At 48.5% G+C, this 144,179-nt stretch overlaps 1 protein-coding gene and 1 long non-coding RNA gene across 2 annotated transcripts; one reads left to right on the forward strand and one right to left on the reverse strand.

Moving 5' to 3' along the window:
* Positions 1–5,729: 5,729 nt before the first annotated feature.
* On the reverse strand, positions 5,730–10,569 carry LOC140385630 (uncharacterized). Its single transcript, XR_011933412.1, has 2 exons — positions 7,122–10,569; positions 5,730–7,015 (listed from the first exon to the last, which is right to left on the reverse strand). It is a non-coding gene; the product is annotated as an uncharacterized lncRNA (long non-coding RNA).
* Positions 10,570–15,072: 4,503 nt separating this feature from the next.
* Positions 15,073–116,725, forward strand: ripk2 (receptor-interacting serine-threonine kinase 2). The gene is made up of 11 exons (XM_072467965.1): positions 15,073–15,587; positions 46,696–46,849; positions 50,500–50,655; positions 58,146–58,303; positions 74,546–74,595; positions 82,071–82,232; positions 89,004–89,089; positions 90,822–90,902; positions 105,284–105,431; positions 113,221–113,424; positions 115,839–116,725. The coding sequence occupies exons 1-11, from the start codon at positions 15,397–15,399 to the stop codon at positions 116,195–116,197; spliced, it is 1,749 nt and encodes a 582-aa protein (XP_072324066.1). The 5' UTR covers positions 15,073–15,396; the 3' UTR covers positions 116,198–116,725.
* The last annotated feature ends 27,454 nt before the right edge of the window (positions 116,726–144,179 follow it).

Raw genomic sequence — 144,179 nt, forward strand, 5'->3', positions numbered from 1 at the left:
AGTGATCCACATCCACTTTACCTATCGCTACCATTCTGAAGCTGACCACTGATAAACCTAGATTAGATCGGGGAAAGGGACTTATGAAAATAGTGTGTGAGATATCAAACTGAACTGCTGTTGAATCAAAACGAAATGATGCTTTTATTGCTAATTATCTCCCAATAACCTCATGAACGTTGGCTGGGCCAGTGTCAATGTTGCTAGGCTTGTGTGAGATTGGCATAACTGTTGAATTTGGTGTCCCATCGCATTTTCAGGGCTAGCATCTTTGATACCTGTCTAGTCTTAAATTCCCAGGGCAACTTTTGAACTAGCAACAATACTGTGGGCTGGATATCCACCGATTATTTTCTGAAAAAGGTAGGCAGGAATGTGAGGTTAAAGTTACAATCAGATCAGCCATGATCTTATTGAATGATGGAGCAGGCTCGAGAGGCCTACTCATGTTCCTAGTTCTTACGTTCACAAGTAAAGGCTTAAAACTTGACAGAAACGAAAGGATCATCTCAGCTTAATATTCAGTAGTATGCAGGCTGTGTAACTTCAGCTGAAACTTTAGTTACACTGAGGATGCTTGAAAGAATATGGGAACGAAGAGGTTCATCCAGAAATCCATCCGCAGCATGGTGGGTCGCACTGTTGCTTCACAGCTCCAGGGTCCCAGGTTCGATTTCAGGCTTGGGTTACTGCCTGTGTGGAGTCTGCACGTTCTCCCTGTTTCCTCTGGGTGCTCCGGTTTCCTCCCACAAGTCCCGAAAGATGTGCTGTTAGGTAGTTTGGACATTCTGAATTCTCCCTCTGTGTACCCGGATAGGCACCGGAATGTGGCGACTCGGGGCTTTTCACAGTAACTTCATTGCAGTGTTAATGTAAGCCTACTTGTGACAATAAAGATTATTATTATTGTCCTGAATAGCTGGCACACGAGTTGGAAGGGTGGGCGGAATGGAAAATCAGTTTGGGAGTGTTGGAGTCCTGATGCATCAGGAGGATATAAAACCTGCTGCTATTAAAAGATCGATGGCAGCACTGGAACAAGGAACCAATTGGGAGCAGCAGCTACAGCATTAAAACTTTCAACTTTAGGGCCTCTAAAGTTAAACTACTGCTGGGAGAGACTGAATAGCAGATTAGCAATTTGGCATCGGGATAAAAGAACTCTTATGACGAATCCAAAATTGAATGGATGAAAATTTCAACATCACTCACTGACTCATTGGTTTTCTCAGTTTTGAGCCCCTAATTGTTACGGCAACAGACTGGCCATAAAGTTCAGTTGTGGGACAACTTTAATGAGATAATGTCACAGTGGTTTATTAAGTTTTCAGATAAACCAAATCAATAAACTCAGGCAGTGATTTGCAGTGAATGCAGGCTACATACTTCCCATATTATGACTGGGCGGAGAGAATGTAATGACTTCTCTTCTTCCAGCTTTTGGTTTTCAAGTTTCTCTCTCTCTCTCCCTCTGCCTTGTCTCTTGTCTAGTTTTCTTGTTTCCAGATTTCTGTGTTGCCCAGAAGGCAGTTGAAAGGTCACTCCCTCCTATCCTGGCTGGTATCCATGTAACCCTTCCCTTTCCCCACTCATCTTTAGTCCTTTGGTAATTATATCCTGGACAGGCTTTTCTTGACCAGCCAGGTATCTTTCTGGTGTGCTTCATGCCATTACACAATGTTCTTAATATCCATCTATGTTTGAATGACTGCTTTGTCAAGATGTTAGGGTTGTTTCCCTTAGAGGAGCCTAGACATTTTAATCCTGTGTTTTCACATGTACAAACAGTTCTCACAGACAGCCTTCAACGTCTCAGTTTAACAAGCTGTTTAAAACTTGAGTTAAACTCCCAGAATCCCTTGACCACAGCATGTTTTCTAAGTGTCCCACCCACTCTACTACCAAGCCCCCTTCTGAATGAAGTCAGAAGCTAGTTTCTAATAATAGTTAATTTTAACAATTTGTATTCTTGTTAGTCACCTAATAATCTTGCATTGGTCACATCCAGGATTCCTATCCAGTACCATATGAAATTTAATGACCTGATCAGAACAGCAAAGGTAAAGTAGAAATAAGCTTAACCCTTCCCTGCCCTCAGTATATTTGTTGGTGTCAACTGTATTGGACTTCGGGGTTCTGTATGCATAATGTGTCGTATATCCATTACAATCAGCAGTTGTCAGAAAGGTCAACACCACAAGTTTAACCATCCCTCCTGAAGTGACGTGTATTTTCATGCTTCGCCAAATGCCAACGTTTCAGATGTGCATATGTCAGCTCCTGTCTGAAGATGATGAAAAGTGGTTCTTTCAGAAAATACTACACTCCTCTACTGCTGAGAAACTATTAACATTTTGGAACATGGGCATAAAATGCTGGAAGCACTCAGTAGGTCTGGTAACATCCGTGGAGAAAACAGTCAAGTTAATATTTTAGGTCCGATCTCTAAACGGAACTGAAAAAATTTACAAGGTGAACAAGATTTCAGTAATCACTCAAGCCACTCACACAACAAATGAAGTAGACTGGTAAGTGATGAAGAAAAGTAAAAGAGGGTTGTTTAGATGCTTCAGATAACGTATCAAGAGACAATAGGAAAAAGCATAACAAAGGTAATGAAAGACATTGGGAAGATGTAAACAGTTGGGGTGTTGGGCACAATCCAACAGCTTGAGAAGAAACATTCAGGTTGATACTTAGAATGCAGGCAGCCTTGCCAGCCCAATGTTTGGCAAGAGGCTTCCTTCCCACACAGAAATGTGAACACACCTATCCCATATTGCAAGTAGCCACGGCACAAAGAAAATGAAAGAGAAATGAACGCCTAAGGATTCAAACTGGCAGGTGACATACATATGTGCATTCCTTGCTAAAAGGGTGTTTACCTAAATTATTAGGTTGGGTTCCTCCAGAGGCATCCAGGGCACATGCTGGGAGTATTAAGAAGCCACATTACAATATTTAAATAAAGATCATACACTTGTTAAATAAAAGCAAAATGCTGCGGATGCTGGAAATCTGAAATTAAAACAGAAAATGCTGAATAAACTCAGCCGATCCGGCATTTAATGTTTTGCATTCAAATGACCCTTCTACAGTACTCCTACACTTGTTGCTCGCCCTAGCCTAACATTCTTCCTTATTCATTCAATGGGCTTAACTGGAAAGGCCAAGATTTACTGTCCATGCCAAATTTAGCTGGTTTAGCTCAGTGGGCTAGACAGCTGGTTTGTGATGCAGATCAAAGCCAGCAGTGTGGGTTCAATCCCGTACCAGCTTACCCGAACAGGCGCAAAATTGTGGTGACTAGGGGCTTTTCACAGTAACTTCATACTTGTGACAATAAAAAGTTATTATTATTTGGGGCTGGTTTAGCACAGTGGGCTAAACAGCTGGCTTGTAATGCAGAACAAGGCCAGCAGCGCAGGTTCAATTCCTGTACCGGCCTCCCTGAACAGGTGCCGGAATGTGACCACTAGGGGCTTTTCACAGTAACTTCATTGAAGCCTACTTGAGCCTACTAGAGGCTGTTTAGCACAGGGCTAAATCGCTGGCTTTGAAAGCAGCCCAAGGCAGGCCAGCAGCATGGTTCAATTCCCATAACAGCCTCCCCAAACAGGCGCCGGATTGTGGCGACTAGGGGCTTTTCACAGTAACTTCATTTGAAGCCTACTTGTGACAATAAGCGATTTTCATTTCATTTCAATAAGCTATATTTCCCTTGGGAAGATGGCAGTGAGTTGTTTTCTTCACCATATTGTGAAGGTATTCCCACAGTGCTGTTTGGGAGTGACTTCCATGATTTTGACCAAGTGACAATGAAGGAATGGTTAGGATAGTGTGTGGCTTGAAGGAGAAATTGGAGGTGGTGGTGTTTTAATGCTTCTGCTGCATCTAAGTAGGAGATGGTGGGCGCGATTTAACAGAAATTAACCAGAGTCCTGAGAACGACCCCACTATTAAACGGGACTCTGCTTCATTTCTGGGCCTCGGTGATGAACGCCCCGCCGAGGCCACATTGTGTCCCATTTCCTGCACTGGCGAGCAGAGATCGCCGCCACAATCTCCAGACCCCCCCCACCCCCCCACCCCAACTACGGCCTTTGAACCTCCCCCTTCCCCAACACCCAACCTGCCAATAAGGGAGTCATTGAGCCAGCCACATCATAAGATCATAAGGACAGGGCACCCCTTGGCCTAATCCCTGGCATGGGCATGATGCCACCTGGGCACCATGGCACTTCCAGCCTCACACCCTGGCAGTGCCCTTTCCAGTCTGGCAGTGCCACCTGGGAAAACAGGCACTGCCAGGGTGGCACCTAGGTCACACTGTCAGAGTGCCAAGCTGAGAGTGCCACTGTGCCCAGGTGGCATTGAGGGGGCCAGGGTACCATCCTGCCCAGAGCTTAACCACCCAGTGGCCCCCGATCGCATAGGAGATCTCCCCAAAAGTCAGTATGCCTGGTCCACATTTGTGGAAACCAGTGCTAAGCGGCACCCATTCGGTGTCTCCAAGGCAAGGCCATTAGGTAACAGGCGTTGGGTAGATCTGGCATAGACTGGGTCCCGACCTCAATGGGTGGAATCCGGATCATGCCGGATCTTGTAAGATCTCACGAGGCGTGTAGAGGTCGGTAAATCTGAGAGGTCTCTTGCGAGATTGACCAGTATCGTTGCGTCCCGAGTCGGGTGTGGTGAGGCCGTTAGATCGTGCCCGTTCAATGTTTGGGAGGTGCTGTCAAAGGAGCCTTGGAAAGTTGCTGCCGTTCATCTTGTACATGTTACAAACTGCAACTATGGTTATTAAGGCATTGAGTGTAAAAAGTACTTGGTGGAATGGCAATCTAGTGGCTGCTATGTCCTGCATTCTGTTGAGATTCTTGGCTGTTGTAGGAGCCATGCTCAGCAACACATAGAACATAGAAAAATACAGTACAGAACAGGGCCCACGATGTGGAGAGCATTTTATTACACTCCTGACTTATGTCTTTTAATTGTTGGATAGGCTTTGGAATATGCAGGAAGTGAGTTATTTGTCACAGAATTCCCAGTCTCTGACTTGTTCTTGTAGGCACATTATTTGTGTGGCTCATTCAGAGCCACAGGTAATCCTTAGGATGTTGATGGTGTGGGAATTCAGCAATGGTTAGCCTTTGAATGTCAAAGGACAGGCGGTTTTCGGAGATGTTCATTCCCTGATACCTGTGTAGTGTGAATGGGACTGAACCCTGTGTAAATATCAATGTCAACTTTGAGGATTCCCTGACGGTTCCCTCCTGACTGTGAGTCTGTGCTGCTGGTGCAACAGGACACACAGGTAAGGTGATGGAGAAGTCTGCAATAAACATTTACTGAAAGGTATGATTTGGTAAGTATGATTATGTCAAGCTGTTGCTTGACTTATCTGTGGTACAGCTCTCCTAACTTTGGCACAGAATGTGCTTGTTTTTGTCTGAATCTGATGTTCAAGTCCAATGTTGGATGGTCTGTACAGTTCTTTCCTCACATTCTCTGTTGTGGCAGTTTGATACAAAAGATCGCCTTGCTAGGCAAGGGGAGTTAACAGTCAATTTCTGTAGGCCCAGAATCATATTAAAGCCACACAGGATAAGGACAGCAAATTTTCTCCCTTAGGGGACATTAGTGGCCAGTGGATTTTTACAGCAATCCAGTAGTTAGTGTTATGTTCTGTGTTAATGCCATAGTACAGATGCACACAGAACATCTAGTTCTTTGACGAATAAGATAATTTATTAACAACATATACACGTGGAAGGATAACTAACGAACTATGTTACAAACAGTGACGAATAAACAAATTCAGTGAATCCTCCTGGAGCTACTTCTAATGCAAACATCCTCTTGTACGACTTACTACCAATTGCCAGATATCTCAACTCACATGGTAGATCTCTATCAACACAAGCTGGTTGAAGGTCGCATCAATAACTATATACATTGATAGACAAGTATATGCAAAACTGTGCATAGGCATATCCCACATCCCCCTTCCTTTGGAAGTGTTATCGTTTTCTACTAAAGTAACTGTGCTTTACACAACACGATCTGCACAATAATTTTAAACAGGTCACATGTACAAGTATAACTGTGCTTTACAAAATATGCTTGATAATTTTAAATGTGCACCTTGTGCACAGCTTATTACATTTTCTAAACGGCATCATCCCGTTGGGATTCTGAACCTTGCCCGGATGCTCGATCTCCCTTCAAGTTTTGGAAGACCGGTTTTCTGGCTGGTCTTTTTTGCGTCACCAACTTTTTAAACCGTTTGAAGCGATGCTTCCTATTCCGTCTCCGTGTGTTTTCTTGCATTCCGGCTGTATTACTGATGCGTGTGTCTTCACTGCCACGGGTGCTGCTCAGTCGACCAATTGTGTCTTCAACTCTTCCACTTCCTTCTCATTTGAATGATCCGCTGATTGTGTCTCCTTTTCGTTTTGACTCTAGTGGCATCCTTCTTGCTGCTGGACTCTGCCATGGGATTAGCCAGTTCCGGATCCCTTCTTGCAAAGGCTGCGAACGCTGACTCTGGCTCTTCTGTCACAATAGCTGATTCTGGGGCCTTTGCTGGATTGAGGAGTCTTGGTTGATCTATGGTTCCCGCGCTCGAATACTGTGCTGTGTGTCTCCCCACTGGTGAGGCATCCACTGTCTGCATACCTTTGGATGCTTTTGCAGTGGCAGGCAAGTCTGCAACTTCAGGAATGATTTGCACACCCTTGCATTACGGTGTCTTAGCTGGGTCAATGTCCACAACATTAGGCGTTGCTTCTTCATTTTGTGTTTTGGCCTAAATTTGCGGCTCATCCTCATCTGATATGACGATATTTTGTCTTTTGTTGGAGAACTGATTGGTGTCTCATCCTCATCTGATATAACGATACATGTTTCAACTTTTGTTGGGGAACTGGATGAAGATATATCTATGTGTTCTTCCTGAAAGTCTTGTGTTGAACTGGCCTCAAGTATTGGGGAATCCACTACAGGAACCATTCTGTGGGCATAGGATGATTCATCATAGCGGTCTGGAGCTAATTTCTCCAAAATGGGGATTAAATCCTCAGTTACCAGTTAGTTTTTCACAGTTGATTTACTCTCACCTGATGTATCTGTTGCTGTAATCTCACTTTCAGCCTCTGCACATGCCATCTTCACACTTACTACTGTCCTGCACAGATTGGATATCCCTTGTGATCAGCTCATCGCTACCTGAAAAAAACAACTGAATTGCATTTCTTAGTTGTCTCCTTCTGGCTCACCATCTGAGTCTTCACTTTCCTCACCATAATCATGTTCATTGTAATTACCATCGTAGTAAACAACATCGCAATTATCATCATCCGCAATGGCTTCTCCTGTAAAGTATGACACTGCACATGCAATTATGTGTTCACATAAAAAATTACCAATTTCAAAGTCAGCAGCCAGGCCTGCTGCAGAACCTTCATCCAACTCTCACTGCTCTGGAAATTCATGAGGAATGAAGAAATTGAAGTAAGAGTCATTTGGTACAGTTTTCATAACTGTTCTACCAATGCCTGACTCTTATGCTTCTTTTTGTTTTAATAGTTTTCAATGTGACATATTTTCCTTTCTTTCAGTCGATCTGGCACCCTGTGCATCCTGTGATTTCTGGTTCATCAAAGAAGAGAAAGTCTAATTCGTCAGACTGCGGATCCTTCTGGTATGTTAGTGCGAGTACTTCGCTTGTGAAATACTCATTTGGTTCAAACATAAACTCCAGAGTAAAACTCATTGGCTGTCCTGGCTCTGAACATTTTATGTTCACATCAGCTTTAAGATAGGCTCACCATGTTCCTATATCATGTCACTGAACAAATTCACATTTTTGAAGACTGTTAACCAGAATTCTGGAATTCCCTTTGGATCCTCCATCTCTTTATCTGATTTACCTTCCTCCGTTCTAATTTTCACTTGTATTGCATTGGTCACAGCACCGTCTGGAATGTATTGCCGCTCAACTAGGTTCAGGGCCTCACGCAAATCCGCTCCTATAATGGACTCACATTTTGTGTCCACAATTGAAAATGGTATGATATGACTTCTGTTGTGTACCCATGCTTCAAGCTCACATGCACCCAGCGTCACAATCCCATGCCCACTGTAGTCTTTCAGTAGTCTTGTTTGATTCATGACTTTCGATTTAACTCACAGCCCATTCAAAGTGGACAAACTGAGAAGGTTGGCCCTCGCTCCCGTGCAGAGCTTGCATTTGATCATTGTGGCATTCAGCATCACTGGAATCATCCATCTGTCTTCGATGGTCTCAGTATCACCATAACTATTGCCGCATCTAGTCGGTAAGACTTCTTCACGCTTTTTATTCGTTCTCATCGTGTCCTTAGACAAAATCAGATCAATGAAAAACAGGTCTTCAATGGACATCTCATCAATTGCATTGACCGATCCTGTTTGGTCCACTGCTGGATGTGAAAAACATTGCTTCGCAAAATGATTTGTTCGGCCACACTTGGAACACACCTTCCAAATGCTGGACATTGCCGTGACCCATGTCGATTGCCACATCGCTGGCATAAAATAAATGGCGGATCCGGTCTGCCACTTAAAATGGCTGCCCGCACTGAGACCACATTTCTTATTCAAATGCGTTGACGCCTGCGTTTTCTTCCAGATTGGCGCCAAAATCTTTTAGGTTGAGATAGCTGTGCAGATAGCTCACTTGCATGACAAATCTTGATGCCATTTTCTAATTGAAGCTCTTCTTCCGTTAATAACCTCTTGCATAACTTGTCATTTGATATACCGAACACTATCTGATCGTGGATCATCGATGATTTTAAAGTACTAAAATTGGGCGACTGCGCCTTCAACTGCAAGTCGGTTTAAAAAACGATCAAAAGATTTGTCTGTTTATGGGTACGCACACAAAATATATAATGCTCGAACGTTTCATTTTTCTTCAGAGAGCAATGCCGATCAAAGTACTTTATTACTTCATCGAAGGTTTTGCTTTCTGCTTCGCTGTTGAACACAAAAGTATTGTAAATTTCTATTGCTTGAGGACCTACTACCGTGAGCAGCATCACAATACTCCTTTCGTCAGGCTGTGCTTGCAGACCAAGGGCTGCAACATAGAGTCTGAATTGCTGCTTAAAAACATGTCAATTTTCATCTACATTACAGGTGACTTGAAGCTGGTGGGGTGCCTTCAAACCTTCCATCTCTAACTTCACAGTCTTTCCTTGCAACAGTTTCAATTTCCCATAGTTTACCAGGGAGGCAGAACAATTTTATTTTTTCTTCCTTAAGCCTGTTTCATCCCGTCGTCTCCGTTGTTATATTTAATTGTTCGCCACTCTTGGTACCATGTTATGTTCTGTGTTAAGGCCGTATTACAGATGCACACAGAACAGCTAGTTTGTTGACTAGTAAGATGATTTATTAACAAGATGAACATGCGGAAAGAAAATTAGTGAACTATGCTACAAACAGTGACGAATAAACAAATTCAGTGAATCCTCCTGGAGCTACTTCTAGTGAGACTACCCTCCTGTATGACTTACTACCAACTGCCAGATATCTCGAGTCACATGGTAGATCTCTATCACTACCAGCTGGTTGGAGGTTGTATCAATAACTATATAGACAACTATATGCAAAACTTTGCACAGGCATATCACAAGTTAGTTATATGGTCAACAGCACTGATACAGTAATTTTTCCCCCCCATTTACTTAATTAACTGAAATTAAGTTAATCAGCTGCTGTGATTTGAACTCTTGTCTCCAGATTAGTCCAGATGTTTGGATTGCACCTCCAATAAAATAATCACTATGCTACTGTTCCATTTGCTATTTGGTGCAATCAAGTTTCTAGGTCTGGTTTTTAAACAAAATTATGTTTTAATATAGCTCACACTTCCTCTTCTATTTGAAATTCATTCAGTTCATCTGTTAACATTTTGGTAGACGTTAGTGATGGGTTACAAGCAGATCAGAACGGATCTTTGGAATCATTGTGCATTTTCTTCTACAGGGGCCATTTTCATTGCTTTCATTTGTACCAGCCTTATTCCCAACTAACACATTTATTCACAGGTTCTCTGCATTTTGTAGGTGGCTGAGTCTGGAATGTTGGCTGAAAGGTATGACTCAGTAATTTCACACATCATGCCTCCTCTTGTCTTATGAATATTACTGCAGTCATTTAACTACCTACTCTCTTCCATTTAAACATTTTACAGGTAATTTTATTCTTTCTCTCTGATCTACATTTTTACCCCATTCCCTCCTTTTCAAATGTTACTTTATATGTTCTAAAGTAGAATCCATGTTGACAAATATTTTTCAGATGAATTGTTTGCATGGATTCTTCTCCAAATTGCCACCCATTTTGACATGGGTTTCAACAGTAAACAGAGAAAAATTAGTTCTTAAAGCTGTTGCCTCGAATCCGCCACAGTAAAAAACATGCAGCTGCATTCTCCACCCATAAAACTAACAGTTTTGTTTAAGTCCAACAGGTTTGTTTCGATGTCACTAGCTTTCAGGGCGCTGCTCCCTCCTCAGGTGAATGAAGAGGTATGTTCCAGAAACACATATATAGACAAATTCAAAGATGCCAAACAATGCTAGGAATGCGACCATTAGCAGGTGATTAAATCTTTACAGATCCAGAGATGGGGTAACCTCAGGTTAAAGAGGTGTGAATTGTATCAAGCCAGGACTGAATGCCCTTGACTGCTGAAGTGTTCCCCGAACAATCACCAGGCAGGAATGTTCCCTTCCAGTCGGGGAACACTTCAGCAGTCAAGGGCATTCAGCCTCTGATCTCCGGGTAAGCGTTCTCCAAGGCGGCCTTCAGGACGCGCGACAACGCAGAATCGCCGAGCAGAAACTTATAGCCAAGTTCCGCACACATGAGTGCGGCCTCAACCGGGACCTGGGATTCATGTCGCATTACATTCATCCCCCACCATCTGACCTGCAAAATCCTACCAACTGTCCTGGCTTGATACAATTCACACCTCTTTAACGTGGGGTTACCCCATCTCTGGATCTGTAAAGATTTAATCACCTGTTAATGGTCGCATTCCTAGCATTGTTTGGCATCTTTGAATTTGTCTATATATGTGTTTCTGGAACATACCTCTTCATTCACCTGAGGAAGGAGCAGCGCTCTGAAAGCTAGTGACATCGAAACAAACCTGTTGGACTTTAACCTGGTGTTGTAAGACTTCGTACTGTGCTCACCCCAGTCCAACGCCGGCATCTCCACATCACAGTTTTGTTTAAGGTCAATCAGAAATGCACTCTGCCACATTTAAATAGGTTTAGGGTCCAAGTCGCTCCCCTCCTTTCATAGAATTACAGGCTGAAGGCAATATACCACTGATGCTAGAAATTACAAATAAAATCAGAAAATGAGTCAATAAAGTTATTAATGCCATTGACCTCCCCCATAGCAGAATGCGAGAACACTGAGGTACATCAGGTAGCAAATGTGGAGAGAGGACGGTAGGACATTGCCTTTCCCCAGCAGCCTGTGTTGGTGTTTAGTCTCTGAAAGAGCAGTAATCTTAAAGACACATCCCTGCCTTGTTCCGATATCCCTTCATGCTCATTTCCTTCAACCACTTATCCAGCCAACTCTGACGTGTTGACATGGCCTCTGCTTGAATCATTAATTCAAGTCATGCATTCCACAGCTTCTGAAACAATCTATGCTATATCCTTCCAAATATCTGGAACCCAAAACAGCACAGTACTCCAATGAGGTCCTTACCAAGATTTTATATAGATTCACCACTCCATCTTCACTTTTAAAAAAATCAAAATCTATCGCACATTTACTGACACAATTTTACAATCTTATCAATATGATTCTGAAACCTTTTTTGATCCTCAAAATTATTTACTACAAGCTGGGCAACCCATCCCAATGTCCGGGGATTAAAGGGATGAAGGTTGAAAATAAGATTTTTAAAATAAGATAAAGGAAATGTTTTAAGGAGTAATCAGCTGAGATATTTTCTGTACAGGCAATAGGGCGTGAATGAGATAGCTTTTAAATCTGAAAATCAGATTAGAAGTAAGTTTTTTTGAAGTAATTTATTTGAAGCATTTTTTATACTCAACTTAATTTCATTCTTGCGCACAATTATTTTCATTAAGTTTTGATCCACAAAAATGAAACACAAACACCTAAATTCACAGGAAATTATTATCCTCAAAACATGATTTCACAAATAATATTTCTTTTCAGAATAAATTTACTTTTACTTGCTTTATCTTACTTTGCTTGTTTTGATTCTAGTTCAATTAGATTTACAAATTTTACCATGAATTACACTAATTATTCTCTGCATCCTCACTGTCACTCTCAAAATCTTCAGAATCATGATCTATATTTGTACATATTTCTTGAATGCTGTTAATACTCTGAATATTTAATCAACTTTGTCAAAGGCAACATCTGTAATGTCGCTCTACATTTTTACTTTCGCTTTCTGTATCTTCAGTTTTTGTTGAAACATTAAGGGCGGGATTCTCTGTTTCAGTGTTGATGCCCGAACTGAATCGGTGGGCTTCCATGACAACAAGATTGGCGCCGGTCCCAGACCAATTCTCGAACTGTTAATGGGCTAGCACCGGCGCCACGTGGAACACGAGCGATTCCAATGAAAAACGGTGTCCAATTCGCCGGGGTTGGAATTGACACTTGAGAGGCTGACAAGCTGTAGCCACATATTAGCGCTCCACTCCCCACACACACTCATCCCAGCCAACAAGATGGCAGCATGGAGAGCGGCACACCGGTTTTCAGATGCAGAACTCAAGACCTTGTTGGATGCCATGGAGGAGAGGTGGGCCACCCTATACCCTGGGGTGGGAAGGAGATTGCCACCCACCGCCATACACCTAGGCCGGGTGCAGGTGGCAAAGGTCGCGAGCGCTGTGGGCCCCACCGCCAGGACTGGACAGCATTGCAGGAAGTAGCTGCATCACCTCCACAGTACGGCCAGGGTGAATGGGCAGTACTGTGCCCCTGGCACTACCCCGGTCCCACACACCGTAACCACCCTCCCCCCCCACTCCCTGGGAGGGTGACTGAACCCCACCCGCTGTCAGTGTATGTGTTCCCCACCATACACCACATGCCAGCACCCATATCGGCCGCCATAGCTCGGTGCCCTGGCCACAGAGGCCATCAGCTGCCCACTCCCTGTGCTGCATGAATACGACTGTCTAATTCTTGGCCCTTTCTGTCTCCCCCTCCCTCAGGAAAAGGCCGCAGATAACCGCCTGGAGAGAGAAGAATGGAGGGGGGGCTGCCGGATCAGCGGAGGGCCGAGCATTGTACCTGGTTGGTGGGCCCGGAGACAGGGCAGTCACCAAGACGGAGGTCGGCATCGGCAAGCAAGTGAGCCCCCGCTGAGTTATGGCTCCCCATGGCACATGTATCACCACCCTCACACCACCCCAATGCGCAATCCAATCATGCATCATATCTTGTGTCTTGCAGGTTCCCCTGGCAATGAGACGGGCCCTGCTGATGTCCCCCGCCCTGACCCTAACCCAAGCAGATTCAGTGATGAGGAGGAATGGGACACAAAAGGGAGCCCTCAAACCACAACCTGGGACACCCTGGAGCACTAGTCTGGGGACGGCACTGAATTCCTATCACAGCTGTCTCCAACACCCTCTGCATTCCCAGAGACACTCACCTCGGTTGGGCACTTTAGTGAAGAGGCTCCTGGGGCACTATCTGGTGCGCACCACACAAGTGCTGTGGTACATCAAGTGGAGGTAGGAACTCCCAAGGGGCAGATGGTCAAAGGGCGGCCTGACCCCAGGGACTAGCTGCCGTCTGGATGGGTCTTTTGGAAAGGGCGGTTCCACCGATAATGGAGATGGAGACACAGAGCCAGGGACTATATGAGGGGTTGGACACAACCATCCAAAGCCTGCAGATACAGTTGGAGCAATCCAACTCTGCAGGGGCAGGGGGCAGTGCCAACAATGCATGCCACCCAGGCAAATACCACATGGGTGGTGTCCGTGGTGGAGGCTTTGTGGGGGGGGGGGGGGCGGTGCGAAGGTATCGGCCATGGGTCAAGATGGCCAAGGCTTGGAGCACTCTGTGAAGGCAGTGGCCAAGGCACAGAACAGAGCTGCAGCCGTATACCAGAGCCACCTGGACTTTGTAGCGGCGCTGCAGAGCTTGGCCCAGTCACAACGGGTCATGGCTGAGAGCGTCGGCGGCATTTCCCGGGCGCTGGCCAACCTGAGCCAGTCACAGAGAGAGGTGGCACAGTCAATGGGTGACGTGGCACAGTCCCAGAGTGAGGTGGTCCAGTCCCAGCGGGAGCTGGCCCAGTCCAAGAGGGATGTGGCCCAGTCCCAGAGGGACGTGGCACAGTCACTGGATGTTGGGCCCACTCCTTGTGCACCATGGCTGTGAACATTGAGACCCCGGTCGAGATAGGAGTTGACTTCCAGGACTGGCAGCACCAGGTGGCAGGGAGCACCAGGGGTTAGCCCCGGCCGCACCCGTCTTCTGAGATCTACAAGGCTCAGCACGCCTCGCGGTGTCTAATGCGGTCAAAGTATCATCCAGACTTGAAACGTTCGCTCTGTTCTATCCACAGATGCTGTCAATACTGCTGAGATTGACCAGCATTGCTTTTATATAAATATGTTTTTTTTTAAATCTCTGCTGGTTTATTTGTAGACCCATCATTGCAATTTGACATCAGGTGATTTAAGATTATTCGTACGGGAAACGACGATTTAGTAACAATTGCAAAGAGTGGGAATCTGGTCTGACAATGGCTCCCAAGTGGAACAGCACCAACTGCACAAAACACATATAATTTATTCTTTTGCATAAACTTTAGTAACTTCTCAATGGAGATTAAGTTTGCAATGACTGTGGGAACCTGAAGTATTTTTGATAGAATAGCGAGCACGAAAGCTACATCAGAAAGTGGCTCTTCGAGAAATGCGAGTGAAAGCTCCACAACACCACAGATCTTCCGTTTCCCGTAAAAGGCGTGGTTTCTGGTCTGGTCGGTTTCAGGCTCGGCACTGACTGCTCCTGAAGAGCGGAAGAGCCCTGAGCTTACGGGGGGATTCCTGGGAGGACGTGACCAAGGAAGCGGGCTCCTTCGCTGCCGAATCATTTGCACCATCGATGACACTGGGCAAAAGTGTTGTGAGTGTCGCAGCCCGGGGCAGACGGATCCGCTGAGTTATGCGGGTGGGAGTGTTGGCTTGATGAAAATGTGTTGTCACCCTCGGAGGCGAGCTGCGCTGAAGCAGTAAGCAGCGGCTGGAGGAACGGGCTGTGCAGTCTGGGAGGAAGAGGGATCTGGCGTGTCTTTCTGAAGTCATGGAGAGTTCACGGGGCAGCAGTTTCTCCAGTATCGCGTCCATCTTGGATGTGGTCCCTTACCAGAAGTTGGTGGATCTGCATTATATCAGCAAAGGAGGCTATGGCGTGGTGTTCAGAGCGCAGCACAGCGACTGGAGGATGACAGTGGCAGTCAAATGTCTACAGTTCGACTCTCCAATGGGTGAAGGGTATGATATTGATGGTGCTACTTAAATCATTGCGAGATTCCTGAAGGAATTTGTCTAGTTTGTGAATCTGCAACCTGCTAATAATTATATTTCAAAGATGATTTGACTTTGTGCACGCTCTTAATCCTTTGGTGTTCGTGTTCACGTTGTGTACACCACCGCAGAGTGAATGGGTAGGAAAAATAAATATCTCTTAATAATTTCAGTGTCGGCATTGGTGTAAGACTTACCACTGATTGTTAAGTAGCGGGTAAGGTTGGTAAGTCTACCACCTTTATGGTTTGAAAATCCGTTTTGTGGTTCATAATCTGCAAGGGATTCAATTCGTATTTACGAGGACAGGAAAGCTATAACCTGATATTAAGCATCTTCTAACAGTTTAAAGGGTTACATCATAGCAGGCGATCTCAAAGCCTTAGTTTGCTCCTCTTGCTCCATGTGGGAGACCAGGAACATTTCCAGTGCCCGGGACCAGCATGTGTGCAGGACGTGTCTCTAGCTGCAGCTCCTGGAACCTTGTGTTTCAGAGCTGGAGAGGCGGCTGGGGACACTGTGGAACATCTGCGAGAATCTGAGAGTGAAATGGATTGCAGGTATACAGAGATGGTCACACTGCAGGCTCAGATTCCACAGGCAGGAAGAAAATGGGTAACCACCAGGCAGAATAAGGGAGCTAAGAAGGCAGTTCAGGAATCACCTGTGGCCATTCCCTTGCAAAACAGAGGGTTTCAGATACCTTGGGCATTGGGACCTGTTCTGGGGGACCAGTACAAACTGGACGGGTTACACCTGGGCAGGACTGGGACTGATGTCCTGGGGTAGTATTTGCTTAGAGTGGTTGGGGAGGGTTTAAACTAATATGGCAGGGAGATGGGAACCTATGCAACAAGTCAGAGGAGGAGGAAATAAGGACAAAAACAAAAGACTTAAAGGGGAATAAGAAAAGTGATAGGAGGATAAACCAAGAGCCAGATGTAAAGAGGGTCACAGTGAAAAATATTGGGAGCAGGGCTAGCAATGTTTAAAAGACAAGTTTAAAGGCCCTGTACCTTACCATGTGGAGCATTCACAATAAAGTGGATGAACTAATCACACAAATAGACGTGAACAGGCATGATATAGTCGGGATTACGGAGACATGGCTGCAGGGTGACCAAGGATGGGAACTGAATGTCCAGGGGTATTCCGTATTTAGGAAAGACAGACAAGAAGAAAAGGTGGTGGGTTGCATTGCTGCTCAAGGAGGAAATTAACACAATAGTGAGGGAGGATATTAGCTCCGACGAAATCTGCATGAGCTGAGAAACAGCAAGGAGCAAAAAACGTTAATGGACATCAAACATAGCCCCTAAACTGCAGTGATATTGTTGGGAATGGCATTAAACAGGAAATTCGAGACGCATGTGATAAAGAAACAAGTAATTATTTTTTAACATTTTTTTTATTCGTTCATGGGACGTGAGCACCGCTGGCTGTGCCAGCATTTATTACCCATCCCTAATTGCCCTTGAGGAGGCAGTTAACAGTCAATCACAGTGCTGTAGGTCTGGAATCACATGTAGGCCAAACCAGGTAAGTATGGCCGATTTCCTTCCCCAAAGAACATTAATGAACCAGATGGGTTTTTCCGACAATGGTTTTAATGGTTATCATTAGGCTTTTCAATTCAAGATATTTTATTGAGTTTAAATTCCATCACCTGCAGTGGTGGGATTTGAACTTGGGTCCCCAGATCATTATCCTGGGTCTCTGGGTTACTATGCCACCGCAATATAGATTGGGAAAATCAAATTAGCTACAATACCATAGAGGAGGAATTCCTGGAGTCTATGCAGGATGGTTTTCTGGATCAATATGTTGAGGAGCCAATTAGAGAACAGGCCGTCCTAGACTGGGTACTGTGTAATGAGAACGGAATCATTGGCAGTCTACTTGCGGGAGACCCCTGGGTCATAATATGATAGAATGTTTCATCAAGGTGGCGGATAAAGTAATGGATTCTGAGACTAGGGTCCTGAATCTTAACAAAGGAAACTATAATAAAATGAGGTGTGAGTTGGCTTTGATCAATTGGGGAATGTTACTTAAAGGGATGACTGGATAGGCAATGGCAAACATTCAAAGAGCGCATGGAGGAACTGCAACATTGTTTATTCCTGTCTGGCACAAAAGTAAAATGGGAAAGGTAGCCAATCCATGGCTTATAATAGAATTACCAAAGAAAGGTCAAGCAGCATGCCTTGGTTTAGCACACTGGGCTAAATAGCTGGCTTTTAAAGCAGATCAAGGCAGGCCAGCAGCACGGTTCAATTCCCGTACCAGCCTCCCCGAACAGGCGCTGGAATGTGGTGACTAGGGGCTTTTCACAGTAACTTAATTGAAGCCTACTCGTGACAATAAGCGATTTTCATTTCATTTCATTAATGACTGTCGTCCAGTGGCTCTGACAGCCATCATTATGAAGTGTTTCAAAAGGTTAGTCATGGCACGAATCAACTCCAGCCTCCCAGATTGCCTTGATCCACTACAGTTCGCCTACCGCTGCAACAGGTCCACGGCAGGCACCATCTCCCTGGCCCTGCACTCAATACTGGAACACCTAGAAGACAAAGACACCTATGTCAGACTCCTATTTATTGACTACAGCTCAGCCTTCAACACCATCATTCCTACGAAATGCATCTCCAAACTCCATGGCCTGGGCCTTGGCTCCTCCCTCTGCGACTGGATCCTGAACTTCCTAACCGACAGACCACAATCAGTAAGGATAGGCAACAACACCTCCTCCACGATCATCCTCAACACCGGTGCCCCACAAGGCTGTGATCTCAGCCCCCTACTATACTCGATTTTCAAATTTGCTGATGACACCATCGTAGTGGGCCAGATTTCAAACAATGATGAGACAGAGTACAGGAATGAAATAGAGAATCTGGTGAACTGCTACGACAACAGTACATAGAACATAGAACAATACAGCGCAGTACAGGCCCTTCGGCCCACGATGTTGCACCGAAACAAAAGCCATCTAACCTACACTATGCCATTATCATCCATATGTTTATCCAATAAACTTTTAAATGCCCTCAATGTTGGCGAGTTCACTACTGTAGCAGGTAGGGCATTCCACGGCCTCACTACTCTTTGCGTAAAGAACCTACCTCTGACCTCTGTCCTATATCTATTACCCCTCAGTTTAAAGTTATGTCCTCTCGAGCCAGCCATTTCCATCCGCGGGAGAAGGCTCTCACTGTCCACCCTATCCAACCCCCTGATCATTTTGTATGCCTCTATTAAGTCTCCTCTTAACCTTCTTCTCTCCAACGAAAACAACCTCAAGTCCATCAGCCTTTCCTCATCAGATTTTCCCTCCATACCAGGCAACATCCTGGTAAATCACCTCTGCACCCGCTCCAAAGCCTCCACATCCTTCCTGTAATGCGGTGACCAGAACTGTACGCAATATTCCAAATGCGGCCGTACCAGAGTTCTGTACAGCTGCAACATGACCTCCCGACTCCGGAACTCAATCCCTCTACCAATAAAGGCCAACACTCCATAGGCCTTCTTCACAACCCTATCAACCTGGTTGGCAACTTTCAGGGATCTATGTACGTGGACACCTAGATCCCTCTGCTCATCCACACTTTCAAGAACTTTACCATTAGCCAAATATTCCGCATTCCTGTTATTCCTTCCAAAGTGAATCACCTCACACTTCTCTACGTTAAACTCCATTTGCCACCTCTCAGCCCAGCTCTGCAGCTTATCTATATCCCTCTGTAACCTGCTACATCCTTCCACACTATCGACAACACCACCGACTTTAGTATCGTCTGCAAATTTACTCACCCACCCTTATGCGCCTTCCTCTAGGTCATTGATAAAAATGACAAACAGCAACGGCCCCAGAACAGATCCTTGTGGTACTCCACTTGTGACTGTACTCCATTCTGAACATTTCCCATCAACCACCACCCTCTGTCTTCTTTCAGCTAGCCAATTTCTGATCCACATCTCTAAATCACCCTCAATCCCCAGCCTCCGTATTTTCTGCACTAGCCTACCGTGGGGAACCTTATCAAACGCTTTGCTGAAATCCATATACACCACATCAACTGCTCTACCCTCATCTACCTGTTCAGTCACCTTCTCAAAGAACTCAATAAGGTTTGTGAGGCATGACCTACCCTTCACAAAGCCATGCTGACTATCCCTGATCATATTATTCCTATCTAGATGATTATAAATCTTGTCTCTTATAATCCCCTCCAAGACTTTACCCACTACAGACGTGAGGCTCACCGGTCTATAGTTGCCGGGGTTGTCTCTGCTCCCCTTTTTGAACAAAGGGACCACATTTGCTGTCCTCCAGTCCTCTGGCACTATTCCTGTAGCCAATGATGACATAAAAATCAAAGCCAAAGGTCCAGCAATCTCTTCCCTGGCCTCCCAGAGAATCCTAGGATAAATCCCATCAGGTCCCGGGGACTTATCTATTTTCAGCCTGTCCAGAATTGCCAACACCTCTTCCCTGCGTACCTCAATGCCATCTATTCTATTAGCCTGTGGCTCAGCATTCTCCTCCACAACATTATCTTTTTCCTGAGTGAATACTGACGAAAAATATTCATTTAGTATCTCGCCTATCTCTTCAGACTCCACACACAATTTCCCATCCCTGTCCTTGACTGGTCCTACTCTTTCCCTACTCCCTCAATCTCTCCCTCAATGTCAACAAATAGAAGGAGATTGTCATCGACTTCAGGAAGCGTAGAGGAGAACATGCCCCTGTTTATATCAATGGGAACAAAGTAGAAAAGGTTGAGAGCTTCATGTTTTTAGGTGTCCAGATTCCAATGAAGTTACTGTGAAACGCTCCTAGTCACCACAATCCAGTGCCTGTCCTGTTCCCCATGCCGACACTATAGTTAAGAAAGCCCACCAACGACTCCAGTTTCTCAGAAGACGAAGGAAATTTGGCATGTCAGCTACGACTCTCACCAATAGAGGCACCATAGAAATCTTCTTTCTGGCTGTATCACAGCTTGGTATGGTTCCTGCTCTGCCCAAGACCGCAGGAAACTACAAAAGGTTGTGAATGTAGCCCAATCCATCATGCAAACCAGCCTCCCATCCATTGACTCTGTCTACAATTCCCGCTGCCTCAGAAAGGCAGCCAGCATAATTAAGGATCCCACGCACCCCGGACATACTCTCTTCCACCTTCTTCCATAAGGAAAAAGATACAAAAGATTGAGGTCATCTACCAACCGACTCAAGAATAGATTCTTCCCTGCTGCCATCAGACTTTTGAATGGACCTATTTGATCCAAGGAAGTAGCATACAAATTGGCCAAGACAAACAACAGGTCTGAGGATTGAGAGCTGTTTAGAATTCAGCAAAGAAGGACCAACGATTGATTAAGAAGAGGTAAATAGAGGACGAAAGTAAGCTTGCAGGGAATATAAAAACAGATTGTAAAGGTTTCTACAGGTACGTGAAGAGAAAAAGATTGGTGAAGTCAAATGTAGGTCCCTTACAGTCAGAAACAGGGGAAAGTATTTGAGGGGACAAAGAAACTGAATAAATACTTTGGTTCTGTCTTCACAAATGAGGACACAAATAAGATACCAGAAATGTTGGAGAATGCCGGGTTGAGTGAGAAGGAGGACCTGAAGGAGATCAATATCAGTAGAGAAATAGTGTTGGGGAAATTGATGGGATTGAAGACTGATAAATCCCCACGGCCCGATAATCTACATCCCAGGGTACTGAAGAGGTGGCTGCAGAAATAGTGGATGCATTGGTGGTCATCTTCCAGGATGCTATAGACTGCGGAACAGTTCCTGCAGATTGGAGGGCAGCTAATGTAACTCCACTAATTAAAAAATGGAGGTAAAGAGAAAACAGGGAATTATAGACCAGTAAACCTGACGTCAGTAGTGGGGAAAATTCTAGAATCCATTATCAAAGATTTTATTGCAGAGAACTGAGAAAACAGTGGCAGGATCGGACAGAGTCAGCATGGATTTATGGATTTATCATGCTTGTTAAATCTACTGGAATTCTTCGAGGAGGTAACTAGTTGAGTTGATGAAGGGGAGCCAGTGGATGTGGTGCATTTGGACTTTCAGAAGGCTTTTGACAAAGTCCCGCATGAAAGATTAGCATGTCAAATTAAAGCGCATGGGATTGGGGATAGTATATGGAGATGGAAAGAAAACTGTTTGGCAGACAGAAAACAAAGAGTAGGAATTAATGGATCTTTTTCAAATTAGCAGCCTGTGACTTGTGGGGTACCACAGGGATCGGTGCTCGGACCCCACGTTCATTATTGATGTCCTGCTTCTCTCTCCACGCCCGTTACTGTAGCCGCACTTCTCTCTCCACGCTTGTTATTGAAGTCGCGCTTCTCTCTCCACGCTCGTTATTGAAGTCGCGCTTCTCTCTCCACGCTCGTTATTGAAGTCGCGCTTCTCTCTCCACGCTCGTTATTGAAGTCGCGTTTCTCCGCACTCGTTATTGAAGTCGCGCGTCTCCCTCCACGCTCATTATTGAAGCCGCGCTTCTCTCTCCGTGCTCCTTATTGAAGTCACGCTTCCCTCTCTACACTTGTTATTGAAGTCGCCTTTCTCCACGCTCGTTATTGAAGTCGCGCTTCCCTCTCCGTGCACGTTATTGAAGTTTCGCTTCTCTCTGCACGCTCGTTATTGACGTCGCGCTTCTCTCTCCATGCTCGTTATTGAAGTCGCTCTTCTCTCTCCATGCTCGTTATTGAAGTCGCTCTTCTCTCTCCATGCTCGTTATTGACGTCGCGCTTCTCTCTCCATGCTCGTTATTGAAGTCGCTCTTCACTCTCCATGCTCGTTATTGAAATTGCGGTTCCCTCTCAACGCTCGTTATTGAAGTTGCGCTTCTCCACGCTCGTTATTGAAGTCGCGTTTCTCCGCACTTGTTATTGAAGTCGGGCGTCTCCCTCCACGCTCATTATTGAAGTTGCGCTTCTCTCTCCGTGTTCCTTATTGAAGTCGCGCTTCCCTCTCCACGCTTGTTATTGAAGTCGCCTTTCTCCACGCTCGTTTTTGAAGTCGCGCTTCCCTCTCCGTGCACGTTATTGAAGTTACGCTTCTCTCTCCACGCTCATTATTGAAGTCGCTCTTCTCTCTCCATGCTCGTTTTTGAAAATGCGGTTCCCTCTAAACGCTCGTTATTGAAGTCATGCTTCTCTCTCCGTGCTCGTTATTGAAGTCACGCTTCTCTCTCCACGCTCATTATTGAAGTCGCTCTTCTCTCTCCATGCTCGTTATTGAAAATGCGGTTCCCTCTAAACGCTCGTTATTGAAGTCACGCTTCTCTCTCCACGCTCGTTATTGAAGTCATGCTTCTCTCTCCACGCTCGTTATTGAAGTTGCCTTTCTCTCCACGCTCATTATTGAAGTCGCGCTTCCCTCTCCGTGCACGTTATTGAAGTTGTCTTTCTCTCCACGCTCATTATTGAAGTCGCCTTTCTCCACGCTCGTTATTGAAGTTGCGCTTCCCTCTCCGTGCATGTTATTGAAGTTGCACTTCTATCTGCACGCTCGTTATTGACGTCGCGCTCATTATTGAAGTCACCCTTCTCTCCCTGCGCTTCAACTTCTCTCTCCGTGCTGCTTATTGAAGTTGCGCTTCTCTATTCGCACTCGTTATTGAAGCTGCGCTTCTCTCGCTCCACGCTTGTTATTGAACTCACGCTTCTCTGTCCACGCTCGTTACTGAAGACGCACTTCTCCACGCTCTTTATTGAAGTCACGCTTCCCTCTCCGTGCTAATTTTTGAAGTCGCACTTCTCCCTCCACGCTTCTCTCTCCATGCTCGTGATTGAATTTGCGCTTCTCTCTCCATGCTCGTGATTGAATTTGCGCTTCTCTCTCCACGCTCGTTATTGAAGTCGCGTTTCTCTCTCCACGCTCGTTATTGAAGTCGCGTTTCTCTCTCCGTGCTCGTTATTGAAGTCGCGTTTCTCTCTCCGTGCTCGTTATTGAAGTCGCTCTTCTCTCTCCACGCTCATTATTGAAGTCGCACCTCTCCCTCCATGCTCGTTATTGAAGTCACGCTTCCCTCTCCGTGCTCGTTATTGAAGTCGCGTTTCTCTCTCCGTGCTCGTTATTGAAGTCGCGTTTCTCTCTCCGTGCTCGTTATTGAAGTCGCTCTTCTCTCTCCACGCTCATTATTGAAGTCGCACCTCTCCCTCCATGCTCGTTATTGAAGTCACGCTTCCCTCTCCGTGCTCGTTATTGAAGTCGCGTTTCTCTCTCCGTGCTCGTTATTGAAGTCGCGTTTCTCTCTCCGTGCTCGTTATTGAAGTCGCGTTTCTCTCTCCGTGCTCGTTATTGAAGTCGCTCTTCTCTCTCCACACTCATTATTGAAGTCGCACCTCTCCCTCCATGCTTCTCTCTCCATGCTCGTGATTGAATTTGCGCTTCCCTCTCCGTGCACGTTATTGAAGTTGCGCTTCTCTCTCCACGCCCGTTATTGTAGCCGCGCTTCTCTCTCCTCGCTTGTTATTGAAGTCGCTCTTCTCTCTCCACGCTCGTTATTGAAGTCGCGCTTCTCTCTCCACGCTCGTTATTGAAGTCGCGCTTCCCTCTCTGTGCTCGTTATTGAAGTCACGCTTCCCTCTCCGTGCTCGTTATTGAAGTCACGCTTCCCTCTCCGTGCTCGTTATTAAAGTTGCGCTTTTCTCTCCACGCTCATTATTGATGTCGTGCTTCTCTCTCCGTGCTCGTTATTGAAGTCGCACTTCTAGCCCCACGCTCGTTATTGAAGCCGCGCTTCTCACTCCATGCTCGTTATTGGAGTCGCGTTTCTCTCGCCAAGCTCGTTATTGAAGTCGCGTTTCTCTCTCCACGCTCATCATTGAAGTCGCGCTTCTCTCTCCATGCTCGTTATTAAAGTCTCGCTTCTCTCTCCATGCTCGTTATTGAAGTCGCTTTTCTCTCTCCACGCTCGTTATTGAAGTCGCTTTTCTCCATGCTCGTTATTAAAGTCTCACTTCTCTCTCCACACTCGTTATTGAAGTCGCTTTTCTCTCTCCGTGCTCGTTATTGAAGTCGCACTTCTAGCCCCACGCTCGTTATTGAAGCCGCGCTTCTCTCTCCACGCTCGTTATTAAAGTTGCGCTTCTCTCTCCACGCTCGTTATTGAAGTCACGCTTCCCTCTCCGTGCTCGTTATTAAAGTTGCGCTTTTCTCTCCACGCTCATTATTGATGTCGTGCTTCTCTCTCCGTGCTCCTCTCTCCGTGCTCGTTATTGAAGTCGCACTTCTCGCCCCACGCTCGTTATTGAAGCCGCGCTTCTCACTACATGCTCGTTATTGGAGTCGCGTTTCTCTCGCCAAGCTCGTTATTGAAGTCGCGTTTCTCTCTCCACGCTCGTTATTGAAGTCGCGCTTCTCACTTCACGCTCGTTATTGGACTCGCGCTTCTCTCTCCATGCTCGTTATTGAAGTCACGCTTCCCTCTCCGTGCTCGTTATTGAAGTCGCGTTTCTCTCTCCGTGCTCGTTATTGAAGTCGCTCTTCTCTCTCCACGCTCATTATTGAAGTCGCACCTCTCCCTCCATGCTTCTCTCTCCATGCTCGTGATTGAATTTGCGCTTCCCTCTCCGTGCACGTTATTGAAGTTGCGCTTCTCTCTCCACGCCCGTTATTGTAGCCGCGCTTCTCTCTCCTCGCTTGTTATTGAAGTCGCTCTTCTCTCTCCACGCTCGTTATTGAAGTCGCGCTTCTCTCTCCACGCTCGTTATTGAAGTCGCGCTTCCCTCTCTGTGCTCGTTATTGAAGTCACGCTTCCCTCTCCGTGCTCGTTATTAAAGTTGCGCTTCTCTCTCCACGCTCGTTATTGAAGTCACGCTTCCCTCTCCGTGCTCGTTATTAAAGTTGCGCTTTTCTCTCCACGCTCATTATTGATGTCGTGCTTCTCTCTCCGTGCTCGTTATTGAAGTCGCACTTCTAGCCCCACGCTCGTTATTGAAGCCGCGCTTCTCACTCCATGCTCGTTATTGGAGTCGCGTTTCTCTCGCCAAGCTCGTTATTGAAGTCGCGTTTCTCTCTCCACGCTCATCATTGAAGTCGCGCTTCTCTCTCCATGCTCGTTATTAAAGTCTCGCTTCTCTCTCCATGCTCGTTATTGAAGTCGCTTTTCTCTCTCCACGCTCGTTATTGAAGTCGCTTTTCTCCATGCTCGTTATTAAAGTCTCACTTCTCTCTCCACACTCGTTATTGAAGTCGCTTTTCTCTCTCCGTGCTCGTTATTGAAGTCGCACTTCTAGCCCCACGCTCGTTATTGAAGCCGCGCTTCTCTCTCCACGCTCGTTATTAAAGTTGCGCTTCTCTCTCCACGCTCGTTATTGAAGTCACGCTTCCCTCTCCGTGCTCGTTATTAAAGTTGCGCTTTTCTCTCCACGCTCATTATTGATGTCGTGCTTCTCTCTCCGTGCTCCTCTCTCCGTGCTCGTTATTGAAGTCGCACTTCTCGCCCCACGCTCGTTATTGAAGCCGCGCTTCTCACTACATGCTCGTTATTGGAGTCGCGTTTCTCTCGCCAAGCTCGTTATTGAAGTCGCATTTCTCTCTCCACGCTCGTTATTGAAGTCGCGCTTCTCACTTCACGCTCGTTATTGGACTCGAGCTTCTCTCTCCATGCTCGTTATTGAAGTCACGCTTCCCTCTCCGTGCTCGTTATTAAAGTTGCGCTTCTCTCTCCACGCTCGTTATTGAAGTCACGCTTCCCTCTCCGTGCTCGTTATTAAAGTTGCGCTTTTCTCTCCACGCTCATTATTGATGTCGTGCTTCTCTCTCCGTGCTCGTTATTGAAGTCGCACTTCTCTATCCGCGATCATTATTGTAGTCGCGCTTCTCCACGCTTGTTATTGAAGTCGCGCTTCTCTCTCCACGCTCGTTATTGAAGTCACGCTTCCCTCGCCGTGCTCGTTATTAAAGTTGCGCTTTTCTCTTCACGCTCATTATTGATGTCGTGCTTCTCTCTCCGTGCTCGTTATTGAAGCCGCGCTGCTCACTACATGCTCGTTATTGGAGTCGCGTTTCTCTCGCCAAGCTCGTTATTGAAGTCGCATTTCTCTCTCCACGCTCGTTATTGAAGTCGCGCTTCTCACTCCACGCTCGTTATTGGACTCGCGCTTCTCTCTCCATGCTCGTTATTGATGTTGCGCTTCTCACTCCGCGCTCGTTATTGAAATTTTGCCTTTTCTCTATCCATGCTAGTTATTGAGGTCGCGCTTCTCTATCCATGCTCGTTATTGAGGTCGCGCTTCTCTATCCATGCTCGCTATTGAAGTTGCGCTTCTCTCTCCACGCTCGTTATTGAAGTCACGCTTCCCTCTCCGTGCTCGTTATTAAAGTTGCGCTTCTCTCTCCACGCTCGTTATTGAAGTCACGCTTCCCTCTCCGTGCTCGTTATTGAAGTCGCGCTTTTCTCTCCACGCTCATTATTGATGTCGTGCTTCTCTCTCCGTGCTCGTTATTGACATTTTGCCTTTTCTCTATCCATGCTCGTTATTGAGGTCGCGCTTCTCTATCCATGCTCGTTATTGAGGTCGCGCTTCTCTATCCATGCCCGCTATTGAAGTCGCGCTTCTCTCTATCCATGAATCGCCGTTCAAAGTCCAGCTTGAGAGTGTAGTCGTCTGAACCTGCAGGGTTAAAATCTTTTAAAATGCCAGGCTCCAGCAACCGCTGGAATCCTTTAAGAAATTCTGTATCAGAAGTGCTGTTTGAAAGAAACTTGTCACTAAAACCTGATCCCTAAGTCGGAGCGAAGGCACATGGCCGGATTCTTCCACCCCTCTCGCTGCAACATCGCCATGGGCGGGATACAGACCATTGACCTCGGATGGGAATTTCCAGTCACCAGACAGGCGCAGCCAAAGAATCCCGCCTATGGGATCCAAAGGTGTTTGGGAAAAATAAAAAGGAAAAACGAATTAAATATTTTGGCAATGTCCACCTCGAAAAGCAAAATACATTACCTCATATTTGTCCGGGTTAAATTCCATCTGCCATTCCTCTGCCCAATTTTGCAGCCAATCTATATCCTGTTGTATTCCCCGTCAATCTTCATCACTAGGGGGGGACTATTTTGCGGGCCGGGTCAGCAAATGGCCGCTGCCATGTAGCACGGCCGGGCCGCCGCAGCCGGCCGCCATGCGCATGTGCAGCCACGGACCCGGCAATTCTACGGGTCGTATCGGCAGCTTGAACCGGGTGCTCTATGCTTCCGGCATGCTACCCCCCAGCCAAACAGAGGATCGGTGGCCATTTTACGCCACTTTGTGTATCGTAAAACTCCACCGTTCCCACCCCGGCGTGGGGTCATAGCCTCAGAATCGGAGAATCCAGCCCCCTATCTCTGAGAATCTTTTCCAACAATTTAACTATAACTGACGTCAAGCTCACTGACCTATAATTACCCGGGTTATCCTTGCAACCCTTCTTAAATAACGGTACAATATTGTCTAGCCTCCAATCCTCTGGGATCTTACCTGTGGCCAACGAGGACACAAAGATTTCTGTTAGAGGCCCAGCAATTTGATTTCTTGTCTCCCTCAGTAAACTGGGATAGATGCCATCTGCCCTGGGGACTTGTTTGCCTTAATGCTTTTTAACACAACTAACGCTTCCTCTATCGTAATAACAACGTGTTTTAAAATGTTTACGCATCCCTCTGTTTCCACCCTTCATCTGAAGTGACCGATAATCTCTCTTTCAAAAGTTAAGACAGGTAGAAAGGCAAAATCATGACTGTAGTGAGGTCTTGAATCTTCCTTATTAAAAAGAAGGACTTCCTTATTAAAAAGAAAGACAATGAAAATATCTCTTATTTTGTTTGACTGATCACACATGAGTGCCAAGAAAATTATTGTATCAAACAACCTGTCAAGCATGAAGTTACTTTTCTTCATATTTCTCCCTTCCATCTATACCCTGCCAAAAGAAAAATGTAAAGATGCACACTTTCAGGGAAAAAGTGTGTTCGTGCAAATGATAAAATGGAACAACACTAACAAGTTGTTTGCATCACATTTTTTGGTGAAGGTGCTTAGAGTAGTGTGTAGCTTCCCTGCTTCTGAGCCACAAGCTCCGATTTCAAGCCCCACCCTGGTGTCTACCAGGTTTCCAGAGGCCATTCCAGTATGTAATAGTCTTGATGGCCAAGGAAGGTGCGTTCATAACGCAGCCACTGTGTCAACTGCAAATCCTTCCAAATGTGCCAATGGCTGGCTGAAAGAGCAGGAGAGACTCCTGGTCAACCGCACTTGATGTGGAATGGCGCCGCTCAAGCTATAAGCTCTTAGCAACAGAGTAATGACCTGTTCCAGGAATAACTAGCTACAGAAACAGACTAAAGTCTGCATTAGTACACCACTGGATACAGAAAGAGAAAGAAGACAATGGGGCAGATTCTCCAATTCTGAGGCCAAGTGCGGAGGATCCGTGGCGTTTTACGTGGAAAAAATGGCGGCGCCCCCTCACTAATGCTGCAACCGGTGAGGGCGGCATGGTGGCACAGTGGTTAGCACGGCTGCTTCACAGCTCCAGGTTCCCAGGTTCGATTCCCAGCTTGGGTCACTGTGCGGAGTCTGCACGTTCTCCCTGTGTCTGCGTGAGTTTCCTCCGGGTGCTCCGGTTTCCCCCCACAAGTCCTGAAAGATGTGCAGGTTGGGGGGATTGGCCATGCTAAGTTGCCCTTAGTGTCCAAAGAGGGTGGGTGGGGTTGTAGGATTATGGGTATGGGGCGGAGGTGTGGGCTTAAGTGGGGTGCTCTTTCCAAGGACCATGCTGAATGGCCTCCTACTGCACATAAAACTCCCGGCCTCCACAAAATAAACAGCCAGAGAATTGCTGGGTCTGTGGCCGCGCATGCGCACGGCGACGACCTGCAGCAGTCGTGGTGCCGGCCATACACAGATCTGACCTGCCAAATAGCGCCCCGTGCACACCCCTTCACGGAAGCCCCCCAGCCGCAGCATGGCTCCCATCTGATTGTGGCGGCGCTGGACACAGTCCGCAGCCACCACGCTGGGCTCTCGCACTGTGAACTTGGCCCATTGGAGGCAGTGCATCAGGGGAGGGCCTTTAGGTGATGTGATGAGTCCGTCCCAACGGCATGCGGCGTACGCTGCATTGATGCTGTTTTGGAGGGGGCGGAGCATGTGAAACATGTGTCAAACAGGCGCCACCCCCGATTTTGTCATAAAAAGGGATTCTCTGCCCAATCAACGATTACAAAATTGGAGTTGGAAAACGGAGAATCTCGCCCGATATTTTTTGGTGGGTTTTTCTTTTAAATAGTTATGTAGAAATTCATTGAGAAAATATTTTCCATTTGTTTTTCCCAGCTCAACCAAAACCAACTTCTGGTCACAAAGGACCTTATCTCACTCTCAGCTTGTCCCAAAACTATTTACAATATGTTAAAGTGAGCCACTGTTGTTATAATGACAAATATGGCTGCTAATTTCCATAAACCAAATTGCGTCACTGATTGAGAGAGGAACGTTGGCTAGGGCACGAGTACTAGATTCTGTTCAGGATATTACTATTTGATTTATTTTTTAAATCACCTGACTTTGGTTACATATCTCCTCAAAGTGATGGCACCTGCAACAGTGTACCATTCAAACTATGATGCATTTGCTGAAATTGCTCCAGTCTATGGTGAGGTTGAATTTACAACCTTCTAACTTGAACGCAAGTCCTTCCAAGTGAGTCAAGTTGAAACTACTTGTCTGCTGAATATTTTCAGAAGTGGTTGTCATTTATCCTGGTACGTTGCTGACATGCCATGGTATTAAATAAAAAATTCCTTTCCCTAAAGTACAAATGTGCGGTTATGTTACTTCATACCTGGCATTGTAACATCAGGGGCAAAATTCTCCCCCAATGGTGCGATGTCCGCCGACTGGCGCCAAAATCGGCGCCAATCAGACGGGCATCGCGCCGGCCCAAAGGTGCGGAATGCTCCGCATCTTTGGGGGCCGAGCCCCAACATTGAGGGGCTAGGCCGGCGCCGGAGGGATTTCCGCCCCGTCAGCTGGCGGAAATGGCGTTTGTTGCCCCGCCAGCTGGCGCGGAAATGCGGCGCATGCGCGGGAGCGTCAGCGGCCGCCGACAGTTTCACGCGCATGCGCAGTGGGGAGAGTGGTGGAGGCCGTGGCGGAGGCGGAAGGGAAAGAATGCCCCCACGGCACAGGCCCGCCCGCGGATCGGTGGGCCCCGATCGCGGGCCAGGCCACCAAATTGAGCGGGGGTCCCGCCAACCGGCGCGGCCCGATTCCCGCCCCCGCCCAATCTCTGGTACCGGAGACTTCGGCGGGGGCGGGGGCGGGATTCACGGTGGCCAACGGCCATTCTCCGACCCGGCGGGGGGTCGGAGAATGACGTGCGGGGGCGGGAATCGGGCCGCGCCGGTTGGCGGGACCCCCCGCTCAATTCTCCGGCCCGGATGGGCCGAAGTCCCGCCCAGAAATTGCCTGTCCCGCCGTCGTAAATCAAAGCTGGTATTTACCGGCGGGACCAGGCGGCGTGGGCGGGCTCCGGGGCCCTGGGGGGGGCGCGGGGCGATCTGACCCCGGGGGGTGCCCCCACGGTGGCCTGGCCCGCGATCGGGGCCCACCGATCCGGGGGCGGGTCTGTGCCGTGGGGGCACTCTTTCCCTTCCGCCTCCACCACGGCCTCCACCATGGCGGAGGCGGAAGAGACTCTCCCACTGCGCATGCGCGGGAAACTGTCGGCGGCCGCTGACGCTCCCGCGCATGCGCCGCATTTCCGCGCCAGCTGGCGGGGCAACAAACGCCATTTCCGCCAGCTGGCGGGGCGGAAATCCCTCCGGCGCCGGCCTAGCCCCTCAATGTTGGGGCTCGGCCCCCAAAGATGCGGAGCATTCCGCACCTTTGGGCCGGCGCGATGCCCGTCTGATTAGCACCATTTCTGGCGCCAGTCGGCGGACATCGCGCCGTTGGGGGAGAATTTCGCCCCTGTTGGTATTAGGGAGAATATAATTGATATGTTCCAAAATAGATGCGTATATTTTTTTGGCAGAGGGGAGAATTGCATGCTGTGTGAATTAGCTTTGAGTGCCTCTGGGCATATGCATTTTTCTCAGAATAGGAACAGTCTAAGATATGCTATCAGATCAGCTGTCCCTTTTGCTGAATTATTTCTATTCTTTTAGTTTAAAGATGCTACTGCCTAGACCTGTAAGCAGTCATTAAAATCCTGATTAAATTTGTGTTAGCCAGGGTTTTACTTTCAGGTATTCTTCACCTCCTGTTCTCCTTTCCATCATTACTTTCCTTCAGGTATTGACTTCATTCTGTGTAGCGCAGCTGCATGCCTGGTAAATTTCTCATTTGGGAAAGATTTAAAGTTTAAGGTTGTTGCTCATCATTTTGCAATGAAAAGTGTCAACTTGGTTTAGCAGCCGTAGCACATCAACTAAACCAGACATTTTCAAAGTGGGGGTCGCGATCCAGGGCGGGTGTCGGAATGGTCGCGCAGCCGTCCGTCGTGGCATTCCCGATCGCGTAACAACCGCAGCAGCCGGCTTTTAACAATGCCGGCTGCGAGCTGTTTTGAAAATGACGGCCGCGACCAAATAAAAAATGCGGGCGCACTGCGCATGCGTGCCCGTTCATCAGTGCGTATCCAGAGAACCAAGCGAGAAGCACCACTTCCTCCTGAGTCAGCGCGACGCAGGAGAAGGTTTTTTCAAAAATTCATTGTAATCTTCCTGCCTGAAGAAGGCAGAGAGCAGGTCATGTGCTTTGGGCATGATGGCGTTTCCTCCATTTTGTCAGCAGCAAAAAAGTAAAATTTAAAATGGATCATTTTGTTATAAGGAAGAGACGGCCAGAGACACACATAGGCCAGGATCTCACAACTAAACCTGCTGTAGAGAGTGGCTCAGGAGAATCCACAGCAGGACAAAACAGTGCTGGTGTGAGCTGTTGAGGAGAATCCACAGCAGGACAAAGAGGTGCTGGTGTGAGCTGTTCAGGAGGGTCCACAACAGGACAAAGAGGTGCTGGTGTGAGCTGTTCAGGAGGGTCCACAACAGGACAAAGTAGTGCTGGTGTGAGCTGTTCAGGAGGGTCCACAACAGGACAAAGCAGTACTGATGTAGCTCCAGGGCCTCTGGTGAATAGCCCATTAAGAAGAATCTGAAATCAGACACAAAGCAATATAAAGACGATTTTCTAAGGTATGAATTTATTAATTGTGCCAATGCAAATCAGGACGCAAGGCCCATGTGTGTTATATGCAGGGAAGTGCTGGCACATGAATCTTTAAAACCCTCAAAACTTCAAAGGCATTTTGAAGTGGCTAATTTGAGGACAAACCTGGTGATTTTTTTCAAAGGATGCAACGAGAACTTAAATCGTTAGCTGAAGTCCTCAGCAGAAATGTTACATCGAACGACAAAGTACAATTAGCCTCTTACATGGTAGCTTACCGTGTAGCTAAAGAGACAATGCCCCAAACTATAGCAGAGAGATTAATTCTCCCTGCATCATTAGATATAGTTTGAACAGTCATAGATGAGAGGTTCGTTGAAAAAGTGAAATGCATCCCACTTAGTGATAGTACAGTTGCTCGCCAAATTTGTGATATTGCTGAGAATTTAGAAGCTCAGCTTATTTCTCACAGGAGTTCTCAATACAACTGGATGAAAGTAGACATTTCAGATTGTGCAACCTTGCTAGTTTACGTCAGGTATGTTTGGCACAATGAATTTGTTGAAGATTTGCTGTGCTACCTGACTTCACCAACTCACACGACTGGCACAGAAACAGTTTTGTGGTTGGAAAGCGCGGGCTCGACTGGGTTCATTGCAGAGGAATCACAAGTGATGGGCAGCCAACATGACTGGGAAAAACAGTGGAGTTATAGTAAGGATTAAGGAGGCAGCTGGTCAGGACATTGTTTGGAATCATTGTTCTATTCACCGTGAGGCACTGGCATCGAAACAAATTCCATCTGATCTTGAAGTGGTGTTGAAAGGAATTGTGAAAGTTGTGAATTTCATTAAGCGCAGCCCACTCGGTACCAGACTTTTTGACACTGTGTTCCGATATGGGAGCTGAGTACACACATTCATTATTCCACACGGAACTATGTTGGCTGTCAAGGGGTTGGGTGCTACTCAGAGTTTACGAACTGAGGTATGAAATCCATGCTTTTCTCCTCGAGAAATTGTTCTCTCTGGCTGATTCATTTGCTGATGAAACTTGGATGCTAACTCTACCTTACCTTGCAGACATCTTTTCAATTCTAAATGAACTGAACCTCAAATTGGAAGGTGTGGTGGTATGTATTAGGGGTAGTATGGTACCTGTGAAGACGAGAGGCTATTGGTTGACGGGTCCTGGTTGGATCTGCCGCCTTCTGGCTCCGCACTGAAGGCGGAGTATAAGAGCTCAAGTTCTCCCAGCAGCCGCATTCTGTAACTGAGCTGCTGGGGAACAAGTCTTGCTTAATAAAGCCTCGATTGATTTAATCTCTTCTCGACTTGAGTGAGTAATTACATAGATTACATAGATTACATAGAACATACAGTGCAGAAGGAGGCCATTCGGCCCATCGAGTCTGCACCGACCCACATTAATCCCTCACTTCCACCCTATCCCCGCAACCCAATAACCCCTCCCAACCCTTATGGACACTACGGGCAATTTTTATCACGGCCAATCCACCTAACCTGCACGTCTTTGGACTGTGGGAGGAAACCGGAGCACCCGGAGGAAACCCACGCAGACACGGGGAGAACGTGCAGACTCCGCACAGACAGTGACCCAGCGGGGAATCGAACCTGGGACCCTGGCGCTGTGAAGCCACAGTGCTATCCACTTGTGCTACCGTGCTGCCCACGTGTATTGTTGCGCTACAATTTATTAAGCAAGTTTAAAAGACTATGGAGCTCCGGATGGCCCCGGAGTGTCTGCGAATCAGCCCCCATGCAGCAAACTCGGCAGCCGTGTTTAAACACTGGCTAGCATGCTTCGAAGGGTACCTTTGAACGGCCCCCGGCCGGACCACGGAAGATCAGAAAATGCAGGTCCTGCGTTCCAGGGTGAGGCCGGAGATCTATTCGCTCATCGAAGACGCGGAGGATTTCCCGACGGCGCTCGCCATGCTGAAAGCTGTCTACATTCGGCCCATAAACCAGGTCAATGCACGCCACCAACTCGTACGAGACGGCAAATCCCCGGAGAATCGCTCAACGAGTTCTACAGCACGCTCTTGATTCGGGAAGGAACTGCAACTGCCCGTCGGTGAGCGCAAACGAGCACACGGAGCTCCTAATCAGGGATGCTTTTGTGGCAGGTATGACTTCTTCTCAAATGAAATGAAATGAAATAATCGCTTATTGTCACAAGTAGGCTTCAAACGAAGTTACTGTGAAAAGCCCCTAGTCGCCACATTCCGGCATCTGTTCGGGGAGGCTGGTACGGGAATTGAACTGTGCTACTGGCCTGCATTGGTCTGCTTTAAAAGCCAGTGATTTAGCCCAGTGTGCTAAACCAGCCCCTGCTGGTTTTGCCAAAGACTGTTAGAAAGAGACTCATTAGGACTCCCAGAGGCACGGGCCCTTGCGGCCTCCCTCGGCGTGGCCTCACAAAATGCCCGCGCCTACGGCCCCGACCGCGCGGCAGCCCCTTGGGCTCCGTGGACCCCCGTTGCGACCGACTCCCCGGCACCCCCCCACCCCCCTGCAAGCTTGCGGGGCTAGAGCACCAGACCATCCCGGTGGGCCCCGCTGCTATTTTTGCGGGCAGGCGAAACATCCCCGGCAGCGCTGCCCGGCCCGCGCAGCTATTTGTAAAAGCTGCGGCAAAAAGGGGCATTACGCAGCGGTGTGCCAGTCCCGGGAGGTCGCCGCAATCTCCGGGAGAGAACGGGGACAGCAGACTCAACCCCCCCAGCGCTCCATGTGCGGCCCACGGGCGCCGCGGACACCACGAGAGAAGGACGGGCGCCGCCATTTTGTGACCCCCCCCCGGCCACGTACGATCCATGGAGGCGGCCATTTTGTCCACCACCGACCGCGTGCGATCCATGGACGCCGCCATCTTGGCTGATAGCCAAGGACTCCAGCATAGACGGCTCCACGGGGCCGGAAGAAAACGCCACGGTGCAGCAACCTAGACTGGCTTCGATGACCCTGGACCAATCGCGGCCCCGGACGCTCCAAACGGCAACGATAACGGTGCTGGTCAATGGGTATGAGACGCCATGCCTAATCGACTCTGGGAGAACGGAAAGTTTTATCCACCCGGACACGGTAAGACGCTGTTTTCTCTCTATTCGTCCGAGTACCCAAAAGCTTTTCCTGGCTGCGGGGTCCCATTCAGTAGAGATCAAAGGGTTCTGCATCGTGAACCTAACGGTGCAAGGGAGGGAGTTTAAGAATTATAGATTGTATGTCCTTACCCAACTCTGCGCTCCCACTCTCTTGGGGTTAGATTTCCAGTGTAACCTCCACAGCCTTACGTTCCAATTCGGAGGCCCAATACCCCCACTCACTATCTGCAGCCTCGCGACCCTCAAGGTTGAACCACCTTCCTTGTTTGCGAACCTCACCCCGGATTGCAACCCATCGCCACTAGGAGCAGACGGTACAGCGCCCAGGACCGAACATTTATCCGGTCTGAAGTCCAGCGGCTGCTGAAGGAAGGCATAATCCAGGCCAGCAATAGTCCCTGGAGAGCCCAGGTGGTAGTTGTGAAGACCGGAGAGAAGCAGAGGATGGTCGTAGACTATAGTCAGACCATCAATAGGTACACGCAGCTAGATGCGTACCCTCTCCCCCGCATATCCGACATGGTCAATCGGATTGTAGAGTACAAGGTCTTTTCCACCGTGGACCTCAAGTCTGCATACCACCAGCTCCCATCCGCCCGAGTGACCGCAAGTACACGACCTTCGAGGCAAACGGGCGGCTCTACCACTTCTTAAGGGTCCCATTCGGCGTCACGAACGGGGTCTCGGTCTTCCAACGGGAGATGGACCGAATGGTTGATCAGCACGGGTTGCGGGCCACGTTCCCATACCTCGACAATGTAACCATCTGCGGCCATGACCAGCAGGACCACGACGCCCACCTCCGCAAATTCCTCCAGACCGCTAACGCCCTGAACCTCACCTATAATGAGGAAAAATGCGTTTTTAGCACCAACCGTCTGGCCATCCTGGGATACGTAGTGCGCAATGGAGTTATAGGCCCCGACCCCGAGCGCATGCGCCCCCTCATGGAATTTCCCCTCCTCCACTGCTCCAAAGCCCTGAAACGCTGCCTGGGCTTCTTTTCGTATTATGCCCAGTGGGTCCCCCAGTACGCAGACAAGGCCCGCCCGTTAATCCAGTCCACTACCTTCCCCCTGTCGACAGAGGCCCGCCAGGCCTTCAGCCGCATCAAAGCGGATATCGCAAAGGCCACGCTGCGTGCCATCGACGAGTCCCTCCCCTTCCAGGTCGAGTGCGACTCATCCGATGCAGCTCTGGCGGCCACTCTCAACCAAGCGAGCAGACCCGTGGCCTTTTTCTCCCGGACCCTCCACGCCTCAGAAATCCGCCACTCCTCAGTGGAAAAGGAAGCCCAAGCCATACTGGAAGCTGTGCGACATTGGAGGCATTACCTGGCCGGCAGGAGATTCACTCTCCTCACTGACCAACGGTCGGTAGCCTTTATGTTCGATAATGCACAGTGAGGCAAAATCAAGAATGACAAGATCTTGAGGTGGAGGATTGAGCTCTCCACCTATAACTATGAGATCGTGTACCGTCCCGGAAAGCTGAACGAGCTGTCCGATGCCCTATCCCGCGGCACATGTGCCAACGCACAAGTAGTCCGCCTCCAAGCCGTCCACTAGGACCTCTGCCACCCGGGGGGCACTCGATTCTACCATTTCGTGAAGTCCCGCAACCTCCCCTACTCTGTTGAGGAGGTCCATACAGCCACCAGGAACTGCCAAATCTGCGCAGAGTGCAAACCGCACTTTTTCAGGCCAGATAGAGCGCACCTGATAAAGGCTTCCTGTCCCTTTGAACGCCTCAGTTTGGATTTCAAAGGCCCCCTCCCCTCCACCGATCGCAACGTATACTCCTGAACGTGGTGGACGAGTACTCCCGTTTCCCCTTCGCCATCCCCTGCCCCGACATGACAGCGGCCACAGTCATTAAAGCCCCCAGCACCATCTTTACACTGTGCGGTTTCCCCACGTACATCCATAGTGATAGGGGGTCCTCCTTCATGAGTGACGAGCTGCGTCAGTTCCTGCTCAGCAAGGGCATTGCCTCGAGCAGAATGACCAGCTACAACCCCTGGGGGAACGGTCAGGTAGAGAGGGAGAACGGTACGGTCCAGAAATCTCCCGGTTTCCCAGTGGCAGGAAGTCCTCCCGGATGCCCTCCACTCCATCCGGTCGCTGCTGTGTACCACCACTAACCAAACGTCTCACGAGCGCCTCCTCGTCTTCCCTAGGAAGTTCTCCTCCGGAACGTCGTTGCCGACCTGGCTGGCAGCCCCAGGACCCATCTTGCTCCGAAAACATGTGCGGGCGCATAAATCGGACCCATTGGTCGAGAGGGTTCACCTTTTCCACGCAAACCCCCAGTACGCCTACGTGGCGTACCCCGACGGCCGACAGGACACGGTATCCCTGCGGGACCTGGCGCCTGCCAGAAACACACACACACCCCCAATACCGAGCACCCCCTCCCTGCCACCAGCGCACCCCGCGACCGCTCCCTTCCTGGGTGGATCGGTCCTCCTCCTGTGACCGCCCAGGAATAAAGAAACAGGGACGAATAGCGCACCGCTCCCAGAGACGACAGTGCCTGAGCCAGCACCTGCACCACCACCGGGGCTGAGGCGATCAACAAGAACGACCAGGGCACCCGCTCGACTCGTGGAATCCGTGTGACACAACAAGAAAAGGAAAACAAACTTGTAAATAATTCTGACAACCTGTACATAATTAACTGTTGGGCTGAATGTATAGCCACTGTGCGAAATCAGTTCCAGGACCAGCCTTGTAAATCCCTACCACCATGTGAACCACCACCCCGCCTGGTTTTATTTAACAAGGGGTGAATGTGGTGGTATGTATTAGGGGTAGTATGGTACCTGTGAGGCTGAGAGGCTATTGGCTGACAGGTCCCGGGTCCTGGTTGGATCTGCTGGCTCCGCCCTGAAGGCAGAGTATAAGAGCTTGAGTTCTCCCAGCAGCCGCATTCTGTAACTGAGCTGCTGGGGAACAAGTCTTGCTTAATAAAGCCTCAATTGATTTAATCTCTTCTCGACTTGAGTGAGTAATTGTTGCGCTACAGAAGGGAAGGATTATGATTGCTTTCGGCATTGTGAAGAAATCAAAGCTTTCCAAAAGACATTGAAAGTTTGGCAATTGCGAGTGCAAAGCCAAAATTACTACATGTTTTCCACACTGCTTCGACACATCGAAAAAAACAGCATTAGTAAGGAAACTATAAATAGACTGATAAGCCTAATTCAATTGCATCTGGCTTTGCTGATCAACAATTTTGGTCGCTGCTTTCCAGCAGAGAGAAGAGGTGGGTGAAAAATACCGTTGAGTTTGAGACCCCAGAACTTGCAGCTGACACCAACTGACGAAACTGAGCATCTGCGCTTCAGCTGTGACAGCATATTAGAAACACGGCACAAGTCAATGAAGCTGCAGCATTTAGAGTCGTGTCTTTGAGGAGTATCCGGAGCAGAGTAAAACAAGCATTTTGTTGCTTTTACCCTTCACAACGACCGACATGTGCAAGGTTGGATTTTCCGTCCTCACAAAGATGAAGACGGCACAAGGAACCGGCTGAATCCTGCACCCGATATGCGCATAGCCCTCTCTTCCTGTGACCTGATTGGAGTGAGATTGTGAGGACCAAACAGGCTCACCTCTCGCATTAAAGATAAGAGAGAAAAAAATTTACAAATATTTTTATTGAGGTATTTGAAAATTCTTATAATAATAACAATAACAATGACATAAACATGGTATAATAAACATTACCACCCCCACCCAAACTTCACACACCCCAACCATAAAACAACAATCCGTCCCTCTCCGCGTCCCCCTCCCCCTTGAAATACGGCTTCCGTTAACATTTTAATTTTCAACGAGAAAGTCGACGAACGGTTGCCACCTCCGGGTGAACCCAACCATTGACTCTCTTAAGGCGAACGTTATCTTCTCGAGACTGAGAAACCCAGCCATGTCACTAACCCAGGTCTCTACACTCGGGGGCTTCATGTCCCTCCACATTAGCAAGATCCATCTCCGGCCTACCAGGGAGTCAAAGGCCAAGACGCCAGCCTCTTTCGCCCCCTGAACTCCCGGTTCTTCCAACACTCCAAAGATCGCTACTTCCGGACTTGGCACCACCTGTGTTTTTAGTACCGTGGACATTGCCTTAACAAAACCCTGCCAAAACCCTCCAATCCTTTGACCTCAACCAACAACAGCGAATGGTATTTATACAGGACCAGTAACAAAATAAAATATCCCAAGACACTTCATAGGAGCATCATAAGTAAATGTTTGCCACCGAACCACATTTTAAAAAATTATTTCACGGGATGTGAGCATCGTAGGCAAGGCCTACATTTATTTCCCACCCTTATTGTGTTTGAGCAGGTAGTGGTGAGCCACTTGCTTGGCTGCTGTAGTCTATCTGGTGTAGATACACCCAGTGACTTTGAGCAGGTAGTGGTGAGCCACTTGCTTGGCTGCTGTAGTCTATCTGGTGTAGGTACACCCAGTGACTTTGGGCAGGTAGTAGCGAGCCACTTTCTTGGCTGCTGTAGTCTATCTGGTGTAGATACACCCAGTGACTTTGAGCAGGTAGTGGTGAGCCACTTGCTTGGCTGCTGTAGTCTATCTGGTGTAGGTACACCCAGTGACTTTGAGCAGGTAGTAGCGAGCCACTTTCTTGGCTGCTGCAGTCTATCTGGTGTAGATACACCCAATAATGATAGGGAGGGAGTTCCAGTATTTTAAGCCAGTGACAGTGAAGGAATGGTGATATAGTTCCAAATCAGCATGGTGGATGGCTGAGAGGAGACCTTGCAGGTTTGGTGTTCCAATGCGTCAGCTGCCCTTATTCTTCTCACTGGTAGAGGTGGTGGCTTTGAAATGTGCTGCCAAACAGGCTTGCCTGCTTGCAACAAGTCATCTTGATGTGTAACATACTGCTGCCACCGTACATCGGTGATGAAGAAAATGTTTAAGTTGGTGGATAGGGTGCCAATCAATTTGGCTACTTTTCCCTGGATGATGTCAAATTTCTTGAGACTTTTCGGAACTTTACACATCCAGGCAAGTGGAAAATATTTCAACATACCCTTGACTTATGGACAGGCTTTGGGGAGTCAGGAGGTGAGGTATTTACCACAAGATTCCCAAGCTCTGATCTGCTCTCATAGCCACAGTATTTACATGACTTGTCCAATAAAGCTTTTGTTCAGCGGTAACGTCCAGGATGTTGACAGTGGGGGATTCACTGACGGTAATGCCATTGAATGTCAAGGGGTGATTGTTAGATTCTCTCTTGTTGGAGTTGGCTATTGCCTGGCATTTGCGTGGCATAAAAAGTACTTGCCACGTGTCAGCCCAAACCTGAATGTTGTCCTTGTCGTGTTGCATTTGTACATGGACTGTTTCAGTATCTGAGAAGATGCAAATGGCACTGAACATTATAATTGTTCAATGATCAACAGATATCCCCACCTCTGATCTTCTGATGGGGAATGTCAGGATGAAGCAGATGAAGATGCTGGGTTTAGGATGAGGATGGTTGGGACACTGTTCTGAGGAATTCCTGCAGGTTTATACAGGGGTTGAGATACTTGGCCTCCAACAACCACAGCCATCTTCCTTTGTGCTCGTATGATTTAAGCAGTAGAGATTTCTCCCCGATTCTCATTGACTTCAACTTTGTAAAGGCTTCTGTATGCCACCCTCAGCCAAATGCTGCCTTGATTTCCAGCATAGTCATACTCAGGTCTTGAATTCAGCTGTTTTGGCCCAAGACTGTAATTGTGGTCAAGGGTTTAGTGGCCTTGGCAGAACTCAAACTAAGCATCGTTGAGAATTTCATTGCTGGGTAAGTACCACTTGAACCTCTGCTGATGATACCTTCCATTACTTTGCTAGAATCTCTACAGTACAGAAAAAGGCCAGTTGGCCCATCGAGTCTGCACCATTCCTTTGAAAGACCACTCGACCTAGGCCCTATAACCTCCCCCTAAGGAGCAATTTGGCATGTTCAATCCACCTAACTTGCATATCTTTGGACTGTGGGAGGAAACCAGAGCACCTGGAGAAAACCCACGCAGACACTGGGAGAAAGTGCAAACTCCACACAGACAGTCACCCAAGGTGGGAATCGAACCCTGGTCCCTGGTGCTGTGAGGCAGCAGTGCTAATTATTTTGCCACCGTGCCGCCCTGGTTGAGAAGAGATTGAATAAAAGCATTGAAAACCATTAGGGAATTGGACCGAGTGAATAGGGATAAACTGTTCCCTTTGGTAGTGGAAGAATCAAGAACAAGATGGCACAGATTTAAGGTAATTGGCAAACAAAGCAATGGTGACTTACGGGAAAACATTTTCAGGAAGCAAGTGGTTAGGATCTGGAGTGCGCTGCTTGAGAGTGTGGTGGAGGCTGCTTCAATCGAGACATTCAGGGGAGGATTGGGTGATTATCTGAAAAGGGAGAATGTGCAGGAATACGGGGTGAAGGCCCGGAAGTGGCAGTAGGTAAATTGCTCCTTCAGAGAACCAGCACAGTCAGGAGGGGCTGAATGGCCTCCTTCTGTCTTGTAACTGTTGTGTAATTCTGTGGAACTGTAAATTTTTGCGCTTTTCCTCATGAACAGAGAAGTCGCTTCACGATGTTATGCTGTCAGAAAACAAATCTCAATTTTCATTGTTTAAAATGATCAATCCTAATTTGTATCTTTTCTCTTTATTTAATTTTCACAATGCGACTAAAACTCTCTGGTTCTGGACAAATTTTACTGGAGTCACAAACACACTGGGAAAATCCCCTTTATTTTCCCTTTCCAGATTTCATGGTGATATTTCCAGCTGAGAGGAGTTTTACGGAAACTCCTGTGTTCGTTGGAAAATATCCAATTGGTTAGATGTAAGAATGTTCACTTGATAGCTCAACAGGTAAATATTTTGTGTGGGTGGTTCTGAGCAATGCTTGGAAAGATCACAGAATCAATCCCTGAGCTGGTTCAGTTCCTCAGTAACAGCATTGTTGGAGATTATAACTGGTTACGGTTCCCCAAGCTAATGTGTGACCCTTGCGGAAAAGTACAGTAGTTTACTTGGCCTTGATCTGTCCTACTGCTGAATAAAAACCCATTTCTGTTATATTATACTTTTCACACCTTCACAAATGTCCCAAAGCACTTTAATAGCAATTAATTACTTCTGAAGTGTTGTCGCTTTTTTTATGGAGGTAAATGCGGCTGCCAGTTTGCATAGAGTAACAACCTACATATTATCAAATTTATTACAGTTAATTTTACACCCTGTCAAAAGTTGGTCCAGATAGTTTGCACTACTGTCAATTTACAATGATTCCTATCATTTACCAAAACATCTCTAATTTTAAATCCTTCCCTTCATCTTTAAATTCCCCCACAGTTATATTACACCCAATTTCTGCAAAAAAAACCTTTTGTTCAATGTCAGCCTTGAACTTTCCATTCATCTAATCCCAGTCTCATTAACTTTCAGCTTCTCCATATTCACCCCAATCATAGGTGGCAGATATTTTAGCCATGAGTCCTATGGCTGGATTTAGTGATGGTGGCAAGGGTCCTGCTGACAGCCCCAAAAGCAGGAGTGGTGAGGTGACTCCACTTTGGTGGCAAATGGGACCCAGTGCTGTAGCTTGTCAGCGGAAGCCAATTGGCCCACTTGAGCAGTTGTCCCTATTAAGGACAGCTTCCTGCCCCCAAAAGGTGCTGGCTAATCAAAGGCTTCATCAGCCTTAGCATAATTATGGGAAACATCAATGAACATAAGCCTCACAACCAAGTAAGTGGGATCTGGGGGCACTGAAGCCAATCAGGCAGCCTCTGATAAATGAGGGGCAGGGTGTAGGGGGTTGTTGTTGGTGACGGTTGTGTGGGCAACCATTGCCACTAGAGGCCAGTCTGTGGGCCAAAGAGTGCCCTAAAAGAAGGAATTCCGCTCGCACAAACCCCTCCTTCTCATGTCCCAGAGCCCCACCTGGTCTGTCATATTCCCCACCATAGGCATAATGGCAGGAAGACAACAGGCGCTCCACCAGCTGCTCCCCTGGCCATTTTACGGGCCCTGAAGACCATCTGTCTGTCCCCAGAAGGCTGGTAAAATCCAGCTCCTAAACGTCTAACTCTGCCCCTTATAGACATACTCAGAATTCCCTTTCTAATTGTACGATTTGTTTTCCATACATCATCTTTGAAGTACCTTACAATGTTTTGATGTTAGGGATGCTGCCTAGATGGAAGGTTGTGGTGTTGATCTGACATGTTTTTAGGCTGCTGTTTGAGGAGAGGATTTTGGCTGTGTTACAATACCTTGGGCTAGTGCACGGTCAATTCCAGCCCTACTTGACTAAGTGAGTTAACCAATAATCCTGAGAAAAATACCCGAACATAGGAAACAAAGTAATTGGTCCCTGACTGCCCAATAATCACAGTCACCTGAGGCGACATTCTCCGACCCCCCGCCGGGTCGGAGAATCGCTGGGGGCTGGCGTGAATCCCGCCCCCGCCGGTTGCCGAAGTCTCCGGCACCGGAGATTCGGCGGGGGCGGGAATCGCGCCGCGCCGGTTGGCGGGCCCCCCCCCGCTCGATTCTCCGGCCCGGATGGGGCGAAGTCCCGCTGATAAATTGCCTGTCCCGCCGGCGTAAATTAAATCACCTACCTTACCGGCGGGACAAGGCGGCTTGGGCGGGCTCCGGGGTCCTTGGCGGGGCGCGAGGCGATCTGACCCCGGGGGGTGCCCCCACGGTGGCCTGGCCCGTGATCGGGGCCCACCGATCCGCGGGCGGGCCCGTGCCGTGGGGGCACTCTTTCCCTTCCGCCTCCGCCACGGTCTCCACCATGGCGGAGGTGGAAGAGACTCCCTCCACTGCGCATGCGTGGGAAACTGTCAGCGGCCACTGACGCTCCCGCGCATGCGCCGCCCGGAGATGTCATTTCCGTGCCAGCTGGCGGGGCAACAAAGGCCGTTTCCGCCAGCTGGCGAGGCGGAAATTCCTCCGGCGTCGGCCTAGCCCCTCAATGTTGGGGCTCGGTCCCCAAAGATGCGGAGCATTCCGCACCTTTGGGGCAGCGCGATGCCCGTCTGATTGGTGCCGTTTTGGGCGCCAGTCGGCGGACATTGCGCCGTTTCCGGAGAATTCCACCCCAGATTTGTAAGATTAAACTCAATTATTGTTTATTTATAACCAAACCTATAACAAAATGTGCAGCAAATACAACTGATGAACTATTATTTCATTCCTAATTCCCCATTTAACTTGTCCCCACCCTATATATATATATATATATATATTTACTTTTTACACACACACGACAGACAAACACAGAGGGGGAAGAAAGGGGTAAAAATCATTAGTAAAAGGGGAGGTGTTTCAGCTGGTGGTTTTTGGCACCTTTCTGCTCTCCAAACTTTGCTTTCAGTTCAAGGTTTTTTACTGCAGATTCATTCAGGTCCCTGTAGCTTAAGAAATACCGCACTCACAGTCTTTCTGGAGGGGACACAGAGGAGAGAGAGAGAGAGAGTCCTTGTCCCTGTGCTTCCAGGAGTCAAACTGAGCTCGTTGGGCCTCTGAAAATCAGTCCACTGAGACAGGATTCAATCGCTACCTGCTTCTGGGCAGAGTATGGCCTTTTGGGCCAATTCATTGTTCCCCCCCCCCCCCAACCAATCAATCAAACCAAGTCCCCCCCCCTCTTTCTCTCTCTCTCTCTGTCACTGAAAAGTCTGAAGTTCCTGTTCAAACTAGCAGAATGTTCTCTCCTGTAACTTTTGAATTTCTAATTCTCTTTGCTGCTTGACTTAACGATATACGTCCATTAATCACCCATGGATCAAAAATGGTGACGACAAAATAAAAGAAAAGGGAAATAAGACATTAAACAGGAAGGACCCTTACAGCTTGATGACCAAAGGAGATTTGCTTTTCTTTGAAGTCTTTAGCATACATCCAAATCAACCAGCAGTGTTGGGAAGATAAGGATGCTGGTCTCAGTCCTATCTGAAAGATGGCTGCTAAAACCAATGCAGCACTTCCTATATACAGCTTTGAGGGTCATTTGATGTTTGATTACCTGTTCAGCTCCTAGCATGTGGCTTGAACCAGTACCTTTCTGACTTAGAGGAGGGTGGTTACACGCACTGAATAAAATTGATCAATTGGCTAATAACATCAACCAAATGCCAGCTTGATCCAAGTTTTTATGAGGTATATCAAATGAATTCTAATTGTTGACTGTAGCGACTGTAGAATTATTTTGTGTTCCAGATTGAAATATTGGGATACTTGCACGCTTTTTGCAAGTCAGGCCACTGAGTTAAATTATTCATATTCTGAATAATGTAGATCTTTGTGTAATGGTGCCTTTGGGGCTTCTAGTTGCACTTTGTCTATGGGTTTACAAAATGTATTCTAATCAGATGGTGGTAATGAAAGTGTGCAAGTTATATTTTCCGTAATCATGACTATTTCAATTTGTTTTAAAAAAGTGTCATTTCACCTTGTCAGGGTTCTGTTGCTCGAATCCTGTATGCTTAATAAACATCCTAATCAGTAAGTCTTTGAATGTGTTATTTTTCAATGTGGCCCCATAATTGTCAATGAAAAATATCTTTGTGCTTGGGTGCGGTCTCCATGCAAGAACGTTTGATCGCTTCCTGGCTCTTCCCCATTCCTTGCTATCTCTCTCTTGAGTGTCAAAGAAAATGCTTTTGTGAATGGTTTCAATATTTTGTTTTTGTTTCCCAAAGGGAAAGGAATAGTCTGTTGAAGGAAGCAGAGGTCTTGCACAGAGCCAGATTTTCCCATATAATCCAAATTTATGGTATTTGCAATGAACCTGAATTTCTGGGCATTGTGACGGAATACATGAGCAATGGCTCTTTGGACCAACTCCTTTATCAGGTATTGTGATTAAGTGAAGATGCTCCTGTTATTGTTATTCTATGCACATTGTTGACATGTAATTCCTTATAACAAACATTGGAAAGAAATAATAATTAAAAAGGAAAGAAAGCCTTGGACTTGTACGATGCCTTTCATAACCTCGGGAAGTCCCACAGCACTTTTTTTAGAAAAGATTTAAAACTTTCACAATAAAGAACAAAGAACAAAGAAATGTACAGCACAGGAACAGGCCCTTCGGCCCTCCAAGCCCGTGCCGACCATACTGCCCGACTAAACTACAATCTTCTACACTTCCTGGGTCCGTATCCTTCTATTCCCATCCTATTCATATATTTGTCAAGATGCCCCTTAAATGTCCCTATCGTCCCTGCCTCCACTACCTCCTCCGGTAGTGAGTTCCAGGCACCCACTACCCTCTGCGTAAAAAACTTGCCTCGTACATCTACTCTAAACTTTGCCCCTCTCACCTTAAACCTATGCCCCCTAGTAATTGACCCCTCTACCCTGGGGAAAAGCCTCTGACTATCCACTCTGTCTATGCCCCTCATAATTTTGTATACCTCTATCAGGTCGCCCCTCAACCTCCTTCGTTCCAGTGAGAACAAACCGAGTTTATTCAATCGCTCCTCATAGCTTATGCCCTCCATACCAGGCAACATTCTGGTAAATCTCTTCTGCACCCTCTCTAAAGCCTCCACATCCTTCTGGTAGTGTGGCGACCAGAATTGAACACTATACTCCAAGTGTGGCCTAACTAAGGTTCTATACAGCTGCAACATGACTTGCCAATTCTTATACTCAATGCCCCGGCCAATGAAGGCAAGCATGCCGTATGCCTTCTTGACTACCTTCTCCACCTGTGTAGCCCCTTTCAGTGATCTGTGGACCTGTACTCCTAGATCTCTTTGACTTTCAATACTCTTGAGGGTTCTACCATTCACTGTATATTCCCTACCTGCATTAGCCCTTCCAAAATGCATTACCTCACATTTGTCCAGGTTAAACTCCATCTGCCATCTCTCCGCCCAAGTCTCCAGACAATCTAAATCCTGCTGTATCCTCAGACAGTCCTCATCGCTATCCGCAATTCCACCAACCTTTGTGTCGTCTGCAAACTTACTAATCAGACCAGTTACATTTTCCTCCAAATCATTTATATATACTACAAAGAGCAAAGGTCCCAGCACTGATCCCTGTGGAACACCACTGGTCACAGCCCTCCAATTAGAAAAGCATCCCTCCATTGCTACCCTCTGCCTTCTATGGCCTAGCCAGTTCTGTATCCACCTTGCCAGTTCACCCCTGATCCCGTGTGACTTCACCTTTTGTACTAGTCTACCATGAGGGACCTTGTCAAAGGCCTTACTGAAGTCCATATAGACAACATCTACTGCCCTACCTGCATCAATCATCTTAGTGACCTCCTCGAAAAACTCTATCAAGTTAGTGAGACACGACCTCCCCTTCACAAAACCGTGCTGCCTCTCACTAATACGTCCATTTGCTTCCAAATGGGAGTAGATCCTGTCTCGAAGAATTCTCTCCAGTAATTTCCCTACCACTGAAGTAAGGCTCACCGGCCTGTAGTTCCCGGGATTATCCCTGCCACCCTTCTTAAACAGAGGAACAACATTGGCTATTCTCCAGTCCTCCGGGACATCCCCTGAAGACAGCGAGGATCCAAAGATTTCTGTCAAGGCCTCAGCAATTTCCTCTCCAGCCTCCTTCAGTATTCTGGGGTAGATCCCATCCGGCCCTGGGGACTTATCTACCTTAATATTTTTTAAGACACCCAACACCTCGTCTTTTTGGATCACAATGTGACCCAGGCTATCTACACCCCCTTCTCCAGACTCAACATCTACCAATTCCTTCTCTTTGGTGAATACTGATGCAAAGTATTCATTTAGTACCTCGCCCATTTCCTCTGGCTCCACACATAGATTCCCTTGCCTATCCTTCAGTGGGCCAACCCTTTCCCTGGCTACCCTCTTACTTTTTATGTAAGTGTAAAAAGCCTTGGGATTTTCCTTAACCCTATTTGCCAATGCCTTTTCATGACCCCTTCTAGCCCTCCTGACTCCTTGCTTAAGTTCCTTCCTACTTTCCTTATATGCCACACAGGCTTCGTCTGTTCCCAGCCTTTTAGCCCTGACAAATGCCTCCTTTTTCTTTTTGACGAGGCCTACAATATCACTCGTCATCCAAGGTTCCCGAAAATTGCCGTATTTATCTTTCTTCCTCACAGGAACATGCCTGTCCTGTATTCCTTTCAACTGACACTTGAAAGCCTCCCACATGTCAGATGTTGATTTGCCCTCAAACATCCGCCCCCAATCTATGTTCTTCAGTTCCCGCCTAATATTGTTATAATTAGCCTTCCCCCAATTTAGCACATTCATCCTCGGACCACTCTTATCCTTGTCCACCAGTACTTTAAAACTTACTGAATTGTGGTCACTGTTACCGAAATGCTCCCCTACTGAAACATCTACCACCTGGCCGGGCTCATTCCCCAATACCAGGTCCAGTACCGCCCCTTCCCTAGTTGGACTGTTTACATATTGTTTTAAGAAGCCCTCCTGGATGCTCCTTACAAACTCTGCCCCGTCTAAGCCCCTGGCACTAAGTGAGTCCCAGTCAATATTGGGGAAGTTGAAGTCTCCCATCACCACAACCCTGTTGTTTTTACTCTTTTCCAAAATGTAATATCAATGTAATGTGGTCACTTACAATGTAAGAAGTGTGAAAACCTAGTAAGTGTGCAACATAACATGCTAATCTAATGAAACTTGGACTTTAAACTGCACTGCATGATCAGAGATAGATTTTTATCTTGACGAATGAATATTTAGATTTAATCCATTTAACTTGGTTACTGGATCATTATATGCCTAGTTACCAAAAATTAATGGTCACATTAATTTTTATGTTTTATTTGAGAACAATTTTCCTCTCCATTGATATGGATTTTAAGTTATTGGTGTAATCTTCCCATTGGGGTTTATCCTTTGGCTCTAAAACTGTCATCAACTAGTCTAGCTGTACCATACCGTTCAATCTTTTCATACGGTACAGAATCGTGTTTTACCGATGTAGCATTTTGTTTCCATAGCTCATGTGCTTTAAGATTCAGGTATTACAGATTATGCAACGGAGTTACTGGGTATGAGATTGTACAATGCCCATATCCAACGTCCAGCCACCAGTGTAGTACTATTATGACAAGTGTTCACGTGTTTGCTAGACACTTCCTCATAGAGGAAATGCACTTCCATACTCCTGTCTCTCTAGTGCCATTCGCAATGGCTGCTTTGAGTCAGGCATTGATTGGAATGTGGAAGAAAATTGTACACTGGCCCTCATTGACAAATGTAGGGTGAAAAATACTCTAAAGTGGTTCTGTGTACCTGCAAGAGAGGTTGATGGAGGTTTAATGCATTGATGTGTTTGTCGATATATGAAAACTGGATTTTTCAACGTTACATTTACAATTAAACTGGCTAGGCTAACAATTAACATGCTAAACCATTTCTACATTTAAACTACTCAGAAATGTTACATTCTGTCGAGGAGTCTGGTGCATAAAGATTTATTTTTTCAGATGAGTTATTTTCTAAAAGCAGACCTGTATTTTTCTGATGCAGAAAGAAACTTATCCAACACTGCCTTGGTCATTGCGCCTTCGCATATTATATGAAATTGCACTGGGGGTGAATTTCCTTCACAACATGAACCCACCATTACTGCATCACGATCTGAAGGCACAGAATATTCTGCTGGATGGTGAATTTCACGTAAAGGTAAGAAATGGTCTTCAATCAGAATTCAGTATTGTGCAATAACAATAATTGAATACTTTAACTTGAATAATTGGGACATTTTAATAACCGTTTAAAATTTAGGATCTTTGACGGTTTTCAGTTGTTCACTTTTGCCAATACTGGCAGATATTTACCTTCCCCTGTGCAGTTCTTTTCAATCATTTGTTTGTTTCTGGACATCAACATCACCCACATCACCAAGGCCATGTTTGACAGGGCACTTAAGTGCACTTTTGCTACTGATGAAGCCAGTCAGAATGCGAGTGCCCTCCGATTTGCTGGTCTAGCTGAATTACCACAGATGCAGGACAGGGGCTCATGGATTTCTCTGTGCAGTCTTATAAAGTCCAGCATTCGTGACAATTGAAAAACAAGGATTTGAAATGTGACAATTTCACTGAACACCCTTGTGCAATGACAATCCCTTTGCTTTCTTTTCCCATGACTGCACTCTTCCATAATGCAATTTCAGTTTGGGGATGGTGGTTGTTTACCAGAGCGAGAGGCAGGCTGCTGTTCTCCCCCTCTGATTGGTCAGATGCTCATGGCCAGCAAGCTCTGGATTTTGCTGTCCATAGGGGCCCATCAAAGACTGCCTCAGCTGCACCCATTCAGGAGCAGATTTGGCCATTGAGATATGAGTCAGCATGTGGGACTTTGACTGGGGACAGCAAGTGGTGAGGAAGGGGAGCACTTTGAGCAGTCTCCTAACTTCCATCTGACCATTCTTTGTCTCCATCTCATGATCCACTCTCACTTCCCTGCCAACTAAGAGCATCAAATGGCCAATATGAGCCTACTTTAAGTTGTCATTCTGACTGTAGAAGTCATTAGCGAAGGCAAGCATGCACTTGGTGATCTGGTTCTACATGGAGATGATCACTCCTATAATAGAAGCAGACCTCAACTCAAAGGCTTGAGACATCATGGCATTAATTCCAGAGGCAGACGAGAGGTATCTCTCGGGACTTGTGCACAGTGTCACTGAAAGGGCTGACAGAAGGTTACACATTTTCCGTTGCTGCACCAAAATAGTTCTCTTTAAAGATGACTCCCAAGGCTTAGCACCTGCATCTGCTAGGAATGCTCACCCTCCAACACCGACTCTCCAGTGCTGTCCATCGCCTGATCCTGCTCACTTGTGATGTACTCCTTCACAATGTGACATCCCAGCTCCCGCTCTTGGCGAGGGATTTCTATTTGCACAGGAAGTGTTGTTTCATCAGTGAGTGACTTCCTTCATGAAGAACTCATCCTGCTCCAGCACCAGCTCCTGTGGCACGCTGGAAGAACCTGTGGGAGGTCAAAGACATGAATCTGAGGTGGCAAAGTGAGAGGGTTCTAAGTCATCATTGTGCAGACCATATTTCAGAGCCCACTGACATCTTGGGGACAATTCAGCAGACTCAAGTTAAAGTCTGCTGAATGGCACATTTGGCGGGTTGTTTCTTGGTGGGTACAGTGCCAAGAAACATCCTGCTATTCAATGGCACTTTGCCTTTTATTTTGGTGAATATTTTCCCACCATGCCCACAGTTAAAGGAATTTCAGGTCACCAGTTCACCAGCGGTAAAGCCTCCTCAGAGATTGGGGTGTCATCTTGTCTGGCCGCCCCCATCTTTTCTCCCCACACCCTTCCTAGTTTTTGTGACCCGATCCAGGGCCCAACCCTCGGCAGTGGCAACCTGGCACCTGAGCAGCCTGGCATTGCTGGTGTGGAACTGTCAGGGTGACCGGGCGTCACTGCTCACATGCCAGATTGGTAGTGCCAAGGTGCCCAAGTACCAGGAGGAGTGCCAGGGTGATACCCTGACCTGTACCTGACCACCCGGGGGTCTCCAGTGGCCTGGGAGGACTCCCAGGCACAGCCACACCGGATGCCGGGTGAATTTGGCATCCATGTATTTAAATGAGACCTAAGGCCTGCACGGAGCCGGATTTGGGCCTCGCATGTGATTCTCCCATTGTGCCCAGATTCGTGCCAGGCGCAATGGGGTCACTGAATTGCGGCCAAGGTCTATATTGGAGCGTGTCATCTGCCATTTGGCTATGTTATGTTTAATTCTGTCACCAAGGGTAGCTGGGCGGCCCCCATCTCTTCATAGCCATGGCCAGACATTTGGCTACCTGGCTTATCTACAGCGCCTTCTCTGCAACTGTCCAGAGTCAGGATGTCTGGTGGATTACCCTGTCCTCAATCCCTGGCTAACCCTGCTGTTCTGTTCTCTCTAGTGCAAGGAGAGAGAAAAGGACCTTCAGAGTGTTGTGTTATGCAGCTTCGGATAACACAGGCTGCTACTTGATGCAGTCTTAACTAAAGGATTCTCCAGACTCTGAAATGAGTTCAACGTGTTTATTGAACTATTAACACAGTTCTCAAATGAGTTTAACTCTCTGATAGTCTAACTGTAGTAACTCAGTCTAACTGTACCAGCTTGCTCTAAGCCACATGCTGGGGTGTGATGCTGCTGATCAACCCTGTCTAACTCTCCAGATGTCTGTCTGTGGAAAGAGGCAGGGTGTGAGTGCCTCATCGCTTTTATATTGTTTATGTCATGCCCCTTGTAGTGATGCCACCTCTGAGTGTCCTGACTGCCCATTGGTTGTGTCCTATTCTGAGTGTTCATTGATTGCATGTTTGCATATCATGATACAGAGGATGAAAGAATGCAGGGGGTTACTGTGAGGAATAGATGTGACATTGCAATAAGATATTGGGTGAGTGACAGTAGTGCTGGTCAATCAGGTTTATGACGAGGTGCCTGAGCAGTGAGATGCGTGAGGAGCCCGGGAAGGTAATGTAAGGAAGTTTGCACTAGAATGTGGAATTCCAATCACCTTTCCTTTACTGATTGGGTCATTAGATCTTTTGCAGCCCTGTATCCACGCGGGGGCTGGTTTAGCTCACTTGGCTAGATAGCTGGTTTGCAATGCAGAGCAAATCCGATAGCATGGGTTCAATTCTTGTACCGGCTGAGGTTATTCATGAAGGCCCCGCCTTCTCAACCTTATCGCTCGCCTGAGGTGTGATGATCCTCGGGTTACATCAACACCACTCAGCTCTCCTCCTCAAGAGGGAAAGCAGCTTATGGCCATCTGGGACTATGGCGACTTTGCTGTACCTTATCCAAGAGTGAGACACTGAGGTGTGATTCAGTGGGACAAAACAGAGTCCAGTTTCGGGCATGTTTAGTACCGAGAAAGATCCCACGATTCAATGGCACTTTGCCAGTTTTTTGGGGGCTTTAGCAGAGAGCACCCGTTGAGGCCATATTCCATCATTTTCTACACTGACAAACTATGCTTACCAGTACAGAAATCGTACTCCTGGATCAGAGTGCCATTTTTAAAGGCTGCCCTGATCTTTCAACCCCCATCGGTGACGTCACCATGAGCTCCAGGCCCCCCACTGCACCCAACATACCTCTTCCGGGGTTCTCAAGCAACCCCTCACGCCTTGTCTTATGGGCAAGGCATACCGGGCCCAACACCTGGCATGGGCAACCTGGCACCTTGGTACTGCCACCCTGGCAGTGCCTGGATGGCACTGTCAGGCTTCCCTGATGGAAGTACCAAGGTTCCATGCTGGTAATGCCAAGGCATCTGGGTGCCAATGAGTGCCAGGGTACCACCCTGCCCAGAGCCCGACCACCCGGGGGTCTTTATTGGCTTGGAAAAAAAAAACATCATGTGCCGTTACGCCTGGTTCACGTTTCTGCAGTTCAGGGCTAAACGGCACCCTGGTAAGGTCTCGCAGGCCCTTAGGTCCTGGGCGTCAGGTGAATTGCGCGCAGACATATTTAAATGAGCATAATGGCTCACTTAAATATCCTAATCTGGATCTTGCCCTCGTTCAGATCATGGGGCGTCATTCTCCGACCCCCCGCCTGGTCAGAGAATCGCCGGGGGCTGGCGTGAATCCCGCCCCCACCGGTTGACGAAGTCTCCGGCACCGGAGATTCGGTGGGGGCGGGAATCGCGCGCGCCGGTTGGTGGGCCCCCCCCCGCTCGATTCTCCGGCCCGGATGGGCTGAAGTCCCGCCGATAAATTGCCTGTCCCGCCGGCGTGGATTAAACCACCTTTTGAACAGCGGGACAAGGCGGCGTGGGCGGGCTCCGGGGTCCTGGTGTGGCCAGGCCCGCGATCGGGGCCCACCGATCCGCAGGCAGGCCTGTGCCGTGGGGGAACTCTTTCCCTTCAGCCTCCGCCACGGTCTCCACCATGGCGGAGGCGGAAGAGACTCCCTCCACTGCGCATGCGCGGGAAACTGTCAGCGGCCACTGACGCTCCCGCGCATGCGTCGCCCCGACATGTCATTTCCGCGCCAGCTGGCGGGGCAACAAAGGCTGTTTCCGCCAGCTGGCGGGGCGGAAATTCCTCCGGCGTCGGCCTAGCCCCTCAATGTTGGGGCTCGGCCCCCAAAGATGTGGAGCATTCCGCACCTTTGGGGCGGCGCGATGCCCGTCTGATTGGCGCCATTTTGGGCGCCAGTCGGCGGACATCGCGCCGTTTCGGGAGAATTTCGCCCATGGTGTCTCGCGAGATTATTCATCTCAAGCATCGCGAATCTTGTGAACGGTATCTCGCGATATTCAAGGGCCTCGTCACTTCACCAAGTCGGGCGCAACGAGGCAGATAAATCATGTTCTGTCTGTCTATTTCCCAGCTGCTGGCTCAGTTCTGGCACTTCTGGGATGCTTCCATTTTGATCCTTGCAGCATCCCTTTAAATCGTGGAATGGAGAGGGATTGGGAAACCTGGAAGTTAGATGCAAACGATTTGACAGAATTATAAAGCCACGGACTAACTTGCTGTTGAACTTCTGGTTTCCTGACACACTTGAGAGCAAGTTGGAACTTAACATTCATCCTGGAATGTGTAGTTCACATAATGTTGTAACCAAAATCCAAAAGCTGTGCTTGGTGTCAAAGCTTTTTAATGGAAATTACTAGGTGGAGTAACTTGATTTTAAAATAGATTAATTTGGAGGATATTGAACAGCATATTATTTACCAAAAACACTCAAAGTGCTTTGCAAGAGCTTGATTAAATTTTGAGCATTTCAACGTCCATCGGGTGACTCACTGATTCTCTTCAGAGTAAAAAGGCTTTTTGATCCGAGTGAATTGTATCTCAAAATTCATCAAGTGCACTGCACAGAAAACAAACCGTTTGGCTCAGGTCTAAGCTAGCTTTACATGATCCTCCTGCCAACCTTCCATTGTTGCCCTTTGTAGTCGGTTGTTCAGAGGAGTCTTTACATCTCAAAGGTTAGTATTGGTGGAAGGATTGCCTTTCCTCTTTGCTGACAGAAAGTTATTCCAGCTCAACCTCAGTGTGCTGCCAGTGCCATGTGCTAAATAGCAAGACGATGATTGGATGATCCATCTTGGCCTCCTCCTGCAGGATACATTGTCATCGATGCCAGATCTCAGCCAATTTTATTTACATAATGTTGTGTTAGAAAACGGTGGTGCAGTGGTTAGCACTGCTGCCTCACAGTGCCAGAGACCGAAGTTCGATTCTGGTCTTGAATGACTGTGTGGAGTTTGCACCTTCTCCCCGTATCTGTGTGGGCTTCCTCCGGGTGCTCCAGTTTCCTCCCACAGTCCAAAGATGTGCAGGTTAGGTGGGATTACAGGGAAGGGTTTGGGCCGTGGACCTGGGTGGGGTGCTCTTTCAGAGGGTCAATGCAGACTCTTTGGGCCGAATGGCCTCCTTCTGCACTATAGGGAGTCTATGGATACAGCTGAACACTGGATACAGCATATCTGTGGGCCCCAATAACATCTACAGTAGCGATAAAGATTTGTACTTAGCACTAGCCTTGTCTCTAGCGAGGACGATTCGTTACAGCTATTCACTGGCACTACTCAAGAAAATTGTAAAGTTGTCCAATTGTGTCCTTATCTATAAAAAGCAGAACAAATCCAATCTGACCATTTACCACCCCATCAATCTGCTTTTAATCATCAGTAAAGTGATGGAACGAATGATCAGCAATGCTAAAAAGAAGCACTTACACACCAATAACCTGTTCACTGATGCTCAGCTTGGGTTCCACAAGAGCTAGATGACTCCAGAACTTATTAGAAGTGAAATGGATTCTGGAAGTGAAGTGAGATGACTGTCCTTGACATCGTTCAACACATGACCAAGGTGCAGTATTAAGGAGTAAATTGTAGTAATAGAAATCAGGGAAAGAATTCTCCACTGACTGGTGTCATATCATGCACAATATTTAATGACATTGCTATCATCCAAATCCCAATGAACAACTTCCTGGTGGATTCACCATTGACCAGACACATTCACAGATAATCACAGAATCCCTGTGGTCCAGAAGGAGGCCACTGAGCCCATTGAGTCCGCACCAACCCCCTGAAAGAGCACATCACCCAGACCCGATCCCCACTCTATCCCTGAAACCCCACCTAACCTTTGAAGAGACAATTTAGCATGGCCAATCCACCTAACCTGCACACCTTTGGACTGTGGGAGGAAACCCGAGCACCCGAAGGAAACCCACGCAGACACAGGGAGAAAGTACAAACTCCGCACAGACAGTGACCCAAGGCCGGAATTGAACCTGGATCCTTGGCGCTGTGAGGTAGCAGTGCTAACCATTGTACCGCCCTGCGCCAACCTCATAAATATTGTGGCTACAAGAGCAGGTCAGAGACTGAGACTTCTGTAGAGAATAACTCACTCCTGACTCCCCAAAGCCTGTCCACCATCTGTAAGGCATAGGTCAGGAATATGATAGAATGGATGGATAAGTGCCTGGATAAATGCAGCTCCAAAAATACTCCAAAAGCTCAACACCATCTCGAACAATGCAGCCTGCTTGATTAGCATTCCATCTACCAACTCAAAACATTCACTCAACCCACTCATGATGCAATTTGGGTTCAGGGTGTAGCATCTACAAGAGAGACTGCAGAGGTTTGCTGAAGTATCTTCAAAAGCACCTTCCAAACACTGGGACTTCCAAACCTAGAAGGACCAATTCAGCTGCATGGGGACACTACAAATTCACCTCCATGTCACACACCACCCTTTACTTGGAAATCTATCTCTATTCTTTATTGTTGGATAGAAATTCGAGAACTACCTGTTACAACACTGAGAGGACCTTTACCACACGGATTGTAAACGTTCTAGGAAACAACTTACCACAAACTTCTAACAGGTAATTAAGAATGGGTATTGAATGCTGGCCTTGCCATCGACATTGACATCCCATTAATGAATGGATATTTTTTAGAAATTCAATCAAATGGGTTTTATTTCCGTCTTATCCCTTTAAGGACATTCAGGCATTCCAAAGTCCTTGCTTTCTCTAAATCCTGTCATGTTAATAATGTGACTTTCCTCTGTTTAAACAAAAGACTGATTTATTTTGTATTTAAAGCATAGGCATATTTGGCTAGCTGAGTTCAATGTTGGATTTTTACTGTTTGTTTAGATTGCTGACTTTGGACTGTCAAAATGGCGCCGTTTGACAATGAGTAAATCATCAGGCTTTAAATCTCCCACAGCAGGAGGGACAGTGATCTACATGGCTCCAGAGCAGTATGAGCCGAACAAAGCAAAGCGTGCAGATGTAAAACATGACATGTACAGGTAAAGTTAGATGGTTTCTTAACGCTTCAAGAATTGAATAAAATAATTAATTTGAATGGTTTCTCATTATTATCTCTTGCTTATGATTGACACATCATGATATTTGATGCATTTTTGTTCTCCGAACAAAAAAAGAATTTTGCCATGCGGCTAATATTAGTCGAGAAATGTGGTGATTAATCATAGTTTAATACCCCCATCTTCTGAGTTCTGAAACATCTGGGGGGGATTCTCCGTGAACGGGGGGGGGGGGCGCACCAGCGCTGAGGAGTGGCGTGAACCACTCCGGCGTTGAGCCGCCCCGAAGATGTGGAATCCTACGCACCTTCAGGGGCTCGGCTGGCGCCATGCCAAACGGCGCCGAAGGGCCTCCGCCGGCCGGCGCATGCGCGGGAGTGCCAGCGTGTGCTGGCGTGATCCCAGCGCATGCGCAGGGGGTTCTTCTCCGCACCGGCATGGCGGACCGTTACAGCGGCCGGTGCGGGGGGGAAAGAGTGCCCCCACGGCACAGGCCCGCCCGCAGATCGGTGGGCCCTGATCCCGGGCCAGGCCACTGTGGGGGCACCCCCCGGGGCCAGATCCCCCCGTCCCCCCCCCGAGGACTCCGTAGGCCGCCCGCAGAGCCAGGCCCCGCTGGTAAAGACTTGGGGCGTCATTCTCCGACCCCCCAGAGGGTCGGAAAATGGCCGTTGGCCGCCGTGAATCCCGCCCCCGCCGGTTGCCGAAGTCTCCGAAGGGAGAAAAGTCGGCGGGGCGTTAATGTCGCCGCTGCCGCGGAGAATGTCACGGGTCTGCGCAAGGCAGCCGATTTTCGGCCTGCCGATATTCTCCCTTCCGGATGGGCCGAAGTCCCGTCGACGTGATGACCGTTCACGTCGACGTAAATTAAACCTCCTTTTCATCGGCGTGACCCTGTGCTCCAGGTTCACGCCGACCAGCGTGGAGGTGAGTGACGGCCTGGGGAGTTGGCTCTGGGCAGGCAATGGCGTGGCTGCAGTCTGAATGCGTGAGGAGAGGTGTGTCTCGGGTTGTGTGTGTGTGCGGCGGGGGGGTGGGGTGGTGGTTAGAGTAGGCTGGGCTCCGGGGGAGTGCCGGGAGGGGGTCCGTGCCGGGGAGGGGGATGGGGGGTCCGTGCCGGGGTGGAGGTTGGGGGGGGGGGGACCGTGCCGGGGAGGTGGATGGGGGGGGGGCCGTGCCGGGGAGGGGGATGGGGGGGATCCGTGCCGGGGTGGAGGTTGGGGGGGGGGTCCGTGCCGGGGAGGTGGATGGGGGGGGGGCCGTGCCGGGGAGGGGGATGGGGGGGATCCGTGCCGGGGTGGAGGTTGGGGGGGGTCCGTGCCGGGGTGGAGGTTGAGGGGGTGGGTCCGTGCCGGGGGGGGGGGTCTGGGCCGGGGTGGAGGTTGGGGGGGGGGGTCCGTGTCGGGGAGGGGGATGGGAGGGGTCCGTGCTGGGGAGGGGGATGGGGGGGTCCGTGCCGGGGTGGAGGTTGGGGGGGGGGTCCGTTCCGGGGTGGAGGTTGGGGGGGGTCCGTGCCGGGGTGGAGGTTGGGAGGGGGGGGTCCGTGCCGGGGAGGGGGATGGGGGGGGTCCGTGCCGGGGTGGAGGTTGGGAGGGGGGGGTCCGTGCCGGGGAGGGGGATGGGGGGGCGTCCGTGCTGGGGAGGGGGATGGGGGGGCGTCCGTGCTGGGGAGGGGGATGGGGGGGCGTCCGTGCTGGGGAGGGGGATGGGGGGGCGTCCGTGCTGGGGAGGGGGATGGGGGGGTCCGTGCCGGGGTGGAGGTTGGGGGGGGGGGGGTCCGTGCCGGGGTGGAGGTTGGGGGGGGGGGGTCTGTGCCGGGGAGGGGGATGAGGGGGCAAGTGAGTTGGTCCACCTGGCCAGGTGCCAGACTCCAACAGTTGGACCCATGCGGTCCATGCCACCTGGCTGGGGGGAGGAGGGGATATGGGCAATGATGACATGTCGTCGTTCCCCTCCCCCCACCAGGCCGTCATGTTTTCAGATCATCCAGCGATGTTGGCCGCCGTGGCGGCAGCCGCTCATGTCTATGTTGCCCTGGATGAGGAGGAGGAGCGTGCCAGAGAGGCGGCGCAGGCTGCTGCAGAGGGGCAGGCGGCAGCCGCCCAGGCTGGAGGGACACCTGACCGACAGGATGAGGAGGGGGAGGAGGACGTCGCGGCCCCACGGCAACGGAGGCACCCGAGGGCGCCCCGTGTGTACCGGCCCAGGCAGTCATACCAGGACCTCACGGACCGGGAATGCAGGAGGAGACTCCGGATGAGGCGGGAAACCGTGGCACACATCTGCCACCTGCTGGCACACCTGTCACCGCATGGCACTGGCGGGGGACACCCTCTCCCCGTGTCCGTCAAGGTTACGGTGGCCCTGAACTTTTATGCAACGGGGTCATTCCAGGCACCGAGTGGGGACCTGTCCGGCATATCGCAGACATCGGTGCACCGGTGCATCCGGGCAGTGACAGATGCCCTATATGCCATGGCGCACCGCTACATCAGCTTCCCCGTGGACCGGGCCAGCCAAGATGCCCGGGCCGTGGGCTTCTCTGCCGTGGCCGGGTTCCCCATGGTCCAGGGCGCGATCGATGGGATGCACGTCGCCGTGCGGCCACCTGCAGATAACAGGGCTGTGTTCACTAATAGGAAGGGGACCTATTCGATGAACGTACAGGTGGTCTGCGACCACCGCATGATGATCCTGCACGTCTGCGCCCGTCACCCAGGCAGTGTACACGACTCATTCGTGTTGTCACGGTCATCCATCCCCGGCATGTACGAGGGACGCCATCCCCGGCTGAGGGGCTGGTTGCTGGGCGACGGGCTACCCATTGCGATCGTGGCTGATGACGCCTATACGGAGGCCACGCAATGAGGCGGAGAACCGCTACAATGATGCCCATGTAGCGACAAGGGGAGTGATAGAGAGGTGCTTTGGCGTGCTGAAGATGCGTTTCAGGTGCCTGGACCTCTCTGGGGGCGCCCTCCAGTATCGGTCAGATAGGGTCGGCCGCATCATTGCGGTGTGCTGCGTCCTGCACAACATAGCCCAACCGAGGGGCGATGTGCCGCAGGCAGAGGAGGGCAGAGTGGAGGAGCAGCAGGAAGAGGCGCAGTCCTCCCCAGATGAGGGGGATGAGGGTAATGGTCAGGGCAGACGGGGTAGACACAGGCGGGTGGCTGTCCACCGTTACCGGCTGGCCCAGCGGGCACGGGACAGACTGATAGACGCCCGCTTCACTGACTAGATGGGCGTGGGAATCGGGTAGTATGGCCACAGAACGCACACCATGGCAACGGCCGACCACCCACACCCCCCACCCATCCATCCACCCAGCACCCTCACCACCCACCCCACCCGCATGCACACCACCCCCCCCCCATTGCCGATCCACCTGCGGCACAACGGGCCGGGCTCACACAGTTGCAGGTGAACGCGTGTCTATCGCAGGCCATGGAGGATGATGACAACCCGCCCTGCGGTGAGCTCCTGGCTCCACATCGTTGGACTATGTCTGACCCATGGCCACAGTACCACCATCCACCCGGACCATCCCTGCATGCGGCTGTGACACTGCAGCGCACGGTCCCATCCTCTGCCCGGGGGATAGAACATAGAACATAGAAGAATACAGCGCAGTACAGGCCCCCCGGCCCACGATGTTGCACCGAAACAAAAGCCATCTAACCTACACTATGCCATTATCATCCATATGTTTATCCAATAAACTTTTAAATGCCCTCAATGTTGGCGAGTTCACTACTGTAGAAGGTAGGGCATTCCACGGTCTCACTACTCTTTGCGTAAAGAACCTACCTCTGACCTCTGTCCTATATCTATTACCCCTTAGTTTAAAATTATGTCCCCTCGTGCCAGCCATATCCATCCGCGGGAGAAGGCTCTCACTGTCCACCCTATCCAACCCCCTGATCATTTTGTATGCCTCTATTAAGTCTCCTCTTAACCTTCTTCTCTCCAATGAAAACAACCTCAAGTCCATCAGCCTTTCCTCATAAGATTTTCCCTCCATACCAGGCAACATCCTGGTAAATCTCCTCTGCACCCGCTCCAAAGCCTCCACGTCCTTCCTATAATGCGGTGACCAGAACTGTACGCAATACTCCAAATGCGGCCGTACCAGAGTTCTGTACAGCTGCAACATGACCTCCCGACTCCGGAACTCAATCCCTCTACCAATAAAGGCCAACACTCCATAGGCCTTCTTCACAACCCTATCAACCTGGGTGGCAACTTTCAGGGATCTATGTACATGGACACCTAGATCCCTCTGCTCATCCACACTTTCAAGAACTTTACCATTAGCCAAATATTCCGCATTCCTGTTATTCCTTCCAAAGTGAATCACCTCACACTTCTCTACATTAAACTCCATTTGCCACCTCTCAGCCCAGCTCTGCAGCTTATCTATATCCCTCTGTAACCTGCTACATCCTTCCACACTGTCGACAACACCACCGACTTTAGTATCGTCTGCAAATTTACTCACCCACCCTTCTGCGCCTTCCTCTAGGTCATTGATAAAAATGACAAACAGCAACGGCCCCAGAACAGATCCTTGTGGTACTCCACTTGTGACTGTACTCCATTCTGAACATTTCCCAACAACCACCACCCTCTGTCTTCTTTCAGCTAGCCAATTTCTGATCCACATCTCTAAATCACCCTCAATCCCCAGCCTCCGTATTTTTTTGCAATAGCCTACCGTGGGGAACCTTATCAAACGCTTTGCTGAAATCCATATACACCACATCAACTGCTCTACCCTCGTCTACCTGTTCAGTCACCTTCTCAAAGAACTCAATAAGGTTTGTGAGGCATGAACTACCCTTCACAAAGCCATGCTGACTATCCCTGATCATATTATTCCTATCTAGATGATTATAAATCTTGTCTCTTATAATCCCCTCCAAGACTTTACCCACTACAGACGTGAGGCTCACCGGTCAATAGTTGCCGGGGTTGTCTCTGCTCCCCTTTTTGAACAAAGGGACCACATTTGCTCTCCTCCAGTCCTCTGGCACTATTCCTGTAGCCAATGATGACATAAAAATCAAAGCCAAAGGTCCAGCAATCTCTTCCCTGGCCTCCCAGAGAATCTTAGGATAAATCCCATCAGGTCCCGGGGACTTATCTATTTTCAGCCTGTCCAGAATTGCCAACACCTCTTCCCTACGTACCTCAATGCCATCTATTCTATTAGCCTGGGGCTCAGCATTCTCCTCCACAACATTATCTTTTTCCTGAGTGAATACTGACGAAAAATATTCATTTAGTATCTCGCCTATCTCTTCAGACTCCACACACAATTTCCCATCCCTGTCCTTGACTGGTCCTACTCTTTCCCTAGTCATTCGCTTATTCCTGACATACCTATAGAAAGCTTTTGGGTTTTCCTTGATCCTTCCTGCCAAATACTTCTCATGTCCCCTCCTTGCTCGTCTTAGCTCTCTCTTTAGATCCTTCCTCGCTACCTTGTAACTATCCATCGCCCCAACCGAAACTTCACACTTCATCTTCACATAGGCCTCCTTCTTCCTCTTAACAAGAGATTCCACTTCCTTGGTAAACCACGGTTCCCTCGCTCGACGCCTTCCTCCCTGTCTGACCGGTACCTGTCTGACCGATGTTGATGGCGGCCCAGGAGGAAGGGGGCAGACTCACCTGGGGCTGAGGTAAGACCACCCCTCACACACACACTTGCGCTCAACGTACATGACACCCCCGCACACTTTGGACAGAGCACAAAGGCAGCTTCTGTAGGTGTAACATTGACTTTAATAACCAAAGGAGTTCATGCACGTGCCCTAGCCCCTAAAACGCATCTGTGCCCTGCAACCGTGCCAACTTACTCAGTGTCTAATTGTTTGGCCTTACGGGCCCTTTGACTACGTCTACGTGGTTCCCCAGACGGTACAGCAGAACTGGAGGTGGACTCCTGTGATTCCTGCCCTCTGACACTGGATCCCTTTGGCGGCCGATTCCTGGGGCGTCCTGGCCTAGATGGGCCAGGCTGCGGCCGGGGCGACTGGGATGGCGAGCTGCCAGCCTGTCCTGCCCGTTGCCCACCCGATGCACCTGGGACGGAAGGGGGGGAGTCCGAGGTGTCGCGGTGTACCGGGACCTCCCCTACAGAGGGAGCCGGGACGGACCACACCACCTCCTCCTCCCTCGGGGTGCCCGATGGCCACCAGGCCTCTACATGGGTGGGGGATGCGAACGGACTGGCCATCCGACGCCCCCCCGACATCTGGCGCTGCCAGTCCTGGAGGCCCGTGCTGGTATCGACAGGGGTCTGCAGGTTTGCAGCCATGGAGCCCAGTGGGTTGGCAAACACTGTCTGTGACAGTGCGACGCCGGCTCTCACATGGCCACAGGTGCCGATGCCCTCAGCGATGGCCTGCAGAGACTGGGCCATGGCCTGCAGAGACTGGGCCATGGCCTGCAGAGACTGGGCCATGGCCTGCTAAGACTGGGCCATGGCCTGCTGAGACTGGGCCATGGCCTGCTGAGACTGGGCCATGGCCTGCTGAGACTGGGCCATGGCCTGCAGAGACTGGGCCATGGCCTGCTGAGACTGGGCTATGGCGTTGAGCGCCTCTGCCATCTGGCGCTGGCACTGGCTCATGGCCTCCTGTGAGAGGGCAGCCATTTCCTGGGCCACATACGCCGCCTGCACGGAAAGCCCCAGGCCTCGCAAACCGTTCCCTATGTCTGACACCGTCGCACCCATTGCCTCCACCGCGGACGCCACCCGTGCGGTGTCGGCCTGGGTGGCACGCATGACCGGCACCACTCCCAGCTCCTGGACGCGGGTGGACTCCTCCACCTGCGACCGCAGCTGCCGCAAGCCGCCCGTCACCCTCTTCGCTCGTCTCCGGGTCGGTGGTTGCATCGGATCTATGTGTGGGTGTGGTAACTCCAGGAACCCGGGATCCATCTGGGCAGCAGATGTTCGCTTGGCCTGGGCTGCCCTCCGACCGCCCGGTCCCTCTGCTGCTCCTACCTCCACCTGCTGTACCGGGACGGCTGTGTTGCGCGCACCAGTGAGTGTACCAGACGCCTCATCACTAAAGTGCCCAACCGTGGTGAGTGTTTCTGCGATGGTGGAGGGTGTTGGTGACAGCAGTGGCGTTGTGTCGTGCTCTTCGTCCCACTCTGAGTCCATGGCACTTTGGGGTGGGGGTTCGTCTGCACCCATCCACTCTGAGTCACTGTCCGGTATTTTGTCTTCCTGGGTAGCGGTGTCCCGGGTAGTGGTGTCCCGGGTGGGGGTGTCCTGGCTCGGATGTGACGGGGGCCTGTGTCTGCCCCCCTCGTCGCTGGGTGGTCGCTCCCGCACGTGACGGGGGTGTCGTCTCCCTGTTGCTCCAGGTCTCTCCGTCTCCCGTGGTGTGCGAGGGGCATCCTGCAGGCGTCGCATGCTGGAGGGTGCGGGTCTCTCCGTCTCCCGTGGTCTCCGAGGGGCATCCTGCGGGCATCGCATGCTGGAGGGTGCGGGTCTCTCCGTCTCCCGTGGACTCCGAGGGGCATCCTGCGGGCGTCGCATGCTGGAGGGTGCGGGTCTCTCCGTCTCCCGTGGTCTCCGAGGGGCATCCTGCGGGCGTCGCATGCTGGAGGGTGCGGTCTCTCCGTCTCCCGTGGTCTCCGAGGGGCATCCTGCGGGCGGTGTGCATCTGCGGGGATGGGTGCCTGGACGTTTGGTCCTGCGATACACAATGAAGCATGCATGGTTAGACATCAGGCAGTGATCAGGTAATACGGGGGAGGGGGATATAGGGGAGGGGGGATATGGGGACGGGCTGTCGGTGGCTCACTTGCTAGTACGCCCCCGACCTCTGCATCAGCAACCTCCCGGTCCTCAGGTCCGCCAGCCAGTTCCAGGGCCCTTTCCAGGTGTTCGGTCAGTGGCCTCTCATCAGCGGGGCCTCCTCCAGTCCTCACATGCTCCCTATTGTTGTGTGCGCGCTTTTCCTGTGGGGGCGGGGGGGTTGGCAGGGGTAAAAGGCAACACTGTTAGGCAGGTATATGAATGCACGCCATCGGTTGCGCGTGCATTGCAGAGGTTAAGGTTAGGGCTGGATTCACTTGGGGATATGGGGGAGGGGGGATATGGGGGAGGGGGATATGGGGAGGGGGGATATGGGGGAGGGGATATGGTGGATATGGGGAGGGGGATATGGGGGAGGGGATATGGTGGATATGGGGGAGATGGGGGAGGGGGGATATGGGGGAGGGGGGATATGGGGAAGGGGGATATGGGGGAGGGGGGATATGGGGAGGGGGGATATACGGGAGGCTCACCCTGCCTGCTCTGACGAGGTCGTTCACCTTCTTGTGGCACTGGGTGCCTGTCCGTGGTGTCAGGGCCACAGCGGTGACAGCCTCTTCCACTTCCCTCCACAGACGCCAGCTGTGGCGTGGGGCAACTCTGCGGCCGTGCCCGGGATACAGGGCGTCCCTCCTCTGCTCCACCGCGTCCAGGAGCGCCTCCACATCGCGTGACTCGAACCTCGGGGCTGAGCGGCGGCCAGCCATCCAGTCAGGTGTTCCGGTCGGGTGGGGGTGAGCCATCACGCCGTGCGGCGCGTATGATGCTGCGCAAGCGAGGATCCCGTTACATCGCTGCTCGCCCATTTCGGGCCGGAGACTATCGACCCCTTTTTCCGACGTGACGCAAGTCGGATTTGCGCCGTTTTTTGCGCCGATCGGCGGACTTTTCGCCGATAACGGAGAATTTCGCCCCTGGTCTAATTTACACCGGCAGTACCGGACGACAGTGAGCGGCCGCTCGGCCCATCGCGGACCGGAGAATCGCCGGGTGGGCCGCCGACCGGCGCGGTGCGATTCCCACCCCACCAAAACCCCGGCACCGGTGAATTCAGCATCTGGCGTCGGGGCGGCAGGGTGGGATTCACGCCGTCCCCCGGCGATTCTACGACCCGGCGGAGGTTCGAGAATCACGCCCCTATTTTTATGTAAAGAATCTGCTGGTACATGATTAGAAAGCAAACATTGGGTGCGATTTACTGGCCATGTCCCGGCGGAGTTGAAACACGCTGCGGCTGGTAGATCCTGGGAGAGGCCAGTCCCAGGATTCCCGACGGCCATTACACCTCGTGAGATCTTGCAAGACGTTGCGATCTGTATCCCACCTATAGTGGGCTGGTCCCAGACTCACCGAGGTAAGTGAGTTCACTTAACTCTGCTGACGCCAGATTGAACCAGCTCACGGGATCTATCAGCCTCGCCGAGGAGACTCCAGCTGGGCACTAGTACCGCAAAGGAATGGCACTGTGGGGGGGGCGGGGGGTGGGAGCTGTGGTCTCCCAGGTAATCGGAGGCCACTGGGTAGTTAGATAGCAAGGTCGGAAACAACCCACCGATTCCCGGTGAGAATGGACCCTTTCTTTTCATCTGTTATTCCTTTTTTTTTGTAAATTTAGCCTACCCAATTCATTTTTTCCAATGAAGCGGCACTTTATCATGGCCAATACACATACCTGCACATCTTTGGGCTGTGGGGGCGAAACCCACACAAACACAGGGAGAATGTGCAAACTCCACACAGACAGTGTTTTTAATTTGCTATTCCAATCTTTGGGTACGATTCTACCCAAGGGGAACAAAGTCATCCATGAGCGTGTTTAGCCACATGTTTCCCGGCACTCGCAGTGCCGGGAACACATGGCTATTTAACGTGACTCGTGTTACATAAAAGAAACTGAATGGGAAACGTGCGCCCAAGGCCACACATAGCACTATTTAGTACAGTGGGGAGTTCCGCTCTCCAGAACTCCCCAGTGTAGTGAAGAGGCCCCCAAAACGGTCCCCCCCCCCCCCCACCCCGCCCCTCCCACCACCCAGCCTGAATGTACTAGGTGAAGGTCCCCGGGACACCCAGCCCCGATCACATGGCGCATGAAATGCCACCTGAGCATCTTGGCAGTGCCAGGCTGGCACACAGGTGATTTTACCCAGCTACCAGGCTGGCAGTTCCAAGATACCCAGGAGGCACCAGCAGTGCCTGGGCACCACCCTGCCCAAAGGGCAGGCAGCCGTGGGCCTCCGATCCCCTGGGAGACCCCCACGAATGCCGTTCCACCTGGCCCTCGTTTTGGGGACCAGTGCTGAACGGCGCTCGCCCGAGGCTTCCGAGGAGAAGGGGATGAATCCCAAAGTCTCAGGGACCTCCGGAATCTGCCGTTGGAGTCTATTATGCAGATTTGCCAAAGGTTGGGTGGGATTTACAGCAGGATCCAACACGATCTTGCGAGACATGGCAAGCCAAGGTAGATCCCGGGAGCGGGGTCTCCCGGCTTCCATTGGTCACGCTGCACCATGACAAGCTGCTTTACTGGCGCAGCGTGGCCATTGGATCGCACCCCTTATGTTTGTGATACAGGGAATTGCTTAAGAGCTATTTGTCACAACTTTAATACACCCAACTGTCCCTCGCCCGACATACAAGAAAAGGTGGGGGAAGGGTTAAAACCTTCAAAATTGAATCCAGCTCCAACCCACCACATGCTCATTCAGGCCATCATTTAAGCTCCTGTTTAAACTAGACAGAAACTGTGACCTATTGAGTACAGCAGCACCACAATTTATCAATATCAAGCCATGAGCTGTTGCATACTGCTCACTGTTTAGCAGCAGAACCATGGTGAAAAGAGGTCAAAGTAAATCTTTAAAATGCCTTTCTCTTTCTCTGTGGACCTTGCAAGCAAGAGTGTGCCCTTCCGACCCTTCAAGCCGTGCTTATCCTCCTCTCACCCTGATCATGAGGAAATTGGCAGCCATGTCTACAAAGACTATAAAGAAATCCAGTCATCCTCAATCAACAGCCAAACACACCCTGGAACCCCTCCTCCCCGTGACTGCTAGCGATCATTCCAAAGGCTGCAATGTCCTGCAGATAAATTCCCATACATGCCCAGTGATCATATGAAGAATCTGAACAAGTGATGAGTCTGGACAAGTGCAAGGTGGAACGCCGGGAAGATTATTCTTCCGGGAAAATAAGGGACTGCCATAAAGATCATCATGGTTGCCTCATCCCTGACCTCTTCTTGGTGGTCTGCCTGCTGTTGGATCCACATGCAGCATTCCAGCCCCCCCCACCCCACCTTTGTAAAAGCAAGGTCACAGTTGATATTGTGTCACTGTATTGAAAGAAGAATCAGTTTGGATATCTGTTATATGGTATAATGTTCTGAGTTCCATCATCTCGGCCATTCACACACAGCCTTCCAACCTGTTTGAATATGGGTCATGTCAGGTCAGTGAGTTCCACAGTGCAGCACAATGTCCCAGTTATGGATGTTCAATGCAACTGGCACCATTTTGTGCCGTGCAATTCATGAATTTAATTTCCTCATAAGTACCAAACTTTTTTTTTGATCTGTTATCTACAGGAAAGGCGGTGGAGCAGTTGAGGAAGGCAAGAGGGGCAGTGTATGAATACAGGGAGAAGGCCAGCAGGATGCTAGCACACCAGCTTAGGAAACGGGAGGCGGTGAGGGAGATAGGTAGAGTTAAGGATAGAGGGGGGGAACACGGTCTTTGACCCAGCGGGGGTGAACGGGGTGTTGAAAGAATTTTTTAGTAGGCTGTACGAGTCGGAACCGCAAGCAGGGGTGGAGGGGATGAGGCGGTTTTTGGAAGGACTGGAGTTTCTGAGGCTGGAGCAAGGGTTGGTGGAGAGTCTGGGAGCCCCGATCCGGCACTTTGAAGTTGTGGAGGGATTGAAGGTTATGCAGTCGGGCAAGGCCCCGGGGCCAACGGGTACCCAGTGGAATTCTACATGAAGTTTTCTGGGGTGCCAGGGCCCTTGCTAGTGAGGGCGTTCAATGAGGCTAGGGAGATATGTGTCCTTCCACCACCACCCCCCCCCCCCCCCCCCGCCCCCCCCCCCCCCCAACAATGTAACAGGCTTCGATTTCCCTGATTCTGAAGCGGGAGAAGGACCCAGAACAATACAGGTACAGGTCAATCTCTCTTTTGAATGTAAACACCAAATTGCTGGCCAAGATGTTGGCCTCTAGAATAGAAGATTGTGTCCCAAAGGCTCTTGAATGTTATCATGATGCTCTCCGAGGTAGGGAGGTGGAGGTAGTGATCGACATGGACACGGAAAAGGCCTTCGACCGGGTGGAGTGGAATTATTTGTGGCTGGTTTGGGTTTGGGCAGGGCTTTGTAGACTGGGTCCGGTTGTTGTACCGGGCACCGGTGGCGAGTGTGCGGACGAACCGAGTGAGCTTGGATTATTTTAGACTGTACCGGGGGACAAGGCAGGGATGTCCACTCTCTCCATTGCTGTTTGCCTTGGCTATAGAGATGTTGGCATTAGCGCTGAGAGCATCAAAGGATTGGAAGGGGTTATTCCGGGGGGGGGGGGGGGAGGGGGGAAGCACAGGGTCGCGTTACATGCGGATGACCTACTTTATATTTCTGACCCGTTATGGGGTTGGGAGAGATTATGCGGATCCTAGGGGAATTTGGCCAGTTCTCGGGGTATAAATTGAATATGGGTAAGAGTGAGGTCTTTGTGATCCAGGTGAGGGGGCAGGATAGGAGACTGGGGGAGATGCCATTGGTGGTGGGAGGGAGTTTTTGATATTTGGGAATTGAGGTGGCATGGGGATGGGATCATTACATAAATTAAATCTAGCCCGGTTTATTGAGCAAATGAAGGAGGACTTCCTTACCCAGCTCATCCTCCCACTTACGCTTAACCTCCCCTATCTGGGTTCCCTCCCACTCCATGAGCTCTTTATAAATTTCCAAGACCTTCCCCTCCCACACTCCAGTTTTCGAAACAACCTTGTCCTGTATCCCCTGGGGCGGTAGAAGCGGAAAGGTCGAAACCTGCCTTCATACAAAGTCCCTCACCTGCAGATAGCGAAACCCAATCCCTCCTGGCAGTTCAAACTCCTCCTCCAAACCTCCAAACATGCAAAGCTCCCATCAATAAACAGGTCCCCCAGCCTCTCAATCCCCGCTCTCTGCCACCTCCGAAACCCTCCATCCAGCCTCCCCGGCACAAACCGGTGGTTCCCACAAATTGGAGCCCACACTGACACTCCCTCCATTCCCATATTCTTCTGCCACTGCCCCAAACCCTCAGAGCTGCCATTACCACCCGGCTTGTGGAGTACTGAGCCAGCGCGAACGGCAGAGTTGCCGTTACCAATGCCCCTAAACTTGTGCCCCTATATGATGCCACCTCCACTCGCTCCCACATCGACCACTCCTCCACTACCCACTTCCCGATCATGGCTATATTTGACGCCCAGTAATAGTTCCTAAAGTTCGATAAGGCTAGGACCCATCCTCTCGGCCCCACTCCAACAGCACCTTCCTTACTCGTGGGGTTTTACCCATCCATACAAACCCAGAGATCACCGCATTGACTCTCTTAAAAAAAACCTTTGGGATAAAAATTGGGAGACACTGGAAAATAAACAAAAATCTCGGGAGAACTGTCATCGTTACGGTTTGTACGCTCCCCGCCAGTGACAGCGGGAGCATGTTCAGTCATGACATTAACCCACATCCCCAATTTCAGGGGCTCCGAGTCCCTCCATGGCAATAAGATCCGTCTCGGGGCTACGAAGGAGGCAAAGGCCAAAACATCAGCTACTCTCGCCCCCTGGACTCCCGGGTCTTCCAACACTCCAAAAACCGCCTCCTCCGGACTCGGTGCCACCCTTGTCTTTAGTACCGTTGACATGACATTGGCAAATCCCTGCCGGAATCCCTAAGCTTCAGACATGCCCAAAACATGTGGACACCGCCCACATCTGTCCTCCACCCCTTCAAAAAACCTGCTCATCCGTGCCACCGTCATGTGTGCCTGATGAATCACCTTATATTCTATCAGGCTGAGCCTGGCACATGATGAGGACATGTTGCTCAGAGCAGGCGTGCTCAGTAAGAGGCAGAGGGCGGTTTGGGGAACTGTGAGTGTAAGCCATGTTGGCTGGGTATGGTTGTTGGCTGGGGGTTGTTATTTACTGAGTTATGTTTATATTTGTAATTGTTGTTCTAAAATCATAAATGCCTAAATAAAATGTTTTTTTTTTAAAATAATTACCGCATGTTTTGGAAGAGTTCTGTAATTTACTGTACTGTACTGTAATTTGTTTCCTTTGATAAGCTGAGACATTCAAAAGTTAGGATTTTCAGAAATGTATTTTAAATGGATTATTTTTAACTGTGTTATGTGCCACAACTTTCTGATCTGCTATAATTGCTCATGTGCTCAGAGTGAAAGTGAAAATGTGTATGAAAGAATCTGTAAGTTATGGCATAACACTCCTTGCATAGTTGTAAGTATCTTTGTACCAGCCAAAGGTTGATTAGTCCTGTGCAAGGCAGTTTTACAGGCTTATTTAACCCGTATAATGAAAAGGTCACTCACCCATTGGCCAGGCGTATCGTAGAGGACGAGAACCTAGAATTGAGGGCTAGATCCTGGCTCACTAGTCGCCGTGAATGGTTGAAACAAGGTTCAAACTGTGTACCTTATGACTCCATCACTAGCCAAAGGCTCACTCTGTTGTAGTGTAGGGATGACTTCTAACATATTTAAGACATCGTGAGGGAAATGTTATCTTCCCGAGGACAGATGGGGCAGGTTTTGTGGGTTTAATTCGATAAGTATGTGAAACACCACCCGAACCTCTCACAAACATACCTGCATCATGTTTAGCCGTGGCAGCTTCGGAGGAGTCTAAGTAACCCGATGAATATAATTGTCATATTATAATGAGGTTTTGTTCCTCCGATCTCAGAAGCCAGTTAAAATTAATGGTTTTAGACTGGGTTCCCAATACTCAGGAAACCCAGTAGCTGAAGGGAGGCGGAAGTTGCCAGATCCAGTGAGTAAATGCTTCTGTCTCTTCCCGCGATCAGCTGACATTCCCCCTCTCCCTGCCGTCTGCAATGTCTTTTCCCCTCCCCAATGTCTCCCCTGAGATTGACAAACACCCCCGTTCCTCCCTTCCCGCGATATCTCCCTCCTTCCGTATCATTTCCCAGATGCCAGGAATCGTTCCCAAAAGTCCCCGGCTGCAGCCCTCTATCACCTGCTTTCCCACCCAGCAACAGAACAGATAACAGGGTAAGAAAATGGGGCTTGTTTAGCACAGGGCTAAAGGGCTGGCTTTTAAAGCAGACCAAGGCAGGCCAGCAGCATGGTTCAATTCCCATACCAGCCTCCTCAAACAGGTGCCGGAATGTGGCTTTTCACAGTAGCTTCATTTGAAGCCTACTTGTGACAATAAGCGATTTTCAAATGTTAACAATGTCCTGCGGTCTAATTTGGCAGGACTCCCACACTTCTCACATTTCAAGATTTCCCGACTGCATACTCCCTGTAAATATTGGGGCTCTTGTGACTTCCCTTAAACTGTAAAGACGGCAGTTGCAGGTTGCGAGTTGTTCTATAAATGTGGTGTCAGCGGGAACTGCGCTGGCAGAAGTAGATGTTACTGAACCAAATGTAGCCAAAGTCATGCATCAGATGAGAAAGGGAAGTACCAATTACTCCTATTGAGCTCCCCATGCAGACCCTAAGCAGATATGATGCAGTGATGTACGTCACCTACACAACCATTTCACAGAGAGGCAAAAAAAATTGGATGGGGAAAAATAAATCTATGGCAAATTCCTATCCATCTGCCTAAGACAAGCAAGCAAGTCCACAGGACTGCACCAGCTCAATACTCATCAAGCTGCTCGCAATCTTTAAATACCTTAACCTTTGAATATTGCTGAAAAAAAAGACTGTTGGCAAAGCTTGACGTCTTGTGTCACCAAGATAAATGCACGTGTCTCTCATTTCAATATTCATCACCATGTCTGCCGTTTCAATATTCAGGCCTGTACCACAGAACAACCGCAACCTTTATAACTGGAAATATCCTCTTCACTCAAAACGAGTGAACTTCCTGTTTCAAAGGACTAGCATTTGTTACGTACATGTTGCCTGTTTAAATATTTCAATGTGCAGAATCAAAAGTGTTTTTGAAGTTATTTATTTGTAAAAAATATTCTACTGCCTTTGTATGTTTTAAATTGCTTCAAGTAGACCTCATGCAGAGTTAGCTGTCACCAAAATAATTCGGTTAAATAACATCTTGTGCTTGTTAGTTATTCCAGGTAGTTCATAAATCTTGTCTAAATATTCTTTCTTCCCTTCATAGCTATTCAATAATAATGTGGGAAGTTCTTTCAAGAAAACAACCATTTGAAGGTTGGTTCCATTCAATTTTGATGTCAAACCTTCTACTGACTTTATGCTGTATAAATGTCATTGATAAATTCTAATCCATCAATTTCTAGGAATCGTTATCAACGTATTTAATTATCGGTGGGGGGGGGGGAGAGAAAACCAGGAACTATAGGATAGTTAGCCTGACATCATTCATTGGGAAAATGCTGGAAATCATTAGATATGTCGCAGGACACTTTAAAAAATGTTAATATCATTAGGCAGAGTCAGCATGGTCTATGAAAAGGAAATCATGTTTAACATAACTATTATAGGTTTTTGAGGAAGTAACTGGCAGAAGGAGGAACCAGTACAAATTTTCTGAAGGTATTCGTTGAAGTGCCAAAAGATTGTTCCAAAGTATGTGGGCTCATGGGGTTGTCAAAATATGTTAGCACAGTCAAATCTGTGATGCCTGCATCCAACGAACGAATAAATAAAAATAGAGAATTGGTTAAAATGCAGTAATCAGAGTAGGAATAAACAGGTTATTTTTAGGTTGTCATGCTGTAAACAGTGGAGTGCTGCAAGGGTTAGTGCTGAGAGGAAGTGATTTACAATCCATATTAATAACTTGGATGGAGGGACTGAGTGGAATGTATCCAAGTTTACTGATGACCCAAGGCTAGGTGTGAGGCGAATGCAAAGGATCTGCAAAAGGTGGATAGAAAGTTTAAGTGAATGCGCAAGAAGATAGAGGTGGGATATTTTCTGGGAAATCTGGGGCAGGATTCTCCGACCCCCCCCCCCGCCGGGTTGGAGAATCCCCGGGGACGAGTGCCACATACGGGGGGGGGGGGGGGGACGAGTGCCGGGGAGGGTGGGTGAGTGCCGCGGGGGAGGCGGGGATGAGTGCCGGGGACGGGCAGGGGGGTGAGTGCCAGGTATGGGGAGGTGAGTGCCGGGGAGGGGGGTGGCAACGGAGGCACCCGAGGAGGCCCCCCCATGTACCGGCCCCGGTTGTCGTACCAGGACCTCACGGACCGGGAATGCAGGAGGAGACTCCGGATGAGCCGGGAAACCGTGGCACACATCTGCCACCTGCTGGCACACCTGGCACCGCGTGTCCGTCAAGGTTAGGGTGGCCCTGAACTTTTATGCCATGGGGTCATTCCAGACGTCAGGTGGGGACCTGTCCGGCATCTCGCAGACATCGGTGCACCGGTGCATCCGGGCAGTGACAGGCGCCCTATGTGCCATTGCGGACTGCTACATCATCTTCCCTGTGACCGGGCCAGCCAGGAGGCCCGGGCCTTGGGCTTCTCTGCCGTGGCCGGGTTTCCCATGGTCCAGGGCGTGATCGATGGGATGCACGTCGCCGTGCGGCCAGCTGCAGATAACAGGGCCGTGTTCACCAATAGGAAGGGGACCTATTCCATAAACATCCAGTTGGTCTGCTATCACCGCATGATTATCCTGCACGCCTGCGCCCAGGAAGAGGCGCAGTCCTCCCCAGATGAGCGGGATGGGAGCAATGGTCAGGGCAGATGGGCTAGACATGGGCGGGTGGCTGTCCACCGTTGCAGGCTGGGCCAGCGGGCACGGGACAGGTTGATAGCCGCCCGCTTCACTAACGAGGGGGCATGGGAATCGGCGAGTACCCCACCCGCATGCACACCACCCCTCCATTGCAGATCCACCTGCGGCACGACAGCCGGGCTCTCACGGGCGCCGGTGGAAGCGTGTCTATTGGAGGCCATGGAGGATAATGACAACCCGCTCTGCAATGAGCTCCTGGCTCCACATCGTTGGACGATGTCTGACCCATGGCCACAGTACCACCATCCACCCGGGCCATCCCTGCTTGCGGCTGTGACACTGCAGCGCCCGATCCCGTCCTCTGCCCGGGGGTATGTTGATGGCGGCCCAGGGGGAAGGGGGCAGACTCACCTGGGGCTGAGGTAAGACCACCCCTCACACACACACTGGCGCTCAACGTACATGACACCTCCGCACGCTTTGGGCAGAGCACAAAGGCAGATTTGGTTGGAGTGAAAGTGATTTTAATAACAAACAGTGCATACATGTGCCCTAGGCCTTAAAATTCGCCTGTGCCCTGCACCCGTGCCAACTTTCTCAGTGTCTAATTGTTTTGGCCTTACGGGCCTGTGACTACGCCTAGGTGGTTCCCCAGGCGGTACAGCAGAACTGGAGTTGAACTCTTGCAATTCCTGCCCTCTGACTCGGGATCCTTTGACGGCCGTTTCCTGGGGCGTCCTGGCCTAGATGGGCCAGGCTGCGGCCCGGGCGACTGGGATGGCGAGCTGCCAGCCTGTCTTGCCCGTTGCCCACGGGATGCACCTGGGAAAGAAGGGGGGGGGGAGTCCGAGGTGCTGCAGTGTTCCTGGACCTCCCCTCCAGGGGGACCAGGGTCGGGCGCCAGCAACTCCTCCTCCCTCGGGGTGCCCAATGGCCCCCAGGCCTCTACATGAGTCGGGGGTGCGAACGGACCTGCCATCAGGCACCTGGCGCTGCCAGTCCTGGAGGCCCATGCTGGTATCGACAAGGGTCTGCAGGTTTGCAGCCATGGAGCTCAGGGAGTTGGCCATCCCTGTCTGTGTCTGGGCGACGCCGGCCAGCACCTGGGCAATGCGCCGATGCCTTCAGCGATGGCCTGCTGAGACTGGGCCATGGCCTGCAGGGATTGGGCCATTGCCTGCTGAGACTCGGCCATGGCCTGCTGGACCAGGGCCACGGCGTTGAGCGCCTCTGCCATCTGCCGCTGGCGCTGGCTCATGGCTTCCTGTGAGAGGGCAGCCATGTCCTGGGCCACAAGCGCCGCCTGCACGGAAAGCCCCAGGCCTCACATACTGCTACCCATGTCTGACACCATCGCACCCATTGCCTCCACTGCGGACGCAACCCGTGCAGTGTCGGCCTGGGTGGCACGCATGACCGGCACCACTCCCAGCTCCTGGACACGGGTGCAATCCTCCACCTGCGACTGCAGCCACTGGAAGCCGACCGTCACCATTTTCCCTCGTCCCAGGTTCAGTGGTTGCATCGGGGCCATGGGTGGGTGTGGTAACCCCAGGAACCCGGGATCCATCTGGGCGGCAGATGTTCGCTTGCGCCAGGATGCGCTCCGACCTCCCGGCCCCTCTGCTGCTCCTACCTCCACCTGCTGTACCGGGACGGCTGTGTTGTGCGCACCAGTGAGTGTATCAGACGCCTCATCATTAAAGTGCCCAACCGAGGTGAGTGTCTCTGCGATGGTGGAGGGTGTTGGAGACAGCAGTAGCGTTGTGTGGTGCGCATCGTCCGGCTCTGAGTCCATGGTACTTTGGGGTGGGGGTTCGTCTCCACCCATCCACTCTGTGTCACTGTCCTGTATTTCGGTTTCCTGGGTAGGGGTGTCATGGGTAGTGGTTTCGTGGCTCGGCTGCGACGGGGGCCTGTGGCTGCCCCCCTTGTCGCTGGGTGGCACACACCTGCGTCGCCGCACCCGCACGCGACGAGGGCGTCGTCTCACTAATGCTCCAGGTCTCTCCGTCTCCCGTGGTCGCCGTGGGGCATCGCGTGCCGGTGGGTCCCTGTCTATCCATATCCCGTGGTCGCCCTGGGGCATCCTGCGGGCGTCGCGTGCCAGAGGGTCCGGGTATCTCCGTATCCCGTGGTCGCCGTGGGGCATCCTGTGGGCGGTCGGCATCTGCGGGGATGGATGCCTCGACGTTTGCTCCTGCAATACACAATGAAGCATGCATGGTTAGGCACGCAGGCGGTGATCAGGTGATATGGGGGAGGGGGGATATGGGGATGGGCTGTCGGTGACTCACTTGCTGTTGGGCCCCCGACCTCTGCATCGGCAACCTCCCGGTCCTCAGGTCCGCCAGCCAGTTCCAGGGCCCTTTCCTCATGTACGGTGAGTGGCTTCTCATCAGCTGGGCCCCCTCCAGTCCTCTCATGCTCCCTCTTGTTGTGTGCGCGCTTCTCCAGTAGGGGGTGGGTGGGTGGCATGGGTAAAGCGCAACAGTGTTAGACAGGAATATGAATGCACGCCATCGGTTGCGCGTATAGTGCAGAGGTTAGGATTAGGGTTGGTTTCACCTGGGCGTGTGCCGCACATTGGGCAGGGAGGGGGAGGGACTCACCCTGGCTGCCCTGACGAGGTCATTCACTTTCTTGTGGCACTGGGTGCCTGTCCGTGGTGTCAGAGCCACAGCGCTGACGGCCTCTGCCACCTCCCTCCACAGACGCCGGCTGAGGCATGAGGTGACCCTGGGGCCATGTCCAGGGTACAGGGACTCCCTCCTCTCCTCCACTGCGTCCAGGAGAGCCTCGATGTCGCGGTCCTAGAAACTCGGGGCTGCGCGGCGGGCGGCCATCTTGTCGGGTCTTCCGGGGTGGGGGGGGGCACGTCTTTTGAGCTGTCACGCCATGCAGCGTCAATGACGCCGCACGGCGTCACCGTCCACGTCGGGTGGCGCCATCGTGAATGGCGTCACGCCGCTGCGAGCCCATTCGGGGCCGGAGAATTTGCGTTGTTTGGGGGTGCCCAACGCCGGAGTGATCCGCGCCGTTTTTGCCGCCAGTTTTCGGAGAATCACGCCCCTGATCTGGTTGTTGCTGAGAGGTTGCTTCCCCTAGCTGGGAACTTGATTGATATTTCAGTGCAATACTGAGGGAATGCTGCAGTGCTGGAGGTGTTTTCAGATGCGATGTTAAACCGAGGCCCAGGCTGCCCCCTCAAATGGATGTGAAAAAGATGTAAAACATTTCAACATCATTTGTAGATGAGTTTTCCCAGTGTTCAGGCCAACTTTTATCGCCAGGCCAACACCAGTAAAACAGATTGCGTGAGCATTTAGTTCTTTGCCATTTGTGGATATTACAGTGTGCAAATTGACTGCTGCATTGCACCAGTGACTTCAAGCCATGGCTGCTCTTTGGGGTTTAGTGCTGAGTATACCACAGGGATCAGTGCTGGGTCCTTTTAGTGTTTGTGATATTTATAAACGATATAGATGGGAGTGTGGGAGGGGGGTGATAAGTAAGATTGGCAGGGTGGCTAATGGTGAGGAAGCAGGGGCGAGATTCTCCGACCCCCCGCCGGGTCGGAGAATTGCCGGGGGCTGGTGTGAATCCCGCCCCCGCCGGTTGCCGAAGTCTCCGGCACCGGATATTCAGCGGGGGTGGGAATCGCGCCGCGCCGGTTGGCGGGCCCACCCGCGTGATTCTCCGGCCCGGATGGGCCGAAGTCCCGCCGCTAAAATGCCTGTCCCGCCGGCGTAGATTAAACCACCTACCTTACCGGCGGCGCGGGCGGGCTCCGGGGTCCTGGGAGGGGCGCGGGGCGATCTGCCCCCGGGGGGTGCTCCCACGGTGGCCTGGCCCACGATCGGGGCCCATCGATCCACGGGCGGGCCTGTGCCGTGGGGGCACTCTTTCCCTTCCACCTCCGCCACGGTCTCCACCATGGCGGAGGCAGAAGAGACTCCCTCCGATGCGCATGCACGGGAATGCCGTCAGCGGCCGCTAACGCTCCCGCGCATGTGCTGCCCGGAGATGTCATTTCCGTGCATGCGCCGCCCGGAGATGTCATTTCCGCGCATGCGCCGCCCGGAGATGTCATTTCCGCGCCAGCTGGCGGGGTACCAAAGGCCTTTTCCGCCAGCTGGCGGGGCGGAAATTCGTCCGCCGTCGACCTAGCCCCTTAAGGTTGGGGCTCGTCCCCCAAAGATGCGGAGCATTCCGCACCTTTGGGGCGGCGCGATGCCCGACTGATTTGCACCGTTTTGGGCACCAGTCGGCGGACATCGCGCCGTTTCCGGAGAATTGCGCCCAAGGTCTCAGGTTACCGGAAGATATGGACACATTGGTCAGTTCAGATGGAAGTTGTTCTATTTGTTGTATTTGATGTAGCTGCAAAGTATCAGGTGACACGTCGAGTTCATATAACATAATAATAAGCAGAAGAACATAGTGCAAGGGGTTTATTTAAAATAAGCTGCTCAAACAGGATACAATGGTGAACTCCACAAAAGCCTGCAAAATGCTCCGATGATGTCACTGCATAACCTGTGACATTACCCTAGCCAATGGTGTTACATTGATACATAACAGAAGTTAACCCTGCAAAGATGCACTTTGGAAGGAGTAATAAGACAACGGAGTACTCAATGAATGACAGGATTCTAGGAAGCTCAGAGGGATCTTGGGGCGTTTGTCCACAGAACCCTGAAGGTGGCAGGATAGGCCGATAGGGTAGTTAAGGCATATTGGCCATGCCTTTATCAGTCATAGTACGAAGTCTTACAACACCAGGTTAAAGTCCAACAGGTTTGTTTCGATGTCACTAGCTTTCAGAGCGCTGCTCCTTCCTCAGTCATGGCATAAATTATAAGAGCAGGGAGATTATGTTGGAGCTCTGCAAAACTCTGGTTAGGCCACAGCTGGAGTATTGCGTGCAGTTCTGAGTCACTTCACTATGAGAAGGATGTGATTGCAATGGAGAGAGTGCAGAGGAGATTCACCAGGTTGTTACCTGGGATGGAGCATTTGAGCTATGAAGGGAGGCTGGATAGGCTCAGGTTGTTTTCTGAGAGCAGAGAAGGCTGAGGGGGCACCATTTTGAGGTGTATAAGAAATGAAAAAAATGAAATGAAAATCGCTTATTGTCACAAGTAGGCTTCACATGAAGTTAGTGTGAAAACCCCAAGTCGCCACATTCTGGATATGTAGTGTATGGGCAGGGTGGATCGGAAGCAGCTGTCCCCCCTTAGTTGAAGGGTCAATAAGTGGGGGCATAATTTCAAGGTGAGGGGCAGGAAGTTTTGAGGGGATTTAAGGAGAACCTTTTTCACCCAGAGGGCGTTGGGAGACTGGAATGCACTGCCTGGGAAGGTAGTAGAGGAAGCCTCGCAACCTTTACAAAGTATGTGGATGAACACTTGAAGTGTCAGAAATGTTAAGGCTATAGGCCAAGTGCTGCAAAGTGGGATTAGTGTAGTCTTGTCAGTGCAGATTCAATGGGTCTCCTGTGCTGTATGACTATGACTGACTCTCTAAATGTCAATTGTGTTTGTGGCTTTTTCTACTTCATAAAAACTTTTGAGGTGTGTTGAAAAATTGTAAACCTTAAAAATTAAGCAAGTCCCAAATTATTCAATGGGATAATTATTGCTGCATTGTGCATTTTGGTGAAACTGATTTTTTTTTGATAATCTAAATTAAAACGTTCATCACTTGAAATGAAAATGTCTACATGAAATAATTTTTGTCCGGTCAGGACAACTACAGGAATACAGAGCGCACAATACTTACAAAGAAACTTTGATTTTCCAACATTTTTAAAAACCTGCTGTTGTTTTGTTTCTCCGTAATGTTACATCTATACATTTTGAATGTAAAATATCTTTATTTAGTTAATGTTAAAACGCTGCACATTTTAATGGTTATGAAAAAATATTTTGTTGATACTGTGGTTCAAGTTTCTCATCTGCAACTCTTGTCTTCAGATGCTACAAACCCAGTGCAGGTCATGTTTAGTGTGCTGCAGGGTTCCCGACCTGACACCAGTGAGGAGAGTTTACCTTTGGACATCCCCAATCGCGAAACACTGCTTGCTCTAATGACTAGTAGCTGGTCTCAAAATCCGAATGAACGGCCTTCCTTTATCAGTAAGTTGTTAAAATTGTGCGGTATATGCAAAGATAGGATAATAGGGCGATTGCAATAATTTGGTGCCAGCATAATCCACTACAAACTAACATTCTCCTTCACTTATATCAATTATTCCTTCATTCAATCATGGTGTGTTATTCTCCTTCACCTATAGCAATTATTCTTTCATTCTATCATGATGTGTTCCTCATTGTCAATTCAGTGAGATTGTTATTGCATTGGTTTTAAATAGCCTTCCCCCTCTCCTACTAAGGTTGCAACACTAGTGACTTGGGGGGAGACATGAGCTAGTTCCTGGTGGGATCTGGAATATATGTGTCAGAAAAATGGGCTTCCGTAGCATGGCAGCACAAACCTCCCATAATCCTATTGTGGACTGTGTGGCTGGTTCTCCAGGAATCAGAATCCTAAATGACTCACCTCCCTCTCACAGTGAATATCCCACTTATATTTGTTTTTATTCATTCATGGGATGTGTGCATTGCTGTCTAGTCCAGCATTTATTGTCCATCCCTAATTTCCTTTGAGAAGGTGGGGTGAGCTGCCTTTTTCAATCGCTGCAGACCATGTGGAACACACAATGCTATGAGGGAAGATGTTCCAGGATCTTGACACGCTGGCACTGAAGGAACGGCGATATAGTTCCAAGTCAGGATGGGGTGTGTCGTTGAGGAGAATTTGCCGATGATGGCATTCCCATGGAACTGCATGCCTTTGTCTTTCTGGGTGGGAGAGTTCACAGGATTGGAAAGTGCTGTTGAAGGTTCCATGGTGAGTTACTGCAATGCTTCTTGTCGGACAGCCTTTTCATGTGGGAGCCGAGTCTCTACTTTATCCTCACTTCAGGAGCCATTGAGAAAATTCCAGAAAGATCAATTTTGGCACAACATTAAACTGAATTGTTTTAAAAATTGAGTACTGAAGAGAAGAAGCAGCTTGCTGAGCAAAGCGAAAGTAATGTCAAAGTAATTAATTATTTTTGTATTGAAGTTATTAATAGAAATTTCCATTCAAGGGTCAAAGTGTGTGTGTCTGACTCAACCCGGGTCTCAGGATGCTCATGCTCTCACTCATCCTCCCCCACTGTGTGAATGGCAAGGATATGTGTCGGTGGGGGTGAGGTGTGAAAATCTTGGGACTGGGAGTAAAGCAGATATATGCTCACTTTCTCATTCCCACCCCTACCCACACACTCTCACACACACCAACCGACCCTTGTTCCACCCTGGATTGCGGCAGCCTGTCCTCCCCGTGGCCCCAGCAGTCTCTCCTCCCTGTCGTAGTGTTTCAGTGATGGAGGGAATTAATGCTGAAAGTGGTGGAAGTGATAACAATCAAGCGGGCTTCTTTGTTCTGGATAATGTTGAATGTCTTGAGTGTGGAGGAGCTGCAGTCATTCAGACAAGTGGTGAGTAGTCCATTATATTCCTAGTTTGTGCCCTGTAGATGGTGAGGACAGGCTTTGGGGAGTCAGGAGGGAGTAGGTGAGTTAATCCCTACAGGATTCCCAGCCACTGACCCATTCTTGTAACCACCGTATAGATATATATATATAACTATTTCAGTTAGGTTTCTGGTCAATATAATCCCCAGGATGTTGATAGTGGGGGATTCAGCAATGGTAATGCCATTGAATATCAAGGGACGATGGTTAGATCCTCTCTTGTTGGAGATTGTCATTGCTTTGCATTTGTGTGGTACAAATGGTACTTGCCACTTATCAGCCCAAGCCTGGATATTGTCCAGATCTTGTTGCATATGGACGCAGACTGATGCAGTATCTGAGGAGTAGCGAATGTTGCTGAATATTGTGCAATCATCCGTGAACATCCTCACTTCTGACCTTATAATGGAGTAGCTATCGATAGTTGGGCCAAGGCCATTGCACTGAGGAACTCCAGCAGTGATGTCCTGGGATTGAGATGATTGACCTCCAACAACCACAGCCATTTTCCTTTGTGCTGTGTATGTCTTCAATGAGTGGAATGTTTTCCCTTTGACTTCAGTTTTGCTAGGATTCCTTGATGCTACACTCAGTCAAATGTTGCCTTGTTGTCCAGGGCGGTCACCTCACCTTTTGGAGTTCAGCTCATTTGTCCACATTTGGACCAAGGTTGTGACAAGGTCAGGAGCTGAGTGGCCTTGGCAGTGGTACCAAACTGAACATCATTGAGTGGCTTATTGCTGAGTAAGTGCTGCTGGACAGCACTGTTGACAACACTTCCCATCTTGCTGATTATCGAGAGTAGACTGCTATGGCAGTAATTGGCTTGATTGCATTTGTCCTGCTTTTTGTGGACATGATATAACTGGATGATTTTCTACATTGCTGAGTAGATACCAGTGTTATAGCTGTACTGGAACATCTTGGCTCGGGTGCAGCTTGTTCTGAAGCACAACTCTTCTGTATAACTGCTGGAATGTTGCCATGGCCCATAGCCTTTGCATTATCCAGTGCCTGTAGCCAGTTCTTGATATCACAAATCAAATTGGCTGAAAACTAGCATCTGATACTGGGGACCTCGAGAGATGACCGAATTTAACCAGCTCATTTATGTTTCCTGTCTCCTGTCTACATGGTCAATCTTCAACCACTGACCCATCTTATTATTCTCCAGAATGTTCGTAGGATTTGCAAGCAATTCCCTTCATAGACATACAGTTGAAGACTCTGGCATTGTTGGCATAAACCTGCTCACATACAATAACTCTTACCCCACATATCAATGGTACTACCCCCAGTTATATAATTCCACAGCATACCCCACCTAAGTATCAACATAGTGTGGCATAGCTCCCTCACCAGGTCACTTCTAAACATTTATCTTTCCTTTTCCAACATTTCTGCACTTCCCCATAAAGTTTTCATTGTGCATCAAGCTCATCAAGTCTCAAAAATATTGCCTGACTCCTCTCTAATAGTTTGTATCGAACAATGATTCATCATCAGTATTTCAAATTTCAGCCTCTCGCTCATCTCCTCTATGACATCTTTAGTACCCTGGTCCTCACTCAACATTACCTTTGATATTAACTCCCTGGACTTGGCCTCTGTGTGCATTCTTGCCATTATCTGAAGGTTTCCCACCTGCAGAGTAATAGTTAAAAGCTTACTGATCTCCCTCACTATTTGTATCTCCTTGCCCAGTCACACTGCTGTCACCCTCCTAGGAGGGAAAAGCAACTTCCTCCTGGAGTCCCTCTTGAATCCAACCGCAATGCTTGCTTATTAACCCCTCCTTGCTAGACCAGTTTGATCCTTACAACTCCCTGTAAATTGGATAATCAAATAAGATTTCAAAATGCATTCATTTAGGGCAATTTGAATATTCTTTGGGCAGTGAGGTGTAGACAAATTTTATTCAATTAAAGAATTAATGTGTTATCCATTTTTTTGCTGTTTCTTTGAAGAAAGAACCGTCTCAATATCTGTTCATATAGCCAATTCAGGAGTACCTGAGCCCTCTGTGAAATCTATACACCAGTAGTAAAGCAAATTCTGTGTCAAAATTACTGATGTACGGATAGACATTCTTTATTGGCGTTGTGCATTAAATGGTTAATAGAGGTTTGCAAATGGAAAATTCAATCTCCTATATATTTAAAGAAAAAACTGTTGAACCGCAGATTTTACAGACCGTGTGGTTATCTGGTCAGCCTGGCATGCATTGTTACACATGTGAATGGAGAATGGTATTTAAAAAAGAAGTACTCCCAAACTTTCGCCCTTTTGTATCATTTAGATGTTATTTTACAAGTTAGAAAAGCAGGTTTGCTCACATGTGATGTGTTAAAGCCTTGGGGAAATGAAATGCTGGACAGAGATAGATTTTCATTTAACTAATTCAATTTTGGGAAGACTAAAACCATTTTCTTCAGTCCTTGCAGCAGCCTTCATTCTCTAGCTACCGATTCCAGGCCACGCCTTTTCAACTGTCTCAAAAAAACCAGACTATTCACAATCTCAAGTGCTATATTTAGAATAAAATAAATAAATTTATTCCGAGATGAGCTTCCAATCACATATTTACGTCATCCATCCGCATCGCGTTGTCTGACTTGAACCCTTCCTCCGGTCATCTGTTGCTGAAAACCAAATTCATGCATTTGTTACCTTTAGATTTGACTATTCCAATGCACTCATGACAAGATTCCCAGTGTATATGTAGACTTGAGGTCACCCAAATCTCTACTGCTCGTGTCTTTACTTATACTAGAGACAGAACTTAGTTGAAGAACCAGTGGAAGTCCCACATCACTTTTCCATGGGAGGCCCACATCAGGCACTTAAGTGGGCAGTTTCAGACCTCCATGTGAATTAAACCCCCCCCCTAGGGTGGTATTTTCAACCCCAGGTGGGAAAGCTGTTTGCATGCTTCCAGACCCACATTTAATTGGAGGAAGACAGGGAGTTGGTGAGATCTCCACTCTGCATCTTCCTACATGATCATACCATTTTCCCCCCACCTCCAAACTCGTCTCTGAAGGTGCATTGAACTCCGACCCAGGTCCCAGTTACCCATCACTTCTTTATTTGCTGACTTACATGGGCTCCCAAGTCAAACAATATCTTGACTTTAAAATTAAGACTCTAGTTTTCAAGTGCCTCCATTACCTTGCGCCTCCCTATCTCTATAATCTCTCCCAACTCCACAACCCTCCAGCGCTCACCTAATTCTGGCCTCTCAAGCATACCCAATTTTAGTCACTCCACTATTGGTGGCCATGCCTTCAGCTGCTTAGGCCCTAAAGCCCTGGGATACTCTCCTTACATCTCTCTTGCTTTTGTTTTTGAGGCACTCTCTAAAACCTACCTCTTTGACTAAACATTTAATATTTCCTTCTGTGGTTCTGTGAAAAGTCTAGAAATATAATCCTGATGGGATAAATTTGTTTTCTAACAAAATCTCGCTATAGCCTAGATGGACTTACTATACCGTCAGTTGATCCAGTTTCTATATCTATCACATCAGAGAAGCCACCCTTTTAAATGGGCTGGTGTAGCCCAGGGCTAAATAGCTGGCTTTTAAAGCAGACCATGGCTGGCCAGCACTGCGGGTTCAATTCCCGTATCAGCCTCCCCGAACAAGCGCCGGAATGTGACGACTAGGGGCTTTTCACAGTAACTTCATTTGAAGCTGACTTGTGACAATAAGCGATTTTCATTTCATTTTTTAAATTTCAAATGCCATTGATGTCCTTAGTGTGATGAATGTAAAAAATTGTTAAATACTGTATTTTATATTTGTTGCAGTAATGTTATTAAAATCTCTGGTTTAAGATACATGCAGTATGTCTTCTAAATCTGTGATTAAGGAGTTGTAAAGTGAGGTAATCACTGATTTTAACCATTTACTTATTTAAAGATAGATGGCTAATGGAACATTGTTTTGATTTTGGAAGATCCCTGGGGTGTAAATAATTTGAGGGATGATGCTTTTACTGGATGAACAGGTCACGGAACATGTTAGTGGGAGGTGATCAAAGAATGCCCTTTGATATAATTTATGGGGAAAACCAGGTCTGTCTGCAGTTTGCAGTTTGCCATAGGCGTTTAATCTGACAAGGCAGGTCTTGAACTCCTGAAGCGTTCTCTCCAAGGTCTTTGCACAGAGAAAAGTATGTAAATCTGATTGTTAACTTTATTTATAAGTGATCTTTAAACTATATTGGTTTACTTAATTGGAACATATAGTGGCAGGTGTAGGGAGTAAGTTAAAGTTGTTCCTTTCATTTAAGAACTGTTTTAACTGTTAACTATAGAGCTATTACTTTGTTGAAATGTGATTGAGTCTGTGTTTAAATTAAAGTTTGTTTTGCTATAAAAGATACCTATTGGTCAGTGTTATCAGTCCTGTGAGGAAGTATCCTTTCCTCACAGTTTTACAAATGGCAAATTGCCGGGTTCTCGTCCAAGATCCTGATATTAGTAATGGCGGAAACAACAATGCCCTTGTGCCCAGCACAATATGTCATAATGACTGGAAATACATGGCAAGGTGGCTTCCCTCATTTCAATGAAATCCAAATGCAACTATTCCCGAGGCATACTGACAGACAGAAAAGAGGACAAGGAGCTGGAGTAAAGGTGGCTTTACATAAGTCAGGAATTTGAGAATCTTTAGATTGATTTCAACAGTTGGGGCAACGATATTATTTGGAAGCATATGATTTGACAGTGATACATTGAAGATAAATTATTGTCCCCCAACTTCCGATCTCCAGGGCATTGTCCCCAATGGTGCACTGGGGACCATTTGCAAGTAGCCTGATTTTAAGTAGCAGAAAATGACTTTAAAGAAACTGTACAAAACCGTTTGCTAGTTACGTTGGTGTTCAATAGCTAGTTTCTTAGTAAAGTAAGAATATAGTTAACGAGATTTTAAAATGTGCTTGAAGTAAAACTTAATTTTAAGAGGCTGTTCAAAACCAACAAATGAGTTGAATTAGTGAAAACTCGCAATGAAGGCTAATTCACTCTGGGGGCATGGCCAGTTTTGTGGTCTGGTCTGTGACTAGTGTAATGTTTTTAAATGGGCACAAAAGATAGCAGAAATGCCATTTGCACAGATGTAATTTGAGTTTGAAATTTCTTTCTCTTTTGCACTGGTGCAGCTGATTTCAGTGAATTGCAATTTAAACCAGTGACATCCTGCCTTGTGATTCTATAATAGTACAATGTAAACAGGTCATGGATTAAGTATTACGTTTCAAAATTTAAAGACAAAATGAATAATCATTAATCTAAAACTTGTTTGTTTACAAAGAATGCCTCATGGAATTGGAACCTGTGGTTCGAACATTTAATGAACTCACTCTACTTGAAGATGTTTTGTATCTTAAGAGAGCAAAAGTAAGTTGATTTGAATTGGTTTCCTTCAATTTTAAAAAAAGTGGTAAGGGCTTTTACCTTAATTGCCAGGATTAGTAAATTAAAATTAGAATTGATGTATTATGATGTTGCCATTGTAGCCAACATGTGATCAGTATTGTAATCAACCAAAATCACTTGGACAAACACAAGAAATGCTAGGAAATCTCAGCAGGTCTGACAGCGTCTGTGGAGAGAGAACAGAACTAGAACTAATGTTTTGAGTCTGGACGTCTCATCATCAGTTGGATCAGTTTGTTTTATTTGGCTCAATCCATTGCAGTATCACAGCAAGTGCCGCATTTACACCGTGCCCGTTAGTGGAGAGGTGGTAAATAGAGGCCTACTGTGAGATATAGCTATGTAACTTTGATAGGAGATGTCGAAGAGGTGCTTTGGAAGAGGAGTAATAGATGACAACTGGTACAGGAAATGCAAATCTGGGCAACCACTTTCAGCTAATTTCTAAGAGTAGAACAAAACATACAGATTATTATCATAAAGCCAAGTTTAAGGGGCGGGATTCTCCCAGCCCCGCGCCGGGCCGGAGAATCCCCGCAATCGCGCCCCGATGCCGGCAGAGTGGAGAATCGGCACTATTGGCGCGGCCGCCGATTCTCCGGCCCCGATGGGCCAAGCGGACGCTCTAAAAAGGCAGAGTCCCGCCGGTGCCGTCCACACCTGGTCGCAGCCGGCGGGAACTCTGCGCGCAGGGTCGGAGGGCTGCCTGTGCGGGGGGGGGGGGGGCTCTGATCCCGGGGGGGGCTCTGATCCCGGGGGGGGCTTCGATCCCGGGGGGGCCTCCGATCCCGGTGAGGGGGCTCCGATGGGGCCTGGCCCGCGATCAAGGCCCACCGATCGGCGGGCCGGCCTCTCACTCCCCGAGCCTATTTTCGTATGCGCCGGCCCCTGAACTCCCATGCCATGTTGCATCGGGGCCGGCATGTTGAGGGAGGCCACTGCGCATGTGCGGTTTGGCACCGGTGCCACTGCGCATGTCCTCATTGACACCGGCGCCACTGCGAATGCGTGGATCCCGCGGTGCACAGTTCGCACCGGGATGGGAGGCTGGAGTGGCATGAAGTGCTCCAGCACCATGCTGGCTCCCTGTAGGGGCCAGAATCAGTACTCCCAGCGGCCCGTTCACGCCATCGTGAAACGCGATGACGTTTCCGACGGCGTGGACACTCTGCCGCCAAATGGGAGAATACCGCCCAAGATTCTTCACACAATGGCTCATTGATGCTGGACTAGAGAATGGAGATAGAACAGTGGAGGGAAAAAACAAGTAAATGCTGCAGATAGAAAAATTTCTGGAATATTTTGATAAAAGAAGGTAGACATGAATGGCTTTCGTCATCTACAATTATCTTTTGTGTAGTCTTGTAAACATCTCAACAATATGGTTCGATTTTCAAATGCATTTTCAAGTAGGTTAAAAGTACGCAGCAGGGTGCATGACTGTTACTTTAAATAAAAATTGTTCACAGTGTTGTCGGAAGAATACAATGCAATCCAATACACAGAACATTTTATTACTTTGCTGTCAAGAGGGGTGGAGGAGCAGAATTCCCTTGTTGCTGCCAATCTGAATGACTGACCTACAACCGGTATATTTATACTGATGTTCAATAACCTGTTAAAATCTGGAGGACATTTACTTATTATTGGGCCTGTGCTTAATTGTATTCAAATATTTTTATTACAATTATAGGGGAATTGCGAATTAAACCTTTTCTCAGCATCATATGAAAAACTCAATGGAGACTTGAAGTCACTTAACATACCAGTACAGGTAATTAATACACGCATCATTCAAACTATCTCTGTTTAAAAAGATGTAGGGCGCGATTTAATGGCCTCATCACGCCTGACTTAATGTCGGGTCGAGGCTGTTGAATCTCGAGTGGGGCCTCTCATGAGATTTGCGACACTCGAAATGCCTCGCCAGATTTAACGGAGTCTCGCGAGATGTCACAATCTGGCACTTGCCCTTACTGACCCAGAGCAGCATATTTAAATAAGCCATTCGACTAATTTAAATATGTGTTTGTGGGATTTTCCCACACCTGGGACCTAAAGGTCACGCCTGGGAAACCTCACCAGGGAACTGTTTAGAACTAGTTTCCACAAATATGGACCAGTTGTAATCACACCTGGTAGGGTCTCCCAGGCCACTAGAGACCACTGGGTGGAAGGGGAAAGGGCAGTGTGGCACTCTGGCACTCCCTCGTGCACCTTGGCACTGTCAGGGGCCCAGACTGGCAGTGCCAAGGTGAATGGGTGCCAGATTGGCGATGCCAGGGATTCGCCACAGGAAATGACTCATGTGTGGCCTCGTGGAGAGAAACTCCCCGAGGCCCAAAAAAATAGCACAATGCCATTAAATAGCAGGCTGTTTCTTGGCACTGCAGCCACTGTGAAACACTCTGCTAAACATGCCCAAAACCCAATATAGATTTTTTTCCAGTTAAATTGTGCCCATTGTAAACAAAAAGAAATAGAAAGCAGCTACTTACCAGCTTACAGACTTGAACCTTGTCAAAAATAAACCCTACAATAGTGTTCGCTTCAACAACTTCAAAAAATATTTTACTTATTTAATTGATCCTCGATGTTAAAAAAATACTATAATGGTCATTGTGAGGTTTTATCCTGGGATTTCTTCAGCCAATTTCATTCCTCAAGTATCTCAAGTATGTTCCAAGAGATCTGTGATCAAGACATGATATTTTTAGGCAGCTCGGTGGCATAGCGGTTAGCACTGCTGTCTCACGGCGCCGAGGACCCGGGTTTGATCCCGGCCCCGGGTCACTGTCTATGTGGAGTTTGCACATTCTCCCCCTGTCTTCGTGGGTCTCACCCCCACACCAAAGATGTGCAGGCTAGGTGGATTAGCCACGCAAAATTGCTCCTTAATTGGAAAAAAAAATTGGGTATTCTGAATTTATATTTTAAAAAAATAAACATTTTGTTGAAACAATCATTCCCACAATTCAGTCAGAAACTGCCACCGGTCAGTAGAAATATTTGAAAATGCTGGAAAACCTTCCAAAATTCCAAAAAACCCTTCATTGGGAGGCATTTGCAACCATCACTGTAATATCTCTGTATATGATGGATTGAAAAATCAAGCTGGAAGGTTAGAACGAGGTGAAAATGTGTTCATCTGGGACAGGCATTAATTAGGCCGACAGAGATTCGGCAGGGAATGTAACATAGTGATTGGGAGTAACTGGCAGGAAAATGGAATGAGACAGCAGGATGATATTCAACTTTGTAGTCAAAATGAATTATACTCAAAATGAAAGTGGAAATTTTAAACACCGGCAGCTTCCTTCAAGCTCATGTGATGCTAGTGTTACGGGCGAGGCATTTTCAGAACCCCAAAATGTATCATGGAGTTCAATCAACCTCTCCCTTTAATGTATTTGTTGCTTTTCCGAGCACACGGCTTGTTCCCTAGGTGTGGGATTACAATTATGGACACGTGGGCTTTTAAACACAAAACACTGTTTATTCCATGAACTCAACTTAACAGCTTAAATAAACATTGGATCTCTTAACACCCCTTACTTCAAAGATAACTCAGAAAATATTGCAACAGTAACTAATTCCTTAAAATGTTCCTTCAAACTTCCAAGAGACTTAACACCTTTAAACAGTAGCACATCACGTTAAAGGATATATATATTTTCTGTAGAATGGCAGAGATATATTAGCTTGGTTGACTTCAGCTCCAGCACCTTGCTTTCTCCCTGCAGCTCTCTGGACACACACAGACACACCCAAGCTGCTTTCTCAAATCTGGCTTTCTCCCTTCAAGTAGATCACAGCAAACCAAAACTTCTCAAGCTGCTGTCTCAAACTGGCTTTCTACTTTTTAACTGCTCTCAGCAAAACCAGCCAGTCACTTATCAAACTGCAAAACCAAACTGTAAAATGGCTGAACTAAGCAGAGCCCCACCCACTCTATGTCATCACTGTTTTCCTAAAGGTACATTGCTTAAACATCCAGTTCTTAAAGGCACTCTCGCATGACACTAGGGGCTTGTGTCTTTCCAGGTGGCTGGGCTAGGTTGTCCTTCCACCACTTTCTAGGGCACCTGATTTCATTGGAAAGACAATCGGGTGAGTTATACAATGGCACTGGAGAGTTTTAAATGACTTCAGGCTAATGCGATGCTACTAAAACCATTGCTCAGACCAGAGGGTTGCACAGTGCCCAGAGGCAGGTCACAGAATTTTACAATGCAGAAGGAGGCCATTCGGCCCATTGAGTCTGCACTGGTTTGCTGAAAGAGCATTCTCCCATATCCCCGTAACCTTGTACTTTCTTTTCAGAGAGCAATCCAAATCCATTTTGAATACCTCAATTGAACCTGCTTCTACCATCCTTTCAGGAAGCTCGTCCAGACTCCAACCACCCTCTGGATGAAAACATTTTTTCTCAATCACTTGCACTCCTTTTGCCCATTATTTTGAATCTGTGTCCTTTAGTTCTTGTACTCTTGAGAGCGAACAGTTTCTCACTATTACCCTGTCCATATCCATCAGGATCTTGAAAACCTCCATCAAATCTTCTCTCAGCCTTCTTTTCCCCAAGGAAAAAAGACCCAATTTATCCTCATAGCTACAGTCCTTTCTCCCTGGAATCATTCTTGTGAATCTCCTCTGTACTGTCTGCAATGCCTTCACATCCATTCTCAAGTATGGCGCCCAGAATTGGACATAGTTCTCCAGATGAGGCCTAAAGTGCTTTACACAAGCACAACATGATCTCCTTACTATTGTCCTCAAACTCCGATTAATAAAACCTGGGACACCATATGCTTTATTACCTGCTCGCTCAAATGTCCTGTCACATTCAATGAGCGGGATTCTCTGTCCAGTGGTGCTGGATTCGGAAAATGTGATCGGGCGGTGAATCGTGCATCGCCAAAAGTTGAGGCCGGCACCGGGCACCCGATGGAATGCCATGCTCCGGTGCCTCAGCAGCGGCGAGAATGCGTTCCCCGCTGCATGCAGCGTGGGCATGCAAATTTTACAATAAACGCCATTGGCATATCATGAACAGGCCCGACCCGGTAATTTCCGGGGCCCCCACGATGCTCTACATCCGCCAGAAGTAATTACAGACGGTGAGGTTCACTTGTGATATTTAAAATCGGGCACCATGGCTGCTCAGGGAGAGAGGGGGTACACACAGTGTCCAACATCGCTATAGTGTGCTGAAAGTTGTATCGCTGACCGGGAGCTTCTGCCAGCCCCGGGGGAAGTAGCGAGAGTTGGCCAGGAGGTGGACCGTAGGGTCAAAGTGGACAGACATGGACCACCATTTCTGCAGCCTGCAAGGCAGCCATTCGAATGCGCATGTCGCTGACTGTGAACTTAGGTCATATGGGTGCCTCCCCTGGTCACCCCGTTAGGTATCCTCTGGCTCCAGCCAACCCATCAACAGGATGGGCATGCTCCAGCGCAACCTGTGACATATTCTTAGCCGGAATGAGGGAGTGTGGGGACTGGAGTGCTTATATGCAGCTCCTGCTTGTCAGGCTCTCCAGTGCCGATCCCAACCCCAGCAAATCACATGCCAGTGTTCGTTAGAATTGTACTAGTTTGACGTGGGGCCTGTGCTAGTCCATTAGAATGTCCTGAATCCCTCCCAAACTATAGAACGCACATGATTCAGTTACAGCAGAAGCACTTTGCGGCCCAATGAGTTTTGTGTAGATATACCAAGATCCTTTTGCCCCTGCACCTTCTTTAGAGTTTCTCCTTTTATTTTATACTGTCTTTTCACATTCTCCCTGCCAAAATGAATCACCTCACACTTCACTTCATTGTACTTCATCTGCCACCTACCTGTCCAATGTCTGTGTCCTTCTGAAATTCAACACTATCCTCATCACTTTCAAACTTGATATCATCCGCAAATTGTGAAATCATGCCATGAACACCAGAATCTAGGTCATGAATATATATATCAGGAAGAGCAAAGATCCCAACACTGACCCCTGGGGAACTCCATTACAAGCCTTCCTCCAATCTGAAAAAGACTATTTATCGCTATTCTGTTTCCTGTCACTCAGCCAATTTCTCATCCAAGTGCCTACTTTCCCTTTTATTCCTTGAGCTAGAATTCTGTTCATAAGTCTGTTTTGTTACACAGTATCAAATGCCTTTTGAAAATCTACATACACCACATCAGTAGCATTACCTTTATCAACTTTCTCTGTTTCCACCTCAAATAAAACTCCAGAAAGTTAGTTAAAATGATTTTCCCTTAATTAATCCATGTTGGCTTTCCTTAATTATCCTGCACCTGTTGTTGAGTGACTATTGGTTTTGTCCCAGATGATCGTTTCCAGATGTTTCCCTTTCACTGGAATCACACTAATGCCTGCATTATCTTTACACCCTTTTTTGAACAAGGGTATAACAGTTCCAATTCTCCAGTCTTCTAGCACCACCCGTGTCTAACGAAGACTGGAAGATTATCACCAGTGTCTATGAAATCACTACTCTCACCTCGCTTAGTATTATTGGATGCATCTCATCTGGGGCGACATTCTCCGACCCCCCGCCAGGTCGGAGAATCGCCGGGGGCTGGCGTGAATCCCGCCGGTTGCCGAAGTCTCCAGCACCGGATATTTGGCGGGGGCGGGAATCGCGCCGCGCCGGTTGATGGGCCCCCCCACTCGATTCTCCGGCCCGCATGGGCCGAAGTCCCGCCGATAAATTGCCTGTCCCGCCGGCGTGGATTAAAGCACCTTTTGAACGGCGGGACAAGGCGGCGTGGGCGGGCTCCGGGGTCTTGGGGGGGGGGGGGGGGCGCGGGGCGATCTGGCCCCAGGGAGTGCCCCCACGGTGGCCTGGCCCGCAATCGGGGCCCACCGATCCGCGGGCGGGCCTGTGCCGTGGGGGCACTCTTTCCCTTCCGCCACGGTCTCCACCATGGCGGAGGCAGAAGAGACTCCCTCCACTGCGCATGCATTGGAAACTGTCAGCGGCCGCTGACGCTCCCGCGCATGCGCCGCCCGGGGATGTCATTTCCGCGCCAGCTGGTGGGGCAACAAAGGCCGTTTCCGCCAGCTGGCGGGGCGGAAATTCCTCCGGCGTCGGCCTAGCCCCTCAATGTTGGGGCTCGGCCCCCAAAGATGCGGAGCATTCCGCACCTTTGGGGCAGCGCGATGCCTGTCTGATTGGTGCCGTTTTGGGCGCCAGTCGGCGGACATCGCGCCGTTTCTGGAGAATTTCGCCCCTGGTCTTGGTGCCTTATTAATTTTAAGTAAAGACAACCTTTTTAACACCTCCTCTATTGTAAATTCCTTGAGAGTACCAGTTGCATCCTCTCTCACCTCAGCCTGGGTAGCATCCTCTTCCTTTATAAAGACAGATGGAAGGCAATCGTTTAAAATCTCTGCTCTTCCTCTTGCCTCCACAGGCAAATCTCCTTTTTTATATATCTAATCAGCTATACACTTTCTTTCCTCACCCTTTTATTATTTATAAACTTGTAGGAGACCTTGGCATTCCTTTCTACTTCAGCTGCCAAGGTATTATTCTTGGTTCGCATTCAGTTTTGTTTTTAGTGAGGGGCATAGAGAGAAAAATCAGAGTAAGAGTGAAAGGGAGATTTGAAGCGATGAGCTGCATGGGCTGGGATTCTCTGTTAAGAATCCACCTCGCTACCAATGCTAGCAAGGATTGATAATTTGACGTTCAGCCAAATCTCCCATTCACTGCAGTGGAACTGGAGAATCACACTGCCGTGAATGGATGGAGAATCCAACCCATGGATGTCAGTAGCACACCCACACTAAACAAAGTGCTTCCCTAATTTAGAGGAGACCACACTTTAAGCAGCAAATACATTGTGCAGAATTGGAGAAAGCACACATAAATTGCTGCCTCACAGGGAAGGTGCGCTGGTAATTTGGAAGAAATGATGGGCATCTGGTAAAATGTGACAAGAGTTAAGGTGTTGTGGAGAAGTGATCGTTCTGCAAACATGAAGAGGGGATGAAGAGAAAAATGTAACTGCTGGTGAAATTATGTTGTAGTTGATTATAAATGATCATGCGATGCAGAGTCGAGAAGAGAAAGTACATATGTCACTTTCAAACATAACGTGGAAATCAGTTGAATTAAGGTTACTATTTCTCAGCAGGTCTTTATGGCACTACTAATTAGCACTGCCGTGTTACGAAATAGAAAATCTAAAATAGCTTTTCCTCTCATCAGTTCCACAATGTATTTCCAGGACTGTCAGCAAAACATTCTACAGACTCGTCTTCTTCTGGACCACCCTTGGCCTTTATGTCACTATGTCCCTGGTCTGGCCTAAACGTGACTCCAGACCCACACAGCAATACAGTTGACTCTTAACTGCCCCCCACATAAATGGCCTAGCAAGGCACTTAGTTCAAGGGCAACTAGGGATGGGCAACAAATGCTGGCCTAGCCAACAACACCGACATCCCAAGAACGAATAAAGACATTTTTTTAAAAATGTAAAAGCAGGAAAGAGAGTCAAGGGAAATGCGCAGCTACTGTTTGAGTCTTATCTTGCACAGATTAAAAGTAACGCTGTAATATAGAACATAGAAAATACAGCACAGAACAGGCCCTTCGGCCCACGATGTTGTGCCGAACCTTTGTCCTAGATTAATCATAGATTATCATTGAATTTACAGTGCAGAAGGAGGCCATTCGGCCCTTCGAGTCTGCACCGGCTCCCGGAAAGAGCACCCCACCCAAACTCAACACCTCCACCCAACACCAAGGGCAATTTTGGACATTAAGGGCAATTTATCATTGGCCAATTCACCTAACCTGCACATCTTTGGACTGTGGGAGGAAACCGGAGCACCCGGAGGAAACCCACGCAGACACAGGGAGGACGTGCAGACTCCAAACAGACAGTGACCCAAGCCGGAATCGAACCTGGGACCCTGGAGCTGTGAAGCAATTGTGCTATCCACAATGCTACCGTGCTGCCCTTAAGAACAAATATATCTACACTATATCATTTTACCGTAATCCATGTACCTATCCAATAGCTGCTTGAAGGTCCCTAATGTTTCCGACTCAACTACTTCCACAGGCAGTGCATTCCATGCCCCCACTACTCTCTGGGTAAAGAACCTACCTCTGATATCCCTCCTATATCTTCCACCTTTCACCTTAAATTTATGTCCCCTTGTAATGGTTTGTTCCACCCGGGGAAAAAGTCTCTGACTGTCTACTCTATCTATTCCCCTGATCATCTTATAAACCTCTATCAAGTCGCCCCTCATCCTTCTCCGTTCTAATGAGAAAAGGCCTAGCACCCTCAACCTTTCCTCGTAAGACCTACTCTCCATTCCAGGCAACATCCTGGTAAATCTTCTTTGCACCTTTTCCAAAGCTTCCACATCCTTCCTAAAATGAGGCGACCAGAACTGTACACAGTACTCCAAATGTGGCCTTACCAAAGTTTTGTACAGCTGCATCATCACCTCACGGCTCTTAAATTCAATCCCTCTGTTAATGAACGCGAGTACACCATAGGCCTTCTTCACAGCTCTATCCACTTGAGTGGCAACTTTCAAAGATGTATGAACATAGACCCCAAGATCTCTCTGCTCCTCCACATTGCCAAGAACTCTACCGTTAACCCTGTATTCCGCATTCATATTTGTCCTTCCAAAATGGACAACCTTACACTTTTCAGGGTTAAACTCCATCTGCCACTTCTCAGCCCAGCTCTGCATCCTATCTATGTCTCTTTGCAGCCGACAACAGCCCTCCTCACTATCCACAACTCCACCAATCTTCGTATCGTCTGCAAATTTACTGACCCACCCTTCAACTCCCTCATCCAAGTCATTAATGAAAATCACAAACAGCAGAGGACCCAGAACTGATCCCTGCGGTACGCCACTGGTAACTGGGATCCAGGCTGAATATTTACCATCCACCACCACTCTCTGACTTCTATCGGTTAGCCAGTTCGTTATCCAACTGGCCAAATTTCCCACTATCCCATGCCTCCTTATTTTCTGCATAAGCCTACCATGGGGAACCTTATCAAATACCTTACTAAAATCCATGTACACTACATCCACTGCTTTACCTTCATCCACGTGCTTGGTCACCTCCTCAAAGAATTCAATAAGACTTGTAAGGCAAGACCTACCCCTCACAAATCCGTGCTGACTATCCCTAATCAAGCAGTGTCTTTCCAGATGCTCAGAAATCCTATCCTTCAGTACCCTTTCCATTACTTTGCCTATCACCGAAGTAAGACTAACTGGCCTGTAATTCCCAGGGTTATCCCTAGTCCCTTTATTGAACAGGGGCACGACATTCGCCACTCTCCAATCCCCTGGTACCACCCCTGTTGACAGTGAGGACGAAAAGATAATTGCCAACGGCTCTGCAATTTCATCTCTTGCTTCCCATAGAATCCTTGGATATATCCCGTCAGGCCCGGGGGACTTGTCTATCCTCAAGTTTTTCAAAATGCCCAACACATCTTCCTTCCTAACAAGTATTTCCTCGAGCTTACCAATCTGTTTCACACTGTCCTCTCCAACAATATCGCCCCTCTCATTTGTAAATACAGAAGAAAAGTACTCGTTCAATACCTCTCCTATCTCTTCAGACTCAATACACAATCTCCCGCTACTGTCCTTGATCGGACCTACCCTCGCTCTAGTCATTCTCATATTTCTCACATTTGTGTAAAAGGCCTTGGGGTTTTCCTTGATCCTACCCGCCAAAGATTGTTCATGCCCTCTCTTAGCTCTCCTAATCCCTTTCTTCAGTTCCCTCCTGGCTATCTTGTATCCCTCCAATGCCCTGTCTGAACCTTGTTTCCTCAGCCTTACATAAGTCTCCTTTTTCCTCTTAACAAGACATTCAACCTCTCTTGTCAACCATGGTTCCCTCACTCGACCATCTCTTCCCTGCCTGACAGGGACATACATATCAAGGACACGTAGCACCTGTTCCTTGAACAAGTTCCACATTTCACATGTGTCCTTCCCTGACAGCCTATGTTCCCAACTTATGCACTTCAATTCTTGTCTGACAACATCGTATTTACCCTTCCCCCAATTGTAAACCTTGCCCTGTTGCACGTACCTATCCCTCTCCATTACTAAAGTGAAAGTCACAGAATTGTGGTCACTATCTCCAAAATGCTCCCCCACTAACAAATCTATCACTTGCCCTGGTTCATTACCCAGTACTAAATCCAATATTGCCCCTCCTCTGGTCGGACAATCTACATACTGTGTTAGAAAAGCTTCCTGGACACACTGCACAAACACCACCCCATCCAAACTATTTGATCTAAAGTGTTTCCACTCAATATTTGGGAAGTTAAAGTCGCCCATGACTACTACCCTATGACTTCTGCACCTTTCCAAAATATGTTTCCCAATCTGTTCCTCCACATCTCTGCTACCATTGGGGGGCCTATAGAAAACTCCTAACAAGGTGACTGCTCCTTTCCTATTTCTGACTTCAACCCATACTACCTCAATAGGGTGATACTCCTCGAACTGCCTTTCTGCAGCTGTTATACTATCTCTAATTAATAATGACACCCCCCCACCTCTTTTACCACCCTCCCTAATCTTATTGAAACATCTATAACCAGGGACCTCCAACAACCATTTCTGCCCCTCTTCTATCCAAGTTTCCGTGATGGCCACCACATCGTAGTCCCAAGTACCGATCCATGCCTTAAGTTCACCCACCTTATTCCTGATGCTTCTTGCGTTGAAGTATACACACTTCAACCCATCTCCGTGCCTGCAAGTACTCTCCTTTGTCAGTGTTCCCTTCCCCACTGCCTCACTACATGCTTTGGTGTCCTGAATATCGGCTACCTTAGTTGCTGGACTACAAATCCGGTTCCCATTCCCCTGCCAAATTAGTTTAAACCCTCCCGAAGAGTACTAGAAAACCTCCCTCCCAGGATATTGGTGCCCCTCTGGTTCAGATGCAACCCGTCCTGCTTGTACAGGTCCCACCTTCCCCAGAATGCGCTCCAATTATCCAAATTCCTGAAGCCCTCCCTCCTACACCATTCCTGCAGCCACGTGTTCAACTGCACTCTCTCCCTATTCCTAGCCTCGCTATCACGTGGCACCGGCAACAAACCAGAGATGACAACTCTGTCTGTCCTGGCTTTCAACTTCCAGCCTAACTCGCTAAACTTGTTCATTACCTCCACACCCCTTTTCCTACCTATGTCGTTGGTACCAATGTGCACCACAACTTCTGGCTGCTCCCCCTCCCCCTTAAGGATCCTGGAGACACGATCCGAGACATCCCTGGCCCTGGCACCCGGGAGGCAACATACCTTCCGGGAGTCTCGCTCGCGACCACCAGAATCTCCTATCTATTCCCCTAACCATTGAATCTCCTACAACTATTGCTTTTCTATTCTCCCCCCTTCCCTTCTGAGCCCCAGAGCCAGACTCAGTGCCAGAGACCTGGCCGCTAGGGCCTTTCCCCGGTAGGTCATCCCCCCCAACAGCATCCAAAACGGTATACTTGTTTTGAAGGGGAACGGCCACGAGGGATCCCTGCACTGTCTGCCTGTTTGTTTTTTTCCCCCTGACTGTAACCCAGCTATTCTTGTCCTGTACCTTGGGTGTGGTTACCTCCTTGTAACTCTTCTCAATCACCCCCTCTGCCTCCCGGATGATCCGAAGTTCATCCAGCTTCAGCTCCAGTTCCCTAACACGATCTTTGAGGAGCTGAAGTTGGGTGCACTTTCCGCAGGTATAGTCAGTGGGGACACCGGTGGTATCCCTCACCACCCACATCCTACAGGAGGAGCATGCAACTGACCTAGCCTCCATCCCTTCTTACCTGACAGAATATAGCTGCCCTGTGAACTAACTAGATCTCCGCCCTCCGACTCTGCTCCCAGTCAGCTACACTTTCTGTAAACTCCTGGCTCTCTTCGCACTCTTTGCGGAAATGTCGGAAACAAAATGAAAGGAGCACTTTACTCCCTCCTCACCTAACTCCCTCGGTCACCAAACTCTTGATGTATAGCACTCAAAAAGCACCAAATTCAGCACTCAGTGCAAACAAATGTACAGGAAGCAGTTAGACCAGTTGTGATATCTTGTTTATATCATACAAGTTGTAAAACGAGGTTATAAAAAGCTGTCTTAAAACCTTGTGTACTAGATAAATTAAATACTGAAAGTTCAATAGCTTATGGTGTTGGACCACAAAGGAAGAATGCTTTTCTGTGGTAAAATGCAGATTTGATTTCCCCCATGCTTGGTTCTCCATCTTATTTAGTAGCCGTGGGTGGAGAATTTCTGACTGAAGATGTTACAATTATTTAAGGACTGAGGAAAATGAGATGTAAAGTTATCCCTAAATTGGTATTCATCCTAACTAGACAAGAGCCTGGTTGATGCACGCCAAAGTCACTGCCTGCTCTCACCAGGGAAGATAACAAGTATTTGACCCAAAAAAGGTGCAATGTTCTTGGTAAATTAATTAAATGATAGTCATCTTTTTTATTATAGTGCTGCGTAACACAGTCTGTCCAAGCAATAGCGCATTTCAAATGGATTTGTTGACATCCAACATTGTGTTTGCTGCATGTATATTTTGCTTTGTGACAAATCTTTTGGAGCATTGTAGGATCTCTTATTTTTCTCCCAAAAATAAGGCACTCAATCCGAATGATTGAGGTGTCCAAAACGCATTTTATTACTAAATATTCACTTAAATACACTTGCATAAGAACTGAATCAAAACTTAGATCAAATAATACATAAACTGATCAGAACACAGTGAAAAAAGTTAACATCAAATCATAAAGAATTCACACAACAGATGGTTAATTCAAGAACTCAGGAAGGCAGAAATTTAAGAACAAAACCTCGCCCACGAGGTCTATTTTTTAAGGGAACGATAGCTATGGTCTAACCCCTTATTTACTCTCATTGGTTCTAATTCGCAGCTGAGGCTTTCTGATTTGTTCAAACAACTGTCTGACACTTAGAACATGCTGAAGGGAGTGAAGTTAGTGAGATAATTATGAAGTTTGAAGAAAATTGGAAAAAGAAGTAGAACTAGGGGAGGGATCGAAGGTTTTGTTTTGTTTCATCAGCCTTTGCAGTCTGCGGCAATGGTGTTCTATGCCCGTCCACCCTGACCCCACAGCCCACCTCCTGGTCTACTCTCCAACTACTCCCTCCGGCCATGGTAGAACAGGGGCGTCATTCTCCGACCCCCCGCCGGGTTGGAAAATCGCCGGGGGCTGCCGTGAATCCCGCCCCCGCCAGTTGCCGAAGTCTCCGGCACCGGATATTCGGCGGGGGCGGGAATCGGGCCCCCCCCCCCGCTCGATTCTCCGGCCCGGATGGGCCGAAGTCCCGCCGATAAATTGCCTGTCCCGCCGGCGTGGATTAAAGCACTTTTGAACGGCGGGACAAGGCGGCGTGGGCGGGCTCCGGGGTCTTGGGGGGGACGCGGGGCTATCTGGCCCCGGGGGGGTGCCCCCACGGTGGCCTGGCCCGCGATCGGGGCCCACCGATCCGCGGGCAGGCCTGTGCCGTGGGGGCACTCTTTCCCTTCCGCCTCCGCCACGTTCTCCACCATGGCGGAGGCAGAAGAGACTCCCTCCACTGCGCATGCATGGGAAACTGTCAGCGGCCGCTGACGCTCCCGCGCATGCGCCGCCCGGGGATGTCATTTCCGCGCCAGCTGGCGGGGCAACAAAGGCCGTTTCCGCCAGCTGGCGGGGCAGAAATTCCTCCGGCGTCAGCCTAGCCCCTCAATGTTGGGGCTCGGCCCCCAAAGATGCGGAGCATTCCGCACCTTTGGGGCGGCGCGATGCCCATCTGATTGGCGCCGTTTTGGGCACCAGTCGGCGGACATCGCGCCGTTTCAGGAGAATTTCACCCCAGTACTGCCGCCAATTCTCCGGTCGCTGGAGGTTCACGTCCCGTCGTCAGACCCGATCGCAGATCTGAGGCCCTGTTTTCCACCTCCGCGCCGTGCTCGATTTTGGCTCGGAGGCTCGGAGAATCCCAGCCAAGATGCTTGCATTAACCTTGCTGGTGATACATTTGAATCATTATAATGGATTTTTATGCGACTTTTCATGAAACAATGTTTTGAATTTCTGCAGACATGGCACCAAAGTTTGATAGTTCAATCATTATCTAAAACAATAACTATTCTCAAAGTGACAGCGTGGTGGCTTCCAGAGCACTGATCAATGGAGAAACGGCCACAAATGTAATGGTTTTTCTGGCTGCCAGATAACATTTTGGCCTGTCTCTGGTCAGATTTAAAAAATATGCTACCTGAAACACCAGTACTGTCCTGTGAAATTATGTTTGTTGACAGATAAATGTTTGTAAACTTCAAACATTTCAATCTCTCCTAATTTTAAAATAATTTTTAAGGGTAAAGAAGGATATTCTGTTTCCTCTAGTTGGTTGGTATGTCAGTGACGAGGAGTCGCAATTTCACAATTTCACAAAGAGAGCTAGGAGAGAGATGAGGAGAAACTTCTTTACTCAAGAGTTGTTGGGATTTGGAATGCCCTGCCTGAGTGTGTGGTGGAAGTGGATTCCATCGGGGGTTTCAAAAGAAAGCTGGACATATATTATGGGCAGCACGATAGCACAAGTGGATAGCACTGTCGCTTTACAGCGCCAGGGTAATTCCCCGCTGGATCACTGGCTGTGCGCAGTCTGCACGTTCTCCCCGTGTCTGCGTGGGTTTCCTCCGGCTGCTCCGGTTTCCTCCCACAGTCCAAAGATGTGCAGGACAGATGGATTGGCCATGATAAATTGCCCTTAGCATCCAAAAAGGTTAGGAGGGGTTATTGGGTTACGGGGATAGGCTGGAAGTGAGGGCTTAATGTGGGTCGGTGTAGACTCGATGGGCCAAATGGCCTCCTTCTGCACTGTATGTTCTACATTCTATTTGAAAGGGATTCATTTGGAGGGCTACTGAGATACGGCTGGAGAATGGTACTGGCTTGGTATCTCTTTTGGGGACCTGTGCAGCCATGTTGGGCTGAATGGTGTCCTTCTGTGCTGTAAATAACAAAAATAAAATTAATATCTATTTAAATTGCATTTTTCTGTTTTCTCAAGATAACATATTTTTGATTGTGTTGTGCGACAGGCTATGAATGCAGAACCACACAGCTTATCTTCACATCTGGAAGATGTCTCCTTTCGGCAATCAGCAGGAGTTCTCCATCAGTTTCCCCCTGCTCCTTCGCTACCTCCATACAATATTATGTCAACAACACCAGATAACAGGGATAGCAGTAAGTGCGAGTGATTTATTGTTTCTGCCTAGCTGGTATTTGATTCTGGCGGTGGAACAGATATATTGAGGTGGTGGAAAATGAATAAACGAGGAAGAGGCATCATCAAGAAATGGTGGGGAGGTAGGAAGATCAGTGAGGTGATGCAGGAAGCAGAGAACATGTGCCACTCGCTAAATTAAATTGATAGTTTTGCTGAAGGGAGTGAAGTTAGTGACATAATTATGAAGTTTAAAGAAAAATGGATAAAGACGTAGAACTAGGGGAGGAATCAAAGGTTTTGTTTTGTTTCATCAGCCTTTGTTAAAAATCATCGGCTGGACTCTTCGTTCCTGAGACAAAGTGTTGATGCTGGGCCAAGATTTGTGGGCTTCACTGACAGCAAAACTGGCGCTGCACCTGGACCAATTCAGCGACCATGAGGAACTAGCACCAGTGCCACGTGGAACACAATCGATTCCAATGAAAAAAGGTGCAGGATTCGCCCGGTCCGTGATTGACACTCAGGAAGCTGACAAGCTGCAGACGCATATACACACTTCAGTTCACATGTGATGCACCATCCCAGCCAACAAGATGGCACTAGTTTCACTGATGGGTGGGCTGGGGCCAGAGAGCACCTAGGTGGGTGCCCTGGGGGGAGACCCATATGAATGGTGGCCCCAAGTTCATAGTGAGCAGTCAGCGGCTTGCGCAGCCACATGGCTACCTTGCATGCTGCGGCAATGGTGTTCTATGGCCGTCCACCCTGACCCCACAGTTCACCTCCTGGCCTACCCCCCAGCTACTCCCTCTGGCCATGGCAGAAGCCCCCTGGCCAGCGGCACAACTGTCAGCAAGCTATGGCGATGTTGTACACTTTACGCACCCTCTCCCTCAGCAGCCATGACACCGGATTCACGATTTTTAAAGAACAAGTGAACCTTGCGATCGGGAATTCGACCCAGTCAAGGCAGAGAACCATGGAGAATACTGAGTTGGGCCCGCTAATGAGATATGCCAAGGGTCTTTACCGTACTTGTGTTCTGGAATGCATTGATGCCGCTGTTGAGGCGATGTAAATTGTGATTTGGCGTGAAACCGGCGCCCGCCACGATTCCGTCAGAACTGATTCTCCGCTCAATAGCATTTCCCAATCCCAGCGTCGGCCGATGGAGAATCCCGCTCCTTGAATTTCTGCGTGAAATTTTCAAAGTGGAGTAACTATTTAGACCAGAGTTTTTCATCCAGAGGACCCCTGCCCCCTAGGAGTCTGTGAGAAGTTTTCAATGGGCCCACCACACTGCGACTTCTCCCAACACCATTATTCTAACCCCCCCCCCCCCATCTGATTAGCTCCTGCTGATCAAAAGTGTTAGGATCCCAAACAAGAACCAAACTATTTTCACCTTGTAAAACCGTGAGGAAATGTTACTGCACTGCAGGAGTAATAAACTGATCGATAGGTATCTTTTATGTGAATACAGACTTTAATTTAATCACAGAATTAACCACATTAGAAACAAAGAAATATATTTGCAGTCAATAGTTACAACAGTTCCAAAGTAAAAGAAGAAACTTTAATTTACTTCCTAAATCTGCCACTTTATTCCAATTAAGCAAACAAAAATACTACTTATGAATAAAGTTAAGAACCAGGATTTTACTTTTTTCTATGGATAATCTTTGGAGAGAGAACCTCTCAGGACCAAACAAAACACCTCAGTTCAGATTAGAGTTCTAGCACCGACTGACTCTTCTGACAGACCTGGCTCCTCCCATTAACTACATCATCTGTACCCAAAGCATAAGTCATCCCCTTGTCTCTTCTTACAAAATGTCCCTTGACTTGTTTAATGAGGAATAAACACAATGCACCTCATAAATTATCTTCACCCAGCCATCCTTCGAACCTAAACAATATTCCAGTAACTAGCTATCTGTAAATAAGTAAACAGTTCTCAAGATCTATTAGCAGAACACATCATCTGAAAATCAATGATTACATTACTTTATGACACCTAAATCACCGCCCTAACAGTCATACTATCTGTATGCATCTTAACCCAGGTTTTAATAACATTACTGCAAAAAAATATAAAATATGATTTCTTACATTCATTACAAGAGCCATCATAATCAGTATCATACTGGTGATATGACTCAACTGACTTTTCACCTCTTTCTCATGATTTATTTACAAAGTTCAACAGTAAAACTGAACTGCTAACAATGGCTGAAATTTCAGGCTATTCCTGATGGCAGGATCTTCTGGTCCTGACCTTTTGTGGCCCATAGGTGGTCAGGGACAGGGCAGGTTGCTACCCTGGCACTCCCTCTGGCTACTAGAAACATTCGCACTGCCAGCTTGGCACTCTGCAATGCCACCGAGCACCCTGACGGTGCCACCCTGGAACTTTCAGGATGACTGGGTGGCAGTGCCAGGTGTGACCGGGTGCCAGGTTGTCACTGTCAGGACTGAGCGCGGGAGGAGCCTTGCCAATTGGAGCAGGGTGAGAGGGGGGTTTCCCAGGGGCCTGAATTGGGGCAGCATTGTAGCACAGTGGTTAGCACTGTTGCTTCACAGTGCCAGGGTCTCGGGTTCAACACCCGACTTGGGTCACTGTGAGGAGTCTGCACATTCTCTTGTGTCTGCGTGGGTTTCCGCTGGGTGCTCTGGTTTCCTCCCACAAATCCCGAAAGATGTGCATTTGGGTAATTTGGGCATTCTGAATTCTCCCTCTGTGTACCCGAACAGGCACCGGAATGTGGTAATTAGGGGCTTTTCACAGTAACTTCATTGCAGTGTTAATATAAGCCTACTTGTGACAATAAGGATTATTTTATTACAGGTTTTGGGGGGGGGGGGGGGGGGGGGATGAGGGGGAAGTCAGTAAAGCAAATGGGTGTGGGGAGAGTGGATCAGGGCTGCTGATAAAAATGGCTCCCTGATCTGTAAACAGCCATTCCTGCTTGAGAGATCAGCTCACCAACAAGAAATCCCTGCAGCCTCCATGGGGCAAAACTACCCAAGGCCAAACAAAACAGCACCATTCCGTTGAATAACGGGGTGTTTCTCAGTGCTGCAGCCGCTAAGAAGCAACCCGCTGGACATTTGTCCGCTGAATTGCACCCAAAATCTGCCAACAAAAGACCATTCTATAACAAATTCATCCAATAGCACTTCCAATAATACGTACTTCCTGCATTGATGAGGAGAAAGACTGCAGGGTGGATGTCGAAGTTCCCCACAATGCCATGGTGCAGGATGCTATTAAAATGCAGGGGAGAGAAATTAAATGTGATAGATTAAGTGGGCTGTATAGTTAGGGAATAAATAACAAACAGAGGTAAGTGGTTTAGATGTATTTAGCATTACAGCGATATGGTTACAAAGTGACCAAGGTTAGGAAATCAATGCTGTTGGGTACACAATGTTTTGAGGAGAGTTGCCTTCGTGACAGATGACATTAGGACTTAAGTGAGAAAGGGTTTGGCCTCAGAAGTTCATGAAGTAGAAACAGTATGGACGGAGATCAGGAATAACAAGAGTCAGAAAATGATGGTGGGAGTGCTTAGTTCCTGTTAAGGAGCATTACGTTTTCAGGAAGTAATCCAAACAACCAGCAGTTAGCCAACAGAACTATACCACCGTATTCCATTTTTTTGAAACAAAAAAATAGAGCACGCACTATTAACTTGACACTAACTTGACACTGTAGTGTGCAAAGATCTGTGTTTATGACACCCCTTATTTAATAAAATCTTTACGGTTTATTCAAGTCTTCCTCAGGCCAATTCAGAAGTTATATAAATGCTGTCTGAAATTCAATCTGATTTCTCTTCAGGGTTCCAGCTATGTGCAAAGGTAAAAGATATAATGGGGGTCCTTCCGTTAGATTTTGGTTAAATTACTCTCCAATTTCTTTACCAACTTCACAGTTCTGGATTCCACAGTTCCTACACAGGCTTCCATGTGATTCCCAAACAGTGGCTTAAAACATCAGAAAGCACCCTTGGTTTCTAATAGCCTTTGACTATGGTTTCATACTGCAACCAAGCTGATTACTTTCAGAACTCCCACGATTCTCCGCCTGATCGCAATTTACGTATCCGCCGAACAATTTCACCACAGACTCAAATCAGGTTCAGACTGGAGTCGAACAAGGCTGTGTCGTTGCACCAACACTCTTCTGAATCTTCCTTACACAATGCACCATCTCAGCCGCAGCAAGATCCCCACTGGAGTGGAACTAAACTATAGGACAACTGGGAATCTGTTCAATCTTCACCACCTGCAGGCCAGATCCAAGGTCATCCCATCCTCTGTCACTAAACTACAGTATGCAGATGATGCTCAAATCTGTGCACACTTGGAGGCCGAGCTCAAAATCATCGTCAACATCTTCAGCAAGGCATACGAGACCATGGGCCTTACACTAAACATCCGTAAGGCAAAGGTCCTCTACCAGCCTGCTCCCACCACACAGCACTGCCCATCCTCCCAAATGGTGCAAAGACATGTACGCAAGCACCACAAAACATTAGAAAAGTATGACTAACCCTGCCTGCACAAAATCCTGCAAAACCATTAGCAGGATAAGTACACCAACGTCCGTGTTCTCGTTCAGGCCAACATCCCCAGCACCGAAGCATTGACCATATTCTATTAGCTCCGCTGAGCAGGCCATATTGTCTGTCTGCATGCCTGACTCAAGACTCCCAAAACAAGTACTCTAGTCAGAGCTTTGACAAGGTAGACGAGCCCCAGGAGGGCAGCGGAAATTTTCAAGTACACCCTTAAAGCCTCCTTCAGAAATTGCAAAATCTCGACTGACACCTGGGAATACCTGCCCCAAGACTGCCCGAAGTAGAGGAAACGCATCTGGGAAGAGCTGAAATGCCTGGTTGGCACTGCCATGATGCCAGGCTGGCAGTGCCAAGGGTTGGGACCTTGGGAGCAATGCTCCGGAAAGCATGGTTGAGGACTGCAGAAAGGTTTGGGACATGTAGGTTGTGGTCCTGAAAGTGGGGAGTCCTGAAAGGGGGGTTTAGAATCAGGGCAGCCTTTAAAAATGGTGCCCCAACCTGTGGAGAGCTGGTGTTGATGCGGGTTCGCCCACCCCTCAGTGCTGGAAAAAATTAATAATTTTGATGGGGGGAAACTGCCCAAGGCCCAAGAGAACTGCTAAGTGCTGTTGAATAGTGATCTCCATCTCGGCATTGCAGCCGTCGCGAAGAAACACCCTTCCTAATGCACCCGAGATCACACTTTGACATTTTGCTGTTGAATCGCACCCTAAGTCTTAACTGATTATAACTCCAGGAGATATTGTTATGGTTGCAAACAGAAAATAGCTCAATCATTTTGGGGGAGAACATTTATTCCCATAGCATTGATTTCTGAGGCAGGCAGGACCATGGGCCACAACTGCACAGTGTCCTTCAAATGAAGAATGCAATGTGGGCTGTATAGGTAGTGGCACGTATTGCTGGCAGCACTAGGGGAACAGGGAACCTACACAAGTGGATTGGATTGGATTTGTTTTGTTTTTTTTAAATTTACAATACCCAATTCATTTTTTTCCAATTGAGGGGCAATTTAGCGTGGCCAATCCACCTACCCTGCACATCTTTGGGTTGTGGGGGTGAAACCGGCGCAAGCACGGGGAGAATGTGCAAACTCCACACGGACAGTGACCCAGAGCCGGGATCGAACCTGGGACCTCGGCGCTGTGAGGCAGCAATGCTAATCACTGCGCCACCGTGCTGCCTGGATTGGATCTGTTTATTGTCACGTGTACTGAGGTACAGTGAAAAGTATTTTTCTGCGAGCAGCTCAACAGATCATTAAGTACATAAAAAGAAAAGGAAATAAAAGAAAATACATAATAGGACAACACAAGGTACACAATGTAACTGCGTAAATACCAGCATCGGCTGAAGCATACAGGGTGTAGTGTTAATGAGATCAGTCCATAAGAGGGTCGTTCAGGAATCTGGTAACAGCGGGGAAGAAGCTGTTTTTGAGTCTGTTCGTGCGTGTCCTCAGACTTCTGTATCTGCTGCCCGATGGAAGAAGTTGGAAGAGTGAGTAAGCCGGGTGGGAGGGATCTTTAATTATGCTGCCCGCTTTCCCCAGGCAGCGGGAGGTGTAGATGGGCTCAATGGATGGGAGGCAGGTTCGTGTGATGGACTGGGCTGTGTTCACGACTCTCTGAAGTTTCTTACGGTCCTGGGCCGAACAGTTGCCATACCAGGCTGTGATGCAGCCTGATAGGATGCTTTCTATGGTGCATCTGTAAAAGTTGGTATGAGTTAATGTGGACATGCCAAATTTCCTTAGTTTCCTGAGGAAGTATAGGCGCTGTTGGGCTTTCTTGGTGGTAGCATCGATGTGGGTGGACTAGGACAGATTTTTGGTGATGTGTACCCCTAGGAATTTGAAACTGCTAACCACCTCCACCTCGGCCCCGTTGATGCTGACTGGGGTGTGTACAGTAATTTGCTTCCTGAAGTCAATGACAAGCTCTTTCATTTGCTGGCATTGAGGAAAAGATTGGCGTCACTGCACCACTCCACTAGGTTCTCTATCTCCCTCCTGTATTCTGACTCATTATTCGAGATCCGGCCCACTATGGTCGTATCGTCAGCATACTTGAGTGCTGTATGAACAAATTTCTTCCCCCTTATGTAGTCTCAAGATCCTGGGCAGGATTCTCTAGCTTCCCAGCCACGTGTTTCTCAGCGACGGGAGGCGGCATGCCGTTCGCTGGTGGCGGAAATCCCAGTGAAGCCACCCCATGCTGATGAGGAATCCATGGTGGGGATGTGCTGCCAGAGGGGCCAAGGGAACCCGTTGGCACGAACGGCCGGAGAATTTCAGCCCATTTGTAAAACTCCAAACGGTAGCACTGTGGATAGCACAATTGCTTCACAGCTCCAGGGTCCCAGGTTCGATTCCGGCTTGGGTCACTGTCCGTGCGGAGTCTGCACATCCTCCCCGTGTGTGCGTGGGTTTCCTCCGGGTGCTCCGGTTTCCTCCCACAGTCCAAAGATGTGCAGGTTAGGTGGATTGGCCGTGATAAATTGCCCTTAGTCTACAAAATTGCCCTTAGTGTTGGGTGGGGTTACTGTGTTATGGGATAGGGTGGAGGTGTTGACCTTGGGTAGGGTGCTCTTTCCAAGAGCCGGTGCAGACTCGATGGGCTGAATGGCCTCCTTCTGCACTGTAAATTCTATGATGATCTATGATAATCTATGATGTTTCTCACCAGAGCTCCAGGGCAAAAATAATTGAGTTGTAATGAATCCAATTTGTTTTTGTTCTTTCATGGGATGTGGGCATTGTTGGCAAGGCTAACATATGTTGCCCATCCCGAGCTGCCCTTGAGCTGCTGTAATGTATCTGGTGCCGATAAGCATACAATACTGTTCCGATGGGAGTTCCAGGATTTTGATCCAGTAACAATGAGATATAGTTTCAAATCAGTTAATGCAATGTAATGTAGATCACCATGTATTGATGCACCATAACTATTGAAATTCAGGTCTTTCAAATGTACATTTTTCTGTATATTTATGCAAATGAACCCCGAGTATAGTTCACAATTTGCCCACAATTTATATGCCATCTTAATGTCTTTCCCATATTTATTCCATTAACTTCTTCGGATCTTCCAAAATGATGTGATCTATATTTGCAAAAGCTTCAATGTAAGATGAAAGATTTTACATGGAGCATAAGAAAGAAAGCATTTTAATCTTTGCCCATAATATTTACATGCATCTTACGGATGTTCCTTCATAGGAAGCACAGATGAAAATATTTTGTCTAGTATAAAATGTCAAAATGAAGAATTATACACACCATCTTTAGTTGCACCCAGTGAAGAAGACCATTTGGCTCAGACTGCTATATGCCAACCAGAAGACAACTTTACACCTAGAAGGGGAGTTCCTGAAAGTGAATCGGACTGTGGACAGGGATTAATAGCAGTCCAATCTTCCACTGGTGAGTGAACACACACTATAATTCAATACGTAGAAAGCAATCTGTGCAACCATGATTGAAGACACCGATTCTTTTCTGTCTCCAGATAATTCCAGCTGAATATAAAATGTATTTATGCCATTTGCAAATATTCATAAATTTCGATTGATTAGGCTTAGTATTCACACCAGGGGCGGGATTCTCCGCAATTGGCGCGATGTCCGCCGACCGGCGCCAAAAACGGCACGAATCAGTCCGGCATCGCGCTGCCCCAAAGGTGCGGAATTCTCCGCATCTTGAGGGGCCAAGCCCTCACCTTGAGGGGCTAGGCCCGCGCCGGACTGATTTCCGCCCCACCAGCTGGCGGGAAAGGCCTTTGGTGCCCCGCCAACTGGCGCATAATTGACTTTGCCGTGCGGCGCATGCGCGGGAGCGTCAGCGGCCGCTCATGGCATCCCCGCGCATGCGCAGTGGAGGGGGTCTCTTCCGCCTCCGCCATAGTGGAGACCATGGCGAAGGCGGAAGAAAAAGAGTGCCCCCACGACAAAGGTCCGCCCGCGGATCGATGGGCCCCGATCGCGGGCCAGGCCACCGTGGGGGCACCCCCCGGGGCCAGATCGCCCCGCACCCCCCCCCAGGACCCCGGAGCCCGCCCGCGCCGCCTTGTCCCGCCAGTAAGAGAGGTGGTTTGATTCCCGCCGGCGGGACAGGCATTCCAGCAGCGGGACTTCGGCCCATCGCGGGCCGGAGAATCGCCGGGGGGGGCCCGCCAACCGGCGCGGCGCGATTCCCACCCCCGCCGAATATCCGGTGCCGGAGAATTCGGGGGCGGGGGCGGGATTCACGCCAGCCCCCAGCGATTCTCCGACCAGGCGGGGGGTCGGAGAATCCCGCCCCAGGTTTCACAAACTATAAAAGCAAATAAGCGTGATTTATTGGAATTGTGTAAAAACAAAGAGGCTATTCGGAAGGGTGAGGTGTTGGTGGTGGAAGGGGATCAAAGGGAGGTAGATTCCCTCCTTGGTATCTAAATATTACTTTTTGCATAAGAGATGATAGTCTGGTGTGACTAATGACCTCCATGGGCTAGTATGGTACACATGTAGTGCCAATTTGTATCCAAGTCAAAATATTATTATATAGTGAAATGTTCATCTCCTGGGTGAAATATTTGGCTAAGCTAACTATGTATATATTAAAACTGCCAGAGAAATTGACCTCAGAATACATTATTAGAAATTTGTGGTTTTGAAATCTCCACTTACAATCTGATCACATTCATACAAGGGAAACTATTTCCAAAATTGAAATCTGAGTTTACAGGGAGATTGAGAATGGCAGGTCACGATGAGAACATTTGCTGCTTAACCTGGTAAAATGATTTTTTTGTCACGTAATCTCCATTGTAAACTCCATCCGGGCATTTTCAAATCGTTGCCTCACAGTAACATTCATGGATATCAGTGGCCTGTGCAGTCTGGCATCTAGAGATGTAAATGCAGCTTTTGAACAGCCAAAGTCTTGTACTTTTCTCCAAAATTTTTACAATTTCTTCAACCTATCCCGGTGCAATCTCAATATACCACACAATATAATGGAAGCAAATTGTGGAACCCCTGGAATAAGTACATTGATTCCTTCTTAATTAATTTTTATTGAAGGTGATCTCAAAATGATAATCAAAAGTCTTCCAAAAGTTAAACAAACCTGCTCTGAAATTCCTAAAGGAAAGCCTTTGGGAGAGGCTGGAGTGAAACTTACGTTGTAGCATCTTAAATCCAAGGATTATACAGATTTGCATATTGTAGGCATATTTTCCCAATAGATAGTGCACCTGGGGTGCCTGTATCACTAAGAGATGAGATTTAACAGCACACCTGGCTGCCATGTAAATGGGTTGCTGAATCAAGGAGATTAAAAGATGGCACTTTCTTCAAAGGTTGATTTTCTTATTTTCTGGAACAATGGTCCGTTTAATATTAACTTCCTTCCACGCTCTTAATAATGGTGGTAGCAGGAACACACACGCAATCTTGATGCCTATAATGTTTTTCCAGTCTGTGTGGTAAGAAATAATGGGTGTGCCTGACTTCAAATCCATAGGAATGGCTGATTTTTCTTTGTGGGGCGGGGGGGGGGGGGGGGGTTAAATAGGACAGGGAGTAAGCATTTCTTGGACCCACCACAAATTTTGTCTCTGCGGTCCCATCATAACTCCAATGTTCTCTACACTTTGGAAACTGTGCAAGTCTGCACTGAGACATTGCACTGTTTTCTGTCACAAAGTATCTTTTGAGATACTTAGACCAAACAAAATGTGCCAAACACTACCATTGCGGTATTTGCTCAAGTGTCAGCCAATGTTGTTACCACAATCCCTGCTACTGTTACTGTTTTTATTGTGCTCAATTTACTCATGTACGTTTTGCACGCAGGTTTCTTCACAGAGAGTTTCTTTCAAGGTGCGGCTCACCAGTGGATTCAAAGCAAAAGGGAGGATATTATCAATCAGATGACAGAAGCTTGTCTGAACCAAAGCCTGGATGCCCTGATTTCACGTGATCTCATAATGAAAGAGGATTATGAGCTCATCAGTACCAAACCCACACGAACCGCTAAGGTCCGACAACTCCTAGATACCTGTGACAACCAAGGAGAAGACTTTGCCCGAATTATCGTTCAGAAGTTAAAAGACAATAAGCAGATGGGCCTTCAGCCTTATCCAGAACTATCTACAATGTCCAGTCCATTCTCTTATATGAGCCTGATGTCGACGCAACTCAAAAACAATTGATGACTATTCAGACAAAAACAAAATGCTGCAGATGCTGGAAATCTGAAATAAAAACAGAGAATGCTGGAAATAGCCAGCAAGTCAGACAGTATCTGTGGAGAAAGAAACAGAGTTAATCAGGCCGATGAGAGCCCAACTTCTGTGACTCTTATTCACGTTTGTTTCTTCAAGTCATTTGTTGTCTTGGGTCATTTCAGCTACTATGACAGGGTTGATTCACCTTCAGTAGTCTTTGAATTGTGCTGCAGATCTCACCTAATGACTGTACAATGTTTTAGAAGTTGGAATATATTCTCCTTCAACCAAAGAGTTGAGAATTGTTTCACAGATAACTCCCATTTAGTCAGGCCACTGCTCCACACTGTTGCCAATGGTGATGGTTGTTTAACAATCACAAAATGAATCCTGATGGTCTTTTACCAAGCTGTTACATTGAATGTCACTGCACAATACAAATGTTACACCTGAAAGGGAATAGAGGCTTTTATTTTTTGTGTTTTCTCAATAAACTCCATTGATTGCCATGAATTAGGATGACACTACAACTGTAATGAATTAATATGAATGAAGTTTACACCTGAATTTTTAAAATGGATTTTCAATGGACTCAAATGGAAGTGTGTTACATTCACCCTAATTTGAAAGGCTAGGCCATTATTATTATAAATATGCATAACCACCAATTGTAGATTTTGATTTATGTGGAGAGCACACTAGTAATTGGAGGAAAACAAAATACAAGTGGATTTTAATGGATAGGGAGATTTTACTTGGCAGTATTCCAGTAAGGCAACAGAAATTCTGAAAGCTATCGGATATACTTGAATAGCAACTCAAGCCTTTAAGCGGCCTTTGTCAAGGTTGAAGAAGAGTCAGACACAATGGACAAAATTAAAGGGAGAAGAAATCAAGATGCATGGTGTGTCTGCAGAGAAGAGGTAGACCCGCCAAGCACTCAACCACCGACTTGGCTGGTGAGGTGGGTGTTCCTCTTTATCACTTTGTGGTAATATTCCAATCAGCATTACAGCATGCCCGACAAGAACTTGAAGCAAGTCTTGGGCCATAGTTAATTGTTACTGTGGGCGCAATATTCCGATTGCATTGTGCCTAACGTGATCCTGTTGCGCCGGGAGCATTGCAGGAGAGGCCCAAAACTCCCTCACTGGGCGTGATCCAGATAATCATACATAAATGGGCCATTAAGCTCATCTAAATATGCACGACTTCCGGGAGTCACTGGCTGCACCAGGGAGGACTCAACCAGGTGCCAAAGAGTACTGGTCTCCACAAGCAGAGATGAGGCAGGATGGCCACTCTGGTCTCAGAGGCCATCCGAGCCTCCCAGGTGGTTGGGGACAGAGGGCACCCAGGCTGCAGTTGCCACTACCAAAGTGCCAGGTTGGCACCGCCAGGGTGTTGGACAGTTTGTCACTGGATTAGTAATCCAGAGACCATGGTAATGCCCAGGGCACCCAGATTCAAATCCCACCAGGGCAGAAATTTAAATTCAATAAAAACCTCAAATTAAAGGCCTAATGATGACCAGAAACCATTGTCAATTGTCCTAAAATCCCATCTGGATCTAATGGCCCCTGTGACTCCAGATCCTGAGCAATGTGGTTGACTCTTAAAACGCTCAAGAGAAATTAGGGGTGGGGAATAAATGCTGGCCCAGTCAACAAAGCCCATATCACATGAAATAATTTTTAAATATATTGAAAAATGGCAGAAAAAAGTTTTACACTCGCATTTTAATGTCTAAATTAATCTTCCAACAATCTTATGCAGATGTATTGTCTGCTAAAAAAAGGTGTATTACAGAGATCCGGAGTAACATCACAATCCACACTTAATAACAATAATAATAGTCTATTATTGCCACAAGTAGGCTTACATTAACACTGCAATGATGTTACTGTGAAAATCCCCGAATTGCCACACTCCGGCGCCTGTTCAGGTACACTGGGGAGGAATTCATAATTTCCAATTCACCTAACAGCACGTCTTTCTGGACCTGTGAGAGGAATCCGGAGCACTCGGAGGAAACACACGCAGACACGGGGAGAACGTGCAGACTCCGCACAGACAGTGACCCAAGCCTGGGACCTTGAGCTGTGAACAGCAGTGCTAACCACTGTGCTACCGTGCCGCCAAAAAATTAACTCACAGAGAATGGTTTTGACCCATTGACCTCTGGGTTATGGGCCCAGCATGGTTCCGCTGCACCACTCTGCTCCCTTTTAGAAATAGGTATGCCTGATCTGAACACGTGTTGACAGAAATTTAGCTTTCTTGACCTCCCAGTTGAAAAAAAAATTAAAATCTTGGAGAGGCATTGATAGGATTTGACTTGTGAAATAATGAAAATAACAGAATATATGAGCATTATTTGACCACTTCTAAGCAACAGATCCATTTATCTTCCTTCAATCTGGACTTTGAGCAGTTTAGCATTGACACTGAACTTATCTGTGAGAGTGGAGAGTGCGGCATGATATTAACTCTTTCAACATTTTTGATTCATGATCTATAGCAGTGGTGGGCAACCTGCAGCCCGGGGTCACATGAGGCCCATCAAAACAAGATGTTTTGTTGACTGTTGCTCACACACAGAGTTGCTGCATTCCGCTGGCTTCCATCCAAATAGTTTTTTTCTTATCAGCATGACTGAAGTGATGCACATTTAATGCAAGGGCAAATGAAGTGAGGTGTGTGCTGATTGCATAAAACATTGACTGGCAGGGCCAAACACTCCCTCTGCATCCAATCAAGCGTAAATTATTCTTTTTGTTTCAGTGGTAATATAAGAGCAGCTAATATTTTGTAAATCTGAAGAGATTTGTAGTGAGCATTGTTAAAATCTAAACTATTGAAGCATTTTTATTTATGTATTTAAATAAGTGCTTAAAAGGGTAGTACTTTAGGGCAGCACGGTGGCACAGTGGTTAGCACTGCTGTCTCACAGCACCGAGGTGCCAGGTTCGATCCCGGCACTGGGTCGCTGTCCGTGTGGAGTTTGCACATTCTCCCTGTGTTTGCGTGGGGTTTGCCCCCACAACCCAAAGATATGCAGGATAGGTGGATTGGCCACGCTAAATTGCCCCTTAACTGGAAAAAATGAATTGGGTACTCTAAAAAAAATTTTAAGGGTGATCTTTTAATAGAAATATTGGGTGTGATTTAATGGCCTTGTCACGCCCTAATCAGTGACGCAACAAGGCCGTTAAATCTTGCGAGAGGTCTTAAACGAGATTTGCGATGCTCAGAACGCTTCGCGATATCTAACGAGATCTCGCGAAATGTCACAAACTGGATCTCGTCCTCGCTGCGCGATTCTTTCGAGGCCTGGGAACTAGGGCCTCGCCTGGGAGATTTTGCCATGGCGCCATTTAGCACTGTGTGGACCAGGTGCAACGGCACCTGGAGAGATCTTCCACGCCATTGGAGACCCCCAGATGGTCGGGCTCTGGGCAGTGTGGTATCCTGACACTCCCGCTGGCACCCAGGCATCTTGGCACTGCCAGGCTGGAAGGGGCACACGAGTGCCAGACTGGATGTGCCCAGGTGCCAGGTTGCTCCTGCCAGGGATTGGGGCCAGGGGTGCCTTGCCCTTGGGATGAAGGGGGCACGAGGACCACCTAATTGCTGAGTTCATCAGTGAAGGAAATTTGGTAAATGCGACCTCAGTGGGGTGTTCCCCGCAGAGGTTAAAAAAAGACAGAGTCCCGTTCCATAGAGGGTTGTTTTCGGCGTTGAAGGTGCTGAGAAACACCCCAGGTGCCTAAAATGGGACGTTTGTTTTGTTAAATCAGGCCCATTATATCTAAAAATGCTTGTGTTTTTATAAAGAAGAATTGGAATGATGTTCCATGTTGCTCAAGTGGAGCTCATTTCTTGCCACCCGTGTTATATATTTGTGAACAAATGATTCTTTTTTACGACTCTTGTCACCAATGTTTCGCTGTTAATTCATCAGCAACGGGGCTGGTTTAGCACAGTGGGCTAAACAATTGGCTTGTAATGCAGAACAATGCCAGCAACGCGGGTTCAAATCCCGTACCAGCCTCCCCGAACAGGTGCCGGAATGTGGCGACTAGGGGCTTTTCACAGTAACTTCATTGAAGCCTACTTGTGACAATAAGCGATTATTATTATTAGCTGCTCTATCCTAAGTACAAAAATTCAACCATGCCGGAAACAAACTATCATTACAAAGCTTTATTGTAGCTCCGTTTGTTTTTTATATTGTAAGTGATATTAACTGCATACATGAAACAGACTCCTTCAATTGATTCATGCATGTCGAGGCCCATGATTCGAAAGCAGTGGATTCTCCGATGGCCAAGGCCAGAATTGGGAAATGCGATTGGGCAGAGAATTGGATCCAACGCCGAAACCGTGGCGATTTCACGCCAAATCGCAATTCTCCATCACCTCGACAGTGGTGTCAATGCATTCCAGAACACATGGACAGTAAATGCCATTGGCATATCATTAGCGGGCCTGACCCGTTATTCTCCAGGACCTCTCAGATTCTCCACCTCCAATGGGCCGAATTGGCGAGGTTCACTTGTGCTTTTAAAAATCGTGAAACAGACGGCGTGGCTGCTGAGGGGAGAGAGGGGGTAGGGAAAGTGTCCAGCGTCACCATAGTTTGTTGACAGTTATGCCGCTGCCCAGGGAGCTTTCTGCCAAGGGGAGTAGCATGGGGTGGCCAGCAAGTGGGCTGTGAGGTCGGGGTGGACGGGCACAGAACACCATTGCCACAGCCTGCAAGGCAGCCATGCAGCTGCACATGCTGCTGACTGCCCACTGTGAACTTAGGGCCACAGTTTGCATGGGTGTTTCTCCAGGCCAACCCCCCGAGGTGCCCTCTGGTCCAAGCCGCCCCATCCGCCATGTGGGTGCACTCCAGCGCAACCAGTGCCATCTTGTTGGCTTGGCTGGTGTGTGTGGGGAGTGAAGTGTGTATATGCGGCTGCAGCTTGTCAGCCTCCTGAGTGTCAATTGCGAAACCGGCGAATCCGGCACCTTTTCTCATTGGAATCGATTGTGTTTCATGTGGCGCCAGTACTAGCCCCTCAACAATCGCTGAATTGGTGCGGTGCCAGGTTTGCTGTCGTGGAAGTCCATTGGGGGTGGAGCATTGGGGGAAGGCCTCGGGTGACGTCCTGAGGCCATCCCAACAGCGTGCGGCATACTCCTCGAGTATGCCATTTTTGAGGGGGCGGAGCATCCGAAAAATGCGGCGGCCCGATTTTGCCGTTAAAAATGGATTCTCCAACCGATCGGCGAAGGCAATTTCGCCGTTGGCAATCTGAGAATCGCACCTGTAGTCTCAGGATCGGAGAATCCATGTCTTATCATAGCCTGAGTTTATGATATCATAAAAGATGTTCCTGGAATTTAATACAGAAACTGTACCATATGTCGGTTTTTTTGGAACATATCGGCTGCGTTACTCACATAAACCTAAAACATGGGCTGGATTCTCTGATCCTGAGGCTAAGTGTTGACGCGGTCGTAAACGCCATTGCGTTTCACGCCGATGTCAACATGCCCTCAGGAGCAGCGATTCTGACTCACACAGTGTGCCAGCACGGCACTGGAGCGCCCCACGCCACTCCAGCTGCCGATACCGGCGATAAAATGGGCGCCGCCGTTCTGTGCATGCGCGCTGCGACCGGCGCCAATGCGCACATGCGCAGGGGCTCCCTTCTCACCGCCGGTCCCGACGCAACATAGCATAGGGCTACAGGGGCCGGCGCGGAGCAAAAGAGGCCCCCGCCCGAGAGGCCGGCCCGCTGATGGGTAGGCCCCGATCGCTGGCCAGGCCACAGCGGAGGTCTTCCCCGGGTTTGGACCACTCCCCCACACCACCAAGCCGCCCCCAGACGGGGCATGCCGAGGTCAAACCAGGTAAGACCACACGTGGACGGCACCGGCGGAACTCGGATTTTTTATGCAGCCGCTCCACCCATCACGGGCGGAGAATCGCGGGGGGGAGGGGGGGGGCCTTGTAGAGCGGCCCCCGACTGGTGCCGGTGCCAATGGCGGCGATTCTCCGCTCTCGGGAGAATCGGCGGACTGGTGTCGGGGTGGCATTGTGCAATTCGCGCCCGGCCCGCCGATTCTCTGGCCCGGCGTGGGCTGAGAGAATCCCGCTCATGAATTCCAGAGATTGATTGTTTGACCTTCTATTATGGTTTACAGTGGTTTAGTTTAAATTTCAGTTAGTTAAAGATCGTGACACATGCTGACGTGCAACACTGTGTTGTAATAACAGTTGAGAAAGCCTTTCCAATAAATTACACTGCATTGAGAACTTAGTTGGGCTTTCCTTATTGGAGAACCTTTTACAGTTTGATTCAAACCAAAACCTAGACTTTCTGATCAGAGTTACTTTGATGCCAGCAGTACTCTATTTATCGAATGAAAGCAAAATAATGCAGATGCTGGAGACCTGATCAGATCTGGCAGCATCTGTGAAGAGAGAAAAATATTATAATGTTTTGAGACCAATATGACTCTTCTTTGGTACTCTAAAAGCAGTTGGTGCTGCTGTTATAATAATCTCTGTTGAAAAATCTAGAATATGTTATATACCATTACTCTTTAAAAATAGCAACAGCTTCAAATTGTTATTCGGTCAAGAATCATTGGGCAGGATTCTCCGAACTCCCAGCCACGTGTTTCTCGGCAGCGGGAGGTGGCGGGCTGTTCGCTGGCGGTGGGGCTCTCTACTCCCACTGCTGTGAATGGGATTTCCCATTGAAGCCACTCCACACTGCCAGGAAACCTGCAGGTGAGGTTGTGCTGACAGTGGGACCAGAGAATCCTGCCACCAGCAAACGCCTGTAGAACTCTGCGGCGCGATGTCCGCCGACTGGCGCCCAAAACGGCGCCAATCAGACGGGCATCGCGCCGCCCCAAAGGTGCGGAATGCTCCGCATCTTTGGGGGCCAAGCCCCAACATTGAGGGGCTAGGCCGACGCCGGAGGAATTTCCGCCCCGCCAGCTGGCGGAAACGGCCTTTGTTGCCCCGCCAGCTGGCGCGGAAATGACATCTCCGGGCGACACATGCGCGAGAGCGTCAGCGGCCACTGACAGTTTCCCGTGCATGCGCAGTGGAGGGAGTCTCTTCCGCCTCCGCCATGGTGGAGACCGTGGCGGAGGCGGAAGGGAAAGAGTGACCCCACGGCACAGGCCTGCCTGCGGATCGGTGGGCCCCGATCGCAGGCCAGGCCACCGTGGGGGCACCCCCCAGGGCCAGATCGCCCCGCGCCCCCCCCCAGGACCCAGGAGCCCGCCCACGCCGCCTTGTCCCGCCATTCAAAAGGTGGTTTAATCCACGCCGGCGGGACAGGCAATTTATCGGCGGGACTTCGGTCCATCCGGGCCGGAGAATCGAGCGGGGGGGCCCGCCAACCGGCGCGGCCCGATTCCCGCCCCCGCCGAATATCCGGTACCGGAGACTTCAGCAACCGGCGGGGGCGGGATTCACGGCAGCCCCCCCGGCGATTCTCCAACCCGGCGGGGGGTTGGAGAATGACGCCCCTGGCCTCTTACCTATGCAATTATACAATAAAGCCTTTTTTGAGCCTATTTTGTTTCTTTCAATTCCATGCTTTTTTTCCTGTAATCTCTCGGTCTTTGTGAAACTTGTACTTCTGTGTTTTTCCAAAAGAATGAAAATCATTCCTGTTAAAAAAAAGAATGCTCCAGAAATTTGGCACACACAGTAGAGATCATAATCCTTGCTCTGGAAGGGATATTGTGCCTTGGGCATCAGTTCCATGATGCAAGCAATGTGCTGAGAATAAGAGACAGTTTTCCCAGCAATGTATTTGTGAAGTGCATTTCAGGGTTACAGATTCCCAATGTTTTAATCCGGGTTTGAGGAGAGCACTCCTTCACCTCCTAGCCCCACATTCAGTTCAGAATATGTTAAAAACTCACCTTGTTGGTTACAGCATAAGAAACAGTCTCCTTAAGGACAGCATGTTAAGCTGCCATTCAGCCCAGCCTTCCTGAGTGCATGAAGCTCTTTATCAATATAGCAGGCAGTGCATTTCTGGCTCAATATGAGCATGTCATTCCTACCCACTCTACAGGACGTTTAGGCAACAGTTTAGCAGACAAAACATACATGTGACACGGTAAAATTTCGAGACCTGCAAGTCCACATCAGGTCAGTCAGCTTTGAAGGAGAAAGAAGTTTAATATTACAGCAATCAGACCCATCACCAAAATGATACTCATGAATGTGATGCGATAGACCTTTCAATGCAATCTTCCAACTATCTATCTGGCAAGTGGACATTCTACAATTTATAATACTGAATCACATATTTACACAACGATTTCTTCCAAATCTGTCTCTAGTAGGAACCGAGAGTGAAATGAGATGGAATAATTGGCTATTTGACCATCTCAATTTGACCAGTTTTCATATCTCCATGATCCAAGTTCATCCCAAATTTTAATTTTCTTTCAAATTAGCAGGTATGAAATAATGGAAGTGGAAACAGGTTCTCAGCTGACTTACCAATGTATCATTTCAAATGATTCAATTACTATAAAACATTAGCCGTAAAATTAATTTTCTAAATGTGTCATTGACAGACTGTTGCGCAACAGAGAGTTTTATCGTCTGATCAGAGAAAAAAGTCTGAACACTGTGCTACAGTCGTGGGCAAAAATAACCAAGTGTTGCCCAATCGCACACACTTTGCTTTAGCTACGGTTCATTTAAATGTTTAAATATAAAATTCAGCTTTGGTGTAATGTTCAATGAAAGCACATTAAATTCAGATATTTTTTTTTAAATATATACTTCAAGTTTACAGGTCAGATGCTCAACTTGGGGTGCGAGAGTATCAAATTAGAGATTGAGGCCAGAATTTTGCAGTCCCCTAAACCTGTGGCAGGGTCGGCAAGCCATTGAAATCTCCAATCACATTGGTGGGACTGGAAGATTCCACTTGTGTGAAGAGCTGGGAAATTCTGGCTTGAGATTTTGAACTGTCTGGTTCAAACAGGCAGCGGTCAGAGAGGGGTATGAAATGGTGACAAGGTTGTAGTGTTGATAGTGAGGGCTGAAGGCAATTGTTTGGCCTTGCTAATAATTAACTGGAAGAAATAGTGCTCATTCCATGTTGAAAAGCAGGTTTCGTTATTCTAACTATGTCAAGGGACATTAGTAATTTCCTATTGCTAGCATTGAAACACTGGGGCAAATTCTCAGTTCTGCTGGCAGTGCATCCCCGCCTGCGGGTTTCCCGGTGATGTGGGGTGAGCATAATGGGAAATCCCATTGGCCAGTGGCGGGAATGGAGAAGCCTGCTGCTGGCGACTTTGCCACCGAGAAACACGCAGTTGGGGAGGCGGAGAATTCACCCCATTGTCCTTTGACACACTGCTTACTTTGTTCTGCCATGAACACATTTTGATCTCTTCATCGTGCCACTATCAGCCCCCTTCTTAGCCTTGATTGTAGTGATCTGCATCACTGTATATACACAAGGGGTTAATGTAACTACACTACAACTAAGTAACCACTAGAGGGAGCACTAGAGATATATATAATAGACAGACAGGAAGTCAGGAGGTTACTCTTCACAGGAACATCAGCTAGTGAGCAGGGCACAGACAGGCAGCTCAGATGTAACATCTAGTATAAGCTCTGGAGAGAGGACAAACTTACTCAATAAAGCATTTACTTCAACTGGAAGACTACAAGCTTTATTCAGACATAAGAAAAAATATATCCTATCAGCCCCCTTCTTAGCCTTGATCACCTCCATTTATATTCCTTTTGCCTTTCTGTCCACAACAGCTTTGTCAATCTCCACCAACCACTGGCCCTCTATCCAACCACACTGCTCCATGCTCTCCTCCCCCCCACAACAGTATAAATCTGATCCTTTATCCAGTTCTCTCTAGCTTTGACAAAGAGTCATCCAGACTCAAAATGGTGGTGCCCTTCTCTCTCCAAAGATGCTGTCAGACCTGCCGAGATTGTCCAGTATTTTCTGTTTTTGTTTCATATTCCAGCATCTGCAGTAATTTGCTTTTATCTGCACTAATGGTATCTGATTAGCCTCTTCCTTAATTACATTTTAATGGTTGGTACCTTTCAAGCTTCCACTGCAATTATTAAAGCGCTGGAGAGTCTAACTAATAGTAATTTGTGGGCAAATTTTAAGATAATGATGTTGCCATGCACCCAGTGGCCTTGACTTTGAAGGTTTAGAATATTCTGTTGAAGAAATCAATATAGAGTGGGGAAGGAAGATACAGATTAAATATTAAAGTAGAATATTCATTCAGCACTTTCTCTATGTTCATATTCTCTGCAAATACTGTTTCAATGGGTCTACTTTGTGTTGTAAATTCAAGTTTAGTAATTTAAGGAAGTGAAAACAGGAGGTGAACAAAAGTGCAATATAAAACTCAGCAGTATTACTGCACACAATAGATATTTTAGAAAACAAAACTCTCCAGAGTCTTGATAATTTTAACACCGACTGAATGTCATGGAAAATATGGCAGACTTGACCCCAGTGTTCCACTGAGGCAACATTCATGACATTTTCTGAAATGAATGTATTTAAATAAATGCTTATACCTAGTGGATTAAAACACACATATCAATGAGAAACAAATCCAAAAATGTTGTGTTTGACACTCTCTTTGTAACACTGTCACCATGAGGTGTTACAGACAGGAAAGAGGGAGAACTACTGAAACTCTTGCTCCCTTCTCTTCCTGTCTGTAATTGATGTGATTTTGAAAAGGAAGCTGTGTTTGCTTCTTAACCATGTGGGCGACACTGCTACCTCACAGCGCCACGGACAATGGATCGATTCTGGTCTTGGATGACTGTGTGGAGTTTGCACATTTTCCCCATTTCTGGGTGGGCTTCCTCCGGGAGCTCCAGTTTCCTCCCACAGTCCAACGACGTGCCGGTTAGGTGGACTGGCCCCTTAGTGTCCAAATTATGTCAGGTGGGGTTATGGGGATAGGGTGGGGGAGTAGGCCTCGGCAGGGTGCTCCTTCAGGGGGTTGGTGCAGATTCGATGGGGCAAATACCCTCATTCTGCACTGTAGGGATTCTATGATTCTATGTGTGGACAATTTCATGACCAGCAGCAAGCTTTTCATAGGTTCAAATAAAGAGGGTTTATTATTCACCTGTTCACCCCAAAACCCTTGCGCTACCTCATTCACTTGCCACTCATACAAACATACAAAAGAGAATATTGCAGCTTTACAAGTTATAAGCAAAAGAATAGCTAATAATTCACATGTTTGGCTCATTTTGAAAAGGAAACATTCATTGCAGCTCCTGATGAAAGAGAGTGAGCAACCAACCTGGATTTCCAGGGCCTATTTTCAAGGCACTCATCCCAAGAACCAGGTTGCCTACATTCGGTCACTATTTTTCCTATTTCTTGATCATTGAATTTCATGCAAATACTCTTAGACAACTGCACATACACACTGCACTCTGCTGTTGACAACTTGCTTCCTCCCCCACCCCACCTTGCTCACTCCGATTAATCTACACAAACCTCTCGCATCCTATTCAGTACAGATTCAGGAGTACTCCCGAGCCCAGGTGGCAAAGTGTCCCTTAATTCAATCCCTGAGAGTTGGTCACACAGGGCTAAGAAGGCATTTTCATTCCTGAAGGGTAGTCTGAGTGAATTTAATAGCCAGTGTTGTATATCAGAATTGTTGCAGACTTTCATCGTTGAGATGAATTTTCAGCAGGTCACCAAGTTAATTACTTGCAGTTTTGTTATACCAGGCTTTCTGTACTGGTGGAGTTGAAAAGGAACAGGCTTCTAGACATTAAAATATTGTAGTTCCCAGTTATTAAAGGTGGTGGGTTTTCTGCTGCTCCTGACTCTGCAGTTGTTGTTCTGTGTTCTTTTACAAGGCATTTAAAATGTTTGTTTTCCAGATGGGAGGCCTGACCACGTGGTCCTTCACAGCTCCCTTCCAAATATGGTGTTGGGCTTAAGTTAATTAGCCATAAACTGGGTCTTTGTGTGCAGCCATTCCCCCTTGCAGTCGGAGATAATCACCATCTTTTGTTCTGAAAAGACCCCTTCAGGATAGGAAACATCTTTTGGATTGTTTCAGCAGATGAGAGCTGGTGCATCTGGAAGGTGTTATATCGAATTTTTAAAACAGTGTGTTCATTGGAATCCACAGACCAAGTCAGGTGACTCTCAACGGCCATATTTGCAGCCTTTTAATAGCCATTTTAAAAGAAAAGTTAGTTCCAGAAGATTCCAAACTGATTACAGTTCATGTTTAATAGGTTATAGATGGGGCATACTGCTACTGAAAATGACAAAAGTTACGCTCACACGAGATATACAACATACTTTCATGTTCTAAATTGAACATCAGAGACGTCCCCGGATTTTCACAGTAACTTCATTGCAGTGTTAATTTAAGCCTACTTGTGACACTAATAAAGATTATCATTATTATTATTAAGGGAGCAAGTATACGAGAGCAATTACACTTCATGGCCTCACTCTTGTATATTTTTACTTTATCCTTTCAAGCTGCATTTATGTTTGATCACTGCACTCTAAAAGGAATTCATGAGGTGAAGCACAGTCATTTTGATATGATAAAGTTAGTATTTACATATAAATTAAGTTTTTCTGCTTTTTTGGCATTGTATTGGTGATCAGCATTATGGAAACAAGAGTTTTGCAACTATATGTTGATTGAGCAGCCAACATTTGCTGAAATTACATTTTGTTAAGATATAATTAATTAAAAACCTGTACAAATATTGAATTATTGAAACTTATTAGAAGCAGTCACCAATGCAGACACATTTCCATCAAAATTGTATTTAATAAAGCATAATTAAAGTGGCAATAGCTTTTAAATTTGACAATTAGTAATGGGTGATCAGATAGTACCTTTGCAATTTGGATCGCTGGTCCACATATCCGAACATTATGAAAATATGTACTTATGATTCTGCCATCAGGACAAAGGAACCACTTTTAGAAATATAGGTGACCAGCACACAGAGACCTTGTTGACTAGGTAGCGCATTTAAAAACACACTGAAGTAAGTACAACTCACAGGAAAACTCATAATGACATTCCAGTCAACCTCTGATAACTGAAGAATTTTGGTTTCAATGTCAAGGGTTTGCAATGCATCTCAAATCTGTAATGTAACTGTTTTATTTTTGGGTCTCTTTGTTTATTCTTACTCTGGACTTTTAGGTTCACATTACAGTCACAGATAAGTTGCAACTCTCTATCCTTCCAAGAGTATCTAGACTAGCACTGATATCTTGATAAGCTTTCAGCAATATTCCAAAATAACAAATAGAACAAAATTTAATAAAAGTGCGTATGCGTGCGTGACATCATAAGGAGCATGGGCTTCACTGGTTTTCAGGTTAGCCACGAGGAGCTTGTGTATAGTTGTGTTTAGCTGCTGCTGGTGTCTGAAACCGGATTCTTACCTTCAATGTTTTCTGAAGTAAAGAAGATTTAACTTTTATAATGCGTTCGATCATCTTTCCTGTGGTCAAGTTATCACACCTTCATAGGCTCCCTCCCAGCAACGATTACAACTGAGCATCACACTAAAATCACTTCAAAGTTTAAACTATTTAACAAAATCTATTTAATTGACATATTACTCTAGAAATCTGTCTATTTTGAGTTTTCGAAAATTTTAATTTTCTAAATTTTAAATTGTTATTTTGCAATGACTTTTATAAATGTCCGTTTCTAAGTAATGCAGAGGTTGTGCTACTTTATTCCTTGTAAGCTCCAAAATGAGTAAAATCAATGCATTATCCCTGAAAACAGTTGCCGCCATTTCTTGGATTTGAATCACTGTCAACGTAAGAACATAAGAAATAGAATCAGGCAAATGCCATTTAGCCCTTCAACCCTGCTCCGCCATTCAGTAAGATCATGGCTGATCTTATTGTGGTTTCAACTCAACTTTCCTGTCTGTCTGCCATAACATTTTGGCTCCCTTGTCATTCAAATATCTGTCACACTCAGCCTAGAGTATGTGCAATGACCAGGCCTCCACTTCTCTTTGGATTCTAGAGATTCTCCTGCAGTATAAACTGTTGTGATCATTTGAAATTTGGCATTCTTGTATTGGTCTTGATAGAAACATAGAAAATGGGAACAGGAGTAGGCCATTGGGCCCTTCGTGCCTGCTCCGCCATTCAATATGATCATAATCAATCCACTATTTCAACACCATAGTCCCACGCTTTCCTCTTGACACTGTTAGAGTCTAGAAAACTCTCTATTTCCTTCTGAAATATATTCAGCGGCTTGGCCGCCACAATGTTCTGTGGTAGAGCATTCCACAAGTTCACCATCCTCTGAGTGAAGAAATTTCTCATCATCTTAGTCCTAAATGGCCTATCCTGAGATTATGACCCATTGTACTAGCCCCCCCCAGCCAGAGGAAACAATATCCCTGCATCCAGTCTTTTATGTTTTAATGAGATCACTTATTCTTCTAAATTCCAGTGAATACAGACCTAGCCGTCCCAATCTCTCCTCCTACAACAATCTTGCCATCCCAGGAATCAGTCTGGTGTGAACTCTCGTTGCACTCCTCTATGGAAAATATATCCTTTCTTAGGTAAGGAGACCAAAGCTGGAAACAATACTCCAGATGTGGACAGACCAAGACCCTGTACAGCTGCAGTGAGACATCCTTGCTCCTGTACTCAAGTCTTCTTGCAATGAAGGCCAGATTACTATTTGTCAGGGGCTGGTTTAGCACAGAACTAAATCGCTGGCTTTGAAAGCAGACCAAGGCAGGCCAGCAGCAAGGTTCAATTCCCGTACCTCCCCGAACAGGCGCCGGAATGTGGTGACTAGGGGCTTTTCACAGTAACTTCATCTGAAGCCTACTTGTGACAATAAGCGATTTTCATTTTCATTTCATTTCAGTTCTAACTGCTTGCTGTACACACATGCTTGCTTTCAGTGACTGGTGCACTAGGACACCCAGGTCCCTTTGTACATCAACAATTTCCCAATCTATCGCCGTTTAAATAATTCTCTGCCATTGTGTTTTCCAATATAAGGTGGATAACTTCACATTTATTTACTTTATATTGCATCTGTCATGTATTTGCCCACTCAGTCAACTTGTATAAATCACTTTGAAGCACATCCTCCTCATCACTCACATTCCCACCAAGGTTTGTGTCGTTTGCAAACTTGGAAATATTAGTTTTGGTTTCCTCATCCAAATTATTGATGTATGTTGTGAATAGCTGGGGGCCAAACACTGATCCCTGTGGGAACCCACTAATCACTACTTGCTGAAAAAGACCCATAAATTCCTACTCTTTTTCCTGAATGCTAACTGTCTGCTGAGTGCAAGGCGAAAAGTTTTGGCAATGTGTCTCTCTTTCAGGCATTATTCAAGTTTCAATATTGTACTTGTTAAGTAGAACTTTACACTTGTAACAAAGTCAGAGGGTAAATTGCCCAATTGTGCTATCCAAGCTGAAATCCGTGTGTGGATTGCACAGGTCAGAAAAATCTGTGCTGCAGTCTCTCTTCCATGAGAGCTCGTCACGCCTTTACTTGATTTTGATCACAACTGAAGTTACACCAACTTTATGAATTGGAGTACAAACTGTAACTGTGCATTTTCAAACTGACTGAGCAAAATATAAACACAAACCACTGAAACCACATGCTAAAGATAGAATCAATGCCTATAGATAAGATGAAGTTACGAAAGGGCAACAAGATGTGGTGTCAAACATTCTGAGAAACCATCGGCGGAATTCTCCATTCCTGAGCTTAAGTGTTGACTCCAGGGCAGGATTCATAGATTTCTATGACTGCAAAACTGGTGCTGCGCCTGGACAGATTCAACGACCGTTAAGGGGTTGGCGTGGCGCTACGTGGAACACAATCGACTCCAATGGGAAACCGTGCGGGATTCGTCAGACACTCGATTGAGACCTTCCGGTTGCGGCTATGCCTAGGTAGGTCGCACGTTCGGTAGCTCCCTCCGGGAACGGACTTTTGGGCTCTTCAGAGGGGCCCCAATGGCAATTGTTTGATGGCTCCCAGTGTGGGAAGGTGACAGCAAGGTTCCCCCGACACTATCTGGATTGGACCAGGAGTGGAGAGGTTAAAAAAGTGATCCTGGTGCAGCGGAAAGTGCGAGGGAGGAAAAGCAAGATGGCGGTGGGTGGAGACCAAGCAGCATGGGCGCAGTGGTCGCAGGAGCAGCAAGAGTTCCTTAAACGCTGCTTTGCGGAGCTGAAGACAGCAATACTGGCGCCAATGAAGGCGGCGATTGAGAAGCTTGTGGAGACCCAGAAGGCCCAAGGGGCGGCGATCCAGGATGTGCGGCAAAAATCCTCGGAGAACGAGGATGAGATCTTGGGCCTGGCGGTGAAGGTGGAGGTGCACGAGGCACTGCACAAGAGGTGGCAGGAAATATTTGAGGACCTGGAGAATAGGTCGAGGAGGAAGAATCTTCGGATTCTGGGTCTCCCTGAAGGAGTGGAGGGGCCCGATGCCGGGGCAGATATGAGCACGATGCTCAATTCGCTGATGGGCGCGGGAGCTTTCCCGAGGCCCCTGGAGCTGGATGGGGCTCATCGGGTCCTGACAAGGAGACCCAAAGCCAACGAGCCACCAAGGGCTGTAGTGGTGAGGTTCCACCACTTTATGGACAGAGAGTGTGTCCTGAGATGGGCCAAAAAAAACGGAGCAGCGGGTGGGAGAACACAGAGATCCGAATTTACCAGGACTGGAGTGCAGAGGTGGCTAAGAAGAGGGCTGGTTTTAACCGGGCTAAGACGGTTCTCCATCGGAAGGGGATGAAGTTCAGGATGCTGCAGCCAGCGCGATTGTGGGTCACGTTCCAAGATCGGCACCACTATTTTGGAACGCCTGATGAGGCATGGAACTTTATCCAGTCTGAAAAGTTGGACTCAAACTGAGGGTTTGTCGTGGGGGGATGTTTACTGTGTTTACTGCGTTTGGGGAATGTTCTTTTTGTTTTCGTGCTGGGTGGGGATGAATGAATGGATTTGATGTGGGGGCTGTGGGAGAGTGTGGGCGTCGGTGTTGGAGAGGCAGGGCCCCGCGGAGGAAGAGGGAGTGGGGCGGAGGCCCGGGGACGGGGAGTTGGGGTAAGGCCGCAAAAAGGAGCTGCGCCAGAGGGGGCGGGGCCAGCTCAGACGGAAAGCGCGGGCTTTTTCCCGCGTTAGGGAAGGATGGGGGCGGGGCCAGGGGAAGGGCGGTGCTGGGGAGGAGCGCACACTGACTGCCAAGGGGTGAGGGGATTCTCACACAGGGGGGGTCGATGGAATGGCGGGAGAGGCCGGGGTCAGCAGGAGTCAGCTGACTTATGGGAGTGTCATGGGATGGAAAATGGCTAGATGAGGATCTAGCCAGGGGGGGGGGGGGGGGGGGGGAGGGAGGGGGGGAACTGGGTTGCTGCTGCATTGGCCAAAGGGGAGCTAGAAGTAGGAGAGGTAGTCGGGGCGGGGGTCCACGGCCTGGGGTGCGGGAGGCGTGGGCACGTGGCTGGCCTAGAAAAGGAGACGGCTAGTCGGCAGGGTGGGGGGGGTGCGGCGAGTAGCCCCCTGATCCGGCTGATAACCTAGAATGTGAGGGGCCTGAACGGGCCAGTCAAGAGGGCCCGGGTGTTCGCACACTTAAAGGGACTGAAGGCAGATGTGGTTTTGCTCCAGGAGACACATCTGAAAGTGGCAGATCAGGTTAGGCTGAGAAAGGGATGGGTAGGGCAGGTCTTTCATTCAGGGCTGGATGCGAAAAACAGAGGGGTTGCAATACTGGTGGGGAAGCGTGTGTCGTTCGAGGCACTGAATATTGTAGCGGATAATGCAGGTCGATATGTGATGGTGAGTGGTAGGTTGCAGGGGGTGCGGGTGGTACTGGTGAATGTATATGCCCCGAATTGGGATGATGCTGGATTTATGAAACGCATACTGGGTCGGATTCCGGATCTGTAGGTAGGAAGCTTGATAATGGAGGGGTCTTCAACACGGTGCTGGACCCAGCACTGGACCGTTCTAGGTCCAGGACGGGTAAGAGGCTGGCTGCGGCCAAGGTGCTCAGGGGGTTTATGGATCAGATCGGGGGAGTGGATCCATGGAAGTTTGCCAGGCCAGGGAATTTTCCTTCTTTTCCCACATCCATAGAGCCTACTCCCGGATAGATTTTTTCATTTTGAGTAGGGCGCTAATCCCGAAAGTGGAGGGAACGGAATATTCGGCCATAGCCATCTCGGACCACGCCCCGCACTGGGTGGAGCTGGAGTTGAGGGAGGAGAGGGACCAGCGACTGTGGCGACTCGATGTGGGACTGTTGGCTGATGAGGGGGTGTGCGGGTGGGTGCGGGGGTGTATTGAAAGATACTTGGAGGCCAACCACAACGGGGAGGTGCAGGCAGTCTGGGAGGCGTTGAAGGCGGTGGTTAGGGGAGAGCTAATTTTCATTAGGGCCCACGGGGAGAAGAGAGAGAGGAGGGAGAGGGAGAGGTTGGTGGGGGAGATTTTAAGGGTGGACAGGAGTTATGCAGAGGCCCCCGAGGAGGGGCTACTTAGGGAGCAACGGAACCTCCAGACGGAATTCGACCTGCTGACCACGGGGAAAGCAGAGGCACAGTGGAGGAAAGCGCAAGGGGCGGCGTATGAGTATGGGGAGAAGGCGAGTCGGATGCTGGCACATCAGCTTCGTAAGAGGGAGGCAGCGAGGGAGATTGGTGGAGTTAGGGATAGAGGGGGGAATACGGTGCGGAGTGCGGTGAGAATAAACAAGGTATTTAGGGACTTCTATGGGAATCTGTACAGGTCTGAGCCCCCAGTGGGGGAGGAGGGGATGCGACGATTCCTAGATTAGCTGAGGTTCCCGAGGGTGGAGGAGGAGCAGGTGGCTGGTTTGGGGGTGCCGATTGGGCTGGAGGAGCTGGTTAAAGGATTGGGGAACATGCAGGCGGGGAAGGCCCCAGGGCCGGATAGGTTACCGGTTGAATTTTACAGGAAATACGTGGACCTGCTGGGCCCGTTGCTAGTGAGGACTTTTAATAAGGCGAGGGAGGAGGGCACCTTGCACCCGACAATGTCCAGGGCGCTGATTTCTTTGATCTTGAAGCGGGACAAGGATCCATTGCAATGTGGGTCATGTAGACCGATCTCGCTCCTCAATGTTGATGCTAAGTTGCTGGCTACGAGAATTGAGGACTGTGTCCCGGGGGTGATTCATGAGGACCAGACGGGATTTATGAAGGGTAGGTAGCTAAATACAAATGTGCGGAGGCTCCTCAATGTGATTATGATGCCCTCGGTGGAGGGGGAAGCGGAGGTAGTGGCAGCTATGGACGCGGGGAAGGCTTTTGATCGGGTGGAGTGGGAGTATCTTTGGGAAGTGTTGCAGAGGTTTGGGTTCGGGGAGGGGTTCATCAGTTGGGTCAGTGATGCACTAAGCGTCAAGAACCACAAAGACATGTGAGACTTTAACTAAGGCTTTAATACACTACATAGGAAGCTTACCTGACACAGACGACCCCAGACAAAATGGGTCCTGGTCTCAGAAGTTGGTCTTATACTGAACTCCCGGGGGAGTGGCTAAGGCGGAGCTCTCCGTGGCCAGGTCAGGTTACATACAGGTGACCGAACCTCTACAGAGCTACAGTACAATACACAGTACCATACACAGGATTACAGGGCCACGTTACACACAACTATTATACAACTATGTACAATGCTAGGGAAGTACAGTGGTGTATCACCACAGTCAGGCTACTATATAGAGCCCCGGTGGCGAGTGTGGCTACGAACCGGCGGAGGTCAGAGTACTTTCGGCTGTACCAGGGGACGAGGCAGTGGTGTCCCTTGTCCCCCTTGTTGTTTGCACTGGCAATTTAGCCGCTGGCCATGGCACTGAGGGAGTCCAGGAAATAGAGGGGAGAGGAACACCGGGTGTCGTTGTATGCCGATGACCTGTTGTTGTATGTTGCGGATCCAGTGGAGGGGATGGTGGAGGTCATGCGGATCCTTAGGGAGTTTGGGGACTTTTCGGGGTATAAACTCAGCGTAGGGAAGAGTGAGCTCTTTGTGGTGCATTCAGGGGACCAGGGAAGGGGGATAGACGAGCTACCGCTGAAGAGGGCGGCAAGGAGCTTTCGGTACCTGGGGATCCAAGTAGCTAGGAGTTGGGGGGCCCTGCACAAGCTCAATTTGACGCGGTTGGTGGAGCAGATGGAGGAGGATTTTAAAAGACGGGATATGCTGCCACTCTCACTAGCGGGTAGGCTGCAGTCGGTCAAAATGATGGTCCTCCCGAGGTTTCTCTTTGTGTTCTAGTGCCTTCCCATTTTGATCCCCAAGGCCTTTTTCAAATGGGTAAGCAGGAGCATCATGGGATTTGTGTGGGCGAGTAAGACCCCGAGGGTGAAGAGAGTGTTTCTGGAGCGTAGCAGGGACAGGGGGGGCTGGCGCTGCCGAATTTGTGTGGCTATCATTGGGCAGCCAATGTGGCGATGATCCGTAAGTGGGTAATGGGGGGAGAGGGGGTGGCGTGGAAGAGGCTGGAGATGGCGTCCTGTGTGGGCACGAGCCTGAGGGCGCTGGTGACGGCACCGCTGCCGCTCTCGCCGACAAGGTACACCACGAGTCCGGTGTGGGGGTGACGCTGAAGATCTGGAGGCAGTGGAGCCGACCCAGGGGCGAGGTGGGAGCCTCAGTTCGTCCCGGGAAGGATGAATGGGGGGTTTCGGAGCTGGCATCGGGCAGGGATTAAAAGAATGGGGGACCTGTTCATCGATGGGACGTTTGCGAGCCTAGGGGCGCTGGAGGAGAAGTTTGGGCTACCTCCAGGAAACGCTTTCAGGTACATGCAAGTGAGGGCATTTGTGAGGCGGCAGGTGAGGGAATTCCCGCTGCTTCCGGCACGTGGGATTCAGGACAGGGTGATTTCGGGTGTATGGGTTGGAGAAGGCAAGGTTTCGGCGATTTACCAGGAGCTGCAGGAAGAGGAGGAGGCCTCGGTGGAGGAGTTAAAGGGCAAGTGGGAGGAGGAGCTGGGGGAGGAGATAGATGAGGGTCTGTGGGCTGATGCCCGGAGTAGGGTTAATTCTTCCTCCTCTTGCGCCAGGCTCAGCCTAATACAGTTCAAAGTTACTCACAGAGCGCATATGACAGGGGCGAGGTTGAGTAGGTTCTTTGGGGTGGAGGACAGACGTGGGCGGTGCTCGGGGAGCTCGGCAAATCATGCCCATATGTTGTGGTCGTGCCCGGCGCTGGATGGGTTTTGGAGGGGTTTTGCGAGGACTATGTCCAAGGTCGTGAACGCCCGGGTCAATCCGAGCTGGGAATTAGCATTATTTGGGGTATTGGACGAGACAGGAGTGCAGGAGGCGAAAGAGGCCGGTATTCTGGCCTTTGCGTCCCTGGTAGCCCGGCGGAGGATTTTGCTACTCTGGAAAGAGGCGAAGCCCCCCAGTGTGGAAGCTTGGATCAATGACATGGCAGGGTTCATCAAGCTGGAGAGGATAAAGTTTGCCTTGTGAGGGTCTGTGCAGGGGTTCCTCAGGTGGTGGCAACCGTTCCTAGACTATCTCATGGAGCGTTAGGAGGAGGTCAGCAGCAGCCCAAGGACGGGGGGGGGGTTCTTTTGGGGTGGTGTTTGGGTGAAGGTGGGGGTTTTTCCCTATTTGTGTTTTTAAATGTTATATGGGGGGGTATTGTCTCCGGGGGAAATCCAATGTATAATTTCTGCTTGTTGTGTTCTTGTTTCTTTCTTCTTGTTGAGGAGGGGGGGGGGGGGGGGGTTGTTGAAAAATGTGAATAAATATATATATTTTTTTAAAAGATTCTCAATTGCCACTCAGGAGGCTGACAAGCTGCAGCCGCATATACACACTGCACTCTCCACACACACCATCCCAGCCAACATGATGGCAGCGAGAAAAGCGGCACCCTGTTTTACAGACACCGAGCTCGCGACGCTGCGAGACGCAGGGAGGCAATTGACCTTGCACACCTGCCTGGGAAGGAGGCTGCCAGCCGCCGCCATTCATCGTGCTTGGGCGCAGGTGACAGAGGTCATCAGCACCATGAGCAACACTGTCCAGACCGGCCAGCAGTGCCGGAAGAAACTGCGCGATCTCAGGGCAGCGAGGATGAGTAGGCAGCACTGTGCCCCTGGCACCAACCCCGTCCACACACCCGTAATCCTACACCCCACCAACCCAGAGGGTGGCTGAACCCTTACCCTGCACCGCATGCCAGCACCCATACTTGCCACCAAGGCTGTGTGCCCTGGCCACTGAAGCCACCAGCTACCCACCCACTGGGCGGCATGGGTTGGACTATCTAACAATGTGCGTCTGCTGTTCTCCCACCACCCCCACGCCCCACTCCCAGGAGGAGGCTGCCCATAGCTACCAGGAGCGGGAGAAGACTGGAGGGGGACCGCTGGACGTGTGGCCCCTCACCACAGCACAGCAGAGGGCCCTGGATGTGGTCAGTGGGCTGGAGGAAAGAGCAGTCGCCGGGGTGGAGGTGGGCATCGGGCGAGGAAGTGAGATTATAATGAGGTCAAGGGTGACAGGGATAGGCTGGATGATCACAGGAGAGATTGGAATTAGGGTGCATGACTGTGGAGGAGGATGGGAGGAACTTGGTGGGTGACAGGGATGGTGCTGGATGAACTTGCAAAAATCAGGAGAACCATCTTTGTCTTTATTCAGTAATGATGTAGTTGGAAAAGCAAGCATGAGAAAAACCCCTGATTTGGGCCAAGGGAAGAGGCACCCTAGTAATTATTTTCTCGAACCAGGCTCAGTTGAGTACAACTCTTGAGTGTTACATGCTCATTAACTCCACATTAATGGGGTGCATTCATGCGAGAATCTATAATGTTTTGGGATTACACTTGAGCAGGTATGATTGGACATCTGTTCCTGACAGACATGTAAGATAGAACGCAGGTTAAATAATTTAAGGGGCACGGCTGCTGGACAGCAGCCAGATGCACATTCCAAGCCTCACCAATCCCAGTTAAATGGGTCTGGCTGACAAGGCACAATGCTTAAATTCTTCACATCGTAGTAATGGTTCTCTGTATACAGTGTCTAGGATCATCGAGGCAAGCTGACAATTGCGTAACAGAGTTCTCGCTCATGCCTGTAATTATTGTAGGCTTCTAGTAGTAAATAAAAGAGTTTATTGATGAAAGGTGAAGACAGACAGATAACAAGTACAAAACACTATAAAGTTTAACCTTTAAAAACTTACCTTGCAGGAGAAGCGGCCTTCAGATTTTCAGCGGGAGCAGTGGCCAGGGGTCTGGCGGGAAGATAAGTTTAACCTTTAAAAACTTACCTTGCAGGAGAAGCGGCCTTCAGATTTTCGGCGGGAGCAGTGGCCAGGAGTCTGTCGGGAAGGTAAGTTTAACCTTTACAAACTTACCTTGCAGGAGAAGCGGTCTTCAGATTTTCGGTGGGAGCAGTGGCCAGGGGTCTATCGGGAAGGTAAGTTTAACCTTTACAAACTTGCCTTGCAGGAGAAGCGGCCTTCAGATTTTCGGTGGGAGCAATGGCCAGGGGTCTGTCAGGAAGGTAAGTTTACCTCTTTAAAAACTTACCTTCAGAGCTGCAGGAAGTCGGCCGTGGGGATTTCTGGGAAGATTTGTTAGTACCTATATATAAGTTGGGCAGTTGCTAAACCCGAGACACTACACTTGTAGTGTCCCCCATCCTTCCACCTCCTCTAACCTAAGGAGTTGAGTGAATATCAGGTAAGCTCTTCCTTTCTTTTTCTTGTTTTATCTAGAGGGGATGGCAGGGAAGGCAGTGCAATGTTCCTCTGGCAGAATGTTTGAGGTGAGGGACGCCGTCAGTGTCCCTGCTGATTTCACCTGTGGGAAGTGCACCCATCTCCAGCTCCTCAGAAACCGTGTTAGGGAACTGGCTGGAGCTGGATGAACTTCGGATCATTCGGGAGGCAGAGGTGGTCATAGATTGAAGCTTCAGGGATGTAGTTACTCCGAAGAATAAAGATAGATGGGTGACGGTGAGAGGGGCTGGGAGGAAGCAGTCAGTACAGGGATCCCCTGTGGTTGTTCCACTTAGTAACTACAGGGACGGTGGCTACAGGGACGGTGCAGGAGGGAGGGTTTCAGATACCTGGATAATTGGGGCTCATTTTGGGGTAGGTGGGTCCTCTACAAACGGGATGGTCTACACCTGGACCAGAGGGGTACCAATATCCTGGGGGGGAAATTTGCTAATGCTCTTCGGGAGGGTTTAAACTAGTTCAGCAGGGGGTTGGGAACCTGAATTGTAGCTCCAGTATACAGGAGGTTGAGAGTAGTGAGGTCATGAGTAAGGTTTCAAAGTTGCAGTAGTGTACCGGCAGGCAGGAAGGTGGTCTAAAGTGTGTCTACTTCAATGCCAGGAGCATCCAGAATAAGGTGGGTGAACCTGCGGCATGGGTTGGTACCTGGGACTTCGATGTTGTGGCCATTTCGGAGACATGGATAGAGCAGGGACAGGAATGGTTGTTGCAGGTGCCGGGGTTTAGATATTTCAGTAAGCTCAGGGAAGGTGGTAAAAGAGGGGGAGGGGTGGCATTGTTAGTCAAGGACAGTATTACGGTGGCAGAAAGGACGTTTGATGAGGACTCATCTACTGAGGTAGTATGGGCTGATGTTAGAAACAGGAAAGGAATGGTCATCCTGTTAGGAGTTTTCTATAGGCCTCCAAAAAGTTCCAGAGATGTAGAGGAAAGGATTGCACGGATGATTCTGGATAGGAGCGAAAGTAACAGGGTAGTTGTTATGGGGGACTTTGATTTTCCAAATATTGACTGGAAACGCTATAGATTGAGTACTATAGATGGGTCCGTTTATGTCCAATGTGTGCAGGAGGGTTTCCTGACACAGTATGTAGATAGGCCAACAAGAGGCGAGGCCATATTGGATTTGGTACTGGGTAATGAACCAGGACAGGTATTAGATTTGGAGGTAGGTGAGCACTTTGGTGATAGTGACCACAATTTGATTATGTTTACTTTAGCGATGGAAAGGGATAGGTATATACCGCAGGGCAAGAGTTATATCTGGGGGAAAGGCAATTATGATGCGATGAGGCAAGACTTAGGATGCATCGGATGGGGAGGGAAACTGCAGGGAATGGGCACAATTGAAATGTGGAACTTGTTCAAGGAGCAGCTACTACGTGTCATAGATTTCATAGAATTTACAGGGCAGAAGGAGGCCATTCGGCCCATCGAGTCTACACCGGCTCTTGGAAAGAGCACCCTACCCAAGGTCAACACCTCCACCCTATCCCCATAACCCAGTAACCCCACCCAACACTAAGGGCAATTTTGGACACTGAGGGCAATTTATCACGGCCAATCCACCTAACCTGCACATCTTTAGACTGTGGGAGGAAACCGGAGCACCCGGAGGAAACCCACGCACACACGGGGAGGATGTGCAGACTCCGCACAGACGGTGACCCAAGCCGGAATCGAACCTGCGACACTGGAGCTGTGAAGCAATTGTGCTATCCACAATGCTACCGTGCTGCCGTGTCCTTGATAAGTATGTACCTGTCAGGCAGGGAGGAAGTGGTCGAGCGAGGGAACTGTGGTTTACTAAAGTAGTTCAATCACTTGTCAAGAGGGAGAAGGAGGCTTATGTAAAGATGAGACGTGAAGGTTCAGTTAGGGCGCTCGAAAGTTACAAGTTAGCTCGGAAGGACCTAAAGAGAGAGCTAAGAGGAGCCAGGAGGGGACATGAGAAGTCTTTGGCAGGTGGGATCAAGGATAACCCTAAAGCTTTCTATAGATATGTCAGGAATAAAAGAATGACTAGGGTTAGAGTAGGGCCAGTCAAGGACAATAGTGGGAAGTTGTGCGTGGAGTCTGAGGAGATAGGAGAGGTGCTAAATGAATATTTTTTGTCAGTATTCACACAGGAAAAAGACAATGTTGTCGAGGAGAATACTGAGATACAGGCTACTAGACTCGAAGGGCTTGAGGTTCATAAGGAGGAGGTGTTAGCAATTCTGGAAAGTGTGAAAATAGATAAGTCCCCTGAGCCAGATGGGATTTATCCTAGGATTCTCTGGGAAGCTAGGGAGGAGATTACTGAGCCTTTGGCTATGATCTTTATGTCACCATTGTCTACAGGAATAGTGCCAGAAGACTAGAGGACAGCAAATGTTGTCCCCTTGTTCAAGAAGGGGAGTAGAGACAACCCCAATAACTATAGACCAGTGAGCCTTACTTCTGTTGTGGGCAGTGTCTTGGAAAGGTTTATAAGAGATAAGATGTATAATCATCTGGAAAGGAATAATTTGATTAGAGATAGTCAACACGGTTTTGTGAAGGGTAGGTCGTGCCTCACAAACCTTATGGAGTTCTTTGAGAAGGTGACCAAACAGGTGGACGAGGGTAAAGCAGTAATGTGGTGTATATGGATTTCAGTAAAGCGTTTGATAAGGTTCCCCACGGTAGGCTATTGCAGAAAATACGGAGGCATGGGATTCAGGGTGATTTAGCAGTTTGGATGAGAAATTGGCTAGCTGGAAGAAGACAAAGGGTGGTGGTTGATGGGAAATGTTCAGACTGGAGTCCAGTTACTAGTGGTGTACCACAAGGATCTGTTTTGGGGCCACTGCTGTTTGTCATTTTTATAAATGGCCTGGAGGAGGGCGTAGAAGGATGGGTGAGTAAATTTGCAGATGGCACTAAAGTCGGTGGAGTTGTGGACAGTGCGGAAGGATGTTACAAGTTACAGAGGGACATAGATAAACTGCAGAGCAGAGCTGAGAGGTGGCAAATGGAGTTTAATGCAGAAAAGTGTGAGGCGATTCATTTTGGAAGGAATAACAGGAAGACAGAATACAGGGCTAATGGTAAGATTCTTGGTAGTGTGGATGTGCAGAGAGTTCTCGGTGTCCATGTACATAGATCCCTGAAAGTTGCCACCCAGGTTGAGAGGGTTGTTAAGAAGGCGCACGGTGTGTTAGCTTTAGTTGGTAGAGGGATTGAGTTTCGGAGCCATGGGGTCATGTTGCTGCTGTACAAAACTCTGGTGCGGCCGCATTTGGAGTATTGCGTGCAATTCTGGTCGCTGCATTATAGGAAGGATGTGGAAGCATTGGAAAGGATGCAGAGGAGATTTACCAGGATGTTGCCTGGTATGGAGGGAAGGTCTTATGAGGGAAGGCTGAGGGACTTGAGGCTGTTTTCGTTAGAGAGAAGAAGGTTAAGAGGTGACTTAATTGAGGCATACAAGATGATCAGAGGATTAGATAGGGTGGAGAGTGGGAGCCTTTTTCCTCGGATGGTGATGTCTAGCACGAGGGGACATAGCTTTAAATTGAGGGGAGATAGATATAAGACAGATGTCAGAGGTACGTTCTTTACTCAGAGAGTAGTAAGGGCGTGGAATGCCCTTCCTGCAACAGTAGTGGACTCGCCGACATTAAGGACATTTAAATGGTTATTGGATAAACATATGGATGATAAGGGAATAGTGTAGATGGGCTTTAGAGTGGTTTCACAGGTCGGCGCAACATCGAGGGCCGAAGGGCCTGTACTGCGCAGTAATGTTCTCTTGGTCTTTACTCCCTATTGGCCGGTGTTCGCGTGTTCCCACGCAATTGGCTCAGAGACAGTGACAAATTCAGTAGAACTCACTGCCTTTAAATGGCCACGCTGGGAGGCTCAGCCATCTGTGGTTCTCCAGGATGTGATTCATCTGCAAGGGTTAACCTGGAGGTGCCATGTCTAGATGGAGGCCAGGCAAAGGGTCTTGCACTGGCTTCCTGGCTTGCAGATGAAGGGAAACCAGTTAAGGGGAAGTTCAAATAAGAGTTCTGAAATGTATTTGTTGAAAAATGCAAAGAGACATGGAGAATGCAGGC

The sequence above is a fragment of the Scyliorhinus torazame genome, chromosome 11 (assembly GCF_047496885.1).
Source record: "Scyliorhinus torazame isolate Kashiwa2021f chromosome 11, sScyTor2.1, whole genome shotgun sequence".
Lineage (NCBI taxonomy): Eukaryota > Metazoa > Chordata > Chondrichthyes > Carcharhiniformes > Scyliorhinidae > Scyliorhinus > Scyliorhinus torazame.

What these genes read in the sequence shown, in the direction of transcription:
- ripk2 (XM_072467965.1), top strand. Translation starts at nt 15,397, where the DNA reads ATGGAGAGTTCACGGGGCAGCAGTTTCTCCAGTATCGCGTCCATCTTG. An exon ending in GTAAAACATGACATGTACAG is followed by an intron (nt 58,304 to 74,545) that starts GTAAAGTTAGAT and finishes TTCCCTTCATAG; the next exon opens with CTATTCAATAATAATGTGGG. An exon ending in AAGAAAACAACCATTTGAAG is followed by an intron (nt 74,596 to 82,070) that starts GTTGGTTCCATT and finishes TCTTGTCTTCAG; the next exon opens with ATGCTACAAACCCAGTGCAG.